Source organism: Schistocerca piceifrons, chromosome X, assembly GCF_021461385.2.
Source record: "Schistocerca piceifrons isolate TAMUIC-IGC-003096 chromosome X, iqSchPice1.1, whole genome shotgun sequence".
In the NCBI taxonomy this organism is placed as follows: domain Eukaryota; kingdom Metazoa; phylum Arthropoda; class Insecta; order Orthoptera; family Acrididae; genus Schistocerca; species Schistocerca piceifrons.
In genome coordinates this window covers 18,389,113-18,511,008 of record NC_060149.1, presented here as the reverse complement: position 1 = coordinate 18,511,008, position 121,896 = coordinate 18,389,113, and the positions used below count along the sequence as shown (strand labels likewise).

General features: G+C 40.8%; 1 protein-coding gene across 2 annotated transcripts; it reads left to right on the top strand.

Moving 5' to 3' along the window:
* The first annotated feature begins 621 nt into the window (after nucleotides 1–621).
* On the top strand, nucleotides 622–98,923 carry LOC124723124 (epoxide hydrolase 4-like). 2 transcript variants are annotated; one of them, XM_047248309.1, is made up of 6 exons: nucleotides 845–1,361; nucleotides 1,437–1,561; nucleotides 65,096–65,371; nucleotides 71,644–71,795; nucleotides 80,658–80,909; nucleotides 98,157–98,919. In XM_047248309.1, exons 1-6 carry the CDS (start codon nucleotides 1,149–1,151, stop codon nucleotides 98,336–98,338), a joined length of 1,200 nt encoding a protein of 399 aa, XP_047104265.1. In that variant the 5' UTR covers nucleotides 845–1,148; the 3' UTR covers nucleotides 98,339–98,919. The 2 variants fall into 2 exon arrangements, with proteins under 2 accessions (XP_047104266.1, XP_047104265.1); XM_047248310.1 differs by lacking the exons at nucleotides 845–1,361; nucleotides 1,437–1,561 and adding an exon at nucleotides 622–775 and having other exon boundaries at nucleotides 98,157–98,923.
* The last annotated feature ends 22,973 nt before the right edge of the window (nucleotides 98,924–121,896 follow it).

Genomic DNA, 121,896 nt, shown 5'->3' with positions numbered 1-121,896 from the left:
TTTTCAAACAGATCCTTTATTGTATCGCTTTTCGGTCCTTTGGTTAGATTAAACCTCCGTTGAAAACTTCGTCTTGTTGCAACAACACTGTGTTCTAGGCGGTGGAATTCCAACACCAGAAAAATCCTCTGTTCTAAGGAATAAACCATGTTGTCTACAGCACACTTGCACGTTGTGAACAGCACACGCTTACAGCAGAAAGACGACGTACAGAATGGCGCACCCACAGACTGCATTGTCTTCTATATCTTTCACATCACTTGCAGCGCCATCTGTTGTTGAAAACTGTAACTACTGTAATTTCGAAAGTTTGTCCGCCTGAAAATGTACTGTTGTCCCAAGCATATTGCAACAAAGGGTGTATTTCTATCGCTGCTCGTTTAGTTTTTATTGCCGTTTCAAATATACCGATCATTTTTGAAACACCCTGTACATGTTCTGAGCTCAATGTAAACGCACCTGTACACATCTTAAGCGCTTTTATGTTTACATTTACCTACGTTGAGAGTTAACTACACTTCTTGCACCAGGCTGATACTACACTTTTTAAAATGGTTTCTCACAAATAACCGCGCCATCTGTGAAGGTCTCATAGTGCAACTGACAACTTATTCTTCAATTTTAATTACAAAATACAAACATGTGAAGCTTTGAAAGAGATGAAACTGCGACTGCCAATGTGCATAAAAAAAGAAGAAATACTCAAGAACTCCCACCTTTCGTTGGTGTCAGATGCCTACAAAGGTTTCACTTTCACATATAGGAGGGAAATATGGTAGTTACCTTAAATATTTTACTTGCATATCATTTTAGCTCATTCTATAACAACGATTTTCTCAAAAAGATTGTGATTCACATCTTTCTCCTTTAGTGCACTCATTCCTAGTTCCAGTGACTCACATCTTTCTCCTTTAGTGCACGCATTTCTAGTTCCAGTAACTGATGCGATTATTTCGTCATTGTTTTCCGTATCCTCATATCACAAAACCATGTACGTGACGATTAGTATTGAGTACTGGAAGTCTTTGATCATAGAGGTGAAGGACGCAACTGCGTGCCCGTAGACGTCAGTTTTAAAGTTCATTGCTTGGTTGTAGTTGGTGGTGAGATTTTGCAGTGAGTGACAGTCACGGAGAACGGCAAACATAATGAGTGAAAAAGAAGCTTGTGTTGTGAGCATATCGCATTGGGATACATTGCGAATACACGCAATATCGTGTGTTATTGGCAGCTGGGTTGTTTTCCGAAGACTCGTCAGATCATTATGGAGCCCATTAAATCTAAATCTACAGGATAGAGAGAAACCTCCTCAATGCCTGGTTGACTCTTCACTGGGGCAACATTCGTATATAAAAGTCAAAGTAAGTGTTGAAGTAATGTTTGTTGCACGTCTACGCACTGTACAGATCACCTTAAATTATCCATATTATCCACAGGGTGCCAAGCTACATTATGTAGAAGCTGGTTCACGAAGTAAGCCGATGCTTTTGCTCTTGCATGGTTTTCCTGATTGCTGGTTAACATGGCGATACCAGATTCCAGCACTCGTAAAGCATTTCAGGTTGGTTGCTACTCAATGAAATATGCCGGCTACACAGAAACGTGGAAATATGTTGTGTTGTCTTACTCTAAAACTGTATTGACAGTGATGGAACTATTTGTTTCCACATTTATAGCTATTAAATGTCAATTAAGGACTAACAACATATCAAGTGTTTAAAGATGCTGACAATCCAATCCATTATTTATCAGCACTAAATGCCTTCTCTTATGTGAAACTGTTGATGTGAACATGTTTCTCTGTTTGATGTTAAATTAAACATTATAACACTGTGCCATGTGCTTCAGTGGATTGCAGTGTATGGATGTAAATGCGAAATATATTTCACATAAAACTTTATTTTCTAGGACATCAAGTAAAATATTTATACTTGTATTAAGATACACTCCATTCTGATGGTTTATAGAATATGACCATTTTGGTACCACAAGTATAGATGTGAATCACAACTGCACATGTCAACATTACGCACTTAACTAATGACAGTTGTTAGGTCAATGGTAGAAAATTATCACTTTATCCTCGGAGGCTCAGATTGAAGTAAATGAGATTTGTATGCTTACATATGCATGGTAATTTTTGGTAGTGTTAAAATTCCCGGGTTATAGATACCTTTGCTAATGCAAAATGTTGGTTGTTCTTTGATAGCGGCTTATTCATACTAACCTTTTGTTATTCATTTTTATATATATATATATATATATATATATATATATATATATATATATATATATATATATATATATATATATATATATATATATCTGCTGCTTAGGTCAACCAACACATTTACAACGCTTATGTGATAAAGCTATGCCAATGATTTGGCCAACATGATGCTTTTACGTTGTTTATATTAATAGAGGTGTATTAGGGATGTGACACATTCATTTAATATTTCTTGAAAGGGACACAGAGAGCAAATATTAGTACATTCCTAACTTTATTTGAAAATATTCTGGTGTTTAAATTTTGCATATCGACTGGAGACCATTCAAATAAATTGTTATTCAAGGGCAGTGTACTATTAGAAACATTGTTTTAATTTCTGCTGCTAGATGTGATGGACAGCATTGCAGCCTTAAAAAAACTAAACTGACCAGTTTAAACTGTTGTAACTGAATGGTATCCAAGTAGTTAATTATTTCCTTTAAGGCTAAATAAACACATTACTGTGTATTTTACTGGGAAGCATAGGTGTTGTTCCAGTATTTGTAAGCCAGAAATCATAACTAAACAAACTTGTTCATGGATTTTTATTCAGTACAATAATTTCATACTAATGAAGTGATATGCATACTGTAATCATTCTGCAGTGTTTATTTCTCTTGATAGCCAACTTTTGGCTTAAAAGGTCTTTGTGAAATAACATTAAGTTTGCACTTTCTCGAGAGGAAACAGTAAACTGAAACAGTTATTTTGCTTTGAAGTTTGTGCAAAGATAGCACTGCTGTGGTCACTGTAGTATTCTCTCTCTTCCCTGTCCAATTTCACTTAAAAGTATTCCATAATACACACCGTCTATGGGATGCAGGAAGGAGGCCAATGGAAGTTGTGGACAGAAGCACAGAGATTTGAGTTTATAGAATACAGCAATATAAAAAAGTTGGTACTACAAATATTGCAATAAAAGCTGATTTCACTACTTATAAGTTTGAGTCACTGTGGATATTCACTGAAGAGTTAAGCTGTTGTACACATAAAAAAAAGTAAAAACCTCCTATCCAAGTGAGAGAGAGAATCATTTAGCTTGTGAAGCCCATACTAAGTAATACTTTACACAACCTGCAGATTGACCTTTGAATACACCTACCAGGTCAGTTATAGGGGCACCTGAACCATGGTGTAACTTGACATTTTTCAGATTAACAGTTCATTGACAGAGATGGAAAAAAGTGATAAGTGACACAAAAAATCCTTGTCCTGACTTGGGACTTTAATCAGGGCATTGGGACCTTTTTAAAAAGCAAAGAAGTATTATGCCTTCAGTATAAGGTTGTATGTAAATGAATCATTGGGCAGTTTTTATGATTATGAGCAGTAGAATTTCACCTGCCTATAGTAAAATATAGCACCCACTTTGACCTTGATGGTAGTGAGGTAGCAATAACACATTGTAGTATCTACTTTGAGAGTCCAAAAGTGTTGGGAAGCCCTTCTCATTCGTGACCACTCGAGAGCACCCACAATTCATGGAGATTGGTTATAGCTGGGTCCAAGATGCACTAAATAATATTTAGGTCAGGTGACCTGACAATTTAGGATTGATACGGTTGTGCATTGTTTTGCTGAAGGAATTGCCAGTGGCATGATGTAAGTGAACAAACATCTGCATGTGGCTGGGTAAAAGGCTCCTGTACCATTCAGTGTCACAAACTTATTTCATTTAAATGCACAACTGTATGAGAGAAACTTAAGTGTATGCTAATATGTGACGTGTAATGATAGTTGGACACAGTCTTCATGCTCAGTGTCAATGGCAGTGTTCTTGCCCATATGTTAATCTGTGTCATAGTCCATGTAGAGAGAAGAGGTGCATGTGTGGAGGCTGTGGCTTCTGCACTTCATAATTGGGGGACAGTTCTGTATGGTATGGCTATCTAGCTTTGAATTGGTGAGACGTTTGCTCACAGAGGCCTATGTATTTGATATTCAAATTTCTATTTATCTTTGATGGGATACTATCAAGTTGATGTCAGTGGCAATTGGCATTGATACTAGTAGTTTTCTCTGAATCAAAGTACCTTTGGGCTTATCATTTACATGATGGCACATGAGATTCACCATCACTAGAACATCTGAGATGGAGTGTCCTATGTGTTGGGCATAACTCAATATGACCTTGACCAGATGTGCTGCTATTGTGCATTTTGCTCATCCTGTGTTACTGTAAAGCTGATGGTCAGTATAAGGTCTGAAGAGATTCCAGTTATGTGACACACTATTCTATTCATAACACAATGACAGTCCCCAATCCAGTTGCTCATGAGTATTGTGTAACATTCTTAATGGCACTGTTTATTTATTTAGAGAGACTGGAGCACCTATTACTTCGTGTAAGAAACTTAATCTTAGTTTTCAATCATCATTCCCTGAACTTTAAACCCTTTCACTATTGGATGGCTTGCACAGGTGCATGAAAATGACAAGATTTGGATACATAATACAATAAAATAAGTTTCGTGCAGTCTTATTGCTGGCAATGGGGGTATGGCCTGTGCATCCACCTCATCATTTTCAGTTTCAGATGCGATTGCATATGGGAGAACTGCATCTCATGACCAAGGAGAGATTATTCTGCATCCGATTACAATAAACTCATTTGAAAGTTACTGGCACACCTGCATTAAGGGACTACGAACTAGTCAGGATTGGAGACAGGACTAAAGATGGGGTGGCTGTTGTAATTGATGAGAGGTACCACTCCTCTCCCGACCCTCTTACCACTGCTGTCCAACTAATTGAATTGGAAGCTTTTGTGCCTGCTAAAATCACAATGTGTTCTTTATAGTTTCCACTGAATGATATGCTGGTTGTAGATGGGCTGACAGCTTTTCCAGGTACTCGCTCCACCCATTCTCTCAAGTGACTTCAGTGCATGTAGTGTGCTGGAAGGCTCAGCTACCACGTGCCCCAAGGGGTTGAATTATTGAGTGCTTCATCCATTCAGAGAGTATCTGACTTCTGAACTGTAGTCAGAGGACTCTTTCTTTTCTACAGCTACAAGATCTTCAGCAATTGACCTTTGTTTTTGCTCTCCAGCTATTGCAGACTCTGTCCAGGGGAAGAGGCTACAGATTTTTATTCCAGTGAAACACACTTTCTTGTGTATTTCCACCTGCTAAGTGGTACAGTGACAGGTTGAGACTGCAATGATGGATGCTCTAAAGGGCAAATTGGTCATGATACAGTCAGCAGGCCATCTTCAAACAGGACTGTGCCCAGGAGATTGTGGATCATATAACCTATGTGATCCACTGAGCTGCTGTCGATTTCATTTGTCAGTCTAGGAACCATCTCAGATGACAACCCGTTCCTTGGTGGAATAAATAATGTCACAGGCAGTCAGAGCCAGGCATTCAGCTTTGGAGAAATTCAAACACGTCCAACTGCAAAAAATCTTTTGCCTTCAGGGCTGCGAGAGTACAAGCAAGGTGAGTGATAAAAGGAATGCTGAAAGGAATTCACCACTTCCATCAGTCGATCAGTTTCCACTGTGAGAGTTTGAGAATCAGTTTGGAGGATTTCAGCAGGTGCTGTACACCTCCCCTCATGGTTTTGATGAGAAATGGGGTATTTATGTACCTAGAAATGTGGCTCAGGTTTTTAGCTGTGTCATGTGGCAAACTCTAGAGTTCCAGGTGTTCTGTAGAGACAAGAAGGCTCTGTTTCTTTTTGTGTAATAAGGAGTTCTACAATCGTCCATTCTCCATGTGGGAACCAGAATCAGCTCTGTCCGCAGCCAGAGACATTGCTCCAGGACTGTATCAGGTTCATTATGCCATAGTCATCTGTGCCCTAGGGCCAAAGATGAGCTCCTATTTTGTTCCAATCAGATGTTGTTTGATGACTAGTACCCAACCACTTGGAAAGAGGCAACATTAATTCTCATATGGAAGCCAGGTATAGGTTGTATCTACCACCAGAGTTCCTGGAGTGTAGCCCTTACCAGCTGTATGGGTGAGACTCAAGAACGCATGTTTGAATGCTGCCTCGTCTCGCTACTTGAATCCAGAGTTCACATGTGCCACTTTCAGTGTGGTTTCAGGTGCAACCATTCCACCCTTTAAAACTTAATTCCACTGTAGTCAGTGAGACAGGAGTGTGTCTTATGCTGAATCCATTTAGTGACATTGTGACCATGAAAAGGTGTATGGCACCACTTGGAGGTAAAACATCCTTTGCCATCTTCATGAATGAGGAACTATGTTTCATGACTGCTGCTTCTTATTCAGTTCTCCCTCAGTGCTAGATACTTTCTCTTTAGCATTTCTGATGCCTCACGTGACTCTTTATGTTAAACAGAATGGGGTCCCCCTAGGCAGTGTACTCATGTGAGAACTATGGCTGACAGTCAAGAAGCTGGAAACATGAAACAATAAAACTGGTTTTAGGTTCTCACTACACAAGACTACTTCTTAATTTTATCTGTGCTCACCATAGTTTTAACGAATTAGTGCTCACAGTGGGGAACAGTATTCTAAATTTTAAAGACAATAATGTTTTTTTTTAATCTACTATTTAACTCAAAACTAACCTGGCTCCCACACCTGAAAGACCAGCAAACAAAGGACATAAAATCATTGAATATTTTGAAATACCTCGTCGGAAAGATGTGGGTGAGCTGTCAGGTACTGCCTTATGCAATTTCTTACGGCATTTGTTAGATCATGATTAGATTACAGCATTGTGTTTGTGGATGAGCACATACTTTTTACCTCAACATGGTATGTGCTGTCCACCATGAGGGCATTTGTATATCATCTGTGACATAAGGGACCAACCCAGTTCAGAATCAGTGTGCAGAGAATGGTGAACCACCACTCCAGATTTGGCAGCTTCTCCTCCTGGCTTGACCGGTCCTGAAAAGTCTTATCATTGCCTCAGTCATGGACATGTAGTGCAGTGGGCAATCACAACTTTGAGCTGGTGTTCAGGAATCAGCTGCCTGTAACCAAGCCATTAAGTATCCCTCCCACTGTCTGTCTCATATATCTTGATATATTGGACTTCAGAATATCCAGCTGGGGATGGAACAAATTGCCATCTTATCTTCAGAGTCTTGATGTGATTTTAAGCTCAACACATTACAAGTTAACTTGTATTCGAGATTGTTTTTACAAATTTGTTTTCTTCAATTTTAAGTAAGTGCCATCATTTAATCATTATACATATGGTTGAATCCCAGCAAGGGAATGCTCTTGGCTGTTCAGTTGGTTTCACTGATAGGGTTTCCCAAGTACACCTTCCGGAACAATTCACAAACTATCATGTGGAGTTATAAGACATAATGGTGGCAATGGAATGGATTCAGAGGCATCACAGTACAAGGTTTCTCATCTGACTTGCTCAGTGTGCTAAAAGTGTTCCACCATATGTGTCTAGTAGACATGTTGATTCATCTATGACACCTTAAAGTGGATCTATCTCAGAGGCAAGGTGGTGGTCTTTTGATGGGTACCTGGAGACTTCGGAACGCAAGGAAATGACTCAGCTGACAAAGCAGCCAAAGAAGCATGTGGGGGTGGTGTTGTACGTTTGAGTGTTGTCACCTTGCGTGATTCCATCTGATTGTCTGACAGAAGAATCGTGTGTGATGAATGATTGGAAGTGGTGAGCAACAAATTGCAGTTGCACAGATCAACCTAGTAGGCATGGCAGTCATACCAACCACACCAATGGAAGTAAAGTTTCTCACCAGACTGTGCATAGGACATTGCGGATTAACATATGGTTTCCTCCTGCGGCAGGATGAGCCACCATTCTCTGAAATTCGTGCTGTGCCATTTTCAGTTCAGCATGTTTTAGATACTGACATAAGGGTGACCTTTGGTTTTGCTGGAGGTTTGCCTACCATCCTCACTGATGCTGACACTAATGTAAGCTCATTTTGAAATTTTGTGACCTGTTGGTTTTCTTCTCCAAAGTGTTGGCGACAAGAGATCAGCATGCTGTGAATGAATAGCTTGTCAAGACAGTTCAGCATTTATATTACTTGATTTTGTTTCATAGTTTAGTGTGTCATGATATTGTTTTTAGAAATGATTGGTGGATTTAAATGCATTTTAAGCATATCTGCATATGGGGACAACCTTTGTTCCCCAAATGAGAATGGCACACTGACACTTTGTACAAGTGCTGATCACCACGCACGGGACTGCCCTACATAAAACATCATTACTTTCATTTCCCTTGTTTAGAGGTAAAATGCCAAGTGCTTAAATATAAGAAATGATAAATGTGGAGTAAGTGACTAACTTCAGCCAGTGCAAATACACACTACACAATGCTTCAGAAACTTTTTAAATATATTATGAACACATTATTTACTTTTGACGCAAACTTGCAAATTTTCAGTTTTTCTTTCTTGAATGTAAGTTGATGGTAGCTTTCATATCATCTCTAAGAATGTTAGTTTGTACGTAATAGGCTTTGTACAGTTGCTGGTGGACTTAAACTGTGATGGACTCAAACCCTTGTCTACTGGGGGCAACAGTGGTGTTAAGTTAATTGTATTTGCATTACTTCTTGCTTTGATTTGTTGATGTGCATAAATATTAATGCAAATGCTACACTCTCACATTAAACAGCTGGGAGTAACGTCATGAAATGACTCCAAAGATGTAAAGTAAGGATGACAATGATGTGTAGTAGATGCAGAAAACACCATGAAGAGAGTTTGAGAAGATAAGAAAATGGCTATGTGTATACTTACTTAGTGTTCACTTATGTTGCCAGAACATGTCAAGGCTGGTTTTCTCAGGCTTGAAGTGAAACTATATGTACTCAACCAGTTGAGGTGTGCTAATGTCAGTGCACTAGATTTGTCACCATGTCATGCAAGTTCCGGGCAACATTTAGTAAAAATGGCAAAGCTGCTTCAGAACTTAGCACACAATGGTAGTTACTATTCTGTAAATTATTCTAGAAATTGAGCTTGGAGTCACAAATGGAGAGCTTTTGTTCAGAAAAAGATTGAGATTATAGCTTACCAGTTGTATTTCTTATGCCAGAGCTTAAAGTATAAGATTGTTGGGCCATTAGTATTCATGTAATTTACATCTATGACCAAAAAATTAGTGAATACATCTATACTCAGCAAATCATTGTGAAGTGCATGTCAGGGGGTTACAGCCCATTGTAGCAGTTATTAGTGTTTTTTACTGTTCCATTCATGTATGGAGGAGAGGTGGAATTATTGCTTAAATGCTGTAATTAGTCGAATCTTGAATTTGTGACCCGTATAGGAGTGGTATATAGGGACTTGTAATATATTCCTAAATTCATCATTTAAAACTGTTTCTTGAAACTTCGTAAGTTTTCACTCGATTGTTTGTGTCTGTCTTGAAATGTCTTCTAGTTCAGTTCTTCAGCCATGTTCATAAGTCTCCCATAGGTTGAACAAACCAGTTCCTATTAGTGCTGCCCTTCTTTGTATTTGTTCTATATGCCCAGTTAGTCCTACTTTTTGTGGGTCCCACAGACTTTAGCAATATTCTAGGATGGGTTGCACAAGTGTTTTCTATGCAGTCTCCTTTGTAGACTTGGTTTTTTTTCTTCTGTAGTATTCTGCTAGTGAACCACCTGCCATCTGCTTTACCCACAGCTTGAATCCATGTGGTTATCACTGCTACCTCGACTCCATAATGGATTATATTAAATTGAATCCATGTGATCATTGTTTCATTTCTTTACAAATTGGTGCACCAGAGTATTGTATGAGTTGGCAGATTACAACTGTGCCTCATTGATATTACAGTTATGATATGCAAGTTTTTTTTTTAAGTGCACAGTTTTACACTTCCGAATGTTTAAAGCAATTTACCAATCTGTGCACCACTTCAAAATTTTGTCAAGATCTGACTGAACATTTATGCAGCCTCTGTCAAACAATACTTCATTATAGATAACTCCAAGTCCTGCAAATAGTCTGAGGTTACTGTTAATATTGTCTACAAGGTCATTTGTATAAAACTTGAACAATATGGGTCTCATCATACTTCCATGAGGCATATTCTGAATTACTTCTACATCTATTGATGACTTTCCATCCAAGTGTACCAAACATTCCTCAGTCCAGTCACAGATTTAGCTTGATACTCGATATGATCATACTTTCATTAATAAATGTTGGTGTCATATTGAGTCAGATGCTTTTCAGATGTCAAATACTAAACCTACCTGATTGCTTTGCTCCATAGCTTTCAGGATGTCACATGAGGAAAAAAAAAAATGTGACTTGGGTTTCACTTGATCAAAGTTTTCAGAATCCATGCTGGTTACCATGGAGGAGGAGGTCTTTCTGTTTGAGGTACCTCAGTAATCTTTAATTCTACAACAAATGGATGGAAAGAATATTGGACAGTAGTTTTATGGACCACTTCTGCTACCCTTCTTGTAGGTGGGTGTGACTTTTGCTTTCCTCCAAATATTGAGCACAGTTTTTTGTTTGTGGGATCTGTGGTAGGTAATAGCTAAAAGAGGAGGTAACTCAGCCTCAGATTCAGTATGGAATCTGATAGGGATTCCAATGTTTAATATCCCTGTCACTGGATGACATTGATAGTGTTTCAGTGGTGTTACAGCTCATGAGTGAAGAGTGCCACCAATGGCACAGACATTGTCATGTGGGCTCAGCCGTTCACAGTAGTGGGCTAAGCAAGCAGCTGTGGCTCTTTCGTAAATAGCATGCCACATAGCTCTTCCAGATCTCGCCTAGCTGCTATCTGAAAACCAGTCTTTCTATGGGTTTGAATATTCTGGTTATTACTGGCATTCCTTCTGTGTGCCACTCATGGAAAAACTTGACAATGATTGTGTTGGGAGTGGACATACAACATTAGGCCCGGAAGCATTTTTCAGTTTTAATGATTTTTGCAGTTTCTTGATGAGGTGCAGCAAATAGGTAGGATGCTGGTGATCTGGAAAACAGGGCAGTAGTGGTTAAGAAGGGAGAGAATAAAGACATAACATCACTGAAAAGCTATAGACCTATTGCTTATTAAGCATCTTGGCCAAAGTTTAGGAACATCTGCTTCGTGATGGGTTGTAGGTGCACAGGGAGCTTTCGGGTCTGAGCCAGTACCAATGTGTGTTCAGAAAATGGAAGTTTATCGATGATACTGGTAATAGATCTCCTCAGATTATAGAAAATTTGCCAACGAAGTATGCACTGTGCTCATGATTGATAGTGCAAGCGAATTCTATAATTTTCAGTGCCCTGCGATGTTTGTGCACGGCAGAGATCTTGGTGATGTCTATAAAAGAGTTTCGTAGATCATTGTAGTGGGCATAGGGTCCAGTGGCCTGCAGAGCAGAAACAGCAATCAAAACTATCGCTAAGGGTTGTCATCAAGGCTCCATATGTGGTCCATTGTTCTGGAATCTTACAAGGGAACTTCCCCATCGCACCCCCCTCAGATTTAGTTATAAGTTGGCACAGTGGATAGGCCTTCAAAAACTGAACACACATCAATCGAGAAAACAGGAAGAAGTTGCGTGGAACTACGAAAAAATAAGCAAAATATACAAACTGAGTAGTCCATGTGCAAGATAGGCAATATCAAGGAGAGCGTGAGCTCAGGAGCGCCGTGGTCCTGTGGTTAGCGTGAGCAGCTGCTGAATGAGAGGTCTTTAGTTCAAACCTTCCCGTGAGTGAAAAGTTTTCTCTCTTTATTTTCACAAAGTTATGATCTGTCCGATCGTTCATTGACGTCTCTGTTCACTGTAATAAGTTTAGTGTCAAGAAAGTTTCAAGTTTAGTGTCTGTGTTTTGTGACCGCACCACAAAGCCGTGCGATTAGTTGACGAAAGGACGTGCCTCTCGAATGGGAACCGAAAACATTTGATCGCAAGGTCATAGGTCAAGCGATTCCTCCACAGGAAAACACGTCTGATATATTCTATACGACACTGGCGACAGCATGTGCATCACATGACAGCAATATGTTGTCGACCCACCCAACTAGTACACTTGGCGAATGGGTAAAAAGATTCTTCTACCTTACCGGATTTAGGTTTTCTTGTGGATGTGATAATCACTCCCAAAAAAGTGATGAAAACATAAGAGTTTGTCACATAAACTGAAAATAAAAAGTTAAAATTTTCACTCAAGGGAAGACTGGAACCAAGGACATCTCGTTCCGCAGCTGGTCACGCTAACCAGGGGACCACGGCACTCCTGATCTCATCTCTCCTTGATATTGCATATCTTGCGCATGGACTACTCAGTTTGTATATTTTGCTTATTTTTTCATAGTTCCACACAACTTCTTCCTGTTTTCTCGATCGATCTATGTTCAGTTATTCAAGGCCTATCCACTGTGCCAACTTATAACTAAATCTGAGGGGGGTGCGATGGGGAGGTTCCCTTGTTGGTACTGAACCCCTGAAGGTGGCAGGGGTAAAATACAGGGAGCGAAAGGCTATTTACAATTTGTACAGAAACCAGATGGCAGTTACAAGTCGAGGGGCATGAAAGGGAAGCAGTGGTTGGGAAAGGAGTGAGACAGGGTTGTAGCCTCTCCCCGATGTTATTCAATCTGTATATTGAGCAAGCAGTAAAGGAAACAAAAGAAAAATTCGGAGTAGGTATTAAAATTCATGGAGAAGAAGTAAAAACTTTGAGGTTCGCCGATGACATTGTAATTCTGTCAGAGACAGCAAAGGACTTGGAAGAGCAGTTGAACGGAATGGACAGTGTCTTGAAAGGAGGATATAAGATGAACGTCAACAAAAGCAAAACGAGGATAATGGAATGTAGTCAAATTAAATCAGGTGATGCTGAGGGAATTAGATTAGGAAATGAGACACTTAAAGTAGTAAAGGAGTTTTGTTATTTAGGGAGCAAAATAACTGATGATGGTCGAAGTAGAGAGGATATAAAATGTAGACTGGCAATGGGAAGGAAAGCGTTTCTGAAGAAGAGAAATTTGTTAACATCGAGTATAGATTTAAGCGTTAGGAAGTCGTTTCTGAAAGTATTTGTATGGAGTGTAGCCATGTATGGAAGTGAAACATGGACGATAACTAGTTTGGACAAGAAGAGAATAGAAGCTTTCGAAATGTGGTGCTACAGAAGAATGCTGAAGATAAGGTGGGTAGATCACGTAACTAATGAGGAGGTATTGAATAGAATTGGGGAGAAGAGAAGTTTGTGGCACAACTTGACTAGAAGAAGGGATCGGTTGGTAGGACATGTTTTGAGGCATCAAGGGATCATAAATTTAGCAATGGAGGGCACCATGGAGGGTAAAAATTGTAGAGGGAGACCAAGAGATGAATACACTAAGCATATTCAGAAGGATGTAGGTTGCAGTAGGTACTGGGAGATGAAGGAGCTTGCACAGGATAGAGTAGCATGGAGAGCTGCATCAAACCAGTCTCAGGACTGAAGACCACAACAACAACAACCCCTGTTACATCTGTTAGGCATGGCGGATACTGCTGAATATCTTTTTGCATATAAGAGTGAGATCCTAGTGGTGGTGTCTGTGGACACCAGGACGAAACTTGAAGAAAACAAGAATGATGTGCTACTTCAGATACAGCGTTGGTGCACAGGAAACACACTAATTATAGCTGTTCGTAAAAACACACACACTTCTGAATCCCAGATATTTTCTCTCACCAGAAAACCACTGCTGAAGTTTGATGGCATCCTTATAAAGGGCAGAACTGTTTGCAGGTATCTGAGCATTCTCTTACACAAGGTGAACTTTCTAGAATATGTAAAATCTGTTACTCGGAAAGAAGCTAAAATCGCACACAAGACTGCCATGCTTGCACTGCTGACAATAAATTACTGCTGCATGTGGTATGGTCATGTCAGAAAGCAATCTTCAACATTGTTATGGGCTTCACTGCTACCTGCTGGTTTCATTGACTTTGACTGGAGAGCTGCAAATGGAAACTGGGATGAATTCGGTGGAGCACACTTCTGAGGCTCGCTGGCACCTTTTGGAACTAAGCCTCTTGAGGGTTTACTGGAGATTCTTGGCATATGTCCAATGGATATCGTTGTTACAGGCGGTGATGAATTGGTTGTTGCATGAACAGTAATTTTGTGGGTAAGAGATCACAGGAGCTCACATTACTGATAAGACATTTACAAGATTGAAAGTTGGGTGAATGGCGATCTGACTGGGACATGAGACGCACAGCAAAATGGGTATATAACATATTCCCAACCATTAGGAACAGATTCAAATTCCACAAAACTGCCCCTAATCGAGGTATGTTGCACCTATTAACAGGTTATGGTCTGTAGACCAAACATTTGCATTCTAGTGGGTTGTAGGAAGCCACCAATCTATGAGTGTGGAGAGGAAGGTTCACCTGATCATGTCATTTTCAGCTGTCACCATTTCCAGTTAGTGTTGTAAGTGAAGAGAAATTTGTGGACTACAGTTAATCATTTCACATTGAATATCTAAAAGGCAACTGCTCAGTTTTTTCTATAGTGTTAAGTGCACAGGTAATTCCTTTTATTTTTATGTTGTTATTATTATTTGATTAAATTTTCAATATTCTGATTATGCTGTTAACATAGTTTAAAATTGTGTACATGTTTAGTAAAGCAGTGTTAAGCCACCATGAGTACTGAACAGTAACCGGTCTAAAATTCATGGCAATCAATTGAATTGAAATGAAACTGTACCTCCGTTCCACTGACATTCTGTTTCTCACTTTTTCAGTGGAATGAGAATTGAATTGGGGGAATTCTTGGGGTTTTCTTTCGTATAGGGACATTTTAAAACGGAGTTGCCCATTTTTGCTTTTGCTTCACTACCCACAATTTCAGTTCCTGTCTCACCAGTGAGTGCCTTGACACTCACTGTGGTACCACTAACATCATTTACATATGACCAAAATTTCCCCCCTGCAGGTCTGGGGGTTAGAATAGGCGTGAAGTATTCCGACCTGTCATAAGAGGTGACTGCAAGGAGTGTCACACTTTTCGGCCTTTATGTGATCATCCCCTGTAGGGTTTGACCTCCATTTTTCAAAATTTTCTTGAAGAGCGAGCCAGTTGGGGAAGGGCGCCTTACATGGTGCATCGTGCATTGGGATTTTTAGCCCACTTTCTCGTCACTGCATTGTAGTCCTGCTCATCCTCCATTTCTTGAGTGAGGACACCTTCCTGAGTGTGATTTCCTTCATCCACTATGCAGTGTCGTTTCCTGCGCTGACAATGACCATGGAATTATTTACACCTCATATCCAGCAAGGTAGCCAGTCTGTTGTGGTACCCCCGACTACACAGGGATGGCTCCACTGATGCCTACGCCCTTAACTCTCCACATATGCCAAGGAGTATATGCCCGTGACCCTGGGGCATCGGGACTCCAAGCAATGGCCATCCTGCCAGGTGGCCTTCGCTGTGGCTGGGCGGCGCCCTTGGGGAGGGACCCTGGTCAGAGTGGGTGGCACCAGGGCAGATGATGTGCGATGAAGTGTACCACGTTATTAGTTGTTGGTGATCAAATGCCAGCAGTGTTCAAAGTCTCAGTACAATGCAAGGAAGTATGATCCCAAATCATTCCCCTCCCTGGCGACACCTTGGGAGGAACACCAGGCTAAGGATGGCAGCGAATTTTATTCACCCTGGTACCTTGTATGTACGATAGCTGATGGGAAATCTTTCATGATGATGAAGCCACAGTTTTTGTTGAGCATTTAGAGGACAAGTTTGGGGAGGCGGAGGGCTTGTCCAAAATGAAATCTGGGTCAGTCTTGATCAAAACAGCATTCTCTGCCCAGTCACAGGGTTTACTTGCTTGTGACAAGCTGGGGGATGTTTCTGTAACCATAAGAGCTTATATATGGTCCTGGCTCTCATATTACACAGGGACTTTGTTTTGCAGTCCCACGATGAGCTGCGCGCCAATTTAGAGCGGCGAGGTGTACATTTCGTTTGGCATGCCCACCAGGGTCCAAGGGATAAACAGGTTGCCACCGGCGCCTTCATCTTGACCTTAGAGGGTGATATATTACCCGATAAGGTCAAGATGATGGTCTACCGCTGTGACATCAAGCCTATATCCCTCCCCTGATGTGGTGCTTTAAGTGTTGGAGGTTTGGCCATAAGTATTCCGCTGTACTTCCAGCCCCACCAGTCGAGATTGTGGACGACCATCGCATCTCAATACTCCATGTGCCCCACCTCCCATCTGTGTCAACTGCGAAGATAATCATTCACCATGGTCACCAGGCTACAGGATTTTACAGAAAGAGAGGAAAATCATGGAATATAACACCCTGGACCGACTGACCTACGCTGATGCTAAGAGGAAATTCGAACGGCTACATCCTGTATGTATGACATTATCTTATGCCAATGCTACAACAGTTCTAGCTCTGTCAGCTCCACCAACCTGTCACCTCTCAGAGCCGTAAGACTACACATGCCCCCTCCCTGTTGTTCCTGCACCACCTACTTCAAGAGCAACACTCCCCCCAACAATCGGGGATATCAGTCCCCACTTCTGCACCGGAGAAGTGAAAGTCTTCTTCAGCTCCTCTTGCTAGGAAGGGGTCCCTTGGGCCACTCCCTTCCCAGGTTGCTACTAGTGGTAAAGATGACACCTGGCAGTGGCTGAAGAGCTCAAAAGCAGCTGGTTATAGGGCTTCACACTCATCCTCAGTCACAGAGACTGAATCGGTGAAGTCCTCCCAGCCAGGGAAACCCAAGGAGCAGCTAGAGAAAGCCAAAAAGAAGATCCCCAAGACCAAGGGAATTGAGGTGGCACCCACGCCACTGCTACCTAAAAGCTCTGCGTCTGTGGATGAGGTGGAGATTCTGGCGTCCGCTGAGGACCTAGATCTCGCTGGACCCTCAGAAATAATGGATATTGACTGCTTAGGCAAAAAGTCGGTGGCAGTAGGTGACCGTGAGGCGTAAACTGCCTCATTGAATGTTACATTCCTTCCCAGTCTCAAGATGACGACATCCTCAGTGGATTTGCGACCATTTTTTCCACCGCCTGGCTGAGATACGGCAGCTGTTAAGCTTTACATCTGCTTTCTGCATTGCCCTCCAGGAAACCTGGTTCCCAGCAATGCAGACCCCTGCCCTCTGCAACTATAAGCGATATTGCAGGAACTGTAGCGACTATAATCAAGTGTCAGGTGGAGTTTGCGTTTATGTTCTAAACTCAGTCTGTAGTGAAACTGTGCCCCTTCAAACACCTCTTGAAGCTGTGGCTAGCAGAATAAGGACGACACAGGAAATGACTGTCTGCAATGTATATCTTCCTCCAGATGGCGCAGTACTCCTAAATGTATTAGCTGCACTGATTGATCAGCTCCCTAAACCTTTCCTACTTTTGGGAGATTTTAACGCCCCTAACCCCTTGTTGGGTGGCACTGTGCTTATTGACCAAGGCAGAGATGTCGAAACTGTACTGTCTTACTGTTACAGTTTGACCTCTGCCTCTTAAATATTGGGGCCACCACACATTTCAGTGTGGCTCATGGTAGTTACTTGGCCATTGATTTATCAATCTGCATCCCAGGACTTCTCCCATCTATCAGCTGAAGAGCACATGACGACCTGTCTGGAAGTGACCACTTCCCCATCTTGATTATCACTGCCCTGGTATCAGGCATACAGACGCCTGCCCAGATGAGCTGAAAACAAGGCGGACTGGGAAACTTCAACCTCTACAGTCACTGCTGAATCTCCCCCACACGGGAACATTGATGTGTTGGTTGAACAGTTGGCTACAACAGTCCTTTCTGTGACAGAAAATGTGATACCTTGCTCTGGCGAAAGGCAGTCCCTTGGTGGTTGGCGGAAGTCGCTGAAGCAATTAAGGAGCGTCGGTGAGCTCTACAGTGGCATAAGCAGCACCCTTCCGTGGAACACCTCATGCCCTTTAAACAGCTCCATGACCACATTCGCCAACTTATCAAACGACAGAAGCAGGAGTGTTGGGAGAGCCTCGTCTCGACCATTGGGTGCCATACGTCACCTTCCCAAGTCTGGACAAGGATCAAATGTGTTCTCAGGTACCAGATCCCAACAGTTGTTCCCAGTGTTAACATAAATGGCGTGTTATCTACCAATGCAATCACGATTGCTAACCACTTTGCTGAGCCCTATGCTTGAGCCTCTGCGTCGTAGAATTACCCCCCAGCCTTTCGCACTCCCAAATGTCGGTTGAAAGGAAAAGTCCTCTCGTTCACTATACGCCACAGTGAATCCTATAATACCCCAGCTACAGAGTGGGAGCTCCTCAGTGCCCTTGCACATTGCCCTGACACAGCTCCTGGGCCATATCGGGTCCACAGTCAGCTGATTAAACATCTCTCATCTGACTACAAGCCCCCCCAGGGGGTCCACAACTCTTTCGTGGATACGTGCGTGGCGAGCACGGGGCCCCGAGCCATTGCAGCCTTCTTTCTCTCCCGGGCTGCATTTCCTTTCCCTTCCCCTCCTTTCCCCTCCATACCCCTTTCCCCTCGCCCTCTCCTCCCCCTCTATTGGTGTCCTTGCTTATGTTGGCCCCGCTATCCTCCTGGTTCTGTTGGTTTTACACTCTGGCTTTGTTGCGTAATCATCTCCTCCTTTTGGCATTCCTTGGTCCCCCTCTGGGGTTTGACCTCCATTCCAAAATTTCTCTTCCGTAGTGTGAGCCATTTGGGGAAGAGCACCTTACCTAGTGTCTCCGACGTGTGCCCTCCTAGTATATTCCACCTTTCTTCTACGTCGTTGTCTGATGCTAGGGTGCATAGCCAGCACGGTAGCCAGCCCGTGTGGTGGGGTCGCTATGTACCCTTTTGGTTGAGCCCCCTGAACACACAGGGATCACACTTCTGATACCTGAGCTGTGACCTCCTCATGCATGCCTTGGAGTGGTTGCTCGTCATCCTGGAGCATCGGAACTCCCGGCAATGGCCGCCGTGCCAGACGGCCCTTGCTGTGGCTGGGTGGCGCCCGTGAGGAGAGCCCCTGATCGGAGTGGGTGGTATCAGGGCGGACGCTATGCAGATGAAACGCATAAGGGTCCAAACCTCTGGCCGCTCTTCTGCGGCCGTCTCTCTGCGTGGTACTGATTCCTCAAGTGCTGCTTCTCTTGCCCCTTCGGCCTTCCCTTCCGTGGCTACCCCCTGGGAGGAGGGTCAGGCCCGTCGTCTAGGGGCAAAACCTTTCCCCCGTTATCTAGTTTGCACCAGGACTGATGGAGATACTTTCACCAGTGTCAAACCTTTATTCTTTGTGGAACACATTGAAGACAAGTTCGGCGAAGTGGACTCCCTGAGCAAGATGCGGTCGGGTTCGTTACTGATAAAAACTGCTTCGGCTGCCCAATCTGCGGCCCTTCGTGCCTGTACCCATCTTGGCACAATTCCCGTGTCCATTACCCCTCACCAGTCTCTAAATATGGTACAAGGTGTGATTTTTCACAGAGACCTCATCCTTCAAACTGATGAGGAACTTCGGGACAATCTCGGACGGCGGGGTGTTCACTTTGTTCGGCGTGTTCAGAAGGGTCCTAAAGATAATCGTATTGATACTGGTGCCTTTATCCTGGCCTTTGAAGGGGATACCCTTCCTGAGAAAGTTAAGATTATGGTCTATCGCTGTGATGTGAAGCCGTACATCCCACCTCCTATGCGGTGTTTTAAGTGCTTGCGTTTTGGCCACATGTCTTCTCGCTGTACCCAGGACCCTCTCTGTGGTGACTGTGGACGTCCACTCCATGAGGGGAGTCCCTGTGTTCCCCCTCCTGTATGTGTAAATTGTCATGGTAGTCATTCTCCACGTTCAGCAGATTGCCCAGTCTATAAGAAAGAAAAAAGATACAGGAGTATAAGTCTCTTGATCGTTTAAGCTACACAGAGGCCCGTAAGAAATATGCACGATTGCACCCTGTGTCCATGACATCTAGTTACGCCTTGGTTACATCTTCATCCCTTCCTCCCCCTTCCTTACCCCCATCCCGGACCCCTCTCCTTCCCCCCTCCCCTGCAGCTCCCACACCTTCTCCCCTGGGCGCTGCTCCCCCTCCCCAGCCGGAGAAGTGTCCCACTCCTTCGGCGTCTGCCGGTCAAGGGCGCCTCTCCCGGGATGCCCCTTCCCGGCACCTTCCAGGTCAAAGGTCTGCTGCAGCGCGGCGACCGCGAGAGCCGCGGTCTATCGGCCCCCAGGTCGCCCGGTCACTTTCTGTTCCTGATCTTGCTGCAGCTGGCTCCATTATGCCACACAGCCCTCCTCGAACTCAGCCTGAAAAGAAGAAGAAACATAAGTCCCGGGACAAAGAGCCTCTGGTGTCACCGGAGGTCCCTTCCCCGGCTTCACAACCGGATTCTGACCTGTCGTTTATGGATGTCGCCCCCTCCTTGTCGGTGACGGGTGGGGACCCGGCGGTATGACTGGATTTAGCGTGTTCAGCCCTCATTTAAACCATCGTTCTGTGGTTCTCCAATGGAATTGTAATGGCTACTATCGTCACCTTCCGGAATTGAAATCCCTTCTTTCGTCCTACTCAGCAGCTTGTGTGGTTCTCCAGGAATCTCATTTTACTGATGCTCACTCACCGACCCTCCGTGGGTTCCGTGTTTTCTGTCGAAATCGGGTCGGACCCTTGCGGGCTTCTGGTGGCGTTTGTACGTTGGTCCGTACAGACATTGCTAGCACGTGGATTCCTCTCCAAACTACATTGGAAGCAGTTGCTGTTAGGGTCCACTTAGACTCTGCAGTCACAGTATGCAATCTTTATCTCCCTCCTGACAGGACTCTTACACCTGCTGCCTTAACCACCCTTCTTCAACAACTTCCTCCTCCCTTCCTCCTCCTTGGGGATTTTAATGCTCATCATCCTTTGTGGGGCAGTGCCTTTCCATCTAGACGAGGTCTTCTTATCGACCAATTTATTGCAGACCACGACCTGTGCCTTCTTAATGATGGCTCCCCTACTCATTTCAGTGCTGGTCATGGTACCTTTTCTGCCATTGATCTTTCTCTTTCTTCTCCCTCTCTCCTCCCTTCATTACACTGGTCGCCACACGACGACCTTTGTGATAGTGACCATTTCCCGTTGATTATCACGCTCCCTTCCCGCTCCCCGATGGAGAGGTTACCTCGTTGGTCTTTCCACCGCGCCGATTGGCCTCTATATACTGCACAGGTCGAGTTTTCTCCCTCTTTGTCGGGTTGTATTGATGACGTCCTACGTGACGTGTCTGACGCGATTGTTCGCGCTGCTAACCTTGCTGTCCCGCGCTCATCTGGACAATTTCGTCGTCGGCAAGTCCCGTGGTGGAGTACGGCCATTGCCATTGCCATCCGTGATCGCCGTCGAGCTTTGCAACACTTCAAGAGGCACCCATCCGTAGCCAGCCTTTCTACCTTTAAGCGCCTTCGCGCTAAAGCCCGTTATTTAATCAAACAGAGCAAGCGGATATGTTGGGAACGATTCGTTTCTTCCCTTGGTTCCACTGTCCCTCTGTCACGGGTATGGGCTACACTTCGCTCTCTCCAAGGTTGCCATCGGCAGTCCACCCTCCCAGGCCTTCACCTCCCAGATGGCATTTGTACGGACCCATTAGTTCTTGCAGAACATCTTGCGACCCATTTTGCAGTGGCATCAGCGTCGGCCTCCTATCCAGCTGCTTTCCTTCATCAAAAACAGCAGGCTGAAGCTGTCACCTTATGTTTCACCACTTGTGAGTCAGAATCTTACAACGAACCTTTCACTGAATGGGAATTTCTTTCTGCTCTATCTGCTTCTCATGATACGGCTCCTGGCCCAGATTCCATTCATAACCAGCTGCTTCAACATCTCAGTGCTCCACAACGGCACCATCTTCTTCGGGTGTTTAACCGTATCTGGCTCCAGGGTGACTTCCCTTCTCAGTGGAGGGATAGCATTGTGGTTCCTGTCCTTAAGCCTGGTCAGAACCCCCTATCTGTTGACAGCTATCGGCCAATTAGTTTGACCAATGTTGGTTGTAAGTTACTTGAACGGCTGGTAGCCCGTCGGCTCACTTGGGTCCTCGAATCTCGGGATCTATTGTCCCCTTACCAGTGTGGCTTTCGAGAGGGACGATCTCCAATCGATCATTTGCTTCGCTTGGAATCCGCAGTTCGGCAGGCTTTTTCCCAGCGCCGCCATTTGGTTGCAGTGTTTTTTGACCTTCGCAAGGCCTATGACACGGCCTGGCGCCATCACATCTTACTAACCCTTCATCAGTGGGGTCTTCGGGGCCCACTCCCGATTTTTATCCGCCAGTTCCTGATCCATCGGTCATTCAGAGTTCGAGTTGGTACTGCTTTTAGTTCTCCACGGACCCAGGAGACGGGCATCCCACAGGGTTCTGTCTTGAGTGTCCTTCTTTTCCTCATTGCTATCGATGGACTTGTGGCCTCTGTCGGTCCCTTGGTCGCCCCTGCCCTGTATGTGGATGATTTCTGCATTTGGGTTAGTTCCTCCTCGATGCCATCTGCAGAACGGCAGCTCCAGGTGGCTATACGGCGTGCCTCTGCATGGACCCTCTCACACGGGTTTCAATTCTCTCCTTTAAAATCGCGGGTGGTCCACTTCTGTCGCCGTACTACGGTCCACCCTGATCCAGAGCTCTATCTCGCTGCACAAAGATTGCCTGTGGTTCCACAGTTTCGTTTCCTAGGTCTTCTTTTCGACAACAAGCTCACTTGGCTGCCCCATATCAGACTCCTGAAGGTAGGATGTTTCCGTAAACTCAATGTCCTTCGCTTCCTTGCCCACTCCTCCTGGGGTGCGGACCGTTCCCTCCTCCTCCGTCTTTATCGTGCTCTAGTTCTGTCACGTTTGGACTATGGTTGTCAAGTTTATGGTTCAGCTGCTCCTTCCACGCTGCACGTGCTGGATCCAGTCCACCATCGTGGTATCCGTTTGGCCACCGGTGCCTTCCCTACTAGCCCTGTTGATAGTCTCCTGGTTGAAGCTGGGATCCCCCCCCTTTCTGTTCGGCGGTCCCAGCTTCTGGTGTCTTATGCCCTTACTATCCGTTCTTCTCCCGCTCATCCTTCCTATTCTATCCTATTCCCAGACCATGGACGTCGCCCGCCTGACTCCCGCCCTCGGGCGGGTTTACCGGTTGGGCTGCGCCTTGCGTCTCTTACCCGTGATTTTCGGCTTCCTTCTTTGTCCTGTCTTCCTCGCTCCCTCCCCTCCACCCCTCCTTGGTTAGTTCCTCGGCCTCGACTTCGGATGGATCTCTGCCGCGGACCGAAAGATTCCATCCCCCCGGTGGTGTTCCGTACCTTTTTCCGCCAAATTTTATGGGAGTTTCGGGATGCTGTTATTTTTTACACTGATGGCTCTAAATCTGCTGATCATGTTGGGTATGCCTTCACGTCCTCTGTTGGAACGGAAAATCATCTGCTGCCACCTACATGTGGGGTGTTTACTGCGGAATTGATGGCAATTTCCCGGGCCCTTACCTTTATTAAACAATCCCAACACAACCGCGTTTTGTTATGTACGGACTCGATGAGTGGCCTTCTTGCTATTGACCGGTGTTTTTCGCGCCATCCCTTGGTCTCTGCCATCCATGACCATCTCGCTGATCTTCACCGTGCTGCTTGTTCCATTGACTTCTTATGGGTCCCGGGCCATGTGGGTATCCCGGGTAATGAGCTCGCTGATCGTTTGGCTGGGGGAGCAGTTACTTACCCCCCGTTTTCCGTAACCCCTCCTGCAGCGGATTTACGGCTTCACATCAAATCCCACTTTGCACAGTCATGGGCCAATTCTTGGGAGGCTACTCCACTGTCTAATAAACTTCGTGCCATTAAGGTGAATACAGGCCCATGGCGTTCTTCCTTTAGCCTCTCCCGCAAGGACTCGACCACACTGTGTCGTCTCCGCATTGGCCATACCAGGCTGACCCATGGTTTCCTTTTGCGTGATGAGCCACCCCCGCTATGTGGTTGTGGAGCCTTTCAGTCAGTGGCCCACATTTTGGTTGAATGCCCCCTTCTTTTGGCTCTGCGTGCTAAGTACAGACTCCCCCACACTTTACCTTTGATGTTGGCTGACGATTCCCGGATGGTCTCTCTGGTTCTAGGTTTCCTCCGGGAGAGTGGTTTTTATTCTCAGTTTTAAAGTTTTTAATCTCCCTCTGGTGTTGGGGCAGGGCGGTGAGTGTTTGGGTGTCTCCCACTGTAGGCAGTGTTCAGAGATTCCCGATTCACCTCCCTGACCAGAATCCTCTTTTCTTTCCCTTTTACTCTGTTTTTACCCCTTCTTTTTAAGGCTTGGTTAGTTTTTCTATTCCCATACGTACTTTCTGCATTATAGCAGTTGTACCTTTTAAGTCACAGGTGGTCTTGCCTATGCTGTTTCAGCATAGTGTTGGGTTCGTTCTCTTGCCAACTTCCCTCATTTGTTTTTACTAATGACATCGTGACTGCCCTTTTACGTTTCCCCTTTATCCGTTTTATTTTTCTGACTATACTGAGATGTCCCGTTAGCAGAATGGAGTCTATTTGAAACAAGGGACTGATGACCTTGCTGTTTGGTCCCTTTAACCTCAAACAACCAACCAACCAACCAACCAACCTGACTACAAGCGACATCTTGTCATCATCTTCAACCAGATCTGGAGCTATGGTTTTTCCATCACAGTGGCGGGAGAGCACTGTCATTGCGGCACTCAAATCCTGTAAAAACCTTCTTGATGTGGATAGCTATCAGGCCACCAGCCTCACAAATGTTCTTTGTAAGCTGCTGGAACATGTGGTGTGTCGGCGGTTGGGTTGGGTCCTGTAGTCACGTGTCCTACTGGCTCCATGTCAGGGCAGTTTCCACCAGGGCACTTTACCACTGATAACCTTGTGTCCCTCGAGTCTGCCATCAAAACAGCCTTTTCCAGATGCCAACACCTGGTTGCTGTCTTTTTTGATTTATGAAAAGCGTATGACACGACGTGGTGACATCATATCCTTGCCACATTATAGGAGTGGGATGTCAGAGGCCCACTCCAGATTTTTATCTAAAATTTCCTGTCACTTTGTACAAGTTGGTGCCTCCTGTAGTCCCCCCCCCGCCTCCATATCCAGAATATCCAACTGCTGGCCAGTTACGTTGCACACGTTTGTAGTTCTCCTGCGCATCCCAATTACAGTCTCTTTTTCCTGCCCTGGTGGTTCATCTCCTGCATCGGTGGGTCTGGTCAGATCTTCCAATTACAATTCATGTCCGATGCCTTCTTTCCGAACTGGAGTCTTTGCCTTTACCACCTATACTTGAGGTCCATTCACGTGCACCTAGGTCGCGGCTTCACCTGGACCTTTCACATGGCCCTAAGGATTCAGTTAACACCGCGGCTCTCCGCTGCCACTTCCTCTAGATTCTTTACATGTACTGAGGCCATGAAGTGGTTTACACCAACGGCTCAATGGCTGATGATCACATTGGATTCGTGTATGTCCATGGAGGACATATCGAACAGCATTCCTTGCCCGATGGCTGCAGTGTTTTCACTGCCGAGCTGGTAGCTATATCTCATGCTCTTGAGCTCATCCATTCATGCCTTGGGGACTCGTTTCTTCTGTGTACTGATTCCTTGAGCAGCCTACAAGCTATCGACCGGTGCTACCCTCAGTCGCTCAGTGGTGTTTGTCTGCCAACAGGCTATGCGGAAACTGCTTACGGAGATCGGCTTCTCTGCAACCGACCTGCATTAAGTACTATGCCACAAGATTTAGCAGCTTTGGGAGGCGGAATGGCATAACGTCAGTACTGCACAACAAACTGCGTGCCATTAAGGAGACTAAGAATGTGTGGAAGACCTCGAAGTGGGCCTCTCGCAGAGTCTCTGTGGTTCTCTGTTGGCTCCGTATTGGCCACGTTTGGGTGACACATGGCTACCTCCTGCACCATGATGACCCACCTCAGTGTGGTGCGGTGCGTGGCTGACAGTGGCCCGTATCTTAGTGAGCTGTCCTTCTTTGGCTGCCGTGCGACCGACTCTTCAGTTATCGGACTGGTTGCCATTAATTTTAGCTGACAACACCTCATCGGCTAATTTAGTTTCACGTTTTATATGTGGCGGTGGGTTTTATCATTCTATATAATTTTTTGTGCAGGTCTTTTGTCTTTTTGTGTTCTCCATTCTAATGCTTTTAGGCTGGATGTTTTAATGTGGCTGGGTTTTCCTTTTTATTCTTGTGGTCAGCCAGGCACAGTCGTCTGCTCCCTTGTTTTTAGTTCTTCTACCTGTTTCTTGCTTCTCTCTGTGGTTTTCTTTTCCTGTTTTGTCCGTAGTAATGTTGGTTGTCCTTCTAGTTCATCCATTCTCCTGTTATTGTGCTGTATGTCTCCTTTCTTTTCTTCTTTCCCTTGTGTAATTATTTTACGGGAACAAGGGACTGATGACCTTGTAGTTTGTCTCCCCCCCCCCCCCCCCCCCTCACTCATTTAAACCAACCAACCAGAATTTCATTGGATTTTTTCAGTAACATTCTGCTACAGTAGTTTTTGGAGGCTTCACACATGGCTCTCTTGACAGCCAAATGCATTTCATTCTGCTTCTGTATGTACCCCTATGCTTTGTTTTAAACCTATTATGTGGTATTATCTGTTTCCTTAGAAGTTCTTCTACAATGTCTGTGTACCCTGGAGAGACCCTCCCATAATGTAGTGATCAACTGGGTACGTATCGTCCAGTAAATTGTCAATTATTCTTTTAAATTTGATCCATAGCTCCTATCAATACTCCAGTTCTGAGCTGTGAAAGTTCAGAGTTCCTCATTGAGGTGTGATACTACTGCTTCTTCATCTAGTTTACTGAACATATCAGTGTCTCTAAATGTTTTAGTTGTCCTTCATACTTCAGTAATCAAAGTTGCTACAACTGCCTCGGCACAGTTCAGTGTGGACAACCTCAAAGTGATCACATTTATTTGTTGCCATTAGATCTAACATATTTTCATGAGTTGGGTTCTGAACTATCTGTTCTGTTTCATGGGGTGTCCTGTCACATACAAAACTGTAATTTTCCCAATTGATTGTTGTATGATTGAAGTCTCCTCCGCCGGCCGGTGTGGCCATGCAGTTCTAGGCGTGTCAGTTTGGAACCGCGTGACCGCTACGGTCGCAGGTTCGAATTCTGCCTCGGGCATGGATGTGTGTGATGTCCTTAGGTTAGTTAGGTTTAAGTAGTTCTAAGTTCTAGGGGACTGATGACCACAGGTGTTGAGTCCCATAGTGCTCAGCACCATTTGAACCATTTTAAAGTCTCCTCCAGTGATTACACCATGATATGGGAGCTTAAGTCATAGGTAGCCGAGGTTTTCTCTAAGGTTAGTTACATCAGGAAGCTAGTCTGGTGGTTGATAGAAGGATCCAATTATTATCTTATGCCCACCTTTGATACTGAGTCTTGCCCAAACAATCTCGCAGGCAGCTTCAATTTTTATCTTGATGGATTTGAGTTTTTTGTCTACTGTGACAACTACTCCACCTCTAATTCTCGTTAGACAATCCATTCAATAGATACTTAAAATTTCCCCAAAAAATCCCACTGATATCAACTTCAGGTTTTAACAAATTTTCTGTAAATAGTATTATGTGAACTTCACTGCTTTTTACAAGGGTGCACAGAAAACTAATGCCTCAGATTTTTTTCGTGAAAACTCATAACGCTTTTAAAACAAAGCAAATGTTCTTAACATTCTAAATCTTTATTCATGTCTGCATATTTAGTTCTCAACGTAGTCATCCTAGCGACGAACACAATTTTCTCAACAAGACACTGCTTTGTTGACACTATCACTGTAGAATGTTTGACTTTTCGATGAAGTGACAACCACGCCTTTGCTTATGCTGGTTGATTACTATCAGAGTGAAGTCCTAGAAGGGTATTTGTAAGTTTTGGAAATGGATGAAAATTGGATGGGATGAAGTTGGGACTGTTTTGGAGGATTATCAATGACAGTGAACCCAATGCATCAGATTATTACAGGTTTTCCAGTTCTCATGTATGGTTTGGCATTGTCATGATGAAGTGGGTGTTCCATATGTGGACAAACTCTTTGAAGTCAAAAGTCGATTACAGTATGCTGTTTCTCATACACAAAGTCACGTTATTGCCACCATGTTACACACTACTATTGGGAGCCCTCTAGCAGCAGAGGGATGCAAATATTTAGACATGAAGAATAAAGATGTAGAAAATTAATAAAATTTGTTTTATTTGAAAAGTTTTAAGTTTTCACATAAGAAATTTGGAGACATTACTTTCTGCATGCTCTTGTTGTTCTTCAGACTTGGGCACTTTATTGTGAATACTTTGACAGTTAATCAGCTTTTGATGTTCTTGCCTGTGGGAGGGATTTATTTTGATCTTACACTGATACTTTCCATTATCTTTCAGATTTAGTTACCTGGTCTGGATGGAGAGTTGTCTAACTCAAAAAATCCTTGTGTGCAAGCCGCACACATTCAGGTACCTGGGAACAGCCTCTGACATGTGGTGCACACCAGACCCATTTAGTGGGGCCTTACAGTTTTCTTCCCTATGGTGAAGTCTAGGAAGTCACTGTGTATCTTGTTGCAGAACCTTCAAATTCTCTGGTTCAAGCATTCCACTGGACTGGGAACCAGGGGACCACAATCTATTCTTTGAACAATGCTGCAGATATTCATCATTGTTGAAACTCCATGAGCAAAGCTGGTACTTCAGCCTTCTCTGCCAATTGCTGGAATGATCCAGGTATGACCTAGGAGCCCAGGCAACAGGTGCCATTTGTCCCAAAGTGAACCACAGTCTGGCACTACCACAGCACAGGTCTACATTGATGTTTTAAGCACGTTCTTGCTTGCCACTGTTGAAAAGCAATTTGGGGATGGAGATTGCATCTTTCAACACAATCGAGCACCTGTTCATAATGCATGGCCTGTGGTGGAGTGGTTATACAACAACAATATCCCTGTAATGGACTGGCCTGCACAGAGTCCTGACCTGAATCCTATAGAACACCTTTGGGGTGTTTTGGAACACCCACTGGTCACACCTGAACCATGAGCATGCTGCTATGCCACTTACATCAACTCAAGTCTGTTTAGAAAACTGACTCCACGTCTGTAATTGTACAGCTATGCCCAATAGTCCACATGATAAACTGTCAGCCTCCTCCTCCTCTGATGAGTGAGATGCTGAAGTCAAGAGAATGACAAGACACTGCTATCATGCACTTTATGTCTTCGCGCATGATTTTCTTGTAAGAGGGTCAAAACATAACAATGTTGGAATAATGTGCTTTCATTATTAACCACTAGTCTGAGTCCTCTAAGCAATCTTCAATTCCATAGCTGTTTTAAAGAAATTTATTTCAGTAATGGTTTTCATCTCCTTGAGCAGTTTATTGTAAATTTTATTCCCTGATAGAAAGTCTGTTTTAAATTCTTTTGTTTGTTTTTCCTTGGTAGACACGAGTCCAAACTGGCTATTGATCCTTTGGTATTCTGGTCCAACGATTTTAACTGCCTGCCAGAAGGCATGGATGTAGATGACAGCCGCCAGACGATGCCCTTATGATTTGCAAGCACTGCTGTTGCTGCCACAGTTCTATGCGCAGGCCTTTTCCGCTGCGTTTTTCTATCGATGCTAATGATGGTCCTATAAAGCCAGCAGATTTTGTTTTGCTCTCTGGTCTAGGTATTTTGCCGTGTGGTCTGTGTCATCAGTTGTTGATGTGTGTGTCTGCATTGTACTGTCAATTCCCTGTTGAGCAGTATGCTCCGGTCTTACTAGATTGTGGTTCCTAGAGTTCCACAATTAGATGTAAAACTGTTAGTGAAATATTTAGTAACGTTTTCCCTGATATGCACAATGGATTGATGTATTCACTTGGTGCACTTAAGGATACCTAGTTCTTTAAACAGTTCTTTACAATGAGCCTGACTACCTCTTCCAGTTGTCATTCTTAATGGCCCTAACCTGCTTCTTAAAATTTGCGTCCACTTTTTGTCAGATCTCCAGAAAAGAATCCCATAGCTAAGAGTAAAGTGTAAGTAGGATAGTATGTCATCACAACACATTGGATGTTACATATAGGTGATAGAACCCTGAGCAAAACTTAATGATTTGCCAATGCTTTTGTGTGTTCTTTCTGTGTTAATTGGCAATCAGTACTCCTCCCTACCACTTTGTGTTTTCACACAATATATGGATTTATTGTCCATGGTTACTGCAACAAAATTTTTTCTCCTCTTTATGCTGAAGTGCTTACTGTTTGTTTTCTTTATGATCAGTGTTAATTTATTACATACTGCCTAGTCATAAACATCCTTGAGATTTTAATTTGCTTTCTCTAATATGAGTTCTTGTGTTTCATCAAAAAAATGTCATCAGCAGATGTGTGAACTATCATTACATTTTGCACCCAGTTTTACAGGCAAGACTGGAACCAATCATTTGCTATTCCTCTTACACATAGTGCTTCTTGCTTGTGTAGTAATAGTTTATGGCCAGCAGTGTGAAAAGCCTTGGAGAAGTCGAAGAATATGCCTACAACTGTCGTGCTTCTTCAAAACTTCGAGTACCATTTTTTGTGAACTCTTTAATTGTTGATGTTGTACTTGTTCCATTTCAAAAACCAAACCTTGCCGCATTAAAAAGGATGTTTTTATTTGTGTAACTCATTAATCTCATTTATGATTGAATCAGTTATTGTAGAGACTGCTGACAGTTAGGTTGGTTAGTTTAGTTATTTTAGTTAGGTTAGTTACTTTCATGTTCCATGGATCATTTTGCGTGATAGATCGTCATAATGTAGAACGGGTTATTTTACATTCATATTGAAAATTAATTTGTACAGCTAGTTGTACTTCAAACATCACCATATAATTATTCCCCTCCCCCCCCCCCCCCCACCACCACCACCACCACCACCACCACCACCACCACCACCACCACCACCACCACCACCCGCCTCCCTCCTTCCACAAAAGGAAAACAAGACATACACACTGAGTCAGCAATTCCTACCCACCACATTTTACACATTACAGATGTAGAAATTCTTCTGCGGAATAGGAGTAGTTATCAAGGAGAAACTTTTTCACTTTGTTTTCAAATTTTACCTTGCTGTCGCTCAAGACACTGGGTATGTGGTCAAAAATTTTTGCTGCAGCGTTGTGCACCTCTTTCTGTGCTAAAGACAATCTTAATGTTGAGTACTGATTGTCATTTTTTTCTTCTAGTATTGTGGTTATGTACCTCTTTGTTCTTTTTGAATTGTAGTGGATTATTTACAACAAACTTAATGAGAGAATAAATATACTGTGGAGCAGTAGTCAGAATGCTCAACTCCTTAGTCAGATGTCTACAAGATGAGTGCGGGTGAGCACCACATATTATTCTTACAGTGCGTTTTTGGGCGATGAAGACCTTCTGTCTTAAAGATGAGTTACCTCGGAACATTGTTCCGTATGTCATTACTGAATGAAAATAAGCAAAACGCAGGGTGATTCACAAAGATATGCAAATAATTTACTATGTTATTCTACAAGTAAAACTGAAGAAAAAAGTTCATATAAACATAGGTCCATAAATGTTTAGTTACTGAGTTACGGCTAACAAGATTTTGCCTGAAATTTAGCAACTTTGATAATATGAAGCCATTGCAAATGTGTATGAGGTTAAAGTAAAGCACAATTTCTTTTCTTTTTATTGCTCTGATGAATCTAATAAACCATGTCCCTGACGTGTATCTGCAGTAGTTTTCCAGAACATCCAGAGAAGCAAAGATTATTGTAAAAGTAAATTTGTTTACTGTCCATTAAGGATGTAGAAATGTTTGTGATTGTTGGCAGCTGTTAGTGAGTTGTTGTCATTTTCTAACCATGAAACAAGTTAGTTTTCTGCATTGTTCAGTGAAAGAACATAACAGTGTATTTTAAGTGAATAAGAATTATTTGCTTGAATTATGAATGCAATAGACAAAATTAAGGACAACCCTGTGAAACTGAAACAAGCAACAAAATCTGTTCATACAAGTGCAGCTAAATGCATTGAATTCGGAGACATTTTTGGACATTTATTGTGAGTGTATTGTGAAATTATATGTACACTGTACAACTGCCTTGACACGGAGCTTTTTTTTTTTTTTTTAAAAAACACGAATTCACGGGTGCTATTGTATTAATAAAAGCAGATTATCTGACACATTCATACAGTTTCGCTCAACGTTATTACCATCATTTTTCCAAAATTAAATTCTCTACAACTTCTGTTGAAAACTTTGTCAATTGTCTGGAATTAAAAAAAAAAAAAAAAAAAAAAAAAAAAAAAAAAAAAAAAAAAATGGGCCAAATAGTTAATAAATTAAAAATTTTACGAACTTACTTCTTTGTTTCTCTGGATATTCTGGGAAACTACTGCAGATACACTCCAGGGACGTGTTTTATTATATTCACCAGAGCAATAACAACAAAATAAATGGAAATCGTGCTTCACTTTAACCTCATACAATTTTGCGATGGCTTCATATTAGCGAAGTTTCTAAATTTAAGGCAAAATCTTTTATTAGCCGTAATTAAACATTTGTGGACCTATGTTTAAAGGAACTTTTTTGTTTAGTTTTACTTGCAGAATAACATATTTTAATATTTGCATATCTTCGTGAATCACCACGTATACCAAATTACTGACTTCTCTCTCCCCAAAATTTGCTATGACTCTAAGTGCAAATGTGGCTGAACTAAGTTGTTTTAGCAGTTCCAAAAATGTGTTTTTTCCAATTTAAATACTCATCAATATGGATACCTAAGAATTTTGAAGTTTCCGCGCTATGTATTATTTCATAACCATGTGTTACATGTATCACTGGTACAGTACCCCTAGAGATGCAGAACTGAATATGACGTGTCTTTGTGAAATTCATGGTGAGACCATTCGCAGAAAACCAGTCAATGATGCTTTTGAGAACTTTGTTCTCCATTTCTGTATGTATACTGGGAGTGGTCACAATACCAGTGTCATCTGCAAAAGGAACTATTCTGCTTGTTGTGCATTTGATGGTAGATAATTTACATATATGAGAAACATTAGTGGACGTAAGATTGAGCCTTGGGAACCCCATACATGATTTCTCCCCAGCCAGAATTATGCCCCTGGATTCTGTTGGTTGAATTACTACTAAGTACAACTTTCTGCATTCTTTTTGTTAGATATGACATAATCCATTGGTTGGCTATACCATCAGTCCCATGGAACTTCCATTTATCTAGGAATACACTATGATTCACACAATCAGATGCCTTGGATAGGTCACAAAAATACATACCAGTCCTATTTTGTTATTTAATGCTTTTAATATCTGGTGTGTGTAAATGTAAATGACATTCTCAGTAGAGGAACCCTTCTGAAACACAAACTGTGACTTGCTGAGGATATTATTGTTGCCAAGGTGAGATACTATTCTAGAATACACCACCTTCTCAAAAATTTTGGAAAGTGATGTAAACAGTGAAATAAGTCGGTAGTTACTGACATCTCTTTTACCACTTTTCATTAAGAGGGGTTTAACAACTGCGTATTTTAGTCTCTGGGAAAATGCCTTGAGTTAATGATGCATTACATATTTCGGACAATACCGGACTTATTATAAGGGAACAAATCTTTAGTACTCTATTGGAAAAACCATCAAAACCACAAGAGCTTTTATTCTTGAGAGAATGCATGACACTCTTAATTTCAGAAGTAGAAATTAGTGGTACATTCAAGTGATGTAATTTTATGAGAGTTACTTTTTCAACATATTGCTGTGATCTTTCTCTTGAGCTGTTGTTCCCTATGCTTTCTACTATATTTAAGAAATGACTATTAAATAAATTTGTCACCTGTGACTTGTCATTTATAACTCTTCCATTCAATTTAATAGTAATGTTATCCTCTTTTGTGGTTGGTTGTCCTGTGTCTTGCTTCACTATATTCCATACTGCCTTAACTCTGTTGTCAGACATACTGATTTGGCATGTGCATGTTTCTTTTTTTTTTCGATAACCTTTCTTAGTAATTTTGAGTAGTTTAAAAGTGTGCAACTATTGCAGGGTCTCTACTTGTTCTTGCCAAAATATATATTTCCCTTTTCATTTCACAAGATACTTCAATTCCCTTAGTGATCCATGGTTTTTTACATGGCTGTTTTATGTTCCTTCTGATTAGCTTCTGTGCAAAGCTATTCTCAAATACTGATATGAACTTGTTGTGGAATAGATTAAATTTTATTTTGGCATTTAGTTCTTTACAAATTTCATCCCAGGTTGTTTCTTGTAAACTTCTCTTAAAAAAGTTTGCTCTGTAGTCATTAATGATTCTGACTGGATTCCACTTAGGTGTATCCACACTGTAAGGCACTATGTCATTTGTACTGACTAGCTGTGCATCATGATCAGAGAGAGCATTTGTTACTGATAAACAGTTATTTTCTTACTTTGTGCCTCGTCAAAGAAAACAATATCAATTAGGGATCTACTGTATTTATCCACCCGTGTTGGAAAGTTAACTACTGAGAGCAAATTGTAGGATCCAAATAAGGTGTCCAGATCATTCTTACTATCAGAATCCTTTAGAAAATTTACATTGAAGTGACCACAGACTATTAACTGCTTGCCGATGTCTGACACACAGCACAGTAAGGAATCCAGGTACTTCATAAATAATTCAAAATTTCCCAGTGGGGATCTATATGCAGTTACAATTAAAAGTGAACTGTTTTTCAGCATGAATTCACAAGTGCACTTCTTTGTGTTGGTCACTACAAAATCCATTTGTGTCAATGCTTTTGAACTTGTGTTCTGTCTTAATATATGCAACAAATCCTCCTTTTCCCATTTAGTTCTGCACGAGTAAGCTGATAGACCATAATCTTTTATATGTAACTTATCTAACCTTGTGGTTATGTGGTGCTCAGACAAGCACAGGATGTCTATCTTTTCCTCTAAATTTTGCAGGCAAGCAAAAAGCTGTTGTATCTTATAACTCAGTCCTGTAATATTTTCTTCTGTTATAGTGACTTCCTTCAAAACAGGGTGCCTGGAACTTGATTGTAACCTAAAAAAGGTGCCCCTCTGACAACAGTAACCACAGGGATCTTGCATTGTGTGATGCTGGCTCCCCGTACATTTTGTGCAAGAAGTTCAGCCAACCTATCTTTCCCTCTCCTATTCAGGTGCAGGCCATGTCTAGTATAACCCCATCTCCCAATTGCAGCAATGGGCACTGCACTCATATGAGAATTCATTTCAGTCAGTGGTAACCTGCTCAACTCAGAGTTAACACGGCTCACAGCAGTATTAATCCAGGGCTGGCCATGGCACTGCAGGACCCCCATGAAACTCGCATTCGTGTGTGTCGTTCCTAATCCTAGCTGTCATTTTCAATACTTTCTGCAGTAACTGTCTTTAATAAGGGCACAATTTGTACGTGCTTTTGGTACTCTGGAGAAATACCTGGACTAAGGGACTCATTATGTCTGTCAGTGAGGTTTGTGTATTATGTATGCACTCATTTAGTGCATAGACTGGAATGTTGTATATGCCTGCCGACTCTTTTTAATTTCTGTATTATCTTCCAGACTGTGAGCTCTGTTGTGGGAATCATCATTGTGCTTGCTGTGCAAGCCGTAGTGAGTAGTACATGAGGATTTTCTATTATTCCACCTCCATCTTTGATCTGTATGTTGTTATACTTATTTGCATTTTAGAATTACTTGTTTTGTGAAATCCTACACAACTTTGCTTCTATTTTGTGAATTAATCTTATTTTGTCATTTAATGGTTTTTTACGGCAAGTGGTAGTCTCCTGTATGTATTTTTTATACCTGTGATAGTAGTCTAGGAACTGTAGATTAGTATAGCACTTCTGTAAAAAAAACTGAGAAATTTAAGCACCTGGGAAGACTTTCTAGTACTTGTGGTTATGTCTATTTTCGTTAGCAGCTGCTGTGTTGAAGTGACCACTTTTGGAATTGCCTCCTCAAGAATTAATTTAAACAGTGTTCAGAATTTGTTTACCTGTAAATTTCCCAGTTCCCTAAATGTTTTTTTACATTCCAAGATGAGCCTTTTGTAGGCCTGCAGTTTTGTGTGTTTTACCAAGCCTGTTTGTATCTTCATCATCTGACAGTAATGCTTAGAAAGGCCAGTAGGTCATCCTATCAAAACGGGGGCCTGAGACAGGGATTTGTGTGACTTGATTCTGAATGCCTTGTCCAAAAATTACTTTAAACAGATAAAGAACAAGCAGCCCATAAGAAACATCAGACCCTCCAAAGATCTGACACAAGACCAGCCAGTATGGAACTAACATGACATGCCTGGAAAACAATTAATTGGATCTGCAGAGGCCACGGCATCTGTGCTGAAAATCTCTACTGATTGGGAAAGGCTTCATCTTCTCAATGTGACTGTGTGAATGAACACCAGAAGATCCATAACATTGTAAGAAGCTGTGGCAGAAGAGCCTAACATGGGAACTTTGAAGATTTCTTTGAAGTGACAGAGGCAGCCCTTGAATGGATCGACAAATTAGATATTAATGTATAGACTTATTTTTTAAATTATAAATTATGAAATTAATATATTTTTGTGAAACTATGTAATCCACAATTGTTAGTTGCTGTTCATATGTAATGCCATATACTAAATAAATATTATGCAGAATATTTATAAAGATAGGAATTGCTTAACAAGAATGACAGGATACAAATTACAGATTATCTGAGAAGTCAGCATTGAATATTCAATGATGAGGGCAGAGATGTGGACCACAAATGGGGGAAAAAAATCAAAAACCTCATTAAATATGCATTACACAAGTATGTTCTGAGCAAGGTCGAAGAGAGCTGCATTTCAGATTGAAGAAAAGTCGGAACGTAGCTGGCAAATGAAAGACGAATGAAGTGAAAATTACTGTAAAGAGAGCTGCGAGAAGTGTTCAATGACTTGGAAAATAAAATTTTCCTGCCTGTTGTAAGAGGTGAGTAAAAGGAGTCCCACATGTTTTGGCCTTTATGTGATGGTCCCCTGTAGGGTTTGACCTCCATTTTTCAAAATTTTCCTTAAGAGCGAGCCAATTGGGGAAGGGGTCCTTACATGGTGCATCGTGTCCATTGTGCATCGAGATCTTCAGCCCACTTTCTCATCGTGGCATTGCAGTCCCACCCATTCTCCATCTCTTGGGTGAGGACACCTTCCTGGGTGTGTGTTCCACCATACACTACGCATTGTAACTTTCTGTGCCAACGATGACGATGGACTTATTCGTACCTCATATCCAGCATGGTAGCCAGTCTGTTGTGGTGGGGCTGCCATGTACCCTGTTGGTTGTAGCCCCCTGACAACACAGGGATCACTCTGCTGATGCCTGCACCGTTAACTCCTCACGTATGCCAAGGAGTAGATGACAGACACCCTGAGGCATCGGGACTCCTGGCAATTGCCATCCTGTCAGGTGGCCTTTGCTGCAGCTGGGTGGCGCCCGTATGGAGAGCCCCTGGTCGGAGTGGGTGGCAGCAGGGCAGATGACACGCCATGAAGCGTAGTAAATCATCTCTTGCTGGTGGTCTGCTGCTAGCGGTTTCTAAGCGGGCAAAGTCTAACTCCAATGCTAAGAAATATGACCCCAAGTCGTTCCACTCCCCGACTATACCATGGGAGGAATGCCAGGCTAAGGATGGCAGTGAAGCTTATTCGCCCCGGTACCTCGTATGTACGAGAGTTGATGGGGAATCTTTCATGTCCATCAAGCCTCAGTTTTTTGTGGAGCATTTGGGGGACAAATTTGGGGAGGTGGAGGGCTTGTCCAAAATGCGCTCTGGGTCCATTTACGATAAAAACAGCATCCTTTGCCCAGTCATGGGCACTACTTGCTTGTGGCAAGTTGGGGAATGTTTCTGTTACCATCACGCCTCCTAAGAGCTTAAATATGGTCCAGGGTATTATATTCCACAGTGATCTTCTTTTGCAGTCTGACAACAAGCTGCGCGCCAATTTAGAGCAGCAAGGTGTTCATTTCATCCGGCGCGTCCATTGGGGTCCGAAGGGTAACCAGGTTGCCACCGGTGCCTTCATCATGGCCTTTGAGGGTGACACATTGCCCAAGAAGGTCAAGGTGAAGGACTACTGCTGTGAAATCCAGCCTATATCCTTTAAGTGCTGGAAGTTCGGCCATATGTATTCCCGCTGTACTTCCAGCCCCACCTGTTGAGATTGACCGTCCATCGCATCTCAATACTCCATGTGTCCCGCTTCCCATCTGTGTCAACTGCGAAGATCATAATTCACCTTGGTCACCAGACTGCAGGATTTTACAAAAAGCGAGGAAAATCGTGGAATATAAGACCCTGGACCAACTGACCTACAATGAGGCTAAGAGCACACTGGACTCGCATTTGGGAGGACGACGGTTCAATCCCGTCTCCGGCCATCCTGATTTAGGTTTAGGTTTTCCGTGATTTCCCTAAATCATTTCAGGCAAATGCCGGGATGGTTCCTTTGAAAGGGCACGGCTGATTTCCTTCCCTAACCCGAGCTTGCGCTCCGTCTCTAATGACCTCATTGTCAACGGGACGTTAAACACTAACCATCACCACCACCTGAGGCTAAGAGGAAATTTTAGCGCCTACATTCTGTGGTAATGACCTCTTCATAGGCCACCGTTACGAGAACAGTTGTCACTCCATCAGTTCATCGAATTCCTGCTGCCTCTCAGAACAGACTACTACTCCTGCCCCGTGATGGTGGGGGCACTTCTTCCCTGTCGCTTCCGAACCACCTACTTTGGGAGCAACAACCCCCCCCCCCCCCCCCCCCAAACCATCGAGGATTTCAGTCCCCATTTCTGAGCCAGAGAAGTGTAAGGCTTCTTTGGCTCGTCTCGCTAGTAAGGGGTCCCTTGGGTAACTCCCTTCCCAGGTTTCTGCTAGTGGGAAAGATTACACCTGCCAGTGGCTGAAGAGCCCAAAAGCAGCTGGTTGTAGGGCTTCACACTCATCCTCAGTCCCAGAGACTGAATTGGTGAAGCCCTCCCAGCCAGGGAAACCCAAGAAACAGGGTGACAAATTGAAAAAGAAGACCCCCAAAACAAGGAACTTGGGGTGGCACCCACACCACCGCTACCTACAAGCTCTGCGCCTGAGGATGGGGTGGAGATTCTGGTGTCTGTTGAGGACCTGGATCTTGCCAGACCCTCAGACACAATGGATATAGACTGCTCGGGGAAAAAGTCGGTGGCAGCAGGTGACCCTGAGGCGTAATCTGCCTAATTGAATGTTCCATGCCTTCCCAGTCTCACGATGAAGTCATCCTCCAGTGGAATTGCGGCAGTTTCTTACACAGCCTGGCTGAGCTACAGCAACTGTTAGGCTTTACACCTGCTTTCTGTATTGCCCTCCAGGAAGCGTGGTTCTCAGCAATGTGGACCCCTGCCCCCTGCCGTTATAAACGATATTACAGGAGCCTTAGCAACTATAATCACGTGTCATGTGGAGTTTGCATTTATGTCATAAACTCAGTCTGTAGTGAAACTGTGCCCCTTCAAACCCCTCTTGAAGCTGTGGCTGTTGCGGGCTTTCTAATAACTACGCACCCTCAGACTGAGTTCAAATATTAAAAGTTTTGGCTGGTTTCGATGTCTAGGGGCTGGGATATGTAGTTGCTGCATTACAGGCCAAATACTGCTGAGTCTACAGTATACGATAAGACTACACACATGAATCGAATGGTCGAAGGTTTCTATCACCTGGCAGTTGTGAATTGTGAAAGTAACATATAAATTTATAAATGAAAGATTGCGTTTAAATAAAATCTGCAGGTACTATCGTAACGACTTTAAATGATGAGTACAATAGTAGTAGTAGTAGTAGTAGTAGTAGTAGTAGTAGTAGTAGTAGTAGTAGTTTTGAGAATGTGTTATATTTCTGCAAAATACTTACTGGTGTCGATGATCTAGCAATTAAATAAAATATAACTTGAATAACAGGGAAACAATAGATTCCTACAGCACATAATTAGTTATGAACAGCAATACAGCTCGCGAGGTGTTCACCCCTAAACACACACTACATCTTCACTGTAGAATCAACGGAAATCTCACAAGTGCACAAGTCGGCACTCCAAAGTATTTCTATCTGCCGTGACCACATGCAAACTGCTCCACACTCTCAAAGTCTCTGCCGCGACTGTCTGTCCGTCACGCTGTCATTCCAGCACCCGTGTCCTGTGCGACTCTCCCCTCGTGCCGCACTCCCAGAACTCCCTGTCCTCTCTCAAAACAATGCTCTTCCCTCGCTTGCATCCAGTCTCCCCATTCACGAGCACTGTGATTGGCTAGAGCGCTCTTGCCATGTCTTTGGGCTAACGCACCCACACATTATTGAAACATACGGAATACTGGATTTACATTTAAATAACTTGAAATTAAATAAATATTCCTACAGCTGGACCATAAACATGTTCTAACACACATTACTAAATACATAAACAAATTAAATAAACATATATCAAAGAAATAGCAGTAAAGACAGGCCAGTAGCCTAATGTTCCTGTGCTTTCTAAAAAACAGTAAATATTTAACAAATTTCTTCATGAATAGTATACATCGAATATAAAAAAAGTCACAGATGAATACATATATTTATAAGCATGCTGCTACCATTTTTTCGTGTAACTGTGGAGTACTTATGGCCTGATGCAATCGATAGTAATCAGCCACTTTGACCTCCAATAATTCGTGTACTATTAAAGTTTCATGCCTGTAATTAATACCAATTTAGGTTTACTCTAATAGCTTTCAAAAGACATGGTGATCGAATGAAGTGTTTATATTTTGGAAATTGGTTGCTGGGTGTTACTTGTATAATTTACCTTCAGATATTAAACTTTAAACTAATAAAGATATTGAAAATCTGATTACACCATCAGAATCGTCTTGCAAATAATAGTATTGTACATGTTTCTTTTTGAGATATCATCATTCATCTGGCTACTATTAATTTCTATACGAACTGTGAAATGAAATGTCTGCCATTAAGGTTTCACGAAGTCCACCATCTTTGGCACTCTCGGTGTGTCTCCTTCTTCAGCATAGTGTCACCACGGTCCGTTGGCGGTTGCCGGAAGTCACCGAGGCAATTATAGAGCGTTGGCGAGCTCTACACCGACGTAAGTGGCACCCTTCCTTAGAGCATTTGATAGCTTTTAAGTGGCTCCGTGCCAGTTTACACCTGCTTACAAAACGATGGAAACAGGAGTTCTGGGAGAGGTACATGTCGACCATTGGGTGCTGTACGTCACCTTTCCAAGTCCGGACGAAGATCGGATGTCTTTCTGGGTACAAGACCCCAACAGGTCCCTGGCGTTACCATCAATGTTGTGCTACGTACCGATGCAAACACGATTGCTGAGCACTTCGCTGAACACTATGCTCAGCAAAGTGCTGCACTGCATTGGAGACCTACCCCTGCAGCCTTTCGCACCCTCAAACGGCGGATGGAAAGGAATGTCCTCTCGTTCCCTACACACCACAATGAACCTTATAGCTCCCTATTTATGGAGTGAGAGCTCTTCAGTGCACTTACACATTGCCCCGACACAGCTCCTGGGCCAGATCGCATCCACAGTCACATGATTAAATGTCTCTCATCTGACTACAAACGATATCTCCTCGTTGTCTTCAACCGGATCAGGTGGGATGGCATCTTTCCATTGCAATGGCGGGAGAGCACCATCGTTCCGGTACTCAAACACAGTAAAAACCTTCTCGATATGGATAGCTATTGGCTCATCAGCTTCACCAATGTTCTTTGTAAGCTGCTGGAACGTGTGGTGTGTCAGCGGTTGGGTCCTGGAGTCAAGGGGCCTACTGGCTCCATGTGAGGGCGGTTTCCGCCAGTGGTGGTCTACCACTGATAACCTTGTGTACCTTGAGTCTGCCATCTGAACAGCCTTTTCCAGACGCCAACACCTTGTTGCTGTCTTTTTTATCTACGCAAAGTGTATGACACCACCTGGTGACACCATATTCTTGCCACATTATACGGGTGGGGGGGCTCTCAGAGGCCCGCTCCCGATTTTTATTCAGAATTTTTTCTGTCACTCCGTACTTTTGTGCCCAAGTTGGTGCCTCCCATAGTTTATCCCATATCCAGTAGAATGTGGGTCTGCAGGCCTCTATATTGAGTGTATCACTATTTTTAGTGGCTATTAATAGGTTAGCAGTAGCTGTAGGGCCGTTTGTCTCACCCTCTCTGTATGCTGAAGACTTCTGCGTTTCATACTGTTCCACCAGTACCAGTGTTCCTGAGCGGTGCCTACAGGGAGCCATCCGCAAGGCACAGTCGTGGGCTCTCGCCCACAGCTTCCAGTTTTCATCTGCAAAGTTGTGTGTTATGCACTTCTGTCGGCATTGTACCGTTTGTACGGAATTGGAACTTTACCTTAATGACGATCCACTCACTCTAGTGGAGACATCGGTTCTTAGGACTGGTTTTCGATGCCAGATTGACTTGACCTCCTCACCTTTGTCAGCTTAAGTGGAAATTTCTGGCAGCACCTCAATGACCTCTGCCCCCTGGACAACACTGACTGGGGTGCAGATAGCTCTACTCTGCTGCAGCTCTACAAGGCCATTTTTCAATCCCGTCTTGACTGTGGGAGTCTGGTTTACGATTCGACGGCATCCTGAGCGTTGCGTGTACTTGACACAGTGCACCACTGTAACGTTCACCTAGTGATGGGAGCTTTTACGAAAAGTCCGGTGACCAGTGTCCTGGTAGAAGCCGGAGTCCCTCCATTGCAGACTAGGCATGCACAACTGCTGGCCAGTTATGTTGCACACATTCGTAGTTCTCCTGCGCATCTGAATTACCGTCTCCTTTTTCCACCCGCAGCAGTTCATCTTCCGCATCGGTGGCCCAGGTGAGGACTAATGATTGTGGTTCACGTGCGATCCCTTCTGTCTGAACTGGAGTCCTTCCCTTTACCACCTCCCATCCAGGTCCATCTGCATACACCTCTGTGGTGTACACCTAGGCCACAGATTCATCTGGACTTTATGCGTGACCCTAAGGACTCGGTCACTCCTGCCGCTCTCCACTGTCACTTCCTCTTGATTGTTGGTGTGTTCTGGGGCTCTTAAGGTGTTTACACCGATGGCTGATGGTCATTTTGGCTTCGCCTACATCCACAGAGGCTATTTTGAACAGCATTCCTTGCGTAACGGCTGCAGTGTATTCACTGCAGAGCTGGTGGCCATCTCTCGTGTACTTCAGTATATCCGTTCGTGCCACAGGGAATTGTTTCTTCTGTGTACTGACTCCTTGAGCAGCCTACAAGCTATCGACCAGTGTGACCCAGGTCATCCTTTGACAGTGTCCATCCAGGAGACCATCTATGCACTGGACCAGTCCCGTCATTCAGTGGTGTTTGTGTGGACCCCAGGACATGTCGGAATCCCAGGCAATGAACTTGCCGACAAGCTGACCAAACAGGCTATGCCGAAACCGCTTCTAGAAATGGGCATCTCTGAAGCTGACCTGAATTCTGACTTACGCCATAGGGTTTTTCGACTTTGGGAGACGGGATGGCATAACAGTACACACAACAAACTGTGTGTCATTAAGGAGACTATGAATGTGTGGAAGACTTCCTTGCAGGCCTCTCGCAGGGAATCAGTTGTCCTCTGTCGGCTCCGCATTGGCCACGCTTGGGCGACCCGTGGTTACTGCCGTGAAGACCCGCCTGAGTGTCGGTGCGGTGCCCGGTTGACAGTGGCCCATATTCTGGTGCACTGTCTCACTTTGACTGCCTGGTGATGAAATCTTGGGTTACCGGACTCGCTGCTAATTTTATCTGACAACGCCTCAAAATTTTACGTTTTATTTGTGAGTGTGGGTTTTATCATTTGATCTATGTTTTAGTGCATGTCCTCTGTCCCTCTGTGTTCTCCACCCTAGTGCTTCTAGGGTGGAGGTTTTAAGGTGTTGCACAGTGGCTGGCTTCTCCTTTTTTATTCCCATGGTCAGCCAGCCATGGTAATCTGCTTTGTTGTTTTAATCTTTTCATCTTGTTTCTTGTGTTTCTGTGGTTTTCTTGTCCCCTTTTGCCCATTTACATGCTCGTTGCCCTTCATTATTCTTGTGATTTTCCTTTCATTCCATTTTGAGTTGTCAGTTCCTTTTGTTTTATTCTCCCACTTGTGGCATTGCTTTATTCGGAACAAGGGACTGATGGCCACATAGTTTGGTCCCTTTCCCCCTCTTTTAATCCAACCAACCAATAAAATTTTGAAACTTCCTGGCAGATTAAAACTGTGTGCCCGACCGAGACTCGTACTGGCAGAAGTAAAGCTGTGAGTACCGGACGTGAGTCGTGCTTCGGTAGCTCAGATGGTAGAGCACTTGCCCGCGAAAGGCAAAGGTCCCGAGTTCGAGTCTCGGTCGGGCACACAGTTTTAATCTGCCAGGAAGTTTCATATCAGCGCACACTCCGCTGCAGAGTGAAAATCTCATTCTGGCAATAAAATTTTGTCATCCAATCTGAGTAAAACCCCTAAGAGGTTTTGGTCTTATGTAAAATCAGTAAGCAGTTGGAAATCATCTATTCATTTGCTCAGTGACCCTACTGGTACCAAAACAGAAGCTAACAGAGATAAGACAGAAATACTGAACTCGTCTTCCGAAAGTTCTTGACTGCGGAAAGTAGTAATACAGCCCCTCCTTTCAACCATTGTACGAATGTCGAAATTTGCACCTACTGATGTAACAGACAGTGGAATAGAGGGACAACTAGACATTGGGACAAGATGGAAATGTCGTATGACTAGGGCCTCCTGTCGCGTTGACTGTTCGCCGGGTGCAAGTCTTTCTATTTGACGCCACTTCGGCGACTTCGGCGTTGATGGGGATGAGATGACGACGATAATTAGGATAACACAACACCCAGTCCCTGATTGGAGAAAATCTCCGACCCAGCCGGGAATCGAACCCGGGCCCTTCGGATTGACAGTCTGTCGCACTGACCGCTCAGCTATCGGGGGCGGAAATTGGGACCAGATGAGACACCTATAAGATTCTGTGAAGATTATGCAAAAGATCTTGCTCCCCTTGTAGCAGCAGTTTATTATAGACTGCTGGAGAAATGAATGGTACCTAACAATGGGTGAAAAGCACAGGTCAGTCCTATTTTCAAGAAGGGCCGCAGTACAGATGGACATAACTATAGGCCTACATCATTGATGTCAGTCTGTTGTAGAATTGTGTAACACTTTTATGCTCAAGAATTGATGTTTTTGGAGAACAGATGTCTCCTCTGTAAATATCAACGAGGAGTCTGCAAATATAGAACCTGCCTAATTCAGCTTGCTCTGTCCCTCTTTACTTCAGGAAGACATTTGACACCATCCCACACTGCTGTTTAGTGGAAGAAAGTGAGCTTATTGAGCACCAGACCAAATCTGCTACTGGACTCAAGACTTCTGCGGATGGAACTCAACATGTCACCCTTAACAGAACAAATTTGCCAGATGTAAAGGTAATTTCTGGAGTACCTCAAGGAAGTGTGATAGGACAGTTACTGTTTACAATGTATATAAATGATCTAGTAGATAGTATTAGAAGCTCTTTTTTACTGTTAACATGTGATGGATGGGGTTGTCCATAGGAAAGTAGCAAGCAGAAGACAGTATCAATTTGCAGAATGACGTGCAGAGGATTTGAGTGGTGCAGGCTCTGGCAGTTGACCCTGAGTGGGAATAAATGTGACGCACTGTACATCCAAATGAAAACAAAGGCACTGCTGTACAGTAGACTGTTGATGAGAAACTGCTGGAAACAGTATCTACTGTAAGATATTTAGGAGTAACTATCAAGAGTGACACGAAGTAAAATGACCACACAAATCTTGAGGAAATGTAACTTGTCCATGAAGGAGTGACTTATAAGGTGCTTACTAAACCAATTCTTGAGTACTGTTCATCAAAGTGAGATCCTTACCAGACAGGACTGATAGAAAACATAGAGAAGATCCAATGTAGAGTGGTGCATTTCATCATGCAATTGTTTAGTTGGCACGAGAGGGTTTGAGATGCTCAACAAACTCCATTAGCAGTCGTCACAAGAGAAGCATTGTGCACAACAGAGGTTTACTGTTGAAATTTCTAGAGAGCAATTTCCAGGAAGAGTTGGACTAAATATTACTCCCTCCCACATACATCTTGTGTAATGACCTTGAAGAGAGAATCTGAGAAATTGAAGCCAATACAGAGGTGTACTGACAGTCATTTTTCCCATGCACTTTTTGTGAATGGAACATAGTAGACATAGATCTTTTACAAATACACCACATTTTTTTCCCCTGTCGATATCTGTAAGTACATGATCTAAGACTAATGTTGAACTTTTTGATGCTCCAGTAGCAGTGTTAATCATTTGTGCCAAGCCAAAAGTGCTCAAAATGTTTAGGAAGGTATTACTAATTTCACTCTGTCTGCATATTACTATGTTTGTTTTTGGGGCCAAGACTCTTTCCAGGACTTCAGTTAATTCGTTGAAGAAAGAGTCCACATTCTCTATATGAGTAGTACATGTACAGAATGATTAACTTCTTATACATATGTAGCTTTGTTAGTTCAATGACTGCCAATTCAAAGTGTTTATCTAAACCAACTGTGATCGTATTTTCTCTGGCTGTAAAATGTGTGCCACCTTTGGCACGAATACATGATCCCTACCCCTAAGGAATTCCTAAAGTAGCAACTGGCTCATTCATATGTTGATAGCACTGTATGCTATATTTCATTATCTCTGCACCAGTACTATTTAAGCCGGCCGCAGTGGCCGAGCGGTTCTAGGCGCTACAGTATGGAACCGCGCGACCGCTACGGTCGCAGGTTCGAATCCTGCCTTGGGCATGGATGTGTGTGATGTCCTTAGGTTAGTTAGGTTTAAGTAGTTCTAAGTTCTAGGGGACTGATGACCTCAGCAGTTAAGACCCATAGTGCTCAGAGCCATTACTATTTAATGCAAACCACTGTGCTCTTCAAATTCAACTTCAAGCTTGTGTACTTAATTTTTAGTGGACGGTGTGCATTTTGTGGAGAATAGATAATTATAAACAAATTTTTTGTGGTGTTTGTGAACTCCGGTGTGGTAGATGGTCTTCTGTGTGCACGTTGAAGAAATCTCTAAATAGATTGAAATGCTGTTAAGGGACAGGAGCCTGTGGTCTTGATTTATCCTAAAAAAGACCTGGTTCTCTCCAACCCATGACAACACGTATTTGACCATATGTGGCCCCACACCCATATGCTATACTCCAACTTAATCAACCTTTCTTTTCCAGTCCTGTTGGGGAGCAGACCATGTGTATCTCCCGATAGTCCCCACTGACACCAGTGCAGTGTGCACATGGGTAGCAGTCACCAGCACCAACACAATCTCCAGCTCTGTATTGACTCGCTGTACAACACTGCCAAGACAAGGCTGATCATGCTGTCAGAACAGCCCAGTCGTGCTGAAATTGGTGCTACCATTTAGAAAAACCATCTGAATCTGTACTTTGCAAGCCATGTTCCCATGTATGGCAGAGGGTACTTAATGTAGCAATCACTCCCCCATTTTCAATTCCAGTTGAGAATGTTTCGCAGGAAGAACAATTGCTTGTAAGCTTCTGTGAGAGTTTTAATCTCTCTAATTTTATCTTCATGGCCTTTTAATCTCTCTAATTTTATCTTCATGGCCTTTTTGCTAGACATATGTAGAAGAAAGCAGTATATTGGGTGGTTCTTCTAGGAATATACACTTTAACAGTAAGCCATACCGTGATGCAGAATTGTTCTCTTGCAACATGTGGCACTGGAGTTGGCTGAGCATCTCCATGACGCTTTTGCACTTACTAAATGAATCTGTACCAGAAATGTGCAACTCTTCTTTGGATCTTCTCTTTCTTCTATCAATCCTATCTGATACGGATCCCAGACTGACAATCAGTATTATAGTATTAGTCAAAAATGTGTTTCATAAGCTACTTCCTTTGTTGATGGACTACATTTCATGAGGATTCTTCTAGCAGATCTGTCTGGCATCTGCCTTACCAGAAATTAAATTTATGTGATCAGTCCACTTTTAATTGCTCCATACATGTACGCAGAGATATTTTATAGCTGTAACTGCTTCCAGTGATTGTTCTGCAATTGTATATTTGTACATTAAAGAGTCTTTCTGTCTATGCATTCACAGTATGTTACATTTGCTTATGTTGAGGGTCAGTTGCCACTCCCTGCACCAAACATTGATCCTGTGTAAGTCTTCCTGCATTTCACTCCAATTTTATAGTGTTGTGACTTCTCTGTATAGAACAGTGTCTTCTGCAGAAAGCCTCACAGAACTTCTGGTGTTATCTACGAAGTCATTTATATATACTGTGAAAAGTAATGGCACTATAACAGTCTGTCGGGGGCACGCCTGATGTTACTTTCACCTCTTAAGACTTCTCTTTGTTGATAATGATATGCTGCATTCTGTTTTCTAGAAACTCTTCAATTCAATCACACAGCTAGTCTGATATGCCACATGCTCGTATTTTCTACTGTAGGCAGTAGGTCGAACTGTATTGAAGGCTTCCCAGGAGCCAAGGAACACAGCACCTACTTGGGTGCCTGTATATACTGCTTTCTAGATCTTGTGGACAAAGAGAGTGAGCTGGGTTTTCCAAGATCGTTGTTTTTGGAACTGATTTCAGTTTCTACAGAGGTGATTTTTGATTCCAGAAATGACGTAATACACGAGCATAAAACATGTTCCAGAATTGTACAACAGACCGACATCAGAGTTATAGGCCTATAGTTTTGTGCATCTGTTTGATAACCCTTTTGGAAAAAAAAGAATGACCCGTGCTTTTTCCAGTTATTAGGAAAGCATCACTCCTGCATGACAGGCACTCTGAAATCAGTCAGGGGACTGTGTAACAGAATGCTATGAGTTGAAACTGCTAAGTCCCAACAAGTCACTGACCTCTGGCAAGCTAAGTGCCTTCAGGAAAGTGCCATAGAAATGGAGCTCCACAACACCTTGAACTATAGCAAAGATGTTGTGACCTATAGAGATCAGGTCGACATTCTTGAGGAGAAATTGAAGGCTGAGGAAGGAATTGTTGATGTGCAAAATATATTGGAAAGGGTGAATGGGAATCTTATAAAATCTGGTTCCTTCATCCTTACCTTCAATAGCACAAAACTCCCAGATCATATAAAGGTAGGTTTCCTTCGTCTAAGTGTTCGGTCATGTGTCCCCAACCCAGTGTGCTGTTTTCAATGCCAGTGCTTTGGGTGCACTGCCTTAGGATGTAAAAGTGAAGCCACTTGTGGCAAATGTGGCAAGGCTGCCCATGATGGAGATGGTTTTTCCTCCCCTCTGATGTGTGTAAAATGGCTCTGGAGTAGGGATTGTAGTGTCTTTCTTGGAGAAAGGAAGATACAGGAGATTGACATCAAAATGCATCGCATATGGTGAGGCCAAATAGATCTAAAACGCCATGCAGCTTCCCACATTCACTGCATTTGCTTCAGCCCATAAAAAGTTTCTTGTAAGAGTCAACACTTCTACACAAACGGAGGTTGCTGGTGTCATCACTAATACCTGCGTTTGTCAGTGCATGTGTCAAGCTGGGGTTGTTTCAGAGCCTATAGCCCTCCAAAGAATGTCAGATAAAGCAACAGTTGCCACTACTGCAGACCTCCCAGTACCTCCAATGCCAGAGCACATCAGGCACTGCTGCTATTGCTGCTGCGGTAGCTCGTACAAAGCACTCGCAAACTGGCAAAGCAAATGGGAAGCTTCCACTGCATGTAAAAACAGGCGGTAAATCATCAGATCGTGTCGATGTCATTTGACTTAATGGACTTATCACTTACCACCACAACCACCACCACCAACACCACCACCACCACCTGTTGTGGGCCCCCGACCTCGGTGGAAAGACAGGATGAAAGTGCAACATCAGTGGGTCCAGGACTTGAGTAGGAACTGCAACTTCTGGCACAGGCACAACCCCTGTGCTTTTGTTTACAGGAAACAACACATTTCAAAGCCACTGATACCCTTGTGCTACAGGGCTATACCCTCTTCCGAAAGGATGACCTGACTGGAGAAATTGACAAGGGAGGGATTACTGTGTTTTTCAATAACACAAACCATTCCTCTGCTCTCTCCTTGGTTACTGACCTACGAACAGTAGCCATTGCAGGTGGGTCAGAAGATCACTGACTGTTCCCTGCATTTAGCTCCATAGTATGCGATAGACTCTGAGGCTCTCGGACGTTATTGAGCAACTCTCCTGCCCATTTCTCCTACTGGGTAATTTCAATGCCCATAATGTATTATGGGGCTCGAACTATAACTGCCCCAGGGGTCGAGTCTTGGAGAACCTTGTGATGTCTCAGGAGCTGTGCATCCTCAACACGGGCAGTCCCACTCATTTCTTTCGCTGCTAGTGGGTCATTCTCAGCCATCAATCTCTCTTTCTGCTCTCCAGCCCTTGTAGACGTGGCACAGTGGGAAGCAACTGATGACCTTCATTCCAGTGACCATTTCTCGCTGTGGATCCACCTATTGGATGGAGGAATTGGTGAACAGAAGCCACCAAAATCTATGATCAGTAGGGCTAACTGGACACTCTTCATTTAGCTTACTGTGTTTGAACACCATAACAGCATGCAGAAATGGGTGGACCACATCACACGAGTGATCCATCGTGGTGCTGACCTATCGGAGGATTTCCAGTTAACAGTTGTTTACAAATAGCAGCAGTGCTGAAACAGAGATGTCTCCAGCCAACACCCAGAGACATCGCTCAGATGACTGCAGAGCATTTTACTGCAGCTACGGCCATTGCCAGCCAGGATCTGGCATTTCACTGCTGCTATATGAATGCGGCGAGGGGCAAGTTGAGCTTAAGATCCCACAATTCTGAGTCTTACAACTGCCCTTTCTCCATCTGGGAGCTGGAACCAGCTCTATCTGAGACTTGTGATACTGCAACTGCTCACAACCAAATCCAGTAGTGCATGTTTAGACATTTGGCAGCAGCATCAAAGCAAATCCTCCTCAATTGTTTTAATCTGATATGGAAGACAGGCAGTTTCCCAACTTGCGGGGAGAGGCAATTGTAATTCTTCTTCTCAAACCAGGAAATGACAATCCATGTCCCAGTAATTACTGAAGCATCACCTAATGAGCTGTGCAGGAAAGACAATGGGGTACGTGGTTAAGAAACCTGGCAACTCCTTAGCCACTCTTTGTGGATTCTGGCGATTTCAGTCCACTGTCAACGTCACCCTAATAGAGGCCGCACTGTCAACGTCACCTTAATAGAGGCCGCTATTCAGCAGGCTTTCCTATGTAAACATCACTGTGTCAGTATATTCTTAGATACCAGTAAGGTGTAGGACACTATTTGGAGATACAGTATTCTTGTACAACTCCATTTATGGGGCTTTTGTGGCCACTTCCCCATTTTCATATGGTCCATTCTGTCTAAGTGCCTTTTTAGGTCTCAAATTGGTGATGTGCTTTCAAACTGTTTTGAGCAGGAGAATGGTGTTCCTCGGGACAGTGTTTCAAGTGTTACCCTCTTTGCCAGAGCTTGAAAGGGTGACTTGAAAATGACCCATCAGTTGCAGTTTACATTGTGGAGGTTAGAGGACTGGGTTGCAAATATGGGTTTTCAGTTTCCTGCAGGTGTGTGTGTGTGTGTGTGTGTGTGTGTGTGTGTGTGTGTGTGTGTGTGTGTGTGTTTGTTCATTCATTTTAATCACTCTCGTCTATTTTTAATTTTCCTGATTTGCATATGAGGGAATCACTCTCGTCTATTTTTAATTTTCCTGATTTGCATATGAGGGACACCATTCTACAATTTAAAGGCTCGGTGAGGTTTTGGGATCTCATTTTTGATTCCAAATTGTCACACCTGAGAGATGTGAAAACCAGAACCCAGAAGGCACTAAATATTGTAAAGTGCCTTAGCCACAGATCATGGGAGCATACATGGGCATCTGCTCCAGTTTTAAAGGACCTTTATGTTCTCATAGCTAGACTATGGATGCATAGTGTGTGGGTCAGTGAGGCCATCTCACCTGAAGATTATTGATACTGTCCACCATGAAATGCTTAGGCTGGCCACAGGTGCTTAGAGGACCAGTGTCTCTGTACAGAGACTGGGGAACCACCACTCACCACCATCTGGTGGCAGCTCCTCATGGTGCCTCAGGCATCTAAGTTTCTCACAGCTCTGACTTCACCTGCATACCATACCATGCTATTGCTTGTCCACCTCTGGAACGCCTTTTCTCAAAGTGTCCACCAGTGACGATACCATTTGGCATCAGCTTGCAGGGCGTGCTGGAGTCACTTGGTGTGGAGCATATGTGACCCAAAATTGAGGATTTTAACTGCCTGCCACCATCATTACTGCAATGGCCCAGTGTAATTTTAGATTTGGTGCAATACAGGAGAGACTGTACTCCTGCGCCTGTTTTTAATGGGATATTTTCTGACATTTTAAATGAGCACAACAATTATGTAGCTGACTTTACAGATGGGTCTAAATGGGAACTCCGTTGGTTTCTCTGGTGTCCTCCTGGATCGTGTCCTCAAGATCAAATTGCCTTCAGACTTCACTGTCTTCGACGCTTAATTATATGTGCTCTTGTGGCCACTGGAGCAGATGAGATGTTCTTCGTGTGCTAAATTCCTTGTCTGTTCTGATTCTCTTGAGTGCCCTTCACTCTCTACAATTCTTGTACCAAACAGGTAAGTCATCCAAGACATCCTGCTCCAGCTGCAATGGCTGGGGAAGGTGGTGTTTTTCTGCTGGGTACCTGGATACATGGGTATTGTGGGGAATGAAAGGACAGATCTGGCAGCTAAGGAGGCATGCTGTTATCCTCGGTTATTTCAATGTACCAACCCCTGCATGCTGCAGCCTCACTGTAGAGGTACAGTGTCTTGCATTGATGGGAGGATGAGCGACTGGAGGTGACAGACAATAAGCTCCATCTATTAAAGCCCACAACACAGCCGTGGCATACCTCCTTCTGGCCATGTCGACGGAGTGAGGTCCTCCTTACTTGTCCCTGCACAGGCCACAGCCCTATGACACATGACTTCTTGCATTGGTGAGAAGACCCTCCAATGTGTGATGCTTGTGGTGTGCAGATTTTATTAGACTGCGTTTTACTGTCTGACCAGAGGGCAATGGCAGATTTGCCAATAGATCTGCCCTATGTTTAAAGTAACATTCAAATGAATGTGGTGAGAGTTTTAAGGTTTTGTGGTTTGTGCAACTTATTTCCTAAAATTTTGGGGAGATGTTCTTAATGTGTTAACAAGGTGACTGATTCTTCCATTTTTTTGTGAGTGGTCAGCGAGTCAAATTGCCCTGTGTCTTTCTTTTAGCACGTCTGTTGTTTTACTTCTCTTTTAATCCCATGTAGAGTGCATTTCACTTTTTCTCCCTTGTCTTAAGGCAGGATGACACATTGTGTGAGTGAATGGGAATGTGGTGGGAGTGAGTGAATGCTAGTAATTTTATCTGCTGGTGACAATTTTGTAATTCTGTCCACATTAATTTCTTTTAATATGTGTAACGGTGCTGATAACCTTGGGTGTTAAGTGCCCTCAGTCTGAATGACCTCACCAAAGTTTCCCACATTAAATAACCCCAGTGAAACCATTTTCTACAGCTCCCACAATCCATACAACTACTTTCCTATGGCAACTCCCACAGTTTCCACTCATGATGTATAGCAGAGAAAAAAAAAGATGTAATATATGAAACTAAAAAAAAATTCTGAGCTCCATTTCCTTTATTTTACTGTTAAAGGATGTAAACTCCAATAATGTGTTGAGTTTACTAAGAGTGTGAGATCAGTAATGTGTGATGGATGCATGTAAACAAAATGTTGGATAGAAGTTGTACCTAACCAAAATTCAAAACAAGAAGAGAGATTTCCTAAATGTAAAGTCAGATTGCCAAATAGTCACTTGGGTGACAAGAAAAGACACACTAATATGGTTTTCCAAAGCAAAAGTACATAGTGTACATAAAGTCCGGGGACACTTTCAATTATTTATTGCACAAAAACCAAACATTGTACAGATATCATACATATGTCATTTTGAAGAGAAACCCTGAAAGTTTTTCTTCATGTATACCACCACAGTGTAGTTTGGTAATTTGCCAATAGTCAGTGCTAGTTGCAAACATGGTGAGTTCAGGTGCGGAGCGAGCTGTGTCATGAAATGGCCTCCCCAATCACCAGATCTCATTCCGTGTGACTTTTTTCTGTGGGAACACATTAAAGATCTGGTGTATGTACCGCCTCTACCACACGATGTAGCAGAGCCCCGGGGGAGAATACAGGAAGCAACTAAAACCGTCGATGATGCCATGCTGGGATTGGTATGGCAAGAATTTGATTACCGTATTGACATCTGCCGGGTCACACTCTTCAAAGTGGAATATGTATGACATCTGTACGATGTTTGGTTCTTGTGCAATAAATAATTGAGTGTTCCTGGACTTTATGTACACTCTTTATATACAAAACTACTCATGGACGTGCACAGTTTGAGAGAGATCGAAAATTTAGTTTATACTAAACCTCCAATATAATAACCACTAACTGTATTGCAAAAGATATCAATAATGTGAAACAGACAAAAAAACAAAACAAAAATAAAATATAAATACAGTGTTAATGTCTAGACAAGCACTAAAATTACACTTGTTATTCTGCCCCCATGTTGGCAAAGAAAGACACACGTACTGCAAAGTCTGTTGTATTTCAGGATGCCAGATAATGATGCAGAGGCTGGGGTTGGGTTGGGTTGGCATCTATATTAGGTGGTGGAACTGGGTTGTTGGTCAGGAAGCTAGTAATCCGTAACCTTGGATGGAGTAGCAATGGAGTGGTGAGGGATGCCTAGTTGTCATTAGATGTTCAAGAAAACAGCATTGTTCAAACATTCATTTATTGCTCAGCAACGTACAATAGTCGTGATGAAGCTTGGAGGAGTCAGTGTACCCAAAGCCGAAGCTGTACACGGTCGATGAGAAGGTGCTGTGGTCAGCTAGAGGCTGGTCACTCTCTGCCCCTGGTGTCACATGACTGGTGAAGTGATGATGGCAATGTTTTGACAAGGACTCTGACTCCAGCAGTGGGTGGCAACCCACAAGAGCAGTCACAAAGGCTAGAGGCAGCCACATGATGGGGGCAACACTGGGGCCTGCAGAATCATGCCATCAAAATGAGCAGAAGGGAAAGTGTACTGGCTCTCCTAGTTCACTGGTTCCACTGCAACATCTCAGCTGTTCCACTTGCGTGAACCATGGAAGTACATGTTAGCACGGCAATTGCAGGTCATGAATGGAATCGTTCATGAAATTTATGTAATGAATTACGTGGATATAGTTAACTTACCTCAGTGGACATCAGTTCTCCGTTAGTTTCGACAATTTCCAAGCAGTCTTTGAAGTTTTTGAAGACTTCAGCTCCTTCAGAATTTGTTTAATGCCACTGAAAAATTAGCGTTTCATATAATGAATCAGCTTAGGAATGATGTCCATCACATGATATTTGCAACATCCAAAGTTTGATATTTCAACACTAATGTGATCTATACTATTTAAACATTCATAGAAAATGTTGCCCCATGAACTGTCCGTGTAGGGTTTTACTGCGACAATATTTTCCACCTATAAGAATAGTGAAGGCGCCTTTTGATGGGTATGATCAGTGTCTTCTCTGTAGAGGAGCAGTAATCTCTAATAGATATCAGTAAAGAGTGTAGCATGTAAGATAAATTCCCATTCAGCTGGTGGCTGTCATACTGCATACTTGTGGCTACAAATGAGTTGTATTTATATGGGTTTGTTCTGTCTTTGTTTCGCTGTGACATAAATTCCGGTCATGTAAGCTACAACAGAGCTGCAACTCGGGCATCAAGCAAGCAGAATGCTCACCACCTGGCAGTTCTACCTTTCTGCTGTGACAATGAAATCACATCTACATTTGCAAGCCACTGCATGGAGTATGAATTTTCTGTTACACTCTCAAATAAAGGGAGGGGAAAAGATGGCTGTCTATATGCCTCTGTACAAGCTTTAATTTCTCATATCTTTGTGGTGCTTGCACAAAAATCTATTAGTGGCAGTGGAATCATTCTGCAGTCACCTTCAAATGCCATTCTCTAAATTTTCTCAATAGTATCTTGCAAAAAGAAAATAGTCTTCCCTTTGGGGATATCCATTTCAATTCACAAAGCATCTCCATAGTACTTGCATGTAGATCGAATCTACTAGTAACAAATCTAGCAGCCTGCGTCTACATTGCTTTGATGTCTTCATTTAACCTTGCATGGTGGGGATCTCAAACATTGATTAGTTACAAAGAGTGGATCGCAGTACTGTTCAATACGTGGTCTCCTTTACAGATCCCCCCAGGAGACTCACAGTTCTTAATGGTGCCTGTGGGGCACCAAGCTGTTGCAGCGCATTCATCCTTCCTGGGCTGAATTTCCTTGCCTTGCCCTTACCCTCCCTCTGTGTCCTCACCCCTTCCCTGCTGCCTGCTCTTTCCCCTCTCTGTCTTCTTATGTGTGTTGATCTGGTTATCCCGCTAGTGTCCTGTATTCCTTGTGGTTTTGTTCCCCTTGCCTTTTCTTTTTCATCCTTCCTTTTTGGTATTTTTGGTCCCCCTTTGGGGTTTGACCTCCATTTCTAAATTTTCTCTCCATAGTGTGACAACAGTTGGGACAGAACTCCTTCCCTAGCATCTTCGGTGTGGATTTCCCTCCCCCTTCCTTCTCCGCCATTAGACCCCTTCCATCCCACTAGGTCACCAGCACCTATCCCCCGTTTCCCGCGTCTCCTCGAGGGGCGGATTTACAGCTTTAAATCAAATTGTTGTTCGACCGACTCCTGGGAGGCCATCCCCTGTCTAATAAACTTTACACAATTGAGGAGACTTGCACCACATGACATTCTTCCTTCTGTCTCACCTGCTGGGAATGTACCATCATCTACTGTCTTCATGTTGGCTATACCAGGTTGACCCATGGTTTTTTACTCTGCAACGAGCCCCCTCCCCCCTCCCAACTCTCCCCCACCCCTTTGTAATTGCTGGGCTCCCCTCACAATGATCAATATTTTGCTGGACTGCCCCTGCCTTTCTTGGCCGTTTGTATTAAATATGCTCTCCAACATTCCTTATCTTGGGTGTTAGTGGATGGCCCTCACATGCTTACAGCTGTCCTCAGTTTTCTTCATGGAAGTGGTCTGTCCACTCAGGTAGAAGTCCTTGAGTTTTTCCTCTGGAATTTCAGTCCCTCAGTTGGTGTTGGTTATGGAGGCCTTGGTCTTGTCTCCACACCAGCGAATTGCTCCGTGCCTTTTTCCGTAAAATTTATCTGGTCTGTTGTGCAGTTTGTTTCCCCTTTTCCTTTTTCTCCTTTCGCTGGTGTTGTCTCGTGTGTGTGTGCCCTGCTGCTCTCCCTGTTTCCACTCAACCCCTCCTGCTCTTTCCTCTTTCTTCTGCCCTGATGTCCCTTTTCTCTCTTCGTTTGCTTTTTATCCCTTCCCCTTGACTGGACTGTGCTGTTTGTGATGTTCCTCCCTCGATTTCTGCCATCTTAGGTAATGAATGGGACCGATGACCTGACTGTTTGGTCCCTCTCCCCCCCTCCCCCCTCTGCTGGCCGCCATCAAACCAACCAACCAACCATCCTTAACAGATGAACCACACTTTGCTAAAATTCACCCAATAAACCAAGGATGAACACTGGCCATCTCTACTACCATCCTTGCGTGCATGTTCCATTTCATATCACTTTGCAATGCTACACATAGATATTTAGTTGATATGAATGTGTCAAAAACCACACTACTGACATTTACATCTACATCTAAATCTGCATGGATACTCTGCAAATCACACTTACGTGTCTGGCAGAGGGTTCATCGAACCACCTTCACAATAATTCTGTTATTCTAATCTTGAACAGTGCGTGGAAAAATGAACACCAATATCTTTCTGTGCAAACTCATGATTCCCCTTATCTCAGTATGATGATTTTTCTCCCTATGTAGGTCAGCGTCAACAAAATATTTTCGCATTTGGAGGAGAAAGTTGGTGATCGAAATTTCGTGAGAAGATCCTGCTGAAACAAAGAACACCGTTGTTTAATGATGTCCATCCCAAATCCTGTATCATGTCAGTGATGCTCTCTCCCCTATTTTGCTGTAATACAAAACGTGCTGCTCTTCTTTGAACTTTCTCAATGTACTTCGTTAATCTTATCTGTTAATGATCCATTACCACACAGCAGTACACCAAGAGAGGATGGACAAGCGTAGTGTAGGCAGTCTCTTCAGTAGATGTGTTAAATTTTCTAAGTGTTCGGCCAACAAAACTCTGTGTCTAGTTTGTCTGATGCCATATTTGAAAATTTCTATTGTCATCCCTATGTGGTGCCAGGCTGTGTGCTAACTACTTGATGCCGTGTAGCAATACTTGTATCAGCTGGTTGCTTCTACTGTAAGTACCTAGCCAGCCCTTGTCTGACCTGCTTCCATGAGGCTCTTGCATTACTGGTAGTGGTGCTTTATTCAGCCATGCTAGGTAAATTAGTTGCAGTGCAACAAAGTTAAAGATACGTGTACACTAGTTGCAGTCCAATGTTTGGTGAGTATTGAAGAGGTGAGTAGACTGCCTCAGACCTATAAGCCTCTACCATCGCTGTAAGATAACCATTTAGATAAAAGAGACAATGTTGGAAAACTGGACTAAACCTGTCAGGTTGCACTCAGCTGATTCTTTCTGACAATTTTGAAGAGGACCCCCAAACAGCTTTAAAAACGGAGAAGCCAACAAGCCCTGCACATAATCTACTAACTGCTGCAGTTTCCCCAGTACATTGGAAGGCAAGGGACAGGAAAATCCTTCACTACTAAATGGCTCCCACTCTATAGTATAACAGAAATCAGTTCAGATCACAGGTAGAAGAGTATACTGTTGACGCATAAGGACCCATATTCTTGTATCTTCAGGAGACATCTTAGAGTGATACTGTTTTAATAAGGGGCAATGTCCTTAATAGTAAGTAGGCCTTCAGTGGCTAAGAGATAAAAGGGAGACTGCCTAGCTTTATTAATGATTCATGCAATTATTCACCTCCCCCTTTCACCACCAGCCAACATGTTGGAATCGTGGTGTGCAAATCATGGTGTGCATGTACGTGTGTACCATTGGGCTACTGTATATTCCACAGATCTACCACTACACAATGTTCTAAGTGAAAAGATGGGTCCCCCCTTCATTTTATTTCAATGTGTGTAATTACGGCCACGGTATCGAATGAAAAGTATCAATACTGTACTCGTGAGTAGTATCGGTCAAAAAGTATTGTACTTCTGAAGGTATCGACAAAAAAGTATCGATACCCCCAAGTTATTGATGCTTTTGGTATCAATAGATTTTTCGAACAAAATGTGAACATTTACAAAATATTATCATAGAAAAATTGAAAGTATTAATGCTTTGAGGTGCGTTTCCAAATTTTCTATGAAGTTTTTTTGTATAATTTGTACTTCATATCATACAAATTCAACATCTATCCATATTTTGAGATTTCAGAAATTTAAATGAACTTCACAACTTCCAGTCTAGTCGTAAGATACAACTGGTAAGCAATAATCTAATGCACAACACACAGTACAGTCTGCTCCATACAGCATAATACGTGCCTACGTAGAAGATACACGGCGATCCCTATGAATGTTTTAACATTGAAAATAATAAGCAATATTTCAAGTAATCAAACAATTTATTTAGTATAAATATTTCACAATATGAAATGCAAATTATGGTTATATATTTCTAACCTACCATTCTTCCTCTGCACAATCACTTAAAAATAGTTTATCCAACCGTTTTGGTGATAGCCTGTTTTGCGTTTTAGACATAGTACTGTCTGTTTTAGAAAACGTTCATGAAAGAGGAAGTGGCCTAACCTGGTGTCTTGAAAATGGATGTTTTTGAATCTGGGATCGAGTAAGCAAGACATGGCTACTAAATGACTATCTTCCACTTGTCTAAACCTGTGCTGACTCTTCTAAGGGTTCCTGCCACCCAGTCACTAGACAAATTCAAAGCATCTATTTGTGTTTTTAAACAGTTGATCATCGGTATAATTTTACTGATTGTCACATACTGCTCTCCGGATATTTCTTTAGAAACGTATTCCAATGACTTCAAAACATGAAGCAGATCTTTAATATTGTGCATTTATATGGCCAATGGAGTAGACGGTGCTTTCTCATTAAGCATCAGAATTTGACGCATGAAAGGAGCCAGTTTGATATGCCTCTCAAGCATATAATATACAGAATTACAACGAGTCTTTACGTCTAAGATCAACTTCAAAGTAGTTCCAGTTTGTTCTTGCCTTAATAAATCACTCTGAATCACGCTTGACTTGAAATATTTAACATCTGTTACTTCATTACACAATAAATTAAAATCGTTGATTGACAGTTGATTCAGCAATAAGATTAATGGTATGGGCAAAACAAGATAAATGTTTCCCTCTACCTATTAATTTTGTAATACCAGCTACCATATTTGCACCATTATCAGTAATAATAGTGGTGATTTTCTCAGGTTTGATATTCATTCCTCGACAAATTTCTTGCATCTGTTCAGAAATGTAGTCTCCAGTACGCCGTTGATCCAGTGTGAAGTAAGTTTATTATTATCAGAATAGTGGGCAGTGACACCTAAATAACTAGTGGTAGTCATTATCTCGGTCCATACATCACAGGATAGTGAGATATGATTTAAACTTTCGAATTTCAGTTCAATTTTTGGTCGCGTAACTCTGTAGGAACTGTCTAGATTTTCTTTTAGTGTAAGCTCTGAATCTTAAAAGATGGACAAACCTGACACATCAATTTCCAGAATCCACGACCTTTAACAATGTCGAATAGTCGTTTGTCCACACAAATAAAATAGAGACAATTTGCGCTACAGGGAGTTTGCTCTCCCTCCTTCCTCATACTATAGCTTTCTCTGTAGTGTTTCTCCAATGGAAAGTTGCTTCATTTTGTTAGATGGTCTGCTTTCTGCGTCCGTTGAATTCTCTGATGATTGCACAGGGTTGAAGACCTTATTCCCAGAAGTGACGTCAATGTCGATAGGCTCACTGGGCGATGGCGATGATTGTTGTTGCTCTTTTATCTTCAGCCATTTTGGTGGTAACTTGATTGTCATGTGCCAGGTTTCCTTTTTCACTGAAAAATACAGGAGGAGTGGATTTTTTTTTAAACAAAAAATAAAAACTTCCAGTGTAGAACACCTCATACATGTGCTTTTTCAGCCGGCCACTGTGACGAGCGCTTCTAGGCGCTTCAGTCTGGATCCGCACTGCTGCTGCGGTCGCAGGTTCGAATCCTGTCTTGGGCATGGATGTGTGTGATGTCCTTAGGTTAGTTAGGATTAAGTAGTTGTAAGTCAAGGGGACTGATGACCTCAGATGTTAAGTCCCATAGAGCTTAGACATTTGAACCAGTTTGTGCTTTTTCCTCTATTCTCAGATAGACGATGATTTAGTTTTTTTCTAAATAAAAATGAACTAGTTTCAGAAAAAGTAAAAATCTAAAAAGTATAATATTCTAAGAATATTAGTAAATTTACCTCGATATTGTGCTTGTGGGATGCTTTTGCAAATGTTTCTTCATATTTGATGTATTCCCCGATGATTTTAAGGTTTTGAAGCAAATTTTTCATTTCACTTCATTGGTGTTTAAGCGAGTGTAATAATTTTCACAGGCGCCATCCTAGGTGTGCATGCAAACCACTTGCTGAAAACTGACAAACAAATTTTTATTTTCAAGAAAGCCAAATTGTTCATTTAACATTTCTAACACAAAGTACCACGTGTGGACATATAGTATTTTGTTAGCGTTTTGAATAGCCGGTAGCGTTGCAACTGTGTTGCCAGCCTAATATTTGTGGCGCCGCAGTCGCATTGCGTCAGTGTCAACAGTCTGAGCTCTAAAAAGTACTCGCTACCTACCATGAAGTACTTATTGAGTAAAAGAATCGATTGCAAAATGTCGAGTAGAAAAGTATCGTTATCGATTATCAATACTTTTTTCAATGTCCCCACGTGTAATATGCTGCGATGTCCTCCAGTTGTCTGCCCTAGACATTGAGCTGTTGATAACATCTTGATATTAAGAAACACATTTTTCAAACATAAGGCGAAGTATATACTTAAGCACTGTTACGGGGTCAGTAATCGACGACAACCTGTAGGGGCAGTTTCAAATTCTTACACAAAGTACTGCCACGTGAACCCTATTTGATATGGATACACATGCCAGATAAAACAGTACCCAGATGAAAGCTACAAAATATGTACAATAAGGATAATTTGATGCTGGATTTGACTGTATTAGTGACACATGTGACTGTATTCCTGAAGCATCTGTCTTCCAGCTAACTAAGAGAATAACTTGTCTACTATTTAAGTAAATATTTCTGCTTTACAATTGGGTTCAGATGTTGGCCACCTAATGAAAACTTTGCCACTTTTTGGTTGGTGGCAGCAAAATGTATCAGAGATTGTGACAACTGTTCTTGAGAACTGGAAACCATGCCATTAAACAAACATGAATAATGGAGGATTCTGTGGAGAGGTGAAAGATGCATTGTTAATGCTATAATGACAAACTTCTCTCTTGTGACAAATGAGGGATGTGTGGTCCAGACTGTGGCAAAATATTTTGCTATTAGGTTTCCATCATTACCAAGTGATTGTTGAAAGGAGCTTTTGGAACCACAGTTCCACCAATAATGCAATTTACAACTGCCTTTCAACATAGGAAAGCTGAATTCACCCTAATTTGTGATCCCAACACTGCACCAGGCTATGACGAAAACCAGTATGTGTTGTGGGCACCTCAGTGAGAAAACTAAAGAAGTCCATCAACCTGTTAATGCTATATGGGAAACAGGACAGATTCCTGACTTCTGGGAGGAACATCCTGTATTTATCCTCCTCAGAAAACTGAAGTACCAAACTTGTCCTAGTAATTATTGTAGTTTTTCTTCCACTACCTGCTTTAACTGATGGTCAGACAGTCAACTGATTATGGGCCTGGTTCTTAGAACCCAGATAATACTTTTTCCCTCTTCCTTTTATTTGTTGTTGATCTGTGGTCCTCCTGTAGGTAATGTTATATCCATAGCAAAGACACCCTTCAGTGGTCTTTGTTCATTTATTACTTTCGAATTTTCAGTTCACATTCTTAGCCTGGCAACAAGTCAACAGTTAGAAGGCTAGAAAAGTAAGCACTAAAGCTTGGTTCAAAGTTTTTCAACAGAAAAAATTGTTTTTCTTTTCACTGTTACATTCATGATTTTAATGTCAATGCCTGTACTGAAGGCGCCATTTTAAAAATGCAATGGTTTTTTTTTAAATCAGAAGATTATGTGGTCTTCATGCATGGAGTGCCTGGAAACTTCATTCCACACAGTGCTTCATATGTTAAAGTGCATTCTTACTGGTATATGGGAACAGACTGAACTTGCCTGTTCCAATTTTATATAGCTGTATGGTACATAGATGATTTTGGATGCACGTTGTATGAATGAATGTTGGCCCATGAGATCTGAAGGAACTGGATGAAATCCATTGTGACTAAATCACGCAGACCAAGGTGCATTTAGTACAAGGCCCACTCCAAACATTAGGCAGAGGCTGGCAAACTGGAACTTGAGTCGGGCAGCAACTCCTCATGATGTGGGAAGCATACAAATTATACAACGTACGCCAGGCACCTTCATTTCATTCTGTTGCTAGTGTAGTCATGGTAAGACTTTCATTAACTGTGTTCAAGCAATTAGTTCTTATGGGGTTTGTGCAAAGAACTGATTTTCAGAAATGAGAGTGAATGTTGAAGTAAATAATGACTTGGACTTCTCAAGAGTCCCAGAATTATTGGAAATTTAATGAATTTCAGAAAATTGAGCAGTCCCAATATATTTTCTTAGGTATTTGGTTTATAGTATTTTAGAGGAGCACAACAATTTTAAAATAGACTCCCTCGGCTCCATGCCTGTCTTCAGGCTTTTCCCATGAGAAACCTTAGCCATGTAAAACACTTAGTAATACAGAGTTGTGTAGACAATGAAGCAGAGGAGCTGTGAAAGAAGGAAGAACTTTCTCATTTCCTCATATTCCATTAGTGGTCTTCTGATCTAACAGCAATAGGACCTCCTATTCCTCCCAAGACAGCAGCACGAACACATTTTCTGCTGGCCACCAGACGACATAGGAGTAAGGTGAATTGAGTGAGCTGAGAAAACAACTGTGCATGGCACGTGCGCGTGCGTGCGCGCGCCTCTTTCCATTTCAGTGAGTACATCGAAGGCCCTGATGTCAAATGACCTAGATATCACCCCCAGCACGACACAGTTGCCGCAAGTGAAACCATCTTGCAATGCCCAGAGTACAGTGTCTGATATTATAGGAAACTAATAAAGCAACTGCGGGTGTAGAGTTTTTTTAATTTTTTTATGACTAGTTCATACTGTTGTTGTAATTTTCTTAAGCTTGGAAAAATGTTGTTGGGTAAGGGAGTTGACTAATTTCTTTCTTTGTCAGTTGGCAGCACTGTTCTTACTCTAGTGTACATACTCAACAAATTTTTTGTGTATAAAAATTTTGATATGTATGATTTGCTTTTTTTTGTGCAGGGTTGTTGCTCTGGATCTTAAGGGATTTGGTGACTCAGATAAGCCAGCCTGGAGGAGGAGCTACCGTGTTGACACATTACTGGCAGAACTGAAGGAACTGATAACAGCTCTTGGAACCTCAAGCTGTACAGTTGTTGCTCATGACCTTGGCGCATTATTATGTTGGTACCTTGCACACCAATACCCTGATATTGTTGAAAAATTTGTGTGCATATCGTGTCCTCACCCAAATGTTTACTGGAGTACAGTTCCAAGAGAGAGTGTTTTCAACTCGAGGTAAGCGTTTTCCACCTAATATTACTTTGTATCAACAGAAGTTTGTTGAATTACCTAGTTTCTTTTCTGGTGTTGCAAATGAATGATATGAGTGTGTTTAGGCCTGAAATGGAGGAGGATGAATTTTATCCATAGTGGATGCTGTTGAACTCTGTGGCTGTTCCTTTATAGGGTGTAGAAAAATTTCTACTACCAGTCACAATAAAAGGTTATTTATTTGTCACATGATCGGTTTCAGGCTTTTGCTCATCCTCAGGTGTTTATATTGCTGGAGATCACTGTATAAATACAAAAAAAAATTGCTGGTGACTAAACAGATAAAAGTGGGACAATTGTAAGTGGCAAGGCAGCATTTGTCAAAAATATATCTGTACGTACTTAAAGATGAAGCATCATTATTATAGTTACGCTGTGATGACAGTTTTTCCACTTAGTTGCACACTTAACATTTTCATGTCCATATTTCAGTTTTATAAAGTTTAGCTGCATATTTCACTATTAAGATGTGCACTCATGAAATACACTGTGTTTACATACAAACATGTGGGCTATGGTCTAAGAACTCAGGCGTAGCTGGTGTAAAGATGTTGCTCATCCAGAAACATGTAGGTTATGGTCAAAGAACTTAGCCACAGGAAGTGCAAGTGTGTTGCACATGTAGAAACTTAAAAAGCTATTATAGACTGCAAAGTTTTTTGATACACATTATGAAATTTTTGGATCCACATTTTTGTCGGAGAACTTAGATCTAGAAAGTACAATGATGTTACACACATGAAATTTTGAAAGCTATTACAAATTATACAATGACAGTTACAGCTTGTGTTTGCAATATTATTTTTACAAATCACGGTAGTGACACTTTAACTGTTGTATGACTGCTACATTGAATTTCCATAGAATATTACTTTGTTATTATATCAGAGGATAATTAGTTTTTGTTTTTGAATATCTCATGAAATATGTGAAGATAAGATTTGTTTTTGCAAGCTCCACTTGTTTGTTGAGAATAAGGTCTGGTGAGTTATATCCACAGCTCTCTCACCAGACCTTACTCTCAGTGAACAAGTGGAGCTTGAAAACAAATCTTATCTTCACATATTTCATGAAATATTCAAAAGCAAAAACTAATTATCCTCTGATATAATAACAAAGTAATATTCTATGGAAATTCAATGTAGCAGTCATACAACAGTTAAAGTGTCACTACCGTGATTTGTAAAAATAATATTGCAAACACAAGCTGTAACTGTCATTGTATAATTTGTAATAGCTTTCAAAATTTCATGTGTGTAACATCATTGTACTTTCTAGATCTAAGTTCTCCGACAAAAATGTGGATCCAAAAATTTCATAATGTGTATCGAAAAACTTTGCAGTCTATAATAGCTATTTAAGTTTCTATATGTGCAACACACTTGCACTTCCTGTGGCTAAGTTCATTGACCATAACCTACATGTTTCTGTATGAGCAACATCTTTACACCTGCTATGTCTGAGTTATTAGACCATAGCCCACATGTTTGTATGTAAATACAGTGTATTTCACAAGTGCACATCTTAATAGTGAAATAGGCAGCTAAACTTTATAAAACTGAAATATGGACATGAAAATGATAAGTGTGCAACTAAGTGGAAAAACTGTCACCACAGCATAACTATAATAATGATGCTTCATCTTTCTGTAAGTACAGATGTATTTTTGACAAATGCTGCCTTGCCACTTACAATTGTCCCACTTGTATCTGTTTAGTCACCAGCAAATAATTTTTTTTGTATTTATACAGTGATCTCCAGCAATATAAACATTTACATGAATGTACAAACACCTAAGGATGGGCGCAAGCCCGAAACCGGTCGTGTGACAAATAAATAACCTTTTATTGTGACTGTTAGTGGAAATTTTTCTACACCCTATGTCAGAGGAGGGTGTTTGTGGCACTGAGAAATTTGCAGAGAACAATGTGGGGCTTTACTGATGATAGAAATGAGAGAGAGTAAAAACTAATTAAAAAAAGAACGACTTATACAAGTAAGGAAAGATGTAGGAAAAATGGGGAGAGCGCAGACCCAAAAGTGACTAAATTGCTTTCCTGTGGGTGGAGGGGGCACTAGTTTGGTTTTCTGTAGGATGCAACTACTATACCCTGTTGTGAATTTGACACTGTTGTCTATAGGATGTGTCATTTGGTCGGAGAATTTGTTTTCGTAACTACCAGTAAAAAGTCAGGGGTGGGGGGTGCAGGTTCAGTGAGTTGGTTTGTGCTTGTCAATTTCTGACCAACGATTGTCACTCAAAACTGAATTGTGGTTGTGGTAGAAGGGTCAATCTGTTAACATGCAGGTATCCTCGTTTTGGGGAAAATGAATGTTACTCATTAATATGCACTTAGGAAAATAACTTTAAAATCGATAACATTCATAGCTTGAACTGCATTAGTTGGTGTTTCCAAAATGTGAGTGTAATACTGCTCCCTCAGTGTACACAGTGTGTGTGTGTGTGTGTGTGTGTGTGTGTGTGTGTGTGTGTGTGTCCAGTACACAGCAACATCTACATGTATAATCTGCAAACCACTGTGAATTGCATGGCAGAGGGTATGTCACATTGTACCAGTTATTCTGGCTTCTTCCCAGTATATTCACATATGGAGTGTGGGAGGAATGATTGTTTAAATGCCTCTGTGCTTTCAGTAATTCTAATTGTATCCTCACAGCCTGTATGTGAGCAGTACGCAGGGCGTTTAGTATATTTCTAGAGTCATTATTTAAAGCTGGTTCTTGAAACTTTGTCAAGATAGTTTGTCTACCTTTGAGTCTGCCAGTTCAGTTCATTCAACAACTTAGTGACACTCTCTCATGGTTCAGGCAAATGTGGAACCATTCGTGCTGCCCTTCTCTGTTAGTCCTATTTGGTATGGGTCCCACACTCTTAAGCCATATTTTAGAACTAGTTCCTCTGCATGCTCATGCCCTGTGCTGAAGTTTAAAGTTCCTCATTGAGATTTAACATTACTGATGTTTTATCTAATTTACTGAACATGTATATTTTCTGCTTGTTTTACTTGTCATTTGTATTTTGGTAATCATGTTGCCAAAACTGCATCAGTCACTTATAACACTTTTGATGTGGACATTCTCAAAGAGGTCAAGTTTATTTATTGCCATTAAAATGAATATATTTCAGGGTTACGAACTATCTGTTCTAAATAGTTTTCAGAGAAGGCATTTAGTAATGTTTCACAGGATGTCTTACATCATGCCCACCACTAATAAAACTGTAATCTTCCCAATTGACTGTTGGGTGATTAAATCCTCCACCAATGAGTACAATATGATTGAGGAACTTACATGCAAGTAAACTGAGGTTTCTGAAAGTCTTCAGTTATATCAAGAGATGAACCTGGTGGGCGATAGAAGAATCCAATTATTTCATGCACACCCCCGACACTGAGTCTCGCTCAAACAATCTGACACGTAGCTTCAGTTTCTGTCTCGGTGGGTTTGAGTTTGTCTACTGAGACAAATCCACCACCTCCATTTGCCTATCGTTTCAATTTACACTTAAATTTTCTCCAAAAATCTCACTGCTATTAATTACAGGTTTCAACCAGTTTTCTGTACCTAATATTATGTGAGCTCTGCTGCTTTTCAGCTGTGCTTCAAACTCTGGCAGTTTGTTGGGAATGCTTTAGCAGTTTGGCAATTAACCGTTAGGACAGAAAGTAGCAGCCTAGTTTGTCACAAAACCTTCGAAGTCTCTGGTTTAGTCTTTCCATTTGACTTGGAACCAAAGGACCATAATCCTCTCTAGGGACAATGCTGCAAATAGTGAGCTTCATTGAAACTCCCTGTGCAAGGCTGGTGTTTTCAACCTTCTCTGCCAGTCACTGGAATGACCCAAGTATGACCTCAGATTGTACCGTGTAGGAATATTCTTTGATACTGGAAAAGCATATGACACTATGTGGTGGTAAAACATACTCATCTAGCTTCACAACTGGCCTTCTGTGGAAGGTTGCCATTTTTATGGTTGCCAATTTTATTAAAATTCTTCCTTTTAGAGTGCTCATTCCATCATCTAGTAGGAAGCATACTCTCGAGCAGTTCTATGCAAGAGAATGGTGTCCTTGTAAGGCACATATTGTTACCCTCAACATTGCTATAAAAGACACAACTTACACGGTAGTGTGTCCATTGAAGATGTCTTTGTTGTCAGTTGTATGATGATCTACTCCACCTCCTGTATAGCTTCTACAGCTAATCAGCTACAATTGACACTTGACAGACTGGAGGATTGGGTACAAGACAGGTTTTAAGTTTTCAGCAGATAAAATAATGTTTTCATTTTAATCATCCGCCACAATTTTAATGAATCAGAAATATTTTTTAATCAGTCAGATTTCTGAGTGGCATTTGATCAAAGGCTCACATGGCTTCCACACTTGTGGAAACTTCGTGTACCAGCACTTACAGCTGTAGACTTTTTAAAGTATTCCAGCCTGAACGTTTGTCTAAAACTATTTTATGAAACATTTTTTCCAGTCCCGTTAGGATATGAGTGTATCATTTATGGTTTGCTGTAACTTCATATGTAGATGTTGGACACAATACACTGTGGGTATCAGAATGACAACAGGGTGCTGAAGCTGTGAGCTATCACTTACTACCAGATGGCAGCTCCTGACAATACAACATTCCTTTAAAGCTAAGGCAGTCACATAATCTCCAACTTCCATCATTTTGCTCATCTCTAGCAGAGCCACTATTCGTGAACTGCCCATGGGTCAAAAAAGTCATTAGGGATCTGGACAAAGCACTTCTTAGCAAGACCAACGTAGACGCTATTGAGGTCCTCCTAGTCTTATCAAGCAAGTTGGCACAGTGGTTAGGCACTGGACTTGTATTCAGGACACCAGTAGTTAAAAGTCCTTGTCCAGCCATCCAGATTTTGGTGTTTTGCATGTTCTGTATTCTTCAACATTCTGAAGTTGTGCTCTCTCTAGTGACATTGTCCTTGATGAGATGTTAAACTTTAATCTTCCTTCCTTCTTGTCTTCTACATTTTGGGCTTATTCGTTTTATGTAATTTTTAACTCGAGACATTTTTGAGGTGGGCAGTGTTGGTAGTGGTGGGATATATGTGGATTTGGTCTCATCACAGGTGGGTCCTTCTGAATGTTAAGTGACACATTCTGAAACAGGTGCTATTACATTTCCTTTGTGTACAATTATAAAAAATTGTTCTGTAAGGAGAAGTTTTTCTTCACTTCACAAACTGGAAACATTCATATCCAGCTTGGGCACTGAGAATCATGTTGTTGGGCACCCTAGAAGAAATATCATCCATCATCATCTGTGCAGGTGTTCACACTTCGGGTTGCCACTTCTGATAATACCATAAGTGTTATTTTTAAAATGTAAGTGTACTTTGCAACATCAATATTATTTTTAAATTTATAAGTACATATCCACTTCCACATTCATTCATAAAATCAGTTTGTCATTTCTTTCATCTGTTTGCTCCTTCTGTGATGAATTTATTGGGTGCAGACACTATATATCATATATCATCAAAAATTAAATTAGGTTTCCTGTATTATTTTCTTGTTATTACTACCTTGGCTATATTTGCTGCAACTTTTTTCAGCTGGCTTAGTTCATACTTCAGATTTGTGGATGTCTGTAAAATGGTGAACCTCCAGTGTCACTGTATTTTGAGACCTGCAAGAAATATATGCTACTGTTTCCTAATGCTGAGTTGTTGCATCTAGCCACTGATTGCAGTATAGTGTAGATTATAAGTTCAAAGAAACATTCTTTCTGTGTAATCCTCATTAACAGGTTGATTAATCTTACAAATAAATTATGCTTTCGATTTATTGAAGTACATGTATGTCGTCTAAACAAAGTCTTCTACCAATCTGCATTTAGCATACTGTCTCAAACTAAAATTGTTTGCCAGTTATTTAAACCACCAATTTAACAGTACTGCATATTTGTTCCAAATATTCAGGGTGACCTATAAGAAAGTATGTGCACTTGTGTGCACATGCAGAGTATTTGTAGTTTCAAAGTAGTTCCATAGTCTGTAGGTTTTTAAACTGGAGCAAATAATATTTTTACTACTAATGCTTAATGTACATATTGTAGAAATGAAATTGCTGTTTTTAAGTATAAGAAAGTCTTAATTTGTAAACCTCTCGTACTTGAGGTGGGGGGTGGGGGTGCAGTTAACTTGATTGATGTTTGTAAAATATATGTCAATGTTTCAGCTGGATCAGTTTCAGTCAACTCCCTTACTTACCAGAAACAGAAGCCTTAAGAAATGGTCTGAGCATAATCAATCAGCGATACCCTCATCTTCAAAAAAAGAGTGATGCGGATGATTATCTTGTAGCAAACAAATATGCTTTTTCTAGGAAAGGTAAAACTCTGTTGGTATTATTTGCTTTCACTTTCACTATCTCACAGCTTAATTGTTTCTACATGATGTAGTGGAAATGTTCCATTAATTTGTTAACCACAGGTAACTGTTAGTTTTATTATTAAGTGCTGTCTTGACTGGTATTGATCAAACATTTCTTCATGAGGTGTGGCCATGAAGTTTTGATTATTAGCCCAAAAAATAGTTAAAGTTCATATTTTTTTGTTTGTGTTGTGGGTCATTGCGTACCAGGACTGCAGACATGTAGCTGCAAAGAAGCAAAACCTTAAACATCTTTTGAGATGATAATTAAAATTTGATTATATTTTGTACAAAAAGAGATGCGACTTTGGTTTATGGCTAAATCAGTGCTGGAAAGTGCTCTCTATTTGAGGGCTGCTGTTCACAGAGAGAGATATATATACTTCGGCAAATTCATGATTTTGCACATAAACAATGTTCTAGCAAATTACTTGTCTGTGATATATGAAATGATAGTCTTAGAAGACCTGAAATTTCAACGCAGTTTACAGTTAGCAGATGGTAAAGTTATATGCCGATATGAATATCCATGGATACATCTGCTGACTTCCATAGTAACAAATACTTTGCAGCAAAAACCTGCGGGGTTGCATATATCTGTGTGTCTATCTGCTGACACAACAAAATTTCTTGTGGTTAAAAGCACACTGTCAATACTACAGTGAAGTTTTTGTTTACTTGAATTAAAAGTTCCCAACATACGTCATTGAATGTAGTGGTACCACATATCTGTAATAAAGTTGGATAAAATCTTGGTCAGCCTGCATACACTGACCTTGTGTTGCTGCGAGCTTAACTTGGGTGAAATCTATTAAGCATATTCCCAAAGATGTATCTGCCTCTTATACCCTCAGTTACAGTGGTGTTCAGCTAAAAAGGTGAGTGGAGGGGCAAATGCACAGTAACAAGACAGTGCACCATGTGACGCTGAAGCCAATAGCATCATTCCATTATTTCAGTCTATTTCATGCATTGCTGAGTGTGGTGATGTTTTCTCCAGTGTACGTGTGTTGATGGCTATTTTATTTGTGAAGTGTTTATCATGGTTAATGGATCAGAAAAGTGACAAGTCTTTCACAAGCAAGAAAGAGTTGTAGTGTTCAGAGTGTATAACTTCATCAACAGTGTGTCTAAACCAGATGACCTGTCGTGACATAGTGCTCGATCCAATGTTGCCAACAGCATGGTGAGACCGACTGAGGGGTGTGGTGTGGGGCTGAGAACTGTGTAGCGTATCTCTAATGAAGTGAACGCACCTATCAAAGCCAGTGAATGAGTTTGAATCTTTTAAATCACTAGGGAAGTGATACAATTGTAGGAAGAAGGCAATCTGGATGATTCTGCTAAGAACGTTTCACATTGTACATTATTAGGTAGGGATTCGATAGGTGAATACCTGACTACAGACAGTTTAGTTGTGAGAATGAGAGAAAACTTTGATTTTAACAGCAGTTGTTAGACAACACAAAGATTGTTAAAGGACATGGGATTTTGATATATTAAGATTAACAATGGGGGAAAATTCCTTGTGGAGAGAAATAATATTGTGGCTGTGATGACCACATTTTTAAGAACAATGCATGAGATTCTAGACAGTGGTATAGCTCACATTGATAATATCAGTGAAATGTATGTGAACCAGAATCATACATGATCACTGTGCTGGAAAACAAGTGATGGGCGTGGTTGTATTAAAGTTCCATTAGGTGAAGGTAATTGCCTTATTATTGTACATGAAGAGTCAGTAGACAGAGGGTTTATTCATGAGAGTAAACTAATGTTTAAAGCTTCAGAGTCAGAGTTTCAAGGATTACCACAGTGAGGTGATGTACACTGTATTTAAACAGAGGGTTAAAAAAAAAATATTGTTGTATCTCTGCCCAAATTCAGTTATTGTGATGGATGAAGACAGTATGCACTCACTGCAACTTAAAGAAGTATCTACTATGCATATCAAGATAAGTGACATTATCGCTCCGGTTATCGAGCAACAGGATCCCTCAGTGGAACTGGTTGTCAATGCCAGCGAGCCAGCATACCATACCTATGAGACACGATAAATTACTTCACAACATGGCATCGAAACTGGCTTCTACTTTTCTGCCAGTAAGGCCGTATGTGTAAAGTTTTGGCATTGTACAGAGTTTCCTCCGCCTACCCTATATCTGGGCATGTCGACCTTCTGTTTGCAGACATCGCCAAATTCTTGGGCCTTATGTTTGACAGAAAACTGTGCTGGTCTTCCCACATTTCATATCTTTCGGCTTGCTGTCTGTGATCCCTCAACACCCTCTGTGTTCTGAGTGGTACCTCTTGGGGAGTGGACCGAATGGTCCTCCTCTGTCTATATTGCGCCTTAGTGTGCGCAAAATTGGACCATCTATTCTTCTGCATCTTGACTCTGTCCACCACTGTGGATTGCGTTTAGCGTATGGAACTTTTTACACCAGCCCCGTGCAGAGCTTGTATGCTGAGACTGCTGAACCTTTGCTGTCCAATTGGTGAGCTGTCCTACTGAGCCATTACTCTAGTTATCTGTATTCCATGTCTGCCCATCCGACCCTTGCCCTTTTTTTGGGCACCACCTTGGATAGGGTATGCAGGCAGCTCTTCCTCTCTCCTACCACCAGGAGTGTGCTTCTGTCAACTGCTGTGTTCTTTTTCCTTCCACTTTCCTAAAACTTTCTTGACAAATGGTGGTATGGTGCCACCTTGGTTTCTTCCCCGCATCTACCTGCTCCGTGACCTTTGTCAGCTTCCCAATGATAGTAACCACCCTATAGTTTATCATTGGGCATTTGCTGCTCTAAATGGAGAATGCCACATTTATTTACACTGACTGCTCAAAAACCACATCTGGTATTGAGTGTGCCTATATTGTTGGCGACACCCATAATAGATTTCGGCTTCCCGACCAGTGTTCGGTTTTTACTGTGGAGATTTACGCTGTTCCCCAGGCTGTCTAGTACATCTGTCACTATAAGCGGCTATAGTATATCATATGCTCGGATTCACTCAGCTCTCTCCTCAACCTCCAAGCTCTTTATCCCACCCACTCTCTGGATTCAGGACTGCTTCCACTTGCTCCTGATGGGGGACGTCTCTGTGGCATGCCTCTGGACCTCGGGGCACGTTGGAATTCGCAAAATGAGGCAGTTAATATAGCGGCCAAGGCTGCAGTCTCTCTTCTTCAGCTCGCTGTTTGCGTGATTCCCTTAGCCGATCTACAGAGCGTTTTATGTCGTCCTGTTGTTCTTTCATGGCATACACATTGGCCTACGCTTCCTGATAATAAATTACGGGACGTAAAACCTCTGCCCTGTGCTTGGACCTCTTCCTCCCGGCCTCGTTGTTAGGAGGAGGTAATTTTAACAGGACTCCAGATAGGGCACTGTCTTCCTAGCCACTGACATCTTTCAAGTGGCAATCATCCCCTGCTTTGTCCCCACTGCTCTCAACCATGGACAGTGAGAGACCTTTTACTTCAGTGCCCCTATTTTAATCCACTTCGCACCTGCTTACAGCTGTCGCCTGATACGTCTTCCCTTTTAGCAGATGACAAGCGCTGAGCTGATCGTATCCTTGAGTTTGTGTCAGTAAGATGACATCGGTCATTTGAAGCTCTTTTTTGGGGACGACAAACCCCCCTCCCACCCCTTCAGTAGTAGTTTTCTAAGATTTCCTTCCTTTTCTAAATTCCGTCCTTTTCTAAATTCCGTCCTTTTTGAGTTTTGCTCCCATTGCTGCTGAATTAACATTCAGTTTTTTACCCTTCCCTAAGCCACAGAATGGGCACTTACAACTGTAGCAGTTCTATGCCCTAAAACCATGGGAAAAAACCCTCAACCTCTTCTGCCTTAACACTAGAGCACCCACATTCTTTTCAAGCTTCTTGCACACCTATTCCTATTCAGACCTATCCTGCACTGTCTGGTTTGCCCATTGTCTTGATTGGTCCATTCTTTCAGATATCAGCTCGAGTGACCATTTTCCATGTGCTATGTTTGCTGATTCCTATCCCACCCGCATGCACGCCCAAATGGCAGCTCACTGGGCTGACTCGTGGCTTTACTCCATGGTGACCTTTGAAGAACAAGATTTCCCCAGTTAGGTGGAATATCTCACAAACATTATCCTTACTGCTGCAGAACGTTCCATTTCTTGGGCTTCCTCTTTACAACGCTTTGTCCCAGTTACTTGGTGGACTGAGGCACGCTGCGGCACAATTTGTGCACAGGGACGTTCTCTCTGTGTTTTTAACAGTCATCTTACGATGGCAAACTGCATTCATTATAAACAGATGCGTGCAAAGTGTCATTGTGTTCTTCAGGATAGCAAACAAGCTAGCTGGATTTCATTCACCAGTTCTTTTAACAGTTCCACCCCTTCATCTGTCATGTGGGCCAACGTCCAAGAGCTCTCTGGGACCAAGATCCATTCCCCAATGTCCAGCAAACGATGTTATTGTGGACCCTATTGCTATCTCCAACACCTTGGGCCATCATTTTGCGGAAGTTTTGAGCTCTTCCCACTATCCCCATGCCTTCCCCCATCGAAAACCAGCTGGGGCGGCTTGGCCAAAACCCTTCTTATCTCAGAATCGTGAGTGCTACAATGCCGCCTTTACTATGAACGAGGTAGATCATGCTCTCAGTTCATTCCGATCCTCTGCACCAGGGCCAGACACTGTCAACATTCAGACGTTTTAGCACCTTTCTCTTGCAGGCAAGCACTTTCTGCTTAACATGTACAACCGCATCTGGGCAGAGAGCACATGTCTCGGATGCTGGCATGAAGCCACCGTCATACTCATACCAAACCTGTAAGGACAAAAATTTTCTTTCCACGTACTACCACCCCATCTCTCTCATCAGTTGCGTTTGCAAGATGATGCAATGTATGATTCATCCCCGGCTGGTATGGTGGCTTGAGTCTCACAATTTATTAACGAATGCTCAATGTGGATTTCAAGCGCAGTGCTCTGTAGTTACCTATCACGTTACTTTAGGTGTGTGAGGGTTCTGCCTTGTCGGACACCTTTATCCAGGAAAACAGTGTGCCTCGGGGTTCCATCCTGAGCGTAGTCTTCTTTGCTATCGTCATTAACCCTATAATGGCTTGTCTGCTGCCGGGCATCTCCGGCTCCCTTTTTGTTGACACTTTTGTCATCTATTGCAGTTCTCCACAGACCTGTCTCACTGAGCGGCGTCTTCAGCGATGTCTTGATCATCTTTACTCCTGGAGCTTGACAATGGCTTTCGTTTTTCCACTGACAAACTGTCTGTCTGAATTTCTGGAGGCACAAATGGTTTCTCCCACCATCTTTATATCGTGGGCCTGTTGCACTTCCATTCATTGAAACTATGAAATTCCTGGGGCTCATGCATAATAGGAAACACTCTTGGTCCTCCCATGTGTCTTATCTGGCAGCCCGATGTACGCGGTTCCTCAGTGTCCTACGTGCCCTCAATGGTACTTCCTGGGGTGGCGATTGAACCACCCTTCTCTGTTTGTATCAGTCCCTTGTTTGTTCGAAACTTGACCATGGGTGCTTTGTTTATGCATCTGCATGTCCATCCCTCTTACGCAATCTCAACACTATCCACCATCGTTACATCTGTTTGGCCACTGGTGCCTTTTACACTAGTCTGGTTGAGAGTCTGTATGCTGAAGCTGCTGAACTACCACTGTCCTACTGCTGTGACTTTCTCCTTAGCAGGTATGCATGCCACTTGTGTGCCATGGGTATGGGGTGCATCCCTCTTCTATTACCTCCTGTAGTCTGCTTTCGGCTTTCGGCACTTGCTACGGCAGCTTAACTTAAGACCACCTGCAACTTTCGTGGTGGGTGTGAACCCTTCACCATCTTGGCTTCGTGAAGCAGCCCAAGTTAACCGTGGCCTTGACTAGCTTCCTAAGGACACTAGTCCAGCCTCTTTCTATTGCCTTCAGTTTCACGACCTTTGCATGGAACTTCATGGTAGTACATTTGTGTACGCTGATGGCTCTCGGACTGCCCATGGGGTCAGGTGTGCCTTCATCATTGGCACCTGTGTCTTTCGATATCGGCTTCTGGCACAGTGCTCAGTGATTACAACCAAGCTCTTTGCCCTGTATCAGGCCACGGAGTACATCCGGTAACGTAGTCTTTTCAGTTGTTACCTCTACTCAGGCTCTCTCAGTGCCCTTCAAAGTCTGTGCGATGTACACTGCCCATTCCTTAGTGCAATGGGTCCAGGAAAACTGTCACTTGCTCACTCTTGGTGGAGCCACTGTGATGTTTGTGGGTTCCTGGTCATCCTCCAGTCCCTTGTGTAGGCTGTTATTAACACCCCAACAAAAATGGCTGTGTCTGAAGTGCTACCATGGCTGGGAAGTATGGGGCACTGATGAATGGCATCACATCGTGTTAAGTAAGGTGGTAACCTGGTGAGAGGTTCCATTCTTCCAATGTTTTGGAGGCACACAGTGATGTTGCTCCTAGCATCATGGTGTGGGGAGCCATGGGGTATGACTTCAGATCAGGCAGAAATACTGAATTCAGTGTTCCGAAACTGTTTCACTGCGGAAAATCGTAACACGGTCCCTGACTTCAGCCGTCGCACGGACGCCAAAATGGAAAATATTGAAATAAACGATATCGGAATTGAAAAACAACTGCTATCACTTAGTAGCGGAAAAGCATCCGGACCAGACGAGATACCCTTAAGATTCTACAGTGATTATGCTAAAGAACTTGCCCCCTTTCTATCAGCAATTTATCATAGATCGCTGGAAGAACGTAAAGTACCTAGCGACTGGAAGAAAGCGCAGGTCGTTCCCATTTTCAAGAAGGGTCATAAATCAGATGCGAATAATTATAGGCCTATTTCGCTTACGTCAATCTGTTGTAGAATAATGGAACATGTTTTGTGTTCTCGTATTATGACGTTCTTAGATAATACAAATCTCCTTCATCATAACCAACATGGATTCCGCAAACAGAGATCATGTGAAACTCAGCTCGCCCTATTTGCCCAAGAAATTCACAGTGCCGTAGACACTGGCGAGCAGATTGATGCCGTATTCCTGGACTTCAGGAAGGCATTTGATACGGTTCCGCACTTACGTTTAGTGAAAAAAATACGAGCTTACGGAATATCGGACCAGGTTTGTGATTGGATTCAGGATTTCCTAGAAGAAAGAACACAACATGTCATTCTTAACGGTTCAAAATCTGCAGATGTAGAGGTAATTTCGGGAGTACCGCAAGGAAGCGTGATAGGACCTTTATTGTTTACAATATACATAAATGACTTAGTTGACAACATCGGTAGCTCCGTGAGGCTATTTGCAGATGACACGGTTGTCTACAAGAAAGTAGCAACATCAGAAGACTCGTACGTACTCCAGGAAGACCTGCAGAGGATTAATGCATGGTGCGACAGCTGGCAGCTTTCCCTAAACATAGATAAATGTAATATAATGCGCATACATAGGGGCAGAAATCCATTCCAGTACGATTATGCCATAGGTGGTAAATCATTGGAAGCGGTAACGACCGTAAAATACTTAGGAGTTACTATCCGGAGCGATCTGAAGTGGAATGACCACATAAAACAAATAGTGGGAAAAGCAGGCGCCAGGTTGAGATTCATAGGAAGAATTCTAAGAAAATGTGACTCATCGACGAAAGAAGTAGCTTACAAAACGCTTGTTCGTCCGATTCTTGAGTATTGCTCATCAGTATGGGACCCTTACCAGGTTGGATTAATAGAAGAGATAGACATGATCCAGCGAAAAGCAGCGCGATTCGTCATGGGGACATTTAGTCAGCGCAAGAGCGTTACGGAGAAGCTGAACAAGCTCCAGTGGCGGACACTTCAAGAAAGGCGTTACGCAATACGGAGAGGTTTATTATCGAAATTACGAGAGAGCACATTCCGGGAAGAGATGGGCAACATATTACTACCGCCCACATATATCTCGCGTAATGATCACAACGAAAAGATCCGAGAAATTAGAGCAAATACGGAGACTTACAAGCAGTCGTTCTTCCCACGCACAATTCGTGAATGGAACAGGAAAGGGGGGATCAGATAGTGGTACAATAAGTACCCTCCGCCACACACCGTAAGGTGGCTCGCGGAGTATAGATGTAGATGTAGAGGTAGACTGAGTGGTAGTGATTGAGGGAACTGTGACAGCACAGCGGTACATCAAGGACTTCCTACATCCTCAGGTGTTAATTCTCATGTGACCGTGTTGTGCTGCCATTTTTCAACAGGACACAGATTAGCTCCAATTGGCATGTGTATCTATGAACTGTCTGTATGATGAGGTACATTGTGGCCAGCGAGAGTTTGCACATCTGCCCCCAAAAGAAAATGTATGGGACTTGTTCAAATGTCAACTTGGTCCCAGGGCCATTATCCAGAATATAAAGGACCAGTTAAAACAGTTGTGGGCCAGCTTGCCCCGGGAGAAGATAAAACTGCTTTATGACGCCATTCCAAACTGAATTGTGCAGGCATCAGGGCCTGTAACATCATACTGCTAGATGGGCTGAAACTATCAAGTTTTTTTGTAAATTTGACTCATAACTGTAATTAGTGAAATAACTTCACATATCCTCTCAGCTCCAGAAGTTTGATTTCATTTTATCTTCTCCTTCTGAGAGCTTCACTTTTTTGTCAGGCATTGTATATAAGCACATATAATTTTATGAAGGAAAAGACACGCATCATTCAGTACTTGGTTTAGAATTTAAAATGGCGTATACAGCATGTACATATTTACTGTTGGTATGTAAATACTGTAAGCTTTCATTCCATCTTTCAGAGGATTGGACTGGAGCCATCAACTATTTCAGAAACCTACCTTTTCAAAGAATAAGTCCTGTCTGTGAACCAGTGAAGGCACCGTGCATGTTCATTACTGGCAATCGGGATCCATGTCTCACTCTGGAAAGTATTGTCACATCAACAGAGTTCACAGAAAAATTCCTTGTAAAAATTGTAAATGAAGCTGGACACTATCCTCATCAAGAGAAGCCTGAAGTGGTCAACAAAATGATAATTTCATTTCTTAATGGTAAATTTCATTATTAGTTCAAATTATGTTAAACATGTTGCACTCCATTATTTTTAATTTGGTATTGAGTACATCTCACTTACAGTAGGATACTAACATTTAGCAAATATGTCCTCTGTAACTATGAACTAACCATCTTAATTAACTGCTTATCACAACCCTATAAATTTCCTACATTCAGCTGCTAGCTAATATCTCAAAGATGTTCAGGCTCACATGCGGTTCCTCTTTGTCAAAATGTATTGGTTCAAACTCGTCTAGGGGTTGAACCGCACGTGTTGCATTACACGCCCTAACTTAGACCCTTGTGACCCTTTGGTTAATTGTCTGGCTGATGGCAAGTTTGAGAAATTGTATGAAACATACAACGTTCATGTAACATACAACGACAATAATAATAATAATAATAATAATAATAATAATAAGCACCCGTATCATCTAACACAGCCACACATCGATCAAGACGCATCCAACACATGGCTAAGAAAAGGCAATATATACAGTGAGATGGAAGGATTCATGATTGCAATACAGGATCAAACAATAAACACCAGATATTACAGCAAGCATATTATTAAAGATCCCAATACCACAACAAATAAATGCAGACTTTGCAAACAACAAATAGAAACAGTAGATCACATCACAAGTGGATGTACAATACTAGCAAATACAGAATACCCCAGAAGACATGACAATGTAGCAAAAATAATACATCAACAGCTTGCCTTACAACATAAACTTATAAAACAACATGTTCCCACATACAAGTATGCACCACAAAATGTACTGGAGAACGCTGAATACAAATTATCCTGGAACAGAACCATTATAACAGATAAAACAACACCACATAACAAACCTGACATCATACTCACCAATAAAAAGAAGAAATTAACACAACTAATCGAAATACCCATACCCAATACAACAAATATACAAAAGAAAACAGGAGAAAAAATTTAAAAATACATCCAACTGGCTGAGGAAGTCAAGGACATGTGGCATCAGGATAAAGTTGACATTATACCAATTATACTATCAACTACAGGAGTCATACCACACAATATCCACCAGTACATCAATGCAATACAGCTACATCCAAACTTATATATAAAACTACAGAAATCTGTAATTATTGACACTTGTTCAATTACCCGAAAGTTCCTAAATGCAATGTAACATATACCGTACAGTTAAAAGGAAGTCACGCTTGATCAATGTCCGCGTCACCTTCCATTTTTAACCAGACATAACGTCTGAGACAAGAAAGAAAATAATAATAATAATAATAATAATAATAATAATAAACCCCGTGGAGGCCCAGGAAAAGACTAGGCCTCCGGTATGCTCTGCCAGTCGTAAAAGGCGACGAAAAGAACAAACTACTAAAGGCAGAGGATGAGATGGTCAGATGAAGTTAATCGACACCTCATGTTCTGTTATTACCAAGCAACAAACTTAGGAACCAACACAACTGGATACAGATCACAAGTATACACAACATTTATTACCAGATACCCAGAAATAAAATTTTTAACAGAACAGCGACTAGCTGATCAGATCCGCATAATAATCAAAAATAACAGGATACCCCAGTCAGAATTAGAAAACATCAAACAACAAGTACAACAAATACTGGAACAAAATAATGTGCAATCAGAAGAAGAAGAAAATACAGTAATGGACTCAGACATCCCAGATAAAACAAACAAAGAAAACACACATCAATTGAACAATCAGAGGAAAACAAAATCTTAAGACAGCCACCAGAACAAGCACAGATAGAACAAGGAAGTGACACATGTTAGATGTAGAAGAAAAATTTCAGCTGACATATATAGAATACAAAGACACAAATACAGACATTAGACCATTCTTGCATAGACCACCAAATAACCCACAAGTCGAAACAACAATAACAACTATCAACACAGTCATACACAACAAAATAAATGAAAATAAAACTATGGAAGAGTTCATATAGCAGCACTCACTACACTAAATATACACACTAGGCAGAGATCAGAACAAACAAACACACAGAAGAAACCCACAAAACCAGCATGGCAACACAGGCTACAGATCAGAATAGAAAAACTGAGAAAAGACATCGGACAGCTAACTATTTATTATAAATGAAATATCAGACAAAAACGAAAAAGGTTAGGTAAAATCTCACAACAAGAAGTGATAGAGCAATTAGATGAAAAGAAGCAGAAATTACAAGCATTGGCCAAATGACTTAGAAGATACAAAAACAGTGAAAATAGAAGGAAACGAAAAAAAACATTCAACACAAACCAAAATAAATTTTACCAGACAATAGATAACACACACATTAAAATAGACAATACACCAAACACAACATATGGAACATTTCTGGAGCAACATATGGTCAATCCCGGTACAACATAACAGACATGCATGGTGGATACAAGCAGAAACAGACACGTACAAGATGATACCAAAAATGCCTGAAGTGATAATTTTGCAACATGAAGTCACCCGAGCAATTAATTCTACGCACAATTGGAAAGCCCCTGGAAAAGATAAAATAGCAAATTTCTGGCTAAAGTAGCTCACCTCAACACATTCACATCTAACTCAATTATTTAACAGTTACATTGCAGACCCATACACATTCCCATCTACACTCACACATGGAATAACTTATCTGAAACCTAAAGATCAAGCAGACACAGTAAACCCAGCAAAATATCGCCCCATAACATGCCTACCAACAATACACAAAATATTAACTTCAGACATTACACAGAAATTAATGAGACATACAACACACAACAAAATTATAGATGAACAAAAAGGCTGTTGCAAAGGAGCACGAGGGTGTAAAGAGCAATTGGTATTAGATGCAGAGGTGACATATCAAGCTAAAACCAAACAAAGGTCGCTACACTATGCATACATTGATTGCCAAAAAGCTTTTGATAGTGTACCCCACTCATGGTTACTACAAATATTGGAAATATACAAAGTAGATCCTAAATTGATACAGTTCCTAAACAAAGTACTGAAACATTGGAAAACCACACTTAATATCCAAACAAATTCAGATAATATCACATCACAGCCAATACAGATTAAGCGTGGAACCAAGGAGACTCATTAACTCCTTTCTGGTTCTGCCTTGCTCTGAACCCACTACCCAACGTGCTAAATAATACAAATTATGGATATAATATTACTGGAACATACCAACACAAAATCACACATTTGCTATACACGGATGATCTAAAACTACTGGCAGCAACAAATCAACAACTCAACCAATTACTAAAGATAACAGAAGTATTCAGCAATGATACAAATATGGCTTTTGGAACAGACAAATGTAAGAAAAATAGTATAGTCGAGGGGAAAACACACTAAACAAGATGATGACATATTTGATAACCACAGCGACTGGAAAAAACAGATGCCTATAAATATCTAGGATGCGGACAAAAAATAGGAATAGATAATACAAATATTAAAGAAGAAATAAAAGAAAAATATAGACAAAGACTAACAAAAATACTGAAACCAGAATTGACAGCAAGCAACAAGACAAAAGCTATAAATACTTGTGCTATACCAATATTGACCTATTCATTTGGAGTAGTGAAATGGAGCAACACAAAACTAGAAGCACTCAATACACTTACACGATCACAATGCCACAAATATAGAATACATCACATACATCCAGCAACAGAAAGATTCACATTAAGCAGGAAGGAAGGAGGAAGGGGATTTATCGACATAAAAAACCTACATTATGGACAGGTAGACAATTTAAGAAAATTCTTCATAGAACAAGCAGAAACTAGCAAAATACACAAAGCAATCACTCATATAAATAAATTGGCTACACCACTGCAATTTCATAACCACTTGTACAACCCTTTAGATCACATAACATCAACAGATACGAAAAAAGTAAATTGGAAAAAGAAAACACTACATGGCGAGCACCCGTATCATCTAACACAGCCACACATTGATAAAGACGCATCCAACACATGGCTAAGAAAAGGCAATATATACAGTGAGATGGAATAATTCATGATTGCAATACGGGATCAAACAATAAACAGCAGATATTACAGCAAACATATTATTAAAGATCCCAATACCACAACAGATAAATGCAGACTTTGCAAACAACAAATAGAAACAGTAGATCACATCACAAGCGGATGTACAATACTAGCAAATACAGAATACCCCAGAAGACATGACAATGTAGCAAAAATAATACATCAACAACTTGCCATACAACATAAACTAATAAAACAACTAGCTCCCACATACAAGTATGCACCACACAATGTACTGGAGAATGATGAATACAAACTATACTGGAACAGAATCATTATAACACATAAAACACCACCACATAACAAACCTGACATCATACTCACCAATAAAAAGAAATTAACACAACTAACTGGCTGAGGAAGTCAAGGACATGTGGCATCAGGATAAAGTTGACATCATACCAATTATACTATCAACTACAGGAGTCATACCACACAATATCCACCAGTGCATCAACGCAATACAGCTACATCCAAACGTATATATACAACTACAGAAATCTGTAATTATTGATACATGTTCAATTACCCGAAAGTTCCTAAATGCAATGTAACATATCCCATACAGTTAAAAGGAAGTCACACTTGATCAAGGTCTGCGTCACTTTCCATTTTTAACCAGACATAACGTCTGAGAAAGGGAAGAAATGATGATAATATCGGGAGCTAAATTAACGACCCATAAATGATGTAGACCATACAGTTGTGATTTGGTTAGAATAATGTTTATTCAGAAAGCAAACTGGTAGTGAAAGTGATTATATATAGAATTACTATTACACTCGAGTGAATATCCATGTGACGCAGTTCGATCATTCACAGTCTCATCGCGAATTAAAAGTCCATACTCCACCTTGTTAACTACATGAAACGTTAGAGTTTACACCAGGCATGTGGCTTCTCATCACTCAGAGACTAAGTCCTGCGATACCACAAAATGTGAAATTTTCTAAGTTGTTTCACTTCCTAGCTACCTAAAGACCGACAGTCTGCTTTCACATCACCACCACCACTGTCCCTCTGCCCGTCCCTGTGCGCGTTTCCTGTTCACCGAATATCCTCGCTCAACTGACTAGTGCAGTTACCTTTCCTGAAGCTGTCCACCTGTTCGGCCACAGCTTATTCTACATTATTTTACATTTTAACATATTTAAATAGTCAAAGCTTGACCACTTTCACGTTCTAAATAAAGTAGCAATAATATGTATTACCTAATAAATGTTAAACTCTTTTACATGAAACCAATACAATTTCCTTCTTAACTTTGAATGTCATGGCCAGTAGCCTTGCACCAATGTGCTTTCTGATAAATAAATAAATAAAGAACAAAATTAACTGTAATGCACTAAACTTTACAACAGATATTCTATTACCTAATGATTCAATAAGATGTCGTGCTGTCATAGTTCAGTGTGTTTTGTGTGGAGGAAATGATGATCTGATGCTTAACTGAAAATACTGGTAATTTAAATTTACTCTATCTTTAAACAAATAAAGTTACAGAGTTGATATTTACAACATTTGTCATTTTAATGATGTACTTCTATATGAAATGTCGATAGTTAAGATCGACGAAAGCATTCAGATTTCAGCATTCAGGTCTTTGTTACAAAACTTAATTTCATTTTAACAGCAAATACTAAACTATTATAGATATGATCCAATATTCAAGTTTTATTGGGATCACCATGAAAATTTATTAAGGATGGTAGATTAAAATTGCTGTGGCTTCATTCTCTGAATTACTACAAAATTAAATAGTTTTTATAAATGTTTCCCTTTATGGCCAATCTTAGGTGTGGCATATTTAACACTCCCTGGCCACAAACAGCTTCTACAGGGTTTCCCTATGACGTAGGTTCTTGTCTGTCTCACTCACACACTACAGCACTTAGGCCTCATTCAGCACAATAAACGCCTGTGAATTTCCCCATCTCGTTATGAAGCTGCGCTCTTTGTGGCACGCAGTCCTAGACGACAGTGTTCTTTCCCAATTCCTGAAGGCTGGCTCTTTCGGCCATATACTTAAATGAGAGCGAAATGCTCGTTAACTCACAAGCTGCAGAATGATAAACTATATTCCATCATGGTACTCCTAAAATGTTTGTTTGTATGTCTTGTATGTCCTTTCACTGTGTGATTAACTGTTGAAACTAATGAACTTAAAGGATCAGCTGTAGAGGTAGCAACTGTATCAGATGAAGCACATTATAGTGTATATTAGGAATCAAATGATGAACTTGCTTAGCTTTTTCTTTTGCCTGGACATAAAGGCCTGACTCATAAAAGCCTAGATCAAACAGTCTCTCGTAATATTAGGAGCAGCTGAGGTGAATAACTTCAACAGCTGCTTGAAGATTACATGAAGATCACAGGATGATCAGGGCAGGATCTACAGTGTGTACAGTATTTTAAACAGCATTCCAAATTTGCCCTGTATGAATTAAAGTTTGGCAAATGTTTGGCTAAATTGTTGGGAATTTTTTTTTGGGGGGGGGGGGGGCAGGGGGGGTGGTGTACATAGTCCTTTTCAGAGTACAGGTGGGTACGGCAAATTTAATAAGCTAATGCACATAGTTTGCTACTAGGACTCTGTCAACTTAACTTTTCAGAGAGACTGAAGCCATATCAGTGTTTCATTCAACTCTCATAAACCTGCATTTGAGGATAAAGTTGCCCTGTTTTGTATTCTGTTGGGAAGAGCAATCATGTAAAGCACTTTGATTCTCTTGTGTTTTACACTTGTACATGTTGTTATGGGTGATACTGTTCATAATTAGCTCATCCAGTGGCAGTGTTCCTTCACCTCTGAAGATTCTCTGTGTAGTTTGCGAAGTCAGCAGTTAGTAATGGTGGTACTGTAGAGTTAACCACGAACCTACTATGCTGTCATAATAGGAGGAGAGGTGATACTCCTACGTGGCGCGTCCCAGGTGGCGGATAGGGAAGTCCTCACCGGTTTACCGGCGGACTTGAGTGAAATAAAATAGCTCTCGCAGACCAAACACACCCTCTGTGGTTAACAACCATAGCTGTAAATCGGAGCTTGCTCCAACTAAGGGTGACAACCTTCGAAAGTCAAAAATGGAAAGGTCTTTTAGGAAAAAAATTCCACCGCCCTGCTCAAAAAGGCAGGAAAAGGCTACATCGGATTCGGTGGGTAGTCAACTAGAAGACAGTAATGAATCGGAGTGTTTGCAACCATCAAAATGCACACTAAAACACAAAAAGAAGATCAAACATGAGCAAATAAATTATATAGCAACACACAACATAAACTCACTACTTCAGACCGGAAAACTCAAGGAGCTCACAGATGAACTAAATAAACAAAAAATTTTAATAACAGGGATCCAAGAAATGAGAAACACCACAGAGGACCCATTTTTATAATGGGAAACCAGGACCGAGGGCAATGAAACACTGTCCCCAGTTCGGAACAGGGTTTTTAGTAAACATAAAAATAATAGATTCAGTAACGGACTTCCAAGCAGTATCACCAAGAATAGCGACTCTAAGCTTTAAAACAATGAATAAAACCTATATAATAATAAATGCTCATGCCCCAACAAATGGAAAAAAATTGTCTAACAAAAACAAAGAAAGAGGTAGATAAATTTTGGAACCTTCTAGAACAAACTGTGAATAGAGTAAATAAAAAGAATGTAAAAATCTTATTGGGAGATTTCAATGCTCAGTTGGGAAAAGAAAGGAAATATAAAGATATAATTGGAAAATGGAGTCCACATAAATTTACGAACAAAAACGGTCAAAGACTCGTAGAACTCTGCAGAGAACACAACCTAATATCTAAATCAACATACTTTAAGAGGAAGCCAAGTGAACTTAAAACATGGAAACATCCAGACTGGAGGAAGGGGGAGTGGCAGCTAGACCATGTCTGTATGGACAAAAATTTTCATAAGGAGATCCACAATGTTAAAGTACTGAGAGGAGTAGACACAGGCTCAGACCATTATATAGTTAAAATTAAAATGAAATTCACTCCGTTAAAGAAGAGGACTGGAAAAACTAATAAAATGAAAAGGAGGTTTGACCCACATCAGCTAATTAAAAATAATAAATACCAACAAATAACACAAACCATCAAATTAACAGATGATCTAGAACAACTAGTGCCTAATCTTAAAGAAGAAGCAGAGAATCTAGCTCCCTTGAACCCCCGAAGGAAACATGCCTGGTGGACATCAGAATGTGACAAATTCCATGAAGATAGACACCAAGCATGGTTAAAGTTTCAAACACACAAAACTGAAGATAATGCCATCAACCTAAAAAATGAAAGAAAAAATTCCCACAAAATATTAGAAGAATCAAGAGAGGATTCCATAAAGATATTATAAACTCCATAGAAGGTAATTATCATAAAACCAACTCCAGGAACTACTATAAAATCTTTGGGAGACAACAACAATATGAGGCCCCTACACTAATACTGAAAGATGAAGATGGAAGAATGACACACAGTAACAAGGAAAATGCAGAAATCATGGCAAAAGCATTTAACAAACTTATGAATTGCGAGGAACCAGAAGAACTACAAATCAACATAAATACCCCAGTAAAAACCAAACCTAACAAACTAGACCCTCCAACTTTCCAAGAAGTAGAAAAAATTCTTAAAGAACAAAAAAATATAAGGCATGTGGAGAAGATCAGGTTTTTGTTGAAATGTGGAAATATGCAAGTGACACAGTCAAAACCACCTTACACATGGCTCTAACAAAAATTTGGGTAACAGAACAATTCCCCGAACATTGGACCACAGCTATCATCCAACCACTACACTAAAAGGGAGTTAAAAGCAACCCAGACAACTACAGAGGAATCTCTCTCCTAGATTGCACATACAAAATTCTGTCCAAGATCCTATATGAAAGAATCAAGGAGCAATTAGAACAGGAGTTAGGGGAATATCAGGGAGGTTTCAGACCATGGAGAAGCTGTGCAGAGCAGATAATTAGTTTAAAATTGATTATGGCATACTACAAGAAATGGAACAAACCTCTGGCAATAACATTTGTAGATTTTAAGAAGGCATATGACTGTCTCCACAGACCTTCGGTATTAAAAATTTTAAGAAATCTAGGACTCCATCCAAAACTAATTAAAATAATACAACCCACTCTAACCAACACCAAATCAAAAGTGAAGTTTAGAGGAGAAATTTCGGAACCATTCCTCATAAAAACAAGCTTAAGACAAGGTGACTGCCTATCACCATTACTGTTCAACTGTGCACTGGAATACATAATGAGAGAATCGTACAAGTACAATCCAAAGATGATAAGAATTGGAAGTGCAAAAGATGATATTAGCTTAAACTGCTTGCGATTCGCTGATGATCTTGCTCTCCTAGCCAACACTGTTCAAGAAGCCAGGCAACAAGTGAAATCACAACAAGAAATAGCAGAGAAAGTAGGCCTTAGAATATCATTTGAAAAAACGGAGATTATGCTAACTGATCCACCACTTGCAAACAAAATTACAATAGGAGAACAGGAAATCAAAATTGTCGATAAATTTAAATATTTAGGCGAAATAATAACATACAATCTAAATGAGAAGCCATCATGGCAGAATAGAATAAAAAAACTGAACTATGCAAATTACATTACCAAAACTACATACAACAAAAAAAGCCTATCTATAGATGCAAAATTAAAACACTATAAAACAGTTACACAACCAGAAATAACGTATGCAGCTGAAACTATCTTCAAAACAATTAATACAGCAGAAATTGACAGAATACTAAAAATAGAAAGAAGAATAATTAGGACATGTATAAGTAAACAGTACAAAATAAATGGACATTCGAGAATAGCATCAAATGAAACAGTATATAAGAAAATAGAACCAGTCATGAGCACGATCAGGAAGAAACGCATCTCATTAATTGGACATCTGATGAGAACTCCAGAAAACAGAATTATTAAAAAAATAATACAAAAATTGTGGAATAGCAAGAGCGACATTAAATGGATCACAGAAATTAAGGAAGATATAAAAGAACTCCAAATTACAGTAGATGACCTAAAAAACAAGACAGAGAAAACCAGAATACTGCAAGACACGCAAACCAGACTACAAATGAAAATCAATAAAAGGAGTACAGGAAGAGTGGTCTCAAATGAAGAAAGAAAGAAAATATCTGAAAGAATGAAGAAATATTGGGCAGACAGAAGAGCAAAACACCTTTCATATAAGAATAAACGCAAATAATTATATTACTTAAATATCATATTAAGTTATTGTTGAGCCAAATTGTATCCCTGTGTAACAACTTGTTTATAACCTTGTATTTTTGACTACAGTGGTCCAATGAAGGCCATAAAATTAATAATGATGATGATGAAAATTATAAATGAAGAACAAAAAGGCTGTTGCAAAGGAGCACGAGGATGTAAAGAGCAACTGATAATAGATGCAGAGGTGACATATCAAGCTAAAACTAAACAAAGGTCGCTACACTATGCAAACATTGATTACCAAAAGGCTTTTGATAGTGTACCCCACTAATGGTTACTACAAATATTGGAAATATACAAAGTAGATCCTAAATTGATACAGTTCCTAAACATAGTAATGAAAAATGGGAAAACCACACTTAATATCCAAACAAATTCAAATAACATCACATCACAGCCAATACAGATTAAGCGTGGAATATACCAAGGAGACTCATTAACTCCTTTCTGGTTCTGCCTTGCTCTGAACCCACTATCCTACATGCTAAATAATAAAAATTATGGATACAATATTACTGGAACATACCCACACAAAATCACACATCTGCTATACATGGATGATCTAAAACTACTGGCAGCAACAAAACAACAACTCAACCAATTACTAAAGATAACAGAAGTATTCAGCAATGATATAAATATGGCTTTTGGAACATACAAATGTAAGAAAAACAGCATAGTCAAGGGAAAACACACTAAACAAGAAGATTACAGAATGAGATTTTCACTCTGCAGCGGAGTGTGCGCTGATATGAAACTTCCTGGCAGATTAAAACTGTGTGCCCGACCGAGACTCGAACTCGGGTTCGAGTCTCGGTCGGGCACACAGTTTTAATCTGCCAGGAAGTTTCAAGAAGATTACATATTGGATAACCACAGCGACTGCATAGAAGCGATGGAAAAAACAGATGCTTATAAATATCTAGGATACAGACAAAAAATAGGAATAGATAATACAAATATTAAAGAACTAAAAGAAAAATATAGACAAAGACTAACAAAAATACTGAAAACAGAATTGACAGCAAGAAACAAGACAAAAGCTATGAATACTTCTGCTATACCAATATTGACCTATTCATTTGGAGTAGTGAAATGGAGCAACACAGAACTAGACGCACTCAATACAACTACACGATCACAATGCCACAAATATAGAATACATCACATACATTCAGCAACAGAAAGATTCACATTAAGCAGGAAGGGGGGAGGAATGGGATTTATCGACATAAAAAACCTACATTATGGACAGGTAGACAATTTAAGAAAATTCTTTATAGAACAAGCAGAAACTAGCAAAATACACAAAGCAATCATTCATATAAGTACATCGGCTACACCACTGCAATTTCATAACCATTTGTACAACCCTTTAGATCACATAACATCAACAGATACGAAGAAAGTAAATTGGAAAAAGGAAACACTACATGGCAAGCACCCGTATCATCTAACACAGCCACACATTGATCAAGACGCATCCAACACATTGTTAAGAAAAGGCAATATATACAGTGAGACGGAAGGATTCATGATTGCAATACAGGATCAAACAATAAACAGCAGATATTACAGCAAGCATATTATTAAAGATCCCAATACCACAACAGATAAATGCAGACTTTGCAAACAACAAATAGAAACAGTAGATCACATCACGAGCGGATGTACAATACTAGCAAATACAGAATACCCCAGAAGACATGACAATGTAGCAAAAATAATACATCAACAGCTTGCCTTACAACACAAACTTATAAAACATGTTCCCACATACAAGTATGCACCACAAAATGTACTGGAGAACGATGAATACAAATTATACTGGAACAGAACCATTATAACAGATAAAACAACACCACATAACAAACCTGACATCATACTCACCAATAAAAAGAAGAAATTAACACAACTAATCGAAATACCCATACCAAATACAACAAATATACAAAAGAAAACAGGAGAAAAAATTGAAAAATACATCCAACTGGCTGAGGAAGTCAAGGACATGTGGCATCAGGATAAAGTTGACATTATACCAATTATACTATCAACTACAGGAGTCATACCACACAATATCCACCAGTACATCAATGCAATACAGCTACATCCAAACTTATATATACAACTACAGAAATCTGTAATTATTGACACTTGTTCAATTACCCGAAAGTTCCTAAATGCAATGTAACATATACCGTACAGTTAAAAGGAAGTCGCGCTTGATCAAGGTCCTCATCACCTTCCATTTTTAATCAGACATAACGTCTAAGACAAGAAAGAAAGAAATAATAATAATAATAATAATAATAATAATAACTGTAGAGTGAAATTTCTTTGCCTTGTTTTTAATGGGACCATAGATTTTTAACATCATAAGTGGGGAAAACAGTGCCAAACAATAGCTAATTTGGTCATGAGAAGATTTTTCTCAGGAGTAAAAATGTGGGATTAAGGGTACCATATTTATGGCAATATATGATCTCTTAGCACCTCACTACTATCTCACCAAGTTATAATTCAAAATGTGCCTTTTTGGAAACACATTTGGAATACCACACCTGGTAATTGGATAAGAGTTGTCGTGTCAACAAACTATCGATGTATCGTACACCTTAGACTAGGTACCATAGGCATTCACAAGGCGGTGAGATGTGGCACTAGCCTCTCACTCCTTTGGAGTGTAAAAATTCTGTATTTCATTCATATATGGAGCGAATAACCATAAATTCTCTGGGATGTAATAATTTATATAATAATTTTTTAGTGTCACCCATAAAATTTATTTCTTATTCTCACAATTCAATGGTCAACTCATATATACAGGGTGGTCCATTGATAGTGAGTGGGCCAAATATCTCACGAAATGAGCATCAAACGAAAAAACTACAAAGAACAAAACTCGTCTAACTTGAAGGGGGAAACCAAATGGCGCTATGGTTGGCCTGCTAGATGGTGCTGCCTTAGATCAAACGGGTTTTTTAAAATAAGAATCCCCAGTTTTTACTACATATTCATGTAGTACATAAAGAAATATGAATGTTTTAGTTGGACCACTTTCTTCGTTTTGTGATAGATAGTGCTGTAATAGTCACAAACGTATAAGTATGTGGTATCGCGTAACATTCCGCCAGTGCGGACGGTATTTGCTTCGTGGTACATTACCCGTGTTAAAATGGACCGTTTACCAATTGCAGGAAAGGTCGATATCGTGTTGATGTATGGCTATTGTGATCAAAATGCCCAACGGGCATGTGCTGTGTGTGCTGCTCGGTTTCCTGGACGACATCATCCAAGTGTCCGGACCGTTCACCGGATAGTTAGGTTATTTAAGGAAACAGGAAGTGTTCAGCCACATGTGAAACATCAACCATGACCTGCAACAAATGATGATGCCCAAGTAGGGGTTCAAGCTATTGTCGCGGCTAATCGGCACATCAGTAGCAGAAAAATTGCGCGAGAATCGGGAATATCAAAAACTTTGGTGTTGAGAATTCTACATCAATATAGATTGCATCCGTACCATATTTCTATGCACCAGGAATTGCATGGCGACGACTTTGAACATCGTGTATAGTTCTGCCACTGGGGACAAGAGAAATTACGAGACAATGACAGATTTTTTGCATGCGTTCTATTTAGCGACGAAGCATCACTAACCAACAGCGGTAACATAAACCGGCATAATATGCACTATTGGGCAACGGAAAATCCACGATGGCTGCAACAAGTGGAACATCAGTGACCTTGGTGGGTTAATGTATGGTGCCCCGTTATGGGAGGAAGGATAATTGGCCCCCATTTTATCCCTGGCAATCTAAATGGTGCAATGTATGCTGATTTCCTATGTAATGTTCTGCCGATGTTACTACAAGATGTTTCACTGCATGACAGAATGGCGATGTAATTCCAACATGATGGATGTCCGGCACATAGCTCGTGTGCGGTTGAAGCGGTATTGAGTAGTATATTTCATGACAGATGGATTAGTCCTCGAAGCACCATACCGTGGCCTGCACATTCACCGGATCTGACGTCCCCAGATTTCTTTCTGTGGGGAAAGTTGAAGGATATTTGCTATCTTGATCCACCGAAAACGCCTGACAACATGTGTCAGCGCATTTTCGATGCATGTGCGAACATTACGGAAGGCGAACTACTCGCTGTTGAGAGGAATGTCGTTAAACGTATTGCCAAATGCATCGAGGTTGATGGACGCCATTTTGAGCATTTACTGCATTAATGTGGTATTTTCAGGTAATCACGCTGTAACAGCATGTGTTCTCAGAAATGATAATTTCACAAAGGTACATGTATCACATTGGAATAACTGAAATAAAATGTTCAACCGTAACTACGTTCTGTATTTTAATTTAAAAAACCTACCTGTTACCAACTGTTCATCTAAAATTGTGTCATATGTTTGTGACTATTACAGTGTCATTTATCACAAAGCGAAAAAAGTGGTCCAACTAAAACATTCATATTTCTGTATCTACTGCAAAAATATGTAATAAAAAATGGGGGTTCCTATTTAAAAAAACGTAGTTGATATCGATTTGACCTATGGCAGCGCCATCTAGCGTGCCAACCATAGTGCCATCTGGTTTCCCCCCTTCAAGCTAGACAAGTTTCGTTCTTCGTAGTTTCTTCGTTTGACGCTTATTTCGTGAGAGATTTGGCCCGGTCACGATCAATGGACACACCCTGTGTGTGTGTGTGTGTGTGTGTGTGTGTGTGTGTGTGTGTGTTCCACCTTACAGCTTTCAATGTTGTAGGAACTGGCAAAGCTTCTGGTTCATCCTCATCTTCACATTATTCTTGTTTTCCATCCATCTGTTCCTGCAAGGCTTCATAAATTGTTGTGGACTGGCAGGCGGCAACACCTTCGTTACATTCAACATATGCGTTGAAGTTAAGATGGTCAGCGTTTTCTCCTTGCCCTGTTATTTAGTATCTGATGAAAACCAGTTCTTTTAAAGTAATTTGAGATTGTTGGTTCTTGCATGGAATCCCAGGCACTTCTTACAAAGTGCGTAGCACCCAAGGCCATTATCTTTGTCACTGCATTATAAAGACATGCTGTCTGCTTTGGCATAAGAATCTTTATGTATTTTTGTTACAGGCATTTTATAATGACTTAGTTGAGTGGATGAAGGTGGCTTATACGGTTTGAAGGAAAAAACACTCAATTTATATTACATAGATATGACATATCTTTGGGATGTGGTGTACAGTGGTCATCAAACAGGATGATTTTCGTGGTTCTAACACCTGACCTTGCATCCCAAACATGGAAGAATTATTTGAATATAGTTGTCATTCCCCATACTTTCTCATTAGACATGTATTTGCTTCGAATGTCCAGACAATTTTTGAAGAATTGTTCACTCTTCGCCTTTCCAATTACGGTGCCACCAACTTCTCAGTTCCACTTTCACTACAACATAACAAAGTTAGTCTCTCTTTACTAAATTTTCCATTGTGCCATTTCTTTTTCTCTCCTCCGAACAGAGTTTTTTCAGGTATAAAGTGAAAAATAATCCCATTTCATCTGGGACTGTACTTTCCATGATAGATGAGAGTATTTTTCCGTGACTCGACAGTATAAAGGTTTACACTTCTGGCCTCACATCGAAGCCATTTATACACTAAATTACATCTGTTGTTGAACCTTTTGATCCAACCACTGGGTGCTTTGAACTCTGTGAGTTTTAGCATGAGCCACAGTACCACAATTGAAATACTCAAAGCAGGAACTTGTTTTACCCATTACAATAGCCATTTTCCAATTCTGGAAACTGAGTGTCTTACACTTGTTTGTTTGTCGTTTCCACCTTCCAAATATGCTGCATTAATTACTTTCTCATTTTCCCACTGTTGTATTTAATGTTGGAGGAATGTTCAGTTTCTTTGCAATATCAACATGCTTCATGTGTGTGTTTTTGTCAGTTTCCTGAATAATGGTTGACTTTTCTTCGTCTTGTTAAGTCTCACTGTCATTCATGATGTTTCAGTACACCATTCAGCACACAAAAATCATGGACTGAGAGTGAGTCATACACTAAACATGTACAAAGAAAACCAGTGTCTGAGTTACATGTTATTAAATATTCAGTTTATTGTTTTGCTGCTACAACTTCACCTCTACCTGCAATTAGTACTTGTCAGTAGAAGTCTGAAATTGTCAAAGCTACTGCCAGCTTATATGAACTACTTCAGCATGTCGTTTCTGCAATAGAAAATGGTAAGAATGGTGCACAAAGTTGCCGGCACTAAACAGCGTAGTTGGCCTACTTGTTTCTTCACCCATCAGCCAGAAACATTGTACTCCTTCCATTCTCAGAGCTCTCGATGGCAAAATTTTCAGCGGCCAAACAGTACAGATACTGCCAAATGTCAGTGCACTAAGCAGGGAGGGAGAATGTATAAATGAGTCATTTTATCACAAATTTACTACAGTTGAGAGTAGGGCTTGACCACTTAAGAGTTAGCCATACTAAAAGATGTATACATGTGTGAAGTAACTTTCTAAGAGTTTTTAGGTACTAAAACTCTGATACGACATGCCATACTTGATACTTTTCTTCTGCAGAAAATGAAAAGAGAAACCGAGCACCCAGCTGCTTCGAAAAAAGTTATAGAGTAATTATTGCACACACAGTCATAACCTGCCAGGAAATTTCAAATCAGTGCACACTCCGCTGCAGAGTGAAATTTCATTCTGAACTGTATTTGTAATTTAACTATTGACAGCAAGACTTCATTCCTAGGATATTATCCATTTGTGTACTAACTGTAGGTCGCTCACTTCCAGGTTAGTGTCTTTTATTTGACATTATGTAGAAACTTTTTTTACTTTTTTGCAGTTAATGAATCTCCAGAGAAAGTGGATAAACCTGTTCAAAAAGGTCTGATGGACCGCATGTTTGGAGCAGTCGCATCTACTGTGAAATATGGAAATCAAATGTTTGATGTTGTTCAGAAGACTAGTAATATAGTACCAGGATTGCAGCGAAAATCTTCAGTACTGGGACAGAGTGCTAGCTGATAACACCATTAAAGGTAAAAAATAGGGGTTTTCCAGGTTCCTTCAGAAATCTGGTGGAAAGTCTGATCTCTTGTTAACTACATGAGACACATAGTTCACTGTTCATGTATCTTTTGTAGTTGTTTTACATTGTCCTGATATGTAGAACGTTGGAGTCAAATCTTCATTTTCTTATAATATTTTATACAAGGAGTATATTTGTATGGCAACTGATATTTATTTTTAGAACACCTTTTGTACAAAATATTTTTGTTGTAAAATGTGCGGGATGTAACATTGGTGTAAAGACTGAAATTGTATTGTAAGAATTTATTCTTGCTGAGTAGATAAAATTATGCAGTGTGTACTGTTCATTCCATGTCACAGTGGTAATACCTATAAATTTTAGTTGTGACAAAAACTTAAATATTTCTTTTTGTTGAGACTATTCAGTAATAAGGTGCTAATTTGTACATAGACATGTTGTATATTTTATTAAATTATTGAAACCAAAGGCTGTTTAAAACTGCAAAACTGTTCAATAAGCTTTACTGCAAATTGTCGTCTACTGCTATGCAGATGATGTATCTATTTTTTTGTTAATAAATGGGAATTTTTCATAAAAATCCAGTGTAACAATTTTGTTAGTGTAACTGCTGATATGTTTAGTGAAAGGCACAGCACTTTCCTAGTAAGTATATTAACTACTTTTTTCTGTTAAATATGATTATCCTCAGCCATTCGTCCTGATTATAGTTGTCTGATATTAGGACGCTGTTGGTGTTGTTTTTGTTGTTTTTCAAGCAACTACTTCATAATATTTTTGCATTGAACAGGCTCTGGAAAACAAATATGGGACCCTATGGCATGGTGACAACAGTGTTCTAACAATCTTATTTTTCCTTCTTTTTAATTGAATACCAAATATAATTTCTCCCTCTAATACAGTAGGCAGGACTGTTGTGATCCCATGTTATATCATATCTAGCATTAATTAGCTGTTAGTAGCTTCCTTGGTTGATGATAAAGGACTATCCCAGTAAATAAGATATCCTCCATCCCCATGCAGTGGGTACATAATTTTACCAATTCACACCACATGAGTGCAGAGGTTTATCATTAAGTCTGATAAGTTTTGATGAGAGAAATTCAGGACATATTTCAGAATCGTCTTTAAGTGATTGTTGATACCTAAATGATTGTGCACTTGGTTAAGTCATGTCATATCCATTATACTTATGGTGTTAAGATATTTCAATATGTGTGAAATTTTAGAAAAGACAAGGTAGCCTCCCATGTATTTATGAATGATTGCCTTGTTAACATGCACCTAGTGTGCTTGTCGGTTACTGGGTTTGAGTCTGATCTCTGCAGTGTCATTAAGGATTGTAGAAGTCATTATCTGATCTGCAGTTTTCCTGTGCTATGGAATCAGCTCCATACTGTTCAAGTTTTGTGAGGGTATTGTGAAAGCTGTGCAATTCATTACTTTTCTGTGTTTCAGGCACACTGCACATATGCCACGAACACTTTGTTTATGGTGTCGACATTTCCATCAGTCAATTCCCTGACAGATAGGGGGAAGGGAGAAAGGATGAGAGAAGTAGACAAAAATCAAATCCAATCAGATAATGTAATATTTGCTCTCGCACAAAAGGCCCATACAGAAAACTGTGATTTGTAAAATATGTTGAGTTTTTTGTGTGGATTGCCTTGCCTCAAAGCACCACATGGCAAAAAACACCTAAATCATTCAAAAGAATAGATAAGTAAAAGACTGAAGAGTTATTAGTATAGTCTCCAGTGTTTCAAGATTACAGCTGTGTAAGTCATTTTCTGTTTCGTTAGCTGTCTGATTAAAGTGTTTAGATTACTAGTGCTTGCATCCCTGTTTCCTTTGGAACTGTAGCTGTCTGAGGATTGTGGTAATGACATTTCTTTGTGGAATATTATCCAGAATTAAACTAAATTGTAATCTTCACCACAACGGAAATGGCTTTCGAAAGGAGACACCACTTAATACTATTATTTTTTCCACAGTCAACTGCAACCTGGCATTGTATTATGTATGTTTTGCCTATTAACTTCTATGCAGGGTGAACCAGAACTCCACCGACAAACTTTTGGAGATGGTAGTATGGACCAAAACTAGAAAAAATATCTAACATGGAGTCTAAAATGCCTACCTAAAGAGCTGTGAACAGCTGTTAATATTTTATACTGTGAAAAACAGCTCTGCTGCTGTACAAGTACATACTGCAGCATGTCCACATGCATCAATGACCATCCAGCAGTTGTCGATCACACTGCTGGGGAATGAAACGCCTTAGCACAAGAAATCCTTAACAACGTTGTGGCCAACATGAGAGATTGTTGCAGTGTGTGCATTGCCTTATGTGGTGATGACACACCCTGTTAAGAACTAGACCCCACGCTTTTAATGTCAAGGGAGCCATCATGAAGTGCAGTGACTTCAGTGTAATTACATCTACAGCTACATGGTTACTTGGCAATTCACAGTTAAGTGCCTGGCAGAGGGTTAATCGAACCATTTTCATACTACTTCTCTACCGTTCCACTCCTGAATGGCGTGTGGGGAAAAAGGAACACCTAAATCTTTACGTTTGAGTTCTGATTTCTCTTATTTTATTGTGATGATTATTTCTCCCTACCTAGGTGGGTGTCAACAAAATACTTACACATTCGGAAGAGAAAGTCGGCGATTGAAATTTTGTAAATAGATCTCGCTGCAAAGAAAACTGCCTTTGTGTCAGTAACTGCCACCCCAACTCGTGTATCGTATCAGTGACACTTTCACCCCTATTACGGGATAACACGAAACGAGGTGCCCTTCTTTGCACTTTTTCGATGACCTCCGTCAATCCTACCCAGTAAGGATCCCACACCGCGCAGCAATATTCCAGCAGTGGATGGGAAAGTGTAAAGTAGGCTCTCTCTTTAGTGGGTTTGTTGCATCTTGTAAGTGTTCTGCCAACAAAGCGCAATCTATGTTTTGCCTTCCCCAGAATATTATCTATGTGGTCTTTCCAATTCAAGTTGCTCGTAATTGTAATTCCTAGGTATTTAGTCGAATTGACAGCCCTAGATTTGTGCAATTTATCGTATACCCAAAATTTATTGGATTTCTTTTAGTACCTATGTGGATGACCTCACACTTTTCTTTGTTTAGTGCCAATTGCCGCTTTCCGCACCATACAGAAAATCTCTCTAGATCATTTTGTAATTGGAATTGACCGTCTGGTGATTTTACTAGATAGCAAAAATTACTGCATCATCTGCAAACAATCTAAAGGGGCTGCTCAGATTATCATCTAGATCATTTATGCAAATCGGGAACAGCAGAGGGCCTATGACACTACCTTGCGGAATGCCAGATATCACTTCTTTGTTTTTGAATAAAAGTGTCATTTCTGTTTGTCTCATTACGTTTTTCTTTCAATTACCTTCTGTACTCTACTGCAGCTGTTCTTTCTATGAATGGTCTAAGCTTCATTGAGCTGTGTTACTTGGCCGTGACACATCATGTGAAAGTTATTTTCATTCGTAAGTTTTGCATACCAGTGTACATTATTTTGTTAGTCCAAGAAACTGCAATTCAGGAAAATACAACCTTTGAGAAGCATATATCTCAAAATTTGAGAAGTAGGCTTACATGTGTCCTGCAATTAAAGAACCACATAGCAACAAACTCGCACTACTTTCAAGACATAGTAATATACACAGTATAAAATCAAAGTGTGCACTCACAATTATCAGTACAGTGAAGGGAATGTTCCTGAATGTAGGTGGTAAGTTTAGTGGAGGGTCTTTCCCCTTGTCTTCTCAAACTTGACTTCTTATAGTTTTCCCATTGTGCCTATGGGTTCACTAAATCTCACATTTGTTGTTACCAGCAGGAAGGTCTGCTTGTGCACGTGTGCCTTTGCTGGGCTGAAATGTTACCAGCCAGACTGCAAACACATCCTTGTGAACAGGCCTCCATTCAGTTAATGGAAAGATATCCTAAGCTAAACATAGCTCGTAATAATAATAATAATAATAATAATAATACCGTGGAGGCCCAGGAAAAGAATAGGCCTCTGGTATGTTCTGCCAGTCGTAAAAGGTGACGAAAAGAAAAAACCACTAATAGGGCTAACCCCCCTTTTAGTGTGATTAGTTGGTTCTGGACAGAACTAATGAAGCCTCGGACAAGCGCTGTCATGGCCGGGGACGACGTTTGAACCCTATGCCCGTCCACAATGGTAACGACACTGCTAGCCACACGGAAAAGGATTTAAATCCAAATAGAGGTGTTTTGCTGGATATGCTTCCTGCAACCACTCTAGAAGGAAAACAGACAGAGGATGAGGTGGTCAGATGAAGTTAATCGACACCTCATGTTCCTTTATTACCAAGCAACGAACTGAGGAACCAACACAACTGGATACAGATCACAAGTATACGCAACATTTATTACCAGATACCCAGAATTAAAATTTTTAACAGAACGACGACTAGCTGATCAGATCCGTGTAATAATAAAAAATAACAGGATACCCCAGTCAGAATTAGAAAACATCAAATAACAAGTACAACAAATACTGGAACAAAATAATGTGCAATCAGAAGAAGAAGAAAATACAGTAATGGACTCAGACATCCCAGATCAAACAAACAAAGAATAACACGCATCAATTAAACAAACAGAGGAAAATGAAATCTTAAGACGGCCACCAGAACAAGCACAAATAGAACTCGAAGTGACACACATGTTAGATATAGAAGAAAAATTTCAGCTGACATATATAGAATACAAAGACACAAATACAGAAATTAGACCATTCTTGCATAGACCACCAAATAACCCACAAGTCGAAACAACAATAACAACTATCAACACAGTCATACACAACAAAATAAATGAAAATAAAACTATGGAAGAGTTCATATAGCAGCACTCACTACACTAAATATACACACTAGGCAGAGATCAGAACAAACAAACACACAGAAGAAACCCACAAAACCAGCATGGCAACACAAGCTACAGATCAGAATAGAAAAACTGAGAAAAGAAATCGGACAGCTAGCAATTTATAAGAAATGATATATCAGACAAAAAACGAAAAAGGTTAGGTAAAATCTCACAACAAGAAGTGATAGAGCAATTAGATGAAAAGAAGCAGAAATAACAAGCAATGGCCAAATGACTTAGAAGATACAAAAAAAGTGAAAATAGAAGGAAACAAAACCAAACATTCAACACAAACCAAAATAAATTTTACCAGACAATAGATAACACACACATTAAAATAGACAATCCACCAAACACAACACATGGAACACTTCTGGAGCAACATATGGTCAATCCCGGTACAACATAACAGACATGCATGGTGGATACAAGCAGAAACAGACACGTACAAGATGATACCAAAAATGCCTGAAGTGATAATTTTGCAACATGAAGTCATCCGAGCAATTAATTCTACGCGCAATTGAAAAGCCCCTGGAAAAGATAAAATAGCAAATTTCTGGCTAAAGTAGTTCACCTCAACACATTCACATCTAACTCAATTATTTAACAGTTACATTGCAGACCCATACACATTCCCATCTACACTCACACATGGAATAACTTATCTGAAACCTAAAGATCAAGCAGACACAGTAAACCCAGCAAAATATCGCCCCATAACATGCCTACCAACAATACACAAAATATTAACTTCAGACATTACACAGAAATTAATGAGACATGCAACACACAACAAAATTATAGATGAACAAAAAGGCTGTTGCAAAGGAGCACGAGGGTGTAAAGAGCAATTGGTATTAGATGCAGAGGTGACATACCAAGCTAAAACCAAACAAAGGTCGCTACACTATGCATACATTGATTGCCAAAAAGCTTTTGATAGTGTACCCCACTCATGGTTACTACAAATATTGGAAATATACAAAGTAGATCCTAAATTGATACAGTTCCTAAACATAGTAATGAAACATTGGAAAACCACACTTAATATCCAAACAAATTCAGATAATATCACATCACAGCCAATACAAATTAAGCCTTGCTCTGAACCCACTATCCAACATGCTAAATAATACAAATTATGGATACAATATTACTGGAACATACCCACACAAAATCACACATTTGCTATGCATGGATGATCTAAAACTACTGGCAGGAACAAATCAACAACTCAACCAATTACTAAAGATAACAGAAGTATTCAGCAATGATACAAAAATGGCTTTTGGAACAGACAAATGTAAGAAAAATAGTATAGTCAAGGGAAAACACACTAAACAAGATGATTGCATATTGGATAACCACAGTGACTGCATAGAAGTGATGGAAAAAACAGATGCCTATAAATATCTAGGATGCAGACAAAAAATAGGAATAGATAATACAAATATTAAAGAAGAACGAAAAGAAAAATATAGACAAAGACTAACAAAAATACTGAAAACAGAATTGACAGCAAGAAACAAGACAAAAGCTATGAATACTTCTGCTATACCAATATTGACCTATTCATTTGGAGTAGTGAAATGGAGCAACACAGAACTAGAAGCACTCAATACACTTACACGATCACAATGCCACAAATATAGAATACATCACATACATCCAGCAACAGAAAGATTCACATTAAGCAGAAAGGAAGAAGGAAGGGGATTTATAGACATAAAAAACTTACACTATGGACAGGTAGACAATTCAAGAAAATTCTTCATAGAATGGGCAGAAACTAGCAAAATACACAAAGCAATCACTCATATAAATAAATCGGCTACACCACTGGAATTTCATAACCATTTGTACAACCCTTTAGATCACATAGAATCAACAGATACGAAGACAGTAAATTGGAAAAAGAAAACACTACATGGCAAGCACCCATATCATCTAACACAGCCACACATTGATCAAGACGCATCCAACACATGGCTAAGAAAAGGCAATATATGTACAGTGAGACGGAAGGATTCATGATTGCAATACAGGACCAAATAATAAACGGCAGATATTACAGCAAACATATTATTAAAGGTACCAATACCACAACAGATAAATGCAGACTTTGCAAACAACAAATAGAAACAGTAGATCACATCACAAGCGGATGTACAATACTAGCAAATACAGAATACCCCAGAAGACATGACAATGTAGCAAAAATAATACATCAACTACTTGCCATACAACATAAACTAATAAAACAACAAGCTCCCACATACAAGTATGCACCACACAATGTACTGGAGAATGATGAATACAAATTATAGATTAGATTAGATTAGATTTACTTTCATTCCAATTGATCCGTAGTGAGGAGGTCCTCCAGGATGTGGAACATGTCAGAAAACAACAATACATGACAAATATTTAAACTAAAACAAATAAGCTAATGTACCATTCCACAGGTCCCAAGTGGAATGATCGTCATTTTTTTAATGAACACTAAGAGTCATTTTACAAATACTATTGCACTGAATTTAAAATAAAAAAGTTTTATATTTATTTATAAGGTAAGAAACATGTAATACAACTACTGTAATACTTATTTACAATGAACACATTACTGCACTGAAATGGTGCAGAAGTTAGATTATACTTACACACACACACACACACACACACACACACACACACACACACACACACAAATTTTCAGTGAACACATTACTGCACTGAAATTGTGCAGAAGTTATGTTGTACTTATATACAAATCAGTTGGTTTTCCTCAGAAATTCATCAATGGAGTAGAAGGATTTGGCCACCAATAAATCCTTTAGGCTTCTCTTAAACTGAATTTCATTGGTTGTTAAGCTTTTTATGGCTGCTGGCAAGTTATTGAAAATGTGTGTTCCTGAATAATGCACACCTTTTTGTACAAGACTAAGTGACTTTAAATCCTTGTGAAGATTATTCTTATTTCTAGTATTGATTCCATGAATTGAGCTGTTGGTTTGAAAAAGTGATATATTTTTAATGACAAATTTCATTAAGGAATAAATATATTGGGAAGCTGTAGTTAGTATCCCTAGTTCCCTAAACAGGCTTCTGCAGGATGTTCTTGAGTTCACACCACACATAATTCTTACTGCACGTTTTTGTGCCCGGAAAACTTTAGCTTGGCTTGATGAATTACCCCAGAAAATAATCCCATATGACATTATGGAATGAAAGTAAGCATAGTATGCCAGCTTTTTCATTTTTATATCCCCTATGTCTGACAAAATTCGCATTGCAAACAGAGATTTGTTAAGACGCTTCAGCAGTTCTGTGGTGTGCTCCTCCCAGTTGAATTTATTATCAAGCTGTAATCCCAAGAATTTAACACCGTCCACTTCTTCTATCTTCTTGTCATCATATGTTAGACATATACTCTTGGGACACCCCTTACAAGTTCTGAACTGCATGTAGTGTGTTTTTTCAAAGTTTAGTGACAAAGAATTGGCTAGGAACCAGTGATTAATGTCTACAAATATTTTATTGGCTGATCTTTCTAAGACTACACTTGATTTGCTATTTATTGCAATGTTTGTATCATCAGCAAACAAAACAAACTTGGCATCTGGTAATGTTACTGATGAAAGGTCATTGATATACACAAGAAAAAGTAAGGGCCCCAAAATGGAACCTTGTGGGACCCCACATGTAATTAGTTCCCAGTTGGATGATGCCTGATAGCTTGATACATGTCTCTTTCCTAATAACACCCTTTGTTTCCTGCCAGAGATATAAGATTTGAACCATTTTGCAGCATTTCCTGTTACACTATAATATTCTAGTTTACTTAAAAGGATATTGTGATTTACACAGTCAAATGCCTTTGACAGATCACAAAATATACCAGTTGCCTGCAATTTTTTGTCTAATGAATTAAGTACATTTTCACTGTAAGTGTAGATAGCCTTCTCAATATCAGAACCTTTTAGAAATCCAAACTGTGACTTTGACAGTATGTTATTTGAGATAAGATGGTTATAAAGACGACTGTACATTACTTTTTCGAAAATTTTTGAGAATGCTGGCAACAGTGAAATTGGACGGAAATTTGATGCTATTTCTTTATCTCCCTTCTTAAACAGTGGCTTAACTTCAGCATATTTCAGCCATTCGGGAAATATTCCACTGATAAACGACTGGTTACACAAATAGCTTAATATGTTACTTAGCTCAGAATCACATTCTTTAATTAACTTTGTTGATATTTCATCATACCCACTAGATGTTTTTGATTTTATAGATTTTATGATGGACATTATTTCTGTTGGGGCAGTGAGGGTCAAATTCATATTATGGAAGTTACTTGAAATGTCTGGTCTAAGGTAATCCATAGCAGCATCTACCGAACCTGACAACCCCATCTTTTCAGTAACAGTTATAAAATGTTTGTTAAAAAGTTCTGCAACACTATACACATCTGTCACCAATGCATCATTTACTCTTAATGCTATTTGTTCCTCTTCATGTCTGGTTCTACCGGTCTCCTCCTTCACTATATCCCATATTGTCTTTATTTTGTTATCTGATATGACTATCTTTTCCTTGTAATATATTTGCTTTGACATCCGTATTACAGTCTTTAATATTTTGCAGTATTTCTTATAATGTGCTATAGCATCAACATTGGAAATGTTTCGGATTGACAGATACAGTTTTCTTTTTGTTTTACAAGATACTGGAACAGAATCATTATAACAGATAAAACACCACCACATAACAAACCTGACATCATACTCACCAATAAAAAGAAATTAACACAACTAATCGAAATATCCATACCCAATACAACAAATATACGGAGGAAAACAGGAGAAAAAATTGAAAAAAAAAAAAAAACCATCCAATTGGCTGAGGAAGTCAAAGACATGTGGCATCAGGATAAAGTTGACATCATACCAATTATACTATCAACTACAGGAGTCATACCACACAATATCCACCAGTACATCAACGCAATACAGTTACATCCAAACGTATATATACAACTACAGAAATCTGTAATTATTGATACATGTTCAATTACCCGAAAGTTCCTAAAAGCAGTGTAACCTATACCGTACAGTTAAAAGGAAGTCACGCTTGATCGAGGTCCGCGTCTCCATTTTTAACCAGACATAACGTCTGAGACAGGAAAGAGAAATAATAATAATAACAACTAACAAGCATAGCAGTCAAACCGGACATGGACAAGTGCAGACTTGGACAATTTGTTGTCTTGAAGTGTCCATCCTCGAATACAGCTGAGTGCGAGGGGAAGAAGCATCACATCTTTGAGAGATACCATTTTCCTACAAAATAATGGGTTTATTCCTATGGAAGTAATTCCTGGAAAAGCTGTTGTTTGCTCGTAACCACTTTAAGTCCAAATGGAAGAGGGAAAATATGTTTTACACCATACGCAAGACAGTCTGTTTTTAAGGAGTGAGTGTTAGTTCATTTCATCTCGTGATCTCAGGTACTAGGTTCCTGCTTTACTCTAATAACAATAGAATGATATGCTTGAAATCAGCCCAATGTCCATCACTATAACTCTTGTATTTACTCCCGTCTTTCTTGGCAACACCACAGCATCTTTTCTGGAAATGGCACATAGAATATTATAACCAATATATATATTACTTTTAGTATTTCAGAAAACATTCTGACACATTTCAAAATTTATGACCATTTTTGAATAGGTATGTGTGTGAAGTAGATTTAAGAGGTGCTTCCAAACAATTTACTTTCTCACGTCCTTGCTGAGACAATGGAGCTTCCTGACGCATTAAGTGAAATATTGTTTAAAGTCTAAAGACTGATGTGTTTCAGGAAAGATTGTGCTTTCCTCTTCTTTAAATTGAGATCACCAGAGGGGTCTCAGTGCATCATTTCTAATAACACTTCTGCAGCTTGTATGCTAGCATTTTTATCAACTTCAGGTAGGTCCTTCAGCATTTTAATGTGGTACAGCTTCTTTCCCAATCGAGGTGGAGAATTCTTAAGACACTTGTCCGATGATTTTGGTTTCCCATGCTAATCCCATACTTGACTTTCCTGGGCTTCTAATCATTGTGCCTTGAACATTTACGATGTTATCTTCCATTTGAATATTTCTTGGATGGCCACGATTTCCTTTAGTGTCATTGGTCATAGACCCAGTGCACACACATTTCTCATGCAATCGACAGATAGTTAAACGGCTAGTAGGGGCTGTATGAAACCATTGCTGAAATTTTTTCTTACTGTTAAGGGTGACCCAATATTCGTACATCCAAGCTGCTAGAGTCCTTCTCTCATCCAGAGTCAGGTGGCCACCTCTAGTTTGCAACAAAGAAACTTTTAAAGAAATGTAGTACCATGAGAACGGTAACATTGTTTTGGACATCTCTATATTGTGCACTCTACATTTTTGTTAATTAATAACATAACAGAGTATAAACGTCTCTCCAGTAAATGGCACAGAAATATTACAGACAGAGGCAAGTGTGGTGTTCGTGGTGCTGGTAGCTGATAGGATCTGGGGCAAATTCTAGATGGTCTGCTTACAAATATCTCTAGTGTTGTTCGAGGAGGATATCTATAAGAATGCTTTAAACTGGTGCATTGGTAGTTAAAGTGCACGTCATTTATGTTGGCGGCCGAGTTTAGGTTCGTTCTGCGCATCTGACATCAAAAAATACAGTCAGCCAATGAACAGAGAACGACGTTGCCAGATCTCGACTGCAGAGCAGAGCACGGACGAGTGTGTTCAGTTTTAGAAATGTTCAGTCATAAATGAAGTAATAGAACAAAAGCAATGTCTTGATAGCAGACTTTGTTTTTTGAAAGTTTGGAATAACCATTCTTTATACCTACTGCTTCATTTTCTATTAATTAATTAAACCAAACAAGCAATAAGACTCTTAATTCAGGCGATAGCAAGGAAAGGTGTTTGTATCAATTTCACGAACCGCTTTTTCGCAATAAAGAACAGCGGTAATTGTTTATTTCCTATTGTACTTCGACAAAGTGCGAGTAATTTATAGTCATACCAACAGTGTTTGTCAGAATTTTGCGTCACCTGTTAGAGTCCTTATGGACTGTCTTATGGAGCAACGATTGTAAGATGAGCTGCGCTAGCGTAACGGTTAAGGTGTTAGGTCATTGAATGGAAAGTAATGAGTTCAAACCTTGTGCAATACAAAATACTTTCTTTATTTAAAAACAATATCGAAGTGTCTTACTTCACGAATTTTATTCGTTTGAATGCAATTTTTTGAAATTTCTACTGCTTTGTCTCTTCATTAATCATTTCGCTGCTGCAGTCACGTGCTCCCCGCATTCCGCGCTGTGCGCGATTTTGTCATCACTGCACTGCTCGCCTGTGCAGACACATGGTGTTCCCACTGCTTTGACACACTTATCATTCGATTTCACAAAAACTATTTGGCCCAAAAATTAGATTTTTACACATCTTCTTGACTGATACCTTCCCCCCATAAATGACTTAATTTTGTTTCGATGTTCAACCCAGTTATTGTGCAGCATTAAATGTAGTAAACCATTGCACGAAATTTTGAAGAGTTTGCAGAGGTAGAAGTCCATAGCGTATATTTTCCGTATGGTCGATTTTAGTTGCCACAATGTTGAGAATGAAATTTGGACAAGGTACCTAAATTTCATATAAAATTTACTGTATAACAATATCTCATTTAATTGAAGTACCACATAGGTGTCGTATGTGATATTGAGAAATATTCCGTCTTTCGTGACTGTAATAAAAGTTTTATTTACACTGGGCGCGTTTGGCTTTATTTTAAAGCACTTCAATCAGTCAAAGGAAGTGGGGGGAAGGTATCAGTCAAGATGATGTGTAAAAATCTAATTTTTGGGCCAAATAGTTTTTGTGGAATCGAATGATAAAGTGTGTCAAAGCAGTCAGAAACACCATGTGTCAGCACAGGCGAGCAGTACAGTGACAAAATCGCGCACAGCGCGGAATGCGGGGAGCACGTCTCTGTAGCAGCGAAAGGGTTAATGCGGCCGTGGTGGCTTTACTTCATAAACTGCGCACTCCCCCCTAAACGTAAGCTTGCGAACTATACTATACTATGGCGTTGCTTCTCTTGGCGCGTGCGTCGTGTGCAACTGGCAACGCAGCAATCTCCCGCGTCTGGGCGGGCATGCGCGAGCCGCCAAGATAAAAGAATTCAACTATACTTTCTAAATTTATGTTTTCACTTAAACATCAAGCATAAACTTCTTGAAGTCAACTACAGTTGCTGATGTTGGAATAATGATTGTGGTTAGAATAGGATTAGTGGTGTTAATAGTAGTAGTTGCATTCTTTCTAGAGTCTTGAAATCACTCTAGTTCATAAAATTGTTTTACTGTAGAAGCATAATTCATGTCATGTAGATGTGCAGTTTTTTCAATAATTGTAAAATTAGAAAATGTAAGGGAGGAATTAGAATGAATGAGGAGGGAGGAAGGGACTGGTAGAATGGGAAATCACAGTTGGGAGGAAGGCTGCTAGAACAAGGATATATTCAGACAGTTGCGCTGTGTGCATCACGAATAGATTTTACCAACTGTCAGAGTTTAGTGGAGAGGAGTGTCTTGTAGCTATAAGAGCAGGAAACCTGCAGCAGATATCAACAGTAAAGAAGCCTAAGTCAGTCATAAACTGAGGAGGTTTTGCTGTTAGGTAGGTCTCATGACAGAGGCATAGGCCAACAACCACAGGAGGTATTGGGGAATGAGTACCAGTCACCAGTATTGTGAAGCCTGGTTTAGGATTGGCCCAGGTGACTGATAACATAGGGGAGATATGTAGGAATTTTACAAAAGAGGATCAGATAGTGATTGTGAGTGGAGCTGGGAATAGGCTTGATAGAGGCAGGGGGTATGACAGTCAGTGACATGGAATAGAGGACTACTCAAACTGGTGGCACAATTATGCACCTTGTGCAGTTGTTTCATGTTGTGATTGGCCTCATCTTAATACAGCTGTTAGATATATTAATGTGGTGCTTGGAGAAGTCACTGATGATGGAGGATGTGGCTCACATTGCAGTGGTGCCAGAAGAGTCAATCGATAGTTAAGGTTTCACTAGGTATGGTGTGCACCTTATTAGGTATAGGTAGAGGAGGTTGGCAAAGCTTATAGGTGATAGTGTGTTAAGGGGTGGTGGGAACACTCTCGGGAAAATTCCTGTAGTAACTGGTGTTAGAGATGCCCCTTTCTGTAGACTGAAGTCAGCTGATAGCTATGTCTCCTTAAGGTATGTCTCTCTAACAGAGGAACACCCTTGAAAAAAGGCCAGTTATCTAAGCAACTCAAGAATTTGGATATTTCATTAAAAAGGTACTGGAGATAAAGTTAGTGAACTGCTTATAGCCCTTGACTCTGACATTACTGGTACACCAGAGCACCATTTAAACAATTTGACAGTTCAGAGGCTTCATGTACCAGGATACACATCAGATGGCAATTTTTTGAAGAGCTGTTTGCAGAGTGGCACTGTAAGTGAAAAATGACATTCTGTTTGATTCTGTTGATGTATCTAAGCACTGCACTGGACAGGTCATTGAAGTTGTGCAAGAGCAATTGAATTTAGTGAAACTTAAGTTTTAATTATAGTTATCTGTATGTCCTCTACTTCTGATTTCAGAGTACTTCTGTTCAAGCTAGAGAAAGTTCTTGGTTTGTTTTACAGAAAGTACCAAAATTTTGTTGTATGTGGTGATTTTAATATTAAAATTTAATGAGCGAGTGTGCAAGAAAAAGAATGTTGGAAGATATACAAAATTCATATGTGGTGAGATTTGAAAGTTTTAAGAATGGCCTTGTAATTGTACAGTGGCGGTACTTACATGCTACTGTGATGCATCTCCTTCAAAATGGTCCCCTTCTGACTGAACACACGGACTCCAACAGTGTTTCCACTTTTGGAAACGTTTTTGGAAATTTTTTCTCCTGAAGTGTGTTAAGGACGCTCTCCATATTTGTCTGGATGTCTTCAATTGAGTCAAATCGCCTCCCTTTCAGTGAAAATTTCAGGTTAGGAAACAGGTAGAAGTCTGCAGAGCCCAAATTAGTGGAATATGGCGATTGTGGAAGCATAGGAATTTTGAATTTGGTCAAAAATACGATTGCGAAAGCACGATGAGCTGGAGCATTGTCATGATGTCTTTCCACAATGCAGGCCTTTTCTTCCACACCCTTTCGCACAAACGCACAAGGACACATTTGTAGTATTCCTGGTTGTCTGTCCTCCAGGGGTAAATTCATGATGCACAATACCGGTAGAATTAAAAAAAAAATCACCAACATTGTCTTCACCTTCGACCGACTTTGCCGCACTTTTCTCAGTAGTGGTGAACTTGGAGTCTTCCACTGCGAAAACTGCACTTTGGGTTCAGCATCATATCCATATACCCACTATTCATCCCTGTAATTACCCTATTTAACAAATCTGGGTCATTTTTAGGCCAATTAATCAGTTCTTGGCACACTTAAAGGCGGTATTGTCTCCGATCACTTGACAACACTCTTGGTATGAATTTTGTGGACACTTGATGCATGTTCAAATCCTCAGTTAAAATTGCCTGAACTGCATAGAAACTTAAGTTCATCAGCCATCTCCGTAATGCTAAGTCTCTGATCAGAGTGCAGTAAGTCATAAACTTTCACATTATTTTCATTCGTTTTTGAGGTGGAAGGACGTCTGGACTGCAGTTCATCTTCAAATGATTCGTGGCCATTTCTAAATCTGTTGAACCAGACACAAACATTTGACTGACTCATACAATTATCTCCAAATGCTGTTCATAAGTCTCAGAAGCTGATTTATCGGTTTTAAAACAAAATTTCACACAAACTCGTTGCCCCGTTTACGTCCATTTTCCCGCAGACAGAATCTGGCAACAAGCCCTAACAGACCCACATTCAACCAGCTGTCACAATGACTTAAATATAGGAAAAACAAGTTCCTGTCTGAGGGAGTTAAAGGACAAGGCAATGATTCACTTCCCATGCTCTGTGTAACTGCCCGGCCAACCAGTAAGCAGTAGCAGATCTATTCTTAAAACTTTCCAATCACACCTCGTATCATCTCATGCAGACTGCATTCTTTACAACTAGAGTGCGGAGGACAATAACACAACTACAGACATTATTTTTGTCCATTCTTTATTACCAGAGGAGCATTCCGTTAAAAAAAGAGTAAATGGCCTTTCAAACCACGATGCACAAATTTTAACACTAAAAGGAATTTGTGAGTGCGCGTGTGCTGCCGCACATACATGCATACATGTTAAATGTAATTGCAGACTTAGTATAAATGTTAATCCAGTGGTAACAGAGACCTTGTAAAACCTCTTTAAACAAAAGTGGCAGTATGTCTACAGTGCTGATAGCAGATATGATAAATATAATGCTTTCCTCAACGTATTTCTCATGCTCTTTGAAAGCTACTTTCCATTAAAGTGTTTTCAACAGGGTAGTAAAACTAACAGGCAACCTGGGTGGTTGGCTGGTGGGATAAGGATATCATCCAGAACACAATCAGAATTATGTAACAACATCAGAAACAGTCACAATCAGGCTGCAGAAGCTCATCACAAGCAGTACTATAAGTCAGTTTCTTGAAAATGTTATTGGGAAGGCAAAAAGCATTTGGTATGCAAATAGTTAATTCCCAGGAAAATATTAAAACATGAGGTCAGCCATGAAGGAAGTGTCTGGCCAACAGTGCAAGGTCAAGGATATAAAGTCAATATGTAGTGAAGATGTGTTTTTCATTGATAAGTAAGACACATGTACATTAATTAACAGTAACTTTCAGAATACAGCAGATGATTAATACAAAAACTTAGTTTCTGTAAGGAATCATTTAACCCTCGTAGAAAACATATTTCCAAGACTGCTATCTGGAACAAACCTCAGTGATACTGACAATAGGAGAGACTGAGTCAATAATCAAATTCCTGAAGACTTAAGGACTGTCATGGATATGGTGGGGTATGTAGCAGAGTACTGAAGCACTGTGCTGCATATGTTAGTCCAGTAATTAGCCATATTTTAAATATTTCTTTAGGAATGGTCAGTTTCCTGACTTATTAAAGTATTTGATAGTGAAACCACATTATAAAAAAAGGGAAAGGGATAATGTACACAGTTTTAGACCCATTTCTATGCCATCCGTGTTTGCCAAAGTTATTGAAAAGGGTGTATATACACAGGTAAAGTGGTAAGTAAAGTTCTGCGATCTGCATTCTAGCCCTTGATGGGCCAATCAGGCCTTACCAACCGCTGTGTCATCCTCTGCCGGTGGCATCATTGGATGCAATATCGAGTTGCTTGTGGTGCTCCTAGTTGTTGTTGGGTTTCTTGATTTTAGAACTGCTACTGATTAGTTCGGTAGCTTCTTAGTTGGCTTCGTGGGGCTGACTGCACCCCATACCTGTCCTCCCACAAAGGAAAAATACATGACAGTGCTGGAAATTGAACCTGAATCCCCCTCCCCTGGCATCTCCCCCTTCTTCCCGTGGTAGTCAGCTGCACTGACATCTTAGCTGTTGAGGCAGACACATATAAGGGTCATTGATTATAATTTGCTGGCAAATATACAGTTTGGTTTTATAAGTGGTTTAATGACCAAAAATGCTGTATGCCCTTTTCTCTGTGAAACACCAGATGGATTAAACACAAATTTGCAAACACTACACGTCATTGTTGATGTAACTAAGGCGTTTGTATTGATCATGAAAGATTCCTGCAGAAGTGGGACCATTATGGATTGAGAGAAGTAGCTCACAGTTGGTTCCTTCATAAAGCAAAAGGTCATTTTCTGCAGAAATGGGAATGGCTACGACGTGGAGTCTGAATGGGGCACGTTTAATTGGTTAGTGCCCAGAGGTCAGTGTTGGTCCTGTTGTCCAATTAAACACAAAACATAATATTTTGAATTCAAAGATGTTATTTGGAAACTTCCATTGTTTGCTGGTGGATACTAGCTTAGCACCGAAGGAACATTGAGTGCAACATGGGGAATGCAGTTCAAGACATAATTTCACAGTGTCTACAAAACAAATTGATGCAAAATCACAGTAAGACTCAGTTTTGACAGCTTCTAACCCATAATTCAACTAAAACTGACATTTTTACTACACAGAATGGGCATATGATTAGTGGGTCTGAACAGTCAAAATTCCTGTGTTCAGATAGATGGTAAGCTGCCACAGAAATCCGCGGCCGCAACGCTGCGGTCGGCGTTCTGCGCATGCGCACTGGGTACCTACATCTGTTGTCTACGCACTGACGTCATTACAGTCTGATTCTTTCTTGTTTACGTTGCGTACTGAGTGTTTAAGATGCCTCCGATAATCGTGAGCCCCGCCGACTGTCAAGTACGGGCTGTTATAAGATGTCTTAGTGCTAAAGGCCTAAAAGCGATCGATATTCTTCGCGAGATCTGTGCAGCTTACGGAGAAAGTAGGTGAGAGCATTTAAAGATGGCCGCACAAATGTGCATGATGAACAACGGAGTGGGCGTCCTTCTGTCGTTAATGAAAGTTTGGTGCAGGAAGTGGACAATAAAGTGAGAGAAAACAGACGCTTTACGATTTCCTCCTTGCGGGATGACTTTCCTAATGTTTCTCATAGTGTTTTGTATGGCATTGTGACTGAGCACCTGAATTACCGAAAACTGTGCACACGCTGGCTACCAAAAATGTTGGTGGATGTGCACAAAACCAAACGTGAAGACAGTGCATCAACTTTCCTTGAGCGGTACCACAACGACGGTGATTTCTTAAGCCAAACTGTTATGGGCGATGAAACATGGGTGGCCTACGTCACACCAGAATCAAAGCAACAGTCCATGGAATGGCGGCATTCAGATTCACCCAGAAAAGTGATGTTTAAGCAAACAAGTTCTGCCCGGAAAATCGTGTGCACAGATTTTTTGGGACAGAAAAGGAGTACTGCTTGTGGAATTTGTGCCTCGTAATGAGACAGTCAATGCAGCAGCTTACTGTAAGACATTGCACAATCTGCGCCGTTCAATTCAGAACAAAAGACGTGGCAAGTTGAGCAAGGGCCATCGTTTTGCTGCAAGACAATGTCCGTCCGCATGTGGTGAATCAAACCAAAGATCTCATCACATCTTTTCGATGGGAAAGTCTAGATCATCATCTGTACAGCCATGATCTTGCGTCCAGTGACTACCATCTGTTCCTGCACTTGAAGAAACACCTGGGCAGTCAGCGTCTTCAAGACGATGACGAAGTCAAAACAGTGGTGATGCAGTGGTTAACAAGTCAGGCGGCAGACTTCTATGAGGAGGGTATTCAAAAACTGGTACAACGTTATGACAAGTGCCTCAGTATTGACGGAAATTATGTAGAAAAGTAGATTAAGGTACAGGCTTTCAAGTAAAAATAAAATTATTGAGATATCTTAGCATGTCTTTTTTTAATTTCAAAACGGTACTTAAAAAACGCGCCTTGTATATACTCAGCAGGTTGTTATCTGCATAGGATTCTTGTAAATTTTGTTTAATCTATTATTTGCTTTTATAATGTTAATTTCGTATACTGACTCATTCTGTGACCGTGGAGATTTGCTCCTCAGTTTGTTCCCACGGAACTAGACGTGTCAAATTCTAAAGTAGACACCAGGTCTTTCCAACTGGTGCCTACAAGACTGTACGAAGATTGATCTATGATCGTGGGACATGTTATTAGCCAATCCTCCAGCCATTATCGCCAGTAGATGAATCCTGATGATGCCGCTGCTTCTTTATTCGAGGAACTCCTCCTTTGGCTTCACAAGGGCTGAATGGACCCTGTTCTAGACCGACCATGTTTATTTCCAGTCTGATTCTCAACTCGGCAGCACATAATGATGTCAAAAACAAGTTTTGACTAACCACTGGAAGAAAGACTACCACAACCAGGACATTAAATTTTAACAGTAGGAGTTTATTGCAGACAAACTGTTAGTAAAAGGTAAATATCGTTAACACTGGATTTTACTACAGATAGCTACAAATCGGAATTTCGTTTCCTCATTGTAACAATTATTGTTTAACATTTAAAAGAAATAATTATTTTTATTTGTCGCGTTCATTTCTCCACGGAACCCCGCCGATTCCGTTGTATGATATGAAAGTGTTTCTGACAAGCCTACCTCACACCCCACAGGCATCACTGGATGTGCAGATCTGGAGGGGCATGGGTCAGCACACCGCTCTCCCAGCCGTATGTCAGTTTACGAGACTGAAGCCGCTACTTCTCAATCAAGTATCTCCTCAGTTTGCCTGACAAGGGCTGAGTGCACCCTGCTTGTCAACAGCGCTCGGCAGACCGGATGGTCACCCATACAAACGATAGCCCAGCCCGACAGCGCATAACTTCGGTGATCTGATGGGAACCAGTGTTACCACTGCGGCAAGGCCATTGGCTATTCGGGTAGTTAAGGCAGACGAAAATTTAATAGTCGTGGAGGACTGGAATTCGATAGTAGGAAAAGGGAGAGAAGGAAAAATGGTAGGTGAATATGGACTGGGGGTAAGGCATGAAAGAGGAAGCCGCCTGGTAGAATTTTGCACAGAGTGTAACCTAATCATAGCTAACACTTGCTTTAAGAATCACGAAAGGAGGTTATATAAGTGGAAGGGGCCTGGAGACACTGGAAGGTTTCAGATAGATCATATAATAGTAAGACAGGACTTTAGGAACCAGGTTTTTAATTGAAAGACATTTCCAGGGACAGGTATGGACTCTGAACACAATTTATTGGTTATGAACTGTAGATCAAAATTAAAGAAACTCCAAAAAGGTAGGAATTTAAGGAGATGGGACCTGGATAAACTGAAAGTTCCAGAGGCTGTGGAGACTTTCAGAGGGAGCATTAGGGACTGACTGACAAGAACAGGGGAAAGGAGTACAGTAGAAGAAGAATGGTTAGCTTTGAGAGATGAAATGGTGAATACAGCAGAGGATCAAGTAGGTAAAAAGGCGAGGGCTACAAGAAATCCCTTGGTAACAGAAGAGATACTGAATTTAAGTGATGAAAGGAGAAAATGTAAAAATGCAGTAAATAAAGCAGGTGAAAAGGAATACAAACGTCTCAAAAATGAGATCGACAGGAAGTGTAAAATGGCTAAGCAGGCGTGGCTAGAGGAAAAATTCAAGGATGTCGAGGCATATGTCACTAGGGTACGATAGATACTGCCTACAGGAAAACTAAAGAGACCTGTGGAGAAAACAGAGCCACCCATATGAATATCAAGAGCTCGGATGGAAAATCAGTCCTAAGAAAAGAAGGGAAGGCAGAAAGGTGGAAGAAATCTACAGAGTGTCTATATAAGGGCGATGTACTTGGGGGCAATATTATGGAAATTGAAGAGGACGTAGATGAAGATGAATTGGGAGATATGATACTGCGTGAAGAATTTGACACATCACTGAAAGACCTAAGTGGAAACAAGGCCCCGGGAGTAGACAACATTCCATTAGAACCTTTGATAGCCTCTGCAGACCTTCCATCACAAAACTCTTCCATTTGGTGAGCAAGATGTGCGAGACAGGTGAAATACCCTCATACTTCAAGAAGAACATTACAATTCCGATCCCAAAGAAAGCAGGTGTTGACAGGTGTGAAAACTACCGAACTATCAGTTTAATAAGTCACGGCTGCAAATTATTAACATGAATTCTGTATACACGAATGGAAAAACTGTTAGAAGCCAATCTCGGGAAGATCAGTTTGGATTCCGTAGAAATATTTGAACACGTGAGGCAATACTGACCTTACGACTTATCTTGGAAGGTAGGTTAAGGAAAGGCAAACCTATGTTTATAGCATTTGAAGACTTAGAGAAAGCTTTTGACAATGTTGACTGGAATACTCTCTTTCAGATTCTAGGGTGGCATGGGTAAAATACAGGGAGCGAATGGCTATTTACAACTTGTACAGAAACCAGATGGCAGTTATAGAACCTGAGGTGCATCAAAAGCTAGCAGTGGTTGAGAAGGGAGTGAGACAGGGTTGTAGCCTATCCCCGATGTTATTCAGTCTGTATGTTGAGCAAACAGTAAAGGAAACAAAAGAAAAATTTGGAGTAGGTATTAAAATCCACGGAGAAGAAATAAAAACATTTATGTTTGCTGATGACGTTGTAATTCTGTCAGAGACAGCAAAGGACCTGGAAGAGCAGTTGAAAGGAATGGGCAGTGTCTTGAAAGGAAGGTATAGGATGAACATCAACAAGAGTAAAACGAGGATAATGGTAAGTAGTTGAATTAAATAAGGTGATGCTGATTAGGAAATGAGACATTTAAAGTAGTAGATAAGTTTTGCTATTTAGGGAGCAAAATAACTGATGATGGTCGAAGTAGAGAGGATATACAATGTAGATTGGCTATGGCAATTAAAGTGTTTCTGAAGAAGCAAAATTTGTTAACATCGAGTACAGATTTAAGTGTCAGGAAGTCCTTTCTGAAAGTGTTTGTATGGAGTGTAGCCATGTATGGAAGTGAAACATGGACGAAAAATAGTTTTGACAAGAAGAGAATAGAAGCTTTCGAAATGTGGTGCTACAGACGAATGCTGAAGATTAGATGGGTAGATCAAGTGACTAATGAGGTGGTACTGAATAGAATTGGGGTGAAGAGGAATTTGTGGCACAACTTGGCTAGAAGGAGGCATCGGTTGGTAGGACACGTTCTGAGGCATGAAGAGATCACCAATTTAGTACCGGAGGGAATGGTGGAGGGTAAAAATCGTAGAGGGAGACCAAGAGATGAATACACTAAGCAGATTCAGAAGGATGTAGGCTGCAGTAGTTATTTGGAGATGAAAAAGCTTGCACAGGATAGAGTAGTATAAAGAGCTGCATCCAACCAGTCTCTGGACTGAAGACCACAACAACAACAACAACAACAACAGTGCTTTATTGGTCATAGTCCTTCCTCTGACCTCTAAACTGACTGATCCAGTCAGCTGTAGGAGGACTACCAGCTTAATTTGGTCTAGGAACCTTAGCACAGCTTGGCACTATCACACTGAAAAATCACTTCCTGGGGCAAAACAAGTGCTAAGTGACAGAAAAAATTCTCAGACTAACTGACGTATAAAAATTTCACTCTTTAATACAACAAATTATCTGGCAAGTTGCAAACAGGTCAATGGAATGACATGTGGTCACTGCGATGAACTGTGACTCGCTGACTATCAAAGACTAACGAAAAACCGTAGCAATATCTTCCTAAAATTTGTTTTCTGCAGTTCGGTGACATAAGGTGAATTATTCTTTAATAAGGCCATTATGTTTCCATAAAAAAGACGTATTCTGCTACTTTTGTATGCTTAATTGTTGGGACAGTGGCAAAATTGAGGTTCGATTTCATGGGAGTACACCAGTAAGTTTCCCAAACCAGTTTTAGTGATTCATAATTTCCAGTTAATATTCGACAAGACCAGATTTTCAATAAAGTCCAGCGCAAACAAACCCACAAATGTTTCGCTGAAATATTTAGAAGTCCAAAGCAGTCTCCTCCATTCAAATTCTAAGTC

What these genes read in the sequence shown, in the direction of transcription:
- LOC124723124 (XM_047248309.1), top strand. Translation starts at nt 1,149, where the DNA reads ATGAGTGAAAAAGAAGCTTGTGTTGTGAGCATATCGCATTGGGATACA. An exon ending in GAGAGTGTTTTCAACTCGAG is followed by an intron (nt 65,372 to 71,643) that starts GTAAGCGTTTTC and finishes TCAATGTTTCAG; the next exon opens with CTGGATCAGTTTCAGTCAAC. An exon ending in GATAATTTCATTTCTTAATG is followed by an intron (nt 80,910 to 98,156) that starts GTAAATTTCATT and finishes ACTTTTTTGCAG; the next exon opens with TTAATGAATCTCCAGAGAAA.